Source organism: Denticeps clupeoides, chromosome 11 (genome assembly GCF_900700375.1).
Source record: "Denticeps clupeoides chromosome 11, fDenClu1.1, whole genome shotgun sequence".
Lineage (NCBI taxonomy): Eukaryota > Metazoa > Chordata > Actinopteri > Clupeiformes > Denticipitidae > Denticeps > Denticeps clupeoides.
In genome coordinates this window covers 21,514,750-21,657,267 of record NC_041717.1, presented here as the reverse complement: position 1 = coordinate 21,657,267, position 142,518 = coordinate 21,514,750, and the positions used below count along the sequence as shown (strand labels likewise).

The 142,518-nt window shown below is 45.0% G+C and overlaps 8 protein-coding genes, 1 long non-coding RNA gene and 3 pseudogenes across 17 annotated transcripts in view; 6 read left to right on the top strand and 6 right to left on the bottom strand.

The window, feature by feature from the left end:
* Window positions 1-377: 377 nt before the first annotated feature.
* LOC114800094 (guanylate-binding protein 1-like) lies at window positions 378-6,888 on the bottom strand. Its single transcript, XM_028997196.1, has 9 exons — window positions 6,651-6,888; window positions 6,253-6,380; window positions 4,787-4,896; window positions 4,480-4,667; window positions 4,133-4,375; window positions 3,069-3,349; window positions 2,487-2,699; window positions 2,305-2,407; window positions 378-1,605 (listed from the first exon to the last, which is right to left on the bottom strand). Exons 1-9 carry the CDS (start codon window positions 6,856-6,858, stop codon window positions 1,169-1,171), a joined length of 1,911 nt encoding a protein of 636 aa, XP_028853029.1. The 5' UTR covers window positions 6,859-6,888; the 3' UTR covers window positions 378-1,168.
* Window positions 6,889-10,262: 3,374 nt separating this feature from the next.
* LOC114800082 (uncharacterized) lies at window positions 10,263-16,262 on the bottom strand. Of its 2 annotated transcripts, XM_028997172.1 has the most exons (4): window positions 16,231-16,262; window positions 15,236-15,432; window positions 14,072-14,200; window positions 10,263-13,930 (listed from the first exon to the last, which is right to left on the bottom strand). In XM_028997172.1, exons 2-4 carry the CDS (start codon window positions 15,261-15,263, stop codon window positions 10,587-10,589), a joined length of 3,501 nt encoding a protein of 1,166 aa, XP_028853005.1. In that variant the 5' UTR covers window positions 15,264-15,432; window positions 16,231-16,262; the 3' UTR covers window positions 10,263-10,586. The 2 variants fall into 2 exon arrangements, with proteins under 2 accessions (XP_028853005.1, XP_028853006.1); XM_028997173.1 differs by lacking the exon at window positions 15,236-15,432 and having other exon boundaries at window positions 16,231-16,251.
* A 9,163-nt stretch (window positions 16,263-25,425) lies between these two features.
* Window positions 25,426-49,793, bottom strand: LOC114800101 (tripartite motif-containing protein 16-like; annotated as a pseudogene).
* On the bottom strand, window positions 26,070-29,971 carry LOC114800097 (tripartite motif-containing protein 16-like). Its single transcript, XM_028997203.1, has 7 exons — window positions 29,334-29,971; window positions 28,796-28,891; window positions 28,161-28,394; window positions 27,883-28,042; window positions 27,672-27,740; window positions 27,062-27,121; window positions 26,070-26,625 (listed from the first exon to the last, which is right to left on the bottom strand). Exons 1-7 carry the CDS (start codon window positions 29,919-29,921, stop codon window positions 26,108-26,110), a joined length of 1,725 nt encoding a protein of 574 aa, XP_028853036.1. The 5' UTR covers window positions 29,922-29,971; the 3' UTR covers window positions 26,070-26,107.
* A 403-nt stretch (window positions 49,794-50,196) lies between the features above and the next one.
* On the top strand, window positions 50,197-51,695 carry LOC114800147 (uncharacterized). The gene is made up of 3 exons (XR_003751334.1): window positions 50,197-50,454; window positions 51,310-51,358; window positions 51,456-51,695. It is a non-coding gene; the product is annotated as an uncharacterized LOC114800147 (long non-coding RNA).
* A 2,263-nt stretch (window positions 51,696-53,958) lies between these two features.
* Window positions 53,959-68,781, top strand: ccdc92 (coiled-coil domain containing 92). 3 transcript variants are annotated; one of them, XM_028997237.1, is made up of 5 exons: window positions 53,959-54,277; window positions 58,848-59,049; window positions 60,073-60,114; window positions 64,994-65,781; window positions 67,939-68,781. In XM_028997237.1, the coding sequence occupies exons 2-5, from the start codon at window positions 58,914-58,916 to the stop codon at window positions 68,035-68,037; spliced, it is 1,065 nt and encodes a 354-aa protein (XP_028853070.1). In that variant the 5' UTR covers window positions 53,959-54,277; window positions 58,848-58,913; the 3' UTR covers window positions 68,038-68,781. The 3 variants fall into 3 exon arrangements, with proteins under 3 accessions (XP_028853070.1, XP_028853072.1, XP_028853071.1); XM_028997238.1 differs by lacking the exon at window positions 53,959-54,277 and adding an exon at window positions 57,908-58,006; XM_028997239.1 differs by lacking the exon at window positions 67,939-68,781 and having other exon boundaries at window positions 64,994-66,126.
* Window positions 68,782-69,732: 951 nt separating this feature from the next.
* Window positions 69,733-78,022, bottom strand: rassf2a (Ras association domain family member 2a). Of its 4 annotated transcripts, none has more exons than XM_028997244.1 (10): window positions 77,881-78,022; window positions 74,844-74,926; window positions 73,311-73,386; window positions 72,886-73,037; window positions 72,461-72,549; window positions 72,238-72,380; window positions 72,011-72,164; window positions 71,170-71,291; window positions 70,666-70,763; window positions 69,733-70,582 (listed from the first exon to the last, which is right to left on the bottom strand). In XM_028997244.1, exons 2-10 carry the CDS (start codon window positions 74,894-74,896, stop codon window positions 70,513-70,515), a joined length of 957 nt encoding a protein of 318 aa, XP_028853077.1. In that variant the 5' UTR covers window positions 74,897-74,926; window positions 77,881-78,022; the 3' UTR covers window positions 69,733-70,512. The 4 variants fall into 4 exon arrangements, with proteins under 4 accessions (XP_028853077.1, XP_028853081.1, XP_028853079.1 ...); XM_028997248.1 differs by lacking the exon at window positions 77,881-78,022 and adding an exon at window positions 77,425-77,512; XM_028997246.1 differs by lacking the exon at window positions 77,881-78,022 and adding an exon at window positions 76,348-76,898.
* Window positions 78,023-81,052: 3,030 nt separating this feature from the next.
* On the top strand, window positions 81,053-82,992 carry LOC114799704 (long-chain specific acyl-CoA dehydrogenase, mitochondrial pseudogene; annotated as a pseudogene).
* Window positions 82,993-85,883: 2,891 nt separating this feature from the next.
* Window positions 85,884-88,914, top strand: LOC114799703 (long-chain specific acyl-CoA dehydrogenase, mitochondrial pseudogene; annotated as a pseudogene).
* A 1,796-nt stretch (window positions 88,915-90,710) lies between these two features.
* On the top strand, window positions 90,711-93,030 carry LOC114800143 (tricarboxylate transport protein, mitochondrial-like). Its single transcript, XM_028997284.1, has 4 exons — window positions 90,711-91,645; window positions 91,748-91,863; window positions 91,995-92,068; window positions 92,234-93,030. The coding sequence occupies exons 1-4, from the start codon at window positions 91,618-91,620 to the stop codon at window positions 92,442-92,444; spliced, it is 429 nt and encodes a 142-aa protein (XP_028853117.1). The 5' UTR covers window positions 90,711-91,617; the 3' UTR covers window positions 92,445-93,030.
* Window positions 93,031-95,771: 2,741 nt separating this feature from the next.
* Window positions 95,772-117,214, bottom strand: slc23a2 (solute carrier family 23 member 2). Of its 3 annotated transcripts, none has more exons than XM_028997192.1 (15): window positions 117,047-117,214; window positions 111,296-111,522; window positions 109,687-109,761; window positions 106,614-106,721; window positions 106,360-106,517; window positions 104,099-104,187; window positions 103,833-103,900; window positions 103,451-103,632; window positions 102,644-102,764; window positions 100,217-100,373; window positions 99,988-100,135; window positions 99,774-99,879; window positions 98,955-99,222; window positions 98,253-98,348; window positions 95,772-98,148 (listed from the first exon to the last, which is right to left on the bottom strand). In XM_028997192.1, the coding sequence occupies exons 2-15, from the start codon at window positions 111,398-111,400 to the stop codon at window positions 97,880-97,882; spliced, it is 1,950 nt and encodes a 649-aa protein (XP_028853025.1). In that variant the 5' UTR covers window positions 111,401-111,522; window positions 117,047-117,214; the 3' UTR covers window positions 95,772-97,879. The 3 variants fall into 3 exon arrangements, with proteins under 3 accessions (XP_028853025.1, XP_028853027.1, XP_028853026.1); XM_028997194.1 differs by lacking the exon at window positions 117,047-117,214 and adding an exon at window positions 114,288-114,313; XM_028997193.1 differs by lacking the exon at window positions 117,047-117,214 and adding an exon at window positions 111,636-112,517.
* A 20,072-nt stretch (window positions 117,215-137,286) lies between these two features.
* Window positions 137,287-142,518, top strand: part of LOC114799700 (uncharacterized) — an 8,870-nt gene continuing 3,638 nt past the window's right edge. Inside the window, exons 1-7 of the mRNA XM_028996498.1 lie at window positions 137,287-137,415; window positions 137,524-137,614; window positions 139,858-139,941; window positions 140,051-140,090; window positions 140,483-140,533; window positions 140,654-140,786; window positions 140,855-141,004. Of these exons, the coding sequence (XP_028852331.1) occupies window positions 137,527-137,614; window positions 139,858-139,941; window positions 140,051-140,090; window positions 140,483-140,533; window positions 140,654-140,786; window positions 140,855-141,004 (546 nt within the window). The 5' untranslated portion in view covers window positions 137,287-137,415; window positions 137,524-137,526. The remainder of the gene's footprint in view (window positions 137,416-137,523; window positions 137,615-139,857; window positions 139,942-140,050; window positions 140,091-140,482; window positions 140,534-140,653; window positions 140,787-140,854; window positions 141,005-142,518) is intronic.

Here is a 142,518-nt window from a genome sequence, read left to right as displayed (position 1 = left end):
AGCAAACGTTGGCCAAGGCTACAAAAAAATTCTGCTGCACTTATGGTTCTTAAGAGCACAGTGGCCTCCATAATCCTTAAATGGAAGAACCCTTCCTAGACCTGGCCGTCTGGCCAAACTGAGCTATCGAGGGAGAAGAGCCCTGGTTAGAGAGGTAAAGAAGAACCCAAAGATCAATGGGACTAAGCTCCAGAGACGCAGTCGTGAGATGGGAGAAAGTTGTAGAACGTCAACCATCACTGCAGCCCTCCACCAGTCTGGGCTTTATGGCAGAGTGGCCCGACGGAAGCCTGTCCACAGTGAAAGACACATGAACGTACAAAAAAAGCAATTTGAAAACTTATTATGGTATCATTTATTTAGTTACATCTGCCCCACAAAGTTTCATCTTGGTTTATACACAGTAATAATTATATATATGTAGTATGATAGAATTGTAGGTAAATTGCATTTTAAAATGGTGAAAGTGAAGTGATTGTGAAACAGCACGGAGACAGCAAAATGTGTCCTCTGCTTTTAACCCTGCAAACTAGCTGTTTACCACGTGCGCAATATGTACGCACATCCATCCACAGTCCGTATCCTGTGCGTTTTTTGTGCACGTCCTCAAAGATTAACGGAACGGGTACGGACAAGCAATACCTGCGTAACTGTATAGGGGCAGTGCTGCGAGACCTGCACTCAGCAGTCAAGATGTCCACGTTTGAGGACCTGTTGGTTGAGCAAGTCGGCCTGGACACTCACAGCAAACACATTTCTGTCTTGAGGGAGCAGTGGGCCGCCATGAAAGGGCAGCAGTTTGTGGGGACGTTGGCAATTTGGGATTCACACCCGCAACCTTCTTTACCCGCTGGGCCACCAGAACCCCGGTGTGGCCGTTTTTAGGTCATCTCTTGCACCGTTGCTGCTTCTTATCCAATACAAGGCAATTTGTGATTAGAATATGTAGACTGTATATGAAACATTTTACAACATATCCAGAACATACATAATGATAGCGCACAATACCATTGTGAAAACCTAAAACTACTAGCATAATATTGAGATGAAGGTAAAAATATCAGAATTTACTAATCATTTTTTAAATCATTTTCCCACACATGCATGACCACATGGAAGATCTAAATCCTCCAGTCTGTAAAGTCTACTGAAGTAATGATCAGTGACATTATAGCACAACACATCCATCATTACGTGGTCTGCGGACTAGTGATTTCATCTGCTCTTGGTGCTGCCTCATCATTTGAGACATTGCCTCCCCATGTCTCTGGTTCATACTCTCCATCATTGATGTAAATTCCCTGGATCTTCTCTCCTCGGCTTCAGCATTCTTGATCTGGAACTCTCGCATTTCCTGGGCCATCATATCAGCTTTCTCTTTAAAACCCTTTTCCAGCAGGGCAGCCTGCTCTCTCAGCTTACTCTGCATCTCCTTTTCCCCCTCGGCCCTCATGAGCCTCATCTCTGCCTCCATTTTGTCCTTCAACTGATTCACGCGCTCGAGGTTACTCTTCTGCTCTGCTGCCATCTTTTGTTCCAGTTGGAGCCGCTCCTGCTCTTTGGACATTAAATCCTGTTCCAGGAGGATTTCTTTCTCTCTTTGCTCTGGTAATGCAGAAAGAAAAGATATTAATGGACAATCTTTGAACTGGGGAATTATTACTGCTGGACTCAAAGCTGTTAGAGGTTTCATGTGAAAGTGATGAAACTGAAACTGACCACCACAACACTACACAGGACAGAACGCTACTACACTTTCAACCACTTCTGGACTCAATCCCCCCAGAATTCTGCACAAATCTTTTACCATTTACTCTCACTTTACCTATTTGCACACCTTCACCCGACCTGTTACACATATTTTATGTTAAAACATAAACGTGTAATGTTTGGTTCTGTTTGGAATATTTGCATATTGCTTCACTGTATACTTGCAATATTTGCAATACTGTGGTCTGTAGCAGTTGCTATTATTAATAGACTAATGCTAATTGAAAGGCCTGCATAATTAATGAATAAACGGAAAGAAACAAGAAAATATGGCCATATTAAGACATAAGACTTCCTTATGCCGGTTACCTGTAATATGTCTCATTGATGACAAAATGTCCCTGACTGGACAATTGGACAAACCTTGTGATCTACATTTAACCACCACTGCCCCATTATTTACAATAAAGGTCCTTATAAATACCCCAATAACTCGAAGCAGAGGTGTCCAAAGGTTTCATGTAATGTTAGGTGGGTCAGTAATGTGTATTCAGTTTAAAGATATAACTTCATGGAATATTATATTTCTCTCACCAGCGATCTTTTTCTCCTTTTCAGTCAGTCTCTTATCAGCCTGCCGAATCAGATTAGAATCAACACTCTTTTGCTGCAGGAAGTCCTTCAGAACTTCTTCAGCCTGGGGACAAGATCCGCACATCAGTAATAATGCTGCTGCTGAGAATCACGATGAGATGGTCTTACAACTCGTCTCTGACCTTGACTTGCTTTCCTGTATTTTTTTTGTAATCGTCCACAATCTTTTTCACGTCATTGCAAAACAGACCATAGCCGCCGCGTTCTGCATAGATTCCCTCCTTCAGATTCGTAGCCATTTCTGCAGAAAGCTGCGACAGAATCTCTTCACACTTTCTCTTGGACGACTCCTGATTTTGGCGCAAATATCCTTCAAAGAGGTCATTTATAGTTTCCTAAAATGAAGATGCAGAAATGAAGATACAGTTATAACAGCTCCACTGTTATTGTCTTTTGTATCATCAACCATCTGCTTTCAGTAAGTACCTGTACGATCTATGAACTTTGGATGGAGAACTTGTAATAGAATAAAAATGAGTTTGGTACTTGTGGGGTCTGTAGTTTGGTTTGGTAGGGTGGTGGTAGTGGCCTAGGGGGGGACCCAGGTTCAAACCCCACTTACTACCATTGTGTCCCTGAGCAAGACACTTAATCCCGAGTGTCTCCTGGGGGGGACTGTCCCTGTAACTACTGATTGTAAGTCGCTCTGGATAAGGGCGTCTGGTAAATTCGGTAAATGTAGATGGTTTGAGGACGCTTTTTACCTCCAGTTCTTTCAGGTGTTTCCCTTCGGTGTCTTTAAAGGATCGCTTCATGAAGGCTTGTGTTGCCGTCATATTTAAGTCTTGATGTTTAGCAGTGATCTCCATCACCTCCACAGGGAAGTTCTCCTTCAGCTGCTCCATGCCACTCTTGTATACCTGCAGCCCCTCCTTTACTGCGGCTTCATTCTCAATCTGTGCCATGGCCACCACTGCGTTCTCCAGACAGGGTATGTCTCCTTTAGAGATGGTGTCCACGTATGTCTTCACCAGGTGGCCAAAAACTTCAGGGTGAGACAGACGTTAAAATTATTCTTACACGTCAGGGTTATTTTAATAGATTTTGCTTGTTAAGGCTGTAAAAATGACAAAATGACAAAAAGATATAAGGCAGCGTATGACAATTACACAGGACCCATCACATTCGGCAATTGTGTGCGATTCACGCAAAGAAAAAAGTAAAGTGAAGTGATTGTCACATGTGATACACAGCAGCACAGCACACGATGCACACAGTGAAATTTGTCCTCTGCATTTAACCCATCACCCTGAGTGAGCAGTGGGCAGCCATGACAGGCGCCCGGGGAGCAGTGTGTGGGGACGGTGCTTTGCTCAGTGGCACCTCAGTGGCACCCTGGCGGATCGGGATTCGAACCGACAACCTTCTGATTACGGGGCCGCTTCCTTAACCGCTAGGCCACCACTGCCCCTGAAATGGAGGGAGGTGGTAGTAGCCTAGCGGGTAACACACTCGCCTATGAACCAGAAGACCCAGGTTCAAATCCCACTCACTACCATCGTGTCCCTGAGCAAGACACTTAAACCTGAGTGTCTCCAGGGGGGGGACTGTCCCTGTAACTACTGGTTGTAAGTCACTCTGGATAAGGCCATCTGATAAATACTGTAAATGTAAATGTGTGCTGTGCAGCACAATGACTAAAACGTTCACTTTCACATGAGCATTCAACTCAAACACAGGAAACAAAGGCCAAGAAATTAAATGATGACGGGCCAAATTTTTGCATATTTATATATATTTTTTACATTCCTTAATTAACATAACTCACCTCTGGCATTGACCGTCTGTCCATCCTGCAGCTTTTTGACTGGGCTTTCATGAAAGACAAAGTCGCAAAACTCCCTTGATTTTTCCAAGAAATTGCTCAAGAGGTCAGATGATTCCAAGTGATCCAGAGCTGTTAAGTTTTCTGGATTAGTTGGAAATGGAAAAACGAAGCATTTCCGGGATGGAAAGTAATTTCGGATGCATTCTCGTGGTAGGTTGTATTCCGTTGTTATTTTGGAGGTACCTTAAAACAAGATTAAAACAAATGAAGTCTGCCAGGACTACAGTCACTTAATAAGAAGTTATGAACACTGTTCCAACACAGAATTTATGAAGTTTAAAAATCACCAGTTTTCAGCTGCAGAGCTAATTCTAAGTATTCATCCTCTGTTGTGCACTTGTTGTCAAGCTTTAGCTCAAGAGTGAAATCTCTCACAGCCCAGATGAACGTGGGGAAGAACTTTACAAAATGTGCACTGTCTCCAACTTCATCAGATGATTTGAACTTAATATGTTCTGATATTTCTGTTACAAATCTGTAGTGAGTTGTCAAGAAATGTTCAGCAATATCAGATTTTAAAATATATGTTTCATAAAAGAATATAGCACCACCCTGGAGTGATTTTTTGTGTTAGAATTATGCCCAAAAGGATACTGGAGCTCCTCTATGGCCTTGTTATCAATGGTCCCACGGCTGTTGTAGATGAGAGTGCTGCTCAGAAGAACAGCCAGAGAAAAGATCTTGGTGTCATGCTTTGAGTCCCCCTGACACAGAAGAAATATGATCAGAATCCACGTACCTCAAGAGTTTTGACATAATGAACATACATTTTATTGAATACAGGAATTCTGTGTGATCTTGCAATTTTATCCAATCACCACAATCCTAATAAATAACTGCCAAGGTGCCACTGAGGTGCCACCGTCCCCAAAGATTGCTCCCCGAGCGCCTGTGTTATGGTCAGTATCCCGTCCTATGGTATGGAAAGTGTTATGGTCAGTGTCCTGTCCCATGGTATGAAAAGTGTTATGGTCAGTATCCCGTCCTATGGTATGAAAAGTGTTATGGTCAGTATCCCGTCCTATGGTATGAAAAGTGTTATGGTCAGTATCCCGTCCTATGGTATGGAAAGTGTTATGGTCAGTGTCCTGTCCCATGGTATGGAAAGTGTTATGGTCAGTGTCCTGTCCTATGGTATGGAAAGTGTAATATTCAGTGTCCTGTCCCATGGTATGGAAAGTGTAATGTCAGTGTCCTGTCCTATGGTATGGAAAGTGTTATGGTCAGTGTCCTGTCCCATGGTATGGAAAGTGTTATGGTCAGTGTCTTGTCCTATGGTATGGAACGTGTTATGGTCAGTGTCCTGTCCCATGGTATGCAATTTAACTGGTCTACTCAGGAAATCGGGCTCAGTAAGGGAGTCCCGTAAATACCTGAGTAACTAGAAAGCGGCATGAACCCACATGCAGACCAGACGTACGTTCTTCATTTTGTATTGTTCAGTGTCTCTGTTTAGCTCCATATGGGTTTTTTCCCTGTCTTCTCTGTCCTTTTGTATGTTCTATTTCTGTCCACGAAACAAACGGAACGGGATCGCTGTTGCCTCTGATTCACCGGAAAAACCTGTCCGGTGGTTTTCCAGGTGGTTTTCCTGCCTCCTTTTCCCCTCCCTTTGTTGTTCACGTTCTCTATCACTAGGCAGGAATGTGAAAGCGAAAGTGAAGTGATTGTCATTGTGAAAGACACGTGTCCTCTGTATTTAACTCTGTATTTAGCAGTGGGCACCATGACAGGCGTCGGGGGAGCAGCGTGTGGGGATGGGACCTTCATCAATGTGAGCTCAGTGGGATTTGAATTGGGGTTGATTTGGTGTTTTGGGATTAGAACCTACAACCTTCCGATTACACATTTGCTTCCTTACCAACTAGACCATCACTGGCGGTGACAGAGGGTGTTTAAAACATTTAATTCTGTCAAAAATGTTACATTTCAGAACGTTGTGTTTTATTAAAAATATTTATGGAACTTCCAATAGTTAGAACATGAGGGATCATAGACATCAGAACAGACCTTCTTCTAGATTTGGTCAGTGTTTATGAGGAAATGTGTAATAATTTCACCTTCTGTATGTCTCCTAGTCCCTCTGTGTCCAACAGCACCAGGGTGTGTCCAGCTTTCGAGGGGTGCGGCACACACCACATCCAGATTCCTTTGGTCTTAGACTCTATAGTGCTGCCCAGGGCGAAGCCTGAGAGGGGACACGAAGCGTAATCAGTTGAATTTGAGCTGGTTTACGTGCATGAATATGGGTATGAAGACGCAGACGTGGGAATCACCACTTTTAAAAGACAACTCCTGAACAAGCTCGCTTTACGGGCTGCATCAGGAAGCATTTACAGCGAATGGGCTGTGCGGACAGCCCGGCCGGACAGTTGATCCGGTTGATCCGCCATGGCGACCCCTAACGGGAGCAACTGATGACGGATGTATTCAGCCTGAAGTGTTTGTAGGACAGGACCTGTTTGTTTCCCAGCAAGTTGGTTCATGAGGTAGGACTTCCCAGTCCGGTAGAGTCCCACCACCCCCACCACCACCACCGGATTCTGGATCTGCTGTAGGATGTCCAGAGCCTTCTGCTTCACACGCAGAATCCCATCCATCCCAGTATCAATCAGACACACTGGCTTCTGCATCGTAGCTGAGCTCGCACACACACACACACACATGCACACACACAACCACACACACAAATTATGTTGGAGTAAACACAGATCATTACAAAGATTCTGATAGGTATAACAGGGTCTTTGTCTTCATTTTTATAATATTTTTAGAATTTTAAACTCAGACATTATACATATGTATCCTTTATTTATGAAATCTGTTATACTTTTAAAATAATTTTGCATTTGAGTGGTGACCCTGTCAAGTAGGTTACAAAAAATACATAGGTGATCTACATTAAAGTTAAAATAAAAAAGGATAAATGGGAATTAAATTAAAAAAAATATGCACATAGGATAATATATTCTGTATATTAGAATTCATTATAATTCATTATTGTGAGTCCACAAGGACTGTGTTAAGCCCACAATTATGTTTTAGACTTCCATTTCATGACTATTTAATATTTTTATAGTCATGAAATACAGGAAAATTAAATAGAAGATGATTGATATAGAAAATGGGCATGGTGAATTTGATCAAAATGGTTAATGTAGATGCTTGTGTACATGTTGAGTGCAATCATCTATCTAAGATCATTACGCCTTTTAAAAGTAGAATGGAATTATACTGTGGGAATTTTTTAGGACTTTCTGGCAAACATCATGGCCAAGTATGAAAATGTCCTTATTGTTGGGGATTTTAATATCCACACATGCTGTCTTTCTCTTGTCCAGGTACAACACATCAAAAATGGCCACACCCTCAATCAGATTTTATCCTGATTGTAATCTATATGAAATCTATGTGTAATCTGAAATTCGTTCATGACACTTTCTCAGACCACAACCCTGTTTCATTCATTTAGTTTAAACCACATGTAATGTGGTGTAATGAAGACGTCTCGCTACTGTTAACACCCACGGCGTCTGCAAAAAGCCTTGATGTTTGTATTGACGTCGAAATACACCCATGTCCCGCCTCTTCTCACCTCTCTCCACCGGCTCCCGGTAGCTGCTCACATCGAGTTCAAATCCTTGATGCTGCATGGAAGTGCACCTTCTGACACCAACACACTACTAGCCAGCTACACTCCCGCACGCCCTCTCAGATCTGCAAACGAAACGAGACTAAAAACCCCCTCTTCACGGGGTCTCCGAGACCACCACCACCTTTAAGAAGCAGTTGAAAACCCACTTGTTCAAAAAGTATTTCAGATGAATCCAACACACACACACACACTCACAAAATAAATAAATAAAAAATTGTCTAGCACTTTCCAAGCATGTTTTTTTTCTGAGTACTTAGGCCTTATTAGGGTTCTTAGTTTTGTAAACTCATAATCTATAGAAATCGAACGAGAACGAATCTGCCAAGTAAAGTAAAGTAAGGTAAAGTAAAGTCTTATGAAGAGAGGTTCACGATTTTCTTCCCTTGAGCTAACTTGGCCAATGAGGTATGAGAAACTGTGTTATTATGCCTGTAAAATTGATGTGCATTACTAATGTATGGATTTTGTGTTCATAAATTTGTGTTTGCTGATTTAAATGTTATTTCTATTTATCTTCGTTTTAATGGCGTATGGATCTGTTAAAAGAAACTGCTTGTGTCTCGTGATTAACTGAGGGGAGCAGCCCGTTTTCTGTTCATTCTTCTGCATCCTCAGCATTCATCGTCCGAGGCAGAGGGGGGAGGAACCTTCATGTAACCATAGGTCCCATAAAGATAACAATTATGACTGTAATTTGGGGATGATATTGTTGCTTTCTGTTTCGTATACAGTCACAATTTTGTATGTATGAATACACACACACACACACACACACTATATATATTTATATATACACACACACACACACACACACAGTACAGGGCAAACGTCTGGACACCTTCTCATTCAACGTGTTGTCTTTATCTTCATGACCATTTACGTTGGTAGATTCTCACTGAAGGCATCAAAACTATGAATGAACACATGTGGAGTTCTGTACTTAACAAAAAGTGGAGACCTGACCTCCACAGTCACCGGACCTGAACCCAAATAAAGATGGTTTGGGGTGAGCTGGACCAACAAGTGCTAAACACCTCTGGGAACTCCTTCAAGACTGTTGGAGAAGCATTTCAGGTGACGACCTCTTGAAGCTCATCGAGAGAATGCCAAGAGTGTGTAAAGCAGTAACCAGAGCAAAGAAACTAGAATATAAAATATGTTTTCACTTATTTCACCTTTTTTTGTTACGTACAGAACTCCACATGTGTTCATTCATAGTTTTGATGCCTTCAGTGAGAATTCATATATCTGTCTATATATACAAAATACCACATTAAATTAAAATACCACATTAACACGACGCGTACGTGGCCAACATTTCACCCAGTTTGCAACAAACCACTCTCACGGACGTCAGCGTCTCAGTAAATCTACCTCGTACAAAAATTACAGTAAACTACAGACCTATTAATATCGTTGTGGAGGTTTTTGTTAATATGAATGTTCAAGATGTTCAATAAACATGTTAAGTGAATATATATTGCTGTGCCTTGAGTCTGTATTAATGTGATTGATCGTGATTAAGCCGCAGCATAATCCATATATATATATATGGATATATATATATATATATCCATATATAAATACACACACACACACACAACACTGTGACATCGGTTCCTCAGAAGTAAAACCGCTTACCTCGTGTGTCCCTCAGAAATTCTGAAATTTCAGTTAGAAAGTTTGTGGACCGCACAGCTTTTATTGAGCAGCGTAGACTCCTCCTACAACGTGTTCTGAACATCCTCACGTCCACCATCAACACTGACTTTCGCTTTCCACTTCTTAGAAATTGCTGCGTTTAAATGAAGAATAACTTTTTATGATTATACTGTCACAACACAAATGTGGACACAATAAAAGACTCCAGGTCGGTTTATTGCACACATGACATGCACGAGGACATGATCAGAAGTACAGCATTAGTAAGGGTTAGTACTTTGGGAATGAGAAGTGTGTGTGTGTGTGTGTGTGTATATATAACAGTGCTCTTATTTCCAGGGAGCTAATAGGTACTGTAAACAGGGTGACCGAGTTGCTGCTTTCTCTCCTGAGGCGTCGGATGGTTTGCCAGAACCTCTTTGGAGCCGATCGGTAGTCTTTCTCCATGGACTCACCATACGCCTGAAAGGTCTTCTGAGCCAATCTTTGTCTCACCCTTTAGCTAAGACCAATTTGTCACGGGAGACCCTACCAGGGGCACCAAGTGCCCCAGACAACACATCTTCTAGGATCATTAGGGCTCTCAAACTCGTCCACCACGACAAGGTGATGGTTCAAGGAGGACATGAAAAATAATCAGAACATAAATTCAGCATAATGTATTTTTATTTGAGTAAATCACACTGCATAGAAAGGTGATTGACAGGAAAAGCACAATAAAGACGTTTTTTTTTTTTTTTTTTTTTTGCTTTTTGTAGATTCATAGATGTGAACTGTGAGGTGATAAAGCAATATTTTAATTTCTCCATTTAGCGCTACATTAAGATCACACAACTCAGTTGTAAAAGAAATAAAAATAAGTACTGACTCAATGGTACTGACAAAGTAGGTTTTGTCATCATTTCACATAGAATAAGAAACCATGATTCAGTACAACTGGAATGACTCTACTGTAAAATACAGCTACAAAATGATCTGTTTCTTTCCTCACATATTTATTGTTGAATGTCCAAAAATATTAAAAAATGCTTCAATTAAATGAACCTCTGCTTAGGATCTAAGCTGCATTTGTCCTTTCTATTTAAGACCAAACCATTTGGACATATCAGAGAACAGTCCGCATTTTTTCTGCTGGGCCTGTTCCACTTTTCTTTTCTTCGTATCTGGCGGCCCCCCGGTTGCCATTCTCTGCACGAGCTCCGCGTGTTTCTTTACCTCCCGTAGCTCAGCAATCCGAGCTTGGTACCCCGGTTTACACTCCTGCTTCTCAGACTCGATCAGCATCTCGATGTATTCCGGGGTAGATAGGGGGTCGGGCCGAAGGGCAATCGCCTGCAGACGATTCAGGCAGCTGTTCACCTTATCACTCGTTATGAAGACGTTTTCTTGTACCTCTTTATATTCCCTCCCTAGTTGTTGCATGATTTTTTCTGCATTCATCTTTTTTCCCAGTGCAGCTTCATAACGTTTCTTCAGGTCATGGTACGTGTCCTTCTTTTTAACGATTTCCACTTCAAACCTGTAAGGAACGTTGTGGTGCAGGTCCCAGTTGCATTTGCCTGGACAAATCGTGCACGAGCCGTTCTCCATGACCGCGCAATCTTCCTTATCGGCATCATTAGATATTAGACAGGGATAATGACAAGTAAAGTTGCACTTCAGGCAGTTGGTGACGTATGTTTCAGGTTCATTATCAATCTTCTTGGTCCTTGGCTCATCAACCTCATACTCAAAATCTTTGTTGGCTTCCATAAGACACTTGTGCTGCTGCAGAGCAATGCTAGTAGCCTTTATTTCATGAAGCTTCAGAAGTCCAGTGTTAATTAGTTTTTGCATTGAACAAATGGTTATTTCCAAGATTTTTCGTTCTTTCAGGACTTCATTAGTCAGCTGGAGACTCTTGGATTCCATTTTGTTTAAATGATCAAAGAAGGTTTTCATGCTTGCATTGCCCATTTTCCAGAACATCCTGTCAAAATTAAAGTCATCTGATGCTTCACTTGAGACAAAGAGAGCAGAGTTGTTGAATTTGAAATGCTGAATGGATCCATCTTGGGTTTTGGCACAGGGAATATCAGCAGTTTTCAGGGCCTCCAGCACTGGAGGTGCTTGTCCATCAGCAAAGGTGATCATGACAATGATGTTATTGGCTATGTCCTTCCCAAAGATAGAGAGGATGGAGTCGAAGACGTATTTCTGCGTCTGCGTGAGTCTGGCTAAAGCCGACTGGACTACAAAGCACACGGCATCAATGGTCAGAAGGCCATTGGGGTTGCTGAAAAACTCTCTGATCTTCTCTATAATTTCCCGGTCTTTCCTAATCCCTCTGGTGTCACCAAACCCTGGAGTGTCTATGATAGTGACAGAGTAAGGAACCTGGAACCCCTCCTGGTGGTGAAGCTGATAGGCTGTAACTTCTGAGGTCTGGCTCTCTGCCTGGGTCTTGCTTGTCACCTCATTAATAAGTTTAAATCTGAAGTCATCGTTCCACTGGACCCCCAGCATGTAGTTGACCATGCCATTGATCAAGGTGGTCTTTCCTGAGCCTGTGGCACCAAGAAGCATTATGGTCTTGTTCTCCTTATGTGATGTTGGTTTACAAAAATCTTTTTTGAAGAACACCTGACTTCCTTCAGTCTTGAGGTTCAGACTGTAGATTGAAAGTCTTCCTTGTTGCAAGAGGGTGGCTTTCTGTGGGTCACCTTTAACTGATTTGGCTATATGCTGATTACTTTTCTCAAGAGTTTTCATCTTGACAATTTCACCCTCCACAGTGTATCCCAGCATCCCCACAGCTAGGATTCTGATCTCATACTCAGTGTTGGGCTTGAGATTTGGCAGAGTTACTACAGGTTGACCTTTCCTCACTGGGACTGAGCTCCACTCCATCATCTCTTCCATCCTGTATTCTACTCTACAGTCTTCTGTGGTCATGCAGGAGGTGTCTGTCTTTACACTCAAGCTGTCTTCTGATGCGCGGACAGAACTTGGTGTCTTGAGCTTCACTGGAGGAACAAATCGAGCTGCTACATTAGATTCTTTTTGATAAACGAAGATGCATGAACCAGACTGGCTTTCATCCTGTTTTGATGAGACAATAAATTTTGTGCTCCGTCCTTCTGAATGTTTCTTCAAGTCTGTAAAAATGTTCAATTCCTTCCTCATCTCATGCATTACATCATCTGTGATCCACTCAGCAATTTCATCCTCCACATTTGAGAATTCCTCAGAGGTCTCCTCCAATGCTGATGGTGTGAGGTAACGGGAGAGTTTAGACAGGAAGACATCTGGTTGGTCAATGGAGGTAAAAGTGAAGCACACCACCGTGTCCAGATTGAATAAAAGGGATCCTGGGTTACCAACAGCCTCTACACCCATTTCCTGCAGCTCGACCAGGATGGATTTCACAGCTTCAGATTCTCTTTCCTTGTTCTGGATCCAGCGGCTAAGTGCCTTGCTGTTGAAGGGAGATTTTTCATGCATTTTCAAAATCTGAGCAAGGGCATCCTCTTCTTCTGCACCTCTACGGACTGAAGGAATAATTCTACCAAGCTTCTGCATTAATTCTATCTTGTACTGATGACAGTTCTTCTTCAAAACCTCAATTTTCTGTTCCAGTTTGGGGAAGGTTCTTGCTGCGGCTTCTTTAAGAAGATCATTGCATTTCATTTCAGTCATGAGTAAATTTTCAATGATTTCTGATGAGTAGGTGACAATATTATTACTGATTTCTCTCTGAACTCCGGCAGCCTGAGAAATCAGCTTGTCTATAGGGTAGAGCCAAACCCTCAGTGGGACTGCATGTTCTGCATCTTCTCCAAGCAACTTTGGAAGATCTGAATAAACCCTCACAGCTTCATCAAAGGAGGTTGGGTTTGTGGTTAATCTGAAATCACCATGGAATGTACATCTGAACTGTTCCACTGCTTTTTTCTCATCGTCACTCATTTCAAGTGCGGCTCCTCCTTCTGCTTGTTTGTTGAAGATGAGCTCAGCATTTCTTTCAACCTCCAGCTGATCCTCCTCTGGAGATACCTCTCGATCAAATACAAAGTACGCGTCAGCTCCATACAGCACAGCTGTGACCACATGTGTGGCAGCGTTGTCCCCAAACACATTTGGACGTGACTTTGCTCCACGGCCCGGGCGACCCATGGTCAGATGTTCATACTTTGTTGTTCTGTGGTACTGAAGAGTTACTCTTGACTGTCTGCAGGATTTCTTTGTATCTTCAAAATATTTTGCTGAACCGCTGACGTCAACCAGACCTGCTAACATGCTCAACTTGAGGGAACCAGACACTTTTAATGCATTTGCCTTCTCCTCAATGGAGTCAGAAGTAGTGACCTTGAACTCAGTGGTGACCCGTGGTTCAACCGATGTGTTCCTCTGAAGCTGCTTATTGTCCCACAGAGTTACTCCTGCAGAAAAGTATTTATCATATCAGAATGAAAAGATTTCACATCACATAGAGCCTGTAAAAGTTTATAAAATGATATTTTTTGTAATATATTTCACATGTACAAGGTGCATGGCGATTTATGAATTTGTTTAGTTATTACCTGGAATAAGTGAATCATTCCTGCAATCATACAGCATGCCAAGCTGAAAAGGCCGTCCCAGAGCAGCAACCTCAGTTGTGTGCTGACTTTCGGTAAAGGTGGACGGCTGTCCTCCCATGGTGCAGAGTCCTGTTAGAACAAGAAAAGAAATATCGGTTGTACCTGCTTCCAGAGCACCTCATTTATATCGGAGCCCGGGGAGCAGTGTGTGGGGACGGTACCCCGATTAATGGAACCTCCGTTGCAGATTTGAACCCACAACCTTTCTAATATGAGCCAGCTTCTGCCCACATTTCTGGGTTGCAAGGAATATGCCAATCAAGTGACAATTTGCTGATTGTTTTAGTGCGGTTTCATGGATTTCTCTGGATTTCACCTTTGAAACCTGGCAGGTAGATCCAGAGTCAGATGAGCTATAACAAGCACTTTTGATCCGTTTTTGTCTGATTTTCAAAATCTTTGCTGCATATTAATTATTGTCTTAAAGGCGAAACCCATGGCCAATAATGTCCACAACATTAGATTTTTTTGCTAATTACATAATATGCAAAAGTCGGTTTTGAAAACCCGGCATGAAATTTAATCTATTAAAAAATATTGTATTTTAAGTTGTAATGAACCTTGGGAACAGCATCCAACAAACTTGGACCAGACTGTCACAGGGACAAGGGTTAAAAGGGACGACGCAGGCTCAGACAGATTCCACAACAATTTATTTCCACCACAGGACACACCAACATACAGGAAGAAGCTTTGGGAAGGGTGGAGTGGGGACGGGAAAGGGAAGGTACACATGATCCACCTGAAAAACAAGGACCAAGGCACAAGCCGAAACCAGAAATACAACCAAGACAGAGACCAGTTGAGTGCAAGTCACGTCTCCTGCGCTCTGAATACCAGGACCCCGGAGCACTGGTGCAGGAAATCTTATTGAGCTGCAGGCGCAGGGAATCGAGCGGGGCGTGGCTGGCAGTGTTCCGGGAATCCTCGTCAGGTGCACAAAGCCCCGTGGGGATCCGCTGTGACTCAGACACAAGCCAGGACTGCCATCTCTCACGCAAGGAATCAAATTCTAATTTTTCTTCTCACATTCACAGTCACACACGGTATGATATGCGGTGAAATGCTTCAAGTCGGAGCAGCCGCGACAGCAGCCGACCTCACCGGCGCCATCTTGGATCCATTGGAGCATCAGACGCTCTCACGCCGAGAATCTAATGAATCTGTCTGATCCGGCCGCCCATTGGACCAACTCCACCAACACTATACGTTATGTACGACTGATCAGGCAGAGAGGTGTTCCCTCCTGTACACACTCCTCCACGGTAGGGGGATGCTGCACTCGTCTGCAGCTGAAGAAGCTGTGATTGGAGGATTTAGAACAAGAGGAGGGAGAAGGTTTATAAAAATGCAGGCTAATATGTGACGTAATAATGTTCTCAAACTAAAAATAAAGTTTGTTAATCATTTTAGCCGAATGTATTGTAAGAAGATTTATAACGGCATGTCGAGAGCTGTGTAACACTTCTAGGCATGTCCAATCATGAAGAGAACCTGTTCCACCTGACTCTGACATTTTACTAGCCTTTGAATTTCAAACACTTAATTTGAATGTTTACATTAAAAGTGCACTAGAACGCATTCAACTTTATGATGAGATGGTTCAGAACGGTGATCGATGTATTTTTCTTATACATTTTCATGCAGCACAGTGAATTAAAACCTCCACACCAAAACTGTAGCTATAAAACAAATGCGTGGTAAAAAAAAAATGGCAATAATTATGTACAATTACTTATCTTTATTTGGCCGTATGATAAAACAATCGACACGAGCTAACCAAGATGTGTTTCTGTCCTACACGTTTTAATCTGATATGTATGCTGAAATCTCAGGATATATTCAGTCTAGACTAAATAGAATTTTGCCCAATTGTAAAAATTGTACATGGATAGAACAAAATGTGGAAGATATATGCAAAAGAACTATATTTTTGGGAATTATTTCTCAAAGCGTTAAACTTTAGTAGCTTTGCGATTCGGCAGACTGCGTGCTAAACTGTCTTGACTGCCCGCGGCTATATTTTTATCTTGGATTAGCTGTAGACTAATAAATGTCTAAAAAAACTGTGCAAAGTGGTAGATAAGAAAATTTCTCACCAGATTTGTGCCTGACGATGCTGAAAGTTCAGTCTGAAATGTGTGGATGACACAGATTGTTTTGAGACCCGTTTTTGAGACTCCTCCTACCAACACCTCCCCATCCGAGTTTCACTCTCACTTTCCTTTCTTGGCATTTACATTTACGTTTAAGGCATTTGGCAGACATGCTTATCCAGAGCGACTTACAACGTGCATTTACACTAACAAACACTTGCTCATATGGTTAAAGTTTTTATGCTTATTATGTGATTTTTTTATGCTTGTGATACATTAGATATTCGTTGTACAGAAAGATGTACAGAACATATTCTATGATATCATTTTTTTCCCCATTGTGTTACTACAAGCAGAGCAATCGAAACTGTTAAACAACCGTTCCTTCCTCACTGTTGCTCCTCTTTTATAGGACACCACAGGTGAGGGTGCAGGAAGCTGCTCATGGTATCTGGTGGTTTCATTTCATGAGAAGTTCAGCATAAAAGACAACTCTTCTGTTTCATTAATTACCACAGCATTTATCAGACGCCCGTATCCAGCGCGCCTTACAATCAGTAGTGACAGGGACAGTCCCCCCCCCAGAGACACTCAGGGTTAAGTGTGTTCCTCAGGGACATGATGGTAGTAAGTGAATATCATATCCACAGTTTTATACACGTTACGTTGTTCTGATAACTGTCTTTATTACAGAATATCGTATCCACAGTTTTATACACGATACGTTGTTCTGATAACTGTCTTTATTACAGAATATCGTATCCACAGTTTTATACACGATACGTTGTTCTGATAACTGTCTTTATTACAGAATATCGTATCCACAGTTTTATACACGATACGTTGTTCTGATAACTGTCTTTATTACAGAATATCATATCCACAGTTTTATACACGTTACGTTGTTCTGATAACTGTCTTTATTACTACAGAATATCATATCCACAGTTTTATACACGATACGTTGTTCTGATAACTGTCTTTATTACTACAGAATATCATATCCAGAGTTTTATACACGATACGTTGTTCTGATAACTGTCTTTATTACTACAGAATATCGTATCCAGAGTTTTATACACGATACGTTGTTCTGATAACTGTCTTTATTACTACAGAATATCGTATCCACAGTTTTATACACGATACGTTGTTCTGATAACTGTCTTTATTACAGAATATCGTATCCACAGTTTTATACACGATACGTTGTTCTGATAACTGTCTTTATTACTACAGAATATCGTATCCAGAGTTTTATACACGATACGTTGTTCTGATAACTGTCTTTATTACTACAGAATATCGTATCCAGAGTTTTATACACGATACGTTGTTCTGATAACTGTCTTTATTACTACAGAATATCGTATCCAGAGTTTTATACACGATACGTTGTTCTGAAAACTGTCTTTATATCGACAGAATATCGTATCCAGAGTTTTATACACGATACGTTGTTCTGATAATTGTCTTTATTACTACAGAATATCGTATCCACAGTTTTATACACGATACGTTGTTCTGATAACTGTCTTTATATCGACAGAATATCGTCTCCACAGTTTTATACATGATACGTTGTTCTGATAACTGTCTTTATTACTACAGAATATCATATCCACAGTTTTATACACGATACGCAGTTCTGATAATTGTCTTTATTACTACAGAATATCGTATCCAGAGTTTTATACACGATACGTTGTTCTGATAACTGTCTTTATTACAGAATATCATATCCACAGTTTTATACACGTTACGTTGTTCTGATAACTGTCTTTATTACTACAGAATATCGTATCCAGAGTTTTATACACGATACGTTGTTCTGATAACTGTCTTTATTACTACAGAATATCATATCCAGAGTTTTATACACGATACGTTGTTCTGATAACTGTCTTTATTACTACAGAATATCGTATCCAGAGTTTTATACACGATACGTTGTTCTGATAACTGTCTTTATTACTACAGAATATCGTATCCACAGTTTTATACACGATACGTTGTTCTGATAACTGTCTTTATATCGACAGAATATCATATCCACAGTTTTATACACGATACGTTGTTCTGATAACTGTCTTTATTACAGAATATCGTATCCACAGTTTTATACACGATACGTTGTTCTGATAACTGTCTTTATTACTACAGAATATCGTATCCAGAGTTTTATACACGATACGTTGTTCTGATAACTGTCTTTATTACTACAGAATATCGTATCCAGAGTTTTATACACGATACGTTGTTCTGAAAACTGTCTTTATATCGACAGAATATCATATCCACAGTTTTATACACGATACGTTGTTCTGATAATTGTCTTTATTACTACAGAATATCGTATCCACAGTTTTATACACGATACGTTGTTCTGATAACTGTCTTTATTACTACAGAATATCGTATCCAGAGTTTTATACACGATACGTTGTTCTGAAAACTGTCTTTATATCGACAGAATATCATATCCACAGTTTTATACACGATACGTTGTTCTGATAATTGTCTTTATTACTACAGAATATCGTATCCACAGTTTTATACACGATACGCAGTTCTGATAATTGTCTTTATTACTACAGAATATCGTATCCAGAGTTTTATACACGATACGTTGTTCTGATAACTGTCTTTATTACAGAATATCATATCCACAGTTTTATACACGTTACGTTGTTCTGATAACTGTCTTTATTACTACAGAATATCGTATCCAGAGTTTTATACACGATACGTTGTTCTGATAACTGTCTTTATTACTACAGAATATCATATCCAGAGTTTTATACACGATACGTTGTTCTGATAACTGTCTTTATTACTACAGAATATCGTATCCAGAGTTTTATACACGATACGTTGTTCTGATAACTGTCTTTATTACTACAGAATATCGTATCCACAGTTTTATACACGATACGTTGTTCTGATAACTGTCTTTATTACAGAATATCGTATCCACAGTTTTATACACGATACGTTGTTCTGATAACTGTCTTTATTACTACAGAATATCGTATCCAGAGTTTTATACACGATACGTTGTTCTGATAACTGTCTTTATTACTACAGAATATCGTATCCAGAGTTTTATACACGATACGTTGTTCTGAAAACTGTCTTTATATCGACAGAATATCATATCCACAGTTTTATACACGATACGTTGTTCTGATAATTGTCTTTATTACTACAGAATATCGTATCCACAGTTTTATACACGATACGTTGTTCTGATAACTGTCTTTATTACTACAGAATATCGTATCCAGAGTTTTATACACGATACGTTGTTCTGAAAACTGTCTTTATATCGACAGAATATCATATCCACAGTTTTATACACGATACGTTGTTCTGATAATTGTCTTTATTACTACAGAATATCGTATCCACAGTTTTATACACGATACGTTGTTCTGATAACTGTCTTTATATCGACAGAATATCGTCTCCACAGTTTTATACATGATACGTTGTTCTGATAACTGTCTTTATTACTACAGAATATCATATCCACAGTTTTATACACGATACGCAGTTCTGATAATTGTCTTTATTACTACAGAATATCGTATCCAGAGTTTTATACACGATACGTTGTTCTGATAACTGTCTTTATAACAACAAAATAACATGTTTTTTCCAGGAACATAGAAGAAGAACAGATAAAAACAGCGGCATCTCATATCTTGTTCATATCTCTAGTGTGGTTGTGTGTTACTGATTTTTTTCTGAATTGAAGTGAAAGTGAAAGTAAAGTGTTACTGATTAGTTGTTACATGTGAAATGGCACAGCACAGCACCCAGTGACACGGTGAAATGTGTCCTCTGTTTTTAACCATCACCCTTGGCAAGCACTGTGTGGGGACAGTACTTAGCTCAGTGGCACCTTGGTCAACATATGTCCTGGTTCCTGACCTCGCCAACATCTCACAACCAAACCTGCACTGATTTGGATTCTGAGCCTGGCCTGGCTCTCTCTGCATGAGCCCTTCCCTGGACTGCCTGCTCTGGTATGAACTTTGCCTGGTCTCTTTCTGTCCCTTCTCCTGGCTGTGCCACTCTCCACCCTGCCACTCTCACCCCTGGACCAGCACAGCCCCACCACAGCCGACTGTGACCACACCCATTCCCACTGCCCGGATCACACCGTCTCTCTCCAGTCAGACCAGGATGCCTGGCGAACGTGAAAAGAAAATCTGCAGATTAACAAGGGAGCTAGTTCGTTGCTGAGATTATGGAGCCCATGATCAAGCAAAGAAGCTGTTTTTTGGGAATGAATAAAGGTGGCCATGGCCTATATGGATGAGACCGATTGGTCGATGGTGAAACCAGAAGATACTGACACCCTATAGTATACAGTTTTTACAGTACATATTGTTTAAGGAGTGTTGTAATGATACTGACAGAGAAGATTAATATTCAATCTAACAAGAGGACAAGATCATGCATACTTACACATTCTTAGACCCTGTTTTCTCATCTCATGAGAAGAATTCCAGGAGTCAAGACTCAGCACAGCTAACCAACATCAGTACAGCCTAAAGGAAGGGATGGTCCAGGGATAACTCAAACATGAACCAAAGTTAACAAAAAGGGCACATAAAGATAACAGGCTAACACAGGCTAACAACAAAGAGTCTATCACACAAAGCAACAAGACACACAAATGAGATCCCCAAAGGAGCTCCTTACAGATCTCCATGGACCCTGGGTCCTCTTAAAAGAGTAAGGGCCTAGCAGACCCTGGGGACCTCCCAAACACCATCTGAAGTCTCTTTATATAGGTGGAGGTGACCAATAGGCAGATGGTAGGTGGAGCTGGTAGGCTTCATCTCCTCCCACAAAGTCAACCTAAAAGAGACAGGACACAAAAACAGTCAGCCACACAGAACACGTGGGAGCATATGTCCAGGGACGTAACAATTATAGATTTGAACATGTCTGCATAATACTCGCAGCACTTCTTACTTGCAGCGGCTTGTAGGTCTACAAAAGGAGTTCAAGCAGAACAAGGAATATCACCAGGAACCGTGTCCCTCTGCACGTAAAATACGAACAGACAATAACCCGTGGCTTTACAAAGGTTCCAGATCCGCAGTTCCGCCTCGTTCAAACGCATTTTCATTTCCTAGCATTAAACAGCGTGAAGAGAAGTGATTGGCCAGTGAGACACCAATTGAGTGCAGCTACAAGTGTACCTTGCCTGGTGTACTTAACATGTCTAGACTGGAAAATGTTGCATACATCGATGGCAAACCTCCAATCCATGTTCCTTCAGGTCAGATGTCTTTACGCTTCATTTGATATCCTGGTGGACTATCACCATAGATCTTCACCTAGCTGTGCAAATGATGCATTGATCACAAAACGCAAGAACCTTTGTTCTGCAGCCCATGGGAGGGTTTCACCTGAAGTGGACAAGTAACAACGTGACAGTTTTACACACATTTACACATATCTGAGTTCCAAAGTGCTAAAAACGCCGGCATTGCACTAGGTGTCCTCGTCTTCCTCCTGGCCCAAATACTAATCCCACGGGTAATCCTACTCCCAGCTCTTGTCCTCGTCCCACCAGGCCTTGCCATACAGTCCTCCGAGCAGTCCAGTGCCAAGCTCATTTGGAAGTCAGGAGGTGGACACCATCACCCTGTTTCCTTCCAGGTGAGTAAACGTCGGCTCTGCATCTTTTTCTGGACGTTCATCCTGCCACACCCGACCAGGGCCCGACTTTCCAGAGATGGATGAAACCTTGCTTTGTCAATAGGCTCTCATGCCTGTTTTTTTTCATGTGCTTCATGCATCGTCCCTGGCGTGACATATTTCTCCCAGATGGGACATTAAATACCTCTGCAGATACATCTTCAGGTATGTTGCAGCCTGCTCAGACCTGCCTGTGGTCTCATAATAATCATCCCACTCCTGGGAAACAAGTGTCTTAACACGCAAACACAAAAGAGGCATTTTCATTTCAGAACTGCCTAGACATGTCAGAATATTTAGAGCTTAATAATGTTATAAAAGAAGAAATCCAAACACTTTCACTTTTATTTAAACACTTTTATTTTCTTGTTCCTTGTCTCAAAGTACAGTGGATATGGATCTAATATGCATCAAATGGTACACAATGTATGAAGATATAAAATCAGTAATATATAGCAGCGCATATAACCTGAGGCAAGTTTGTGTGGAAAACATGAAACCTTATATTCATGAAGACCTCATTTAGAGATATTTCCTACTTGCTGTTTACAGAAACCTTCCAGCGACAGGTTCTTTTACAGCCTGAAAAGAGAAGCTGTGGTTGACGGTGGTGTTGGGTACATCTGCAGATCCAGGAGGGACACAGAGAGACGGGAAACTCTACAGAGTGACAAAGACAGGAGACAGAAATTGAGAGAGACTTTAAACACAAAGCTGCTCCAGCTCAGCATCTCTCCTCCTCAGATCAATGATCTCCTGCTCCAGTCGCTCCAGGTGTCCTTCAGCCCAACTCAGTTCAGCCTTCTCCTGATCTCTGATCAGCTCACACACCTCAGAGCGTCTCCTCGTAATACGACGGATCATCTGAGTAAAGATCTTCTCAAGCATGTCTCAATGTCTCTACACAACACCCCTCAAACTTGGACATGTTGTGGAATTTTTATTCGAGAAGTGTATCCTTTTATAAAGCTTATTATCATATGTTTTCTGGATTTATTTGTTACAATAAACGTATCGTTGTTAAAGCCTTGGTACGTGGTAGAGTTACGTAAGGATGGATTCACACGGAGTGGACCTGGAAGGCACTCCAGGAACCTGAAGTAGCTGGAAAGAAGGGACGCAGACTCATCCACCCAGATCACTGTGTGAGTCGATCATTCAAATCATCACTCATTTTACGCACCCACTCACCATGGTATTATGAACAATAATTTGAGGTCAGGATTGGGAGAAGACAGAAGAAATGACTCCATAGAAAACTCACATGCAGAAGAGCTGTTAACACTGGTTTAACAAGCGTCATGAGTACAAGAAGTCCATTTCTAAGATTGAGTCATGCGTCCATTTTTGGGTTAATGGGACCCAGGATCATGGTTGGACCAGCAGTCCATGTCCACACCTGTACCTAAGTGATGATGTGATAAAGTGGACTTAATAATTGACACTGTGTCTGGGACTTTAACAGAAGGCCGGAGGAAACAGATGTAATATCAGTTTAGATTCAAACCCTGAGACTGTGTCTGAGTCCCGGACACTGACCAGGAAGCTGGTCCACAACTGCGGAGCTCTATATGAAAAGCATCTGCTCCCAGCTGTGACCTTCCGTACTTTGGGTTCCAGTAGTGACCGTTGATCGAAGGGGGCGTGGCGGGTCGTAAATAACTAATGGTTCTCTCGGAGGGCAGTAGTGGCCCAGCGGGTAAGGAAACGACGTAATCAGAATATTGAGGTCCCCTTGATGAAGGTACCGTGCCCACACACTGCTCCACAGCTCACCAAGGGTGATGGTTAAATACAGAGGACACGTGTCACCGTGTGCTGTGCTGCAGTGTATCACAATGACAAACACTTCACTTTCACTTTTCACAGGTACTGCGGGGCGAGACCATTAAGTGCTTAATAGGTCAAGCGTAGGATTTTCTAGTCAATCCTACATTTGATGGGTAGCCAGTTCAGCGTAAGTAAGACAGCGTAAGTAAGACTGGGGTGATTTGTCGTATTTTTCTGGTCCTATTCAGAACTCTGGCTGCGGCATTCTGAGCCAGCTGGAGTTCACTCAGGCACCTACTAGAACATCCAGGCAGGTATGTCCAAGTAACACCTTTTAAATGATCAGGTAACATCAGATAACGTCCACTTCCACCCATCTCCCAGCTCTACGAGAAACTCCTCATCCGTCGAGCTCGGAACATAATGAAGGACTCTCACCACCCCTCACACGTTCTCCCTGTTCTCCCTCCCACCGTCTGGCACCATCAGAACTGTAACTGCCAGACAGTTCATCATCATCATCATCATCATCAAAAAAACGATACACTTCTAGCATCAGGCACCTCCTAACATCCTGCTCTTTTTGCACATCTCTGCTCCTGTTGCACATGTTTGTCTTGTCTTGTGTGTCCTGATTGAAATACCCAGCATGTCCTCTTACAAGCAGCATCTTACACGTTGTCCTGTTTGTCCTTCTTCAGTGCACGGAAAGTTTCGCTTTTCTTTTAAAGTCTGTGCAGCATATACATTTTAATTTTAGTTATTATAGTTCAGCGTGTATATACATATATATATATATATATATATTTCTGTCTTTTATGATTGCACTATGGGGGTTCTGTGTGAAACAGTATTTCAATACACGGTGTACTGTGTATACTGTCGTACTGACAATAAACCCATCTTGAATCTTCCAACTGAACACACAGTTTGTAATTGTCTTCTGTTGCTCCTTACTATTTAAATTAAAATTGTTACTTAGATATAATCTTTTTCTGTTCAGTTTAGAGAGGAACACTCCAAGCCACCCATCTGTACAGAATATTATGCTATTTGGAGCAAAAACTTGCACAAATTCTTTTGTACAGGACAACCCCAGATTCAGCTTTTTCAATCAGGTCACGGTCACTAAAAGCTGACTGCGAGGACGACCTTGTTCATTACTAATAAGAAAATGTACAGCAGAATATATGAACGATCTTTATTGGTCCAGTAAAGAACTCATTGTGCAGCCAGCCTGAAAACAATAGCAAAGAGGCAGTTGAGAGGATTCTCCTTTATACTCATTGCTTAACCCCTTTCTGCACTGCGCCCCCTGGTGTAGACATATGACATTTACACTTACATCATGTAGCAGACACCCTTATCCAGAGCGACTTATAATCAGTAGTTACAGGGACAGTCCCCCCCCTGGAGACACTCAGGGACACGATGGTAGTAGGTGGGATTCAAATCTGGGTCTTCTGGTTCGTAGGCGAGTGTGTTACCCATTAGGCTACTACCACTGAACCCTTATCAATTGTTATATACACAATATACAGTACAGGCCAAAGGTTTGGACACACCTTCTCATTCAATGTGTTAAGTACATAACTCCACATGTTCATTCATAGTTTTGATGCCTTCAGTGAGAATCTACCAACGTAAATGGTCATGAAAATAAAGAAAACACATTGAATGAGAAGGTGTCCAAACTTTTTGCCTGTACTGTATATTTAACTTGAGGTCCATATTTTCTGATCATCCTTGAGATGGTTCGACACCTTCATTTGAGTCCAGCTGTGTTTGATTGTACTGATTGGACTTGATTAGGAAGCCACACCTCCGTCAATATGAAACCTTGCAGCTCACAATACATGTCAAAGCAAATGAGAGTCATGAGGTTAAAGGAACTGCTTGAAGAGCTCAGAGACAGAATTGTGGCAAGGCCAAGATCTGGCAAAGGTTACAAAAAAATTCTGCAACACTTAAGGTTCTTACAGTTTTTTACAGGACACATTTCTCAAGACTTAGGTCACTTTTGCAAAACTCCTCACACAGTGAGCACAACAGAAGTCTATGTGGGCTAAACTGAGGATCAATTATAATTGCTTTGGCACAAATTGCATTCAATGACTACATCTCTCAAATTTCATGAATTCTTTTCTCACTCAGACACAACAACTGCCAAAAATCTTTGTACGTACAGGACATTTTGCACACGCTTACATACTGTTCTCAGAACTGTTAAACTTATGTTCAAAACAATAACATAATGCAAAACTGAAGAAGACCGCAAAATTCACAGGAGACTTGGGCAGAAGAAACAAGAAGAAGTGAGAGAAGCAGCAACACCAAAAGAGTCCATCTCAACTAAAACCTGTGAGTCTGAACTGGATTTAATTTTCCTTTACAGAAGCTTCACTGATGAATATAAATAAAGCCTGAACCCAGGATAGAGGGGCTGGGTGAAGGTGGTCTGGACTCTGTGCAGGAGGGTCATTGTGTCAGAGACGCTGTAGAAGGACAGAGTTCCTTCACTGTGGTCCACATACACTCCTATTCTGGAGGAGATGGAGACTGGAGGGAGTTTAGTCTCTTTATTATTGTGGAGGAAAGAGGGGCTGGATGTAGAATACAAACTCCAGGACTGATCATTACATCCAAACACACACTCATCACCACGCCCTTTCCTGCTGATGTTTTTATATGAGGCTGATATATAAACCCCATATTGACCACTCCACTCCACCTCCCAGTAGCAGCGTCCAGACACACCTTCTCTACACAGAACCTGATACCACCAATCAAATCTCTCTGGATGATCAGGATATGGCTGTTCCTGTGGTCTCCACATCACTCTTCTGTCCTCAGACAGATGGAGGTTTTTATTTGCTGTATTTGGATCCAGGGTGAACTGACTGGAATCTGATGGAGGTAAAAACAGGACAGATGTTGCACTGATTAAAACTCTTCATTTAAACCATTAAATTTACTGAAGATTAATTCATTTATTTAAAAGATCTATGTGATTGGATGTAGCTGTATTTTAAATATTTGATCTTGAGAGATTGGAGGCATTTTAATGATTTATGTTCCATACTTTGAACGAAATGTACATTAATTTATGTGTATTTTCATGTCTCTTTATGATTGTGTGTCTATGCATCCATATATAATTAAGTGTATGTATGTGTGTAAATTAGTGTCTGTATAAGTGTACGACTGCAGGTCTCTGTGTGTGTGTACGTGTATGTGTGGTTTTATATGTGTCTGTTTATATAGTCGTGTTTGTGTGGTGTGTGTATACGTGAGTGTGTGTGTGTGTGTGTGTGTGTGTGTGTGTGTGTGTTTTACAACTCACATTGTAAAAACTCCTCTCTGGTTCTAGGTTCTGTGTACAGACCAGGCTGGACTCCTGTCACTATGGAGACAGAGACGATCACATGACTACATTCTACCAGCAGTAGAAACATCATCACTAACTACTGATAAGAGGTGTAGCTACCAGCCAGGTAGACTGTGGTCATGTTCAGGTTCACGTCGCTACGCAGCTCCTCACTAATCATCATTATGTGTCGTGTTGATGGACTTTACCAACATCTTCAGTCCAGCAGGTCAACACAGAAAACACAGACCCATCTCTGTTCTCAGATTACTAGGTCTTCAGTAGCCTGTTATCAGTAGGGCTTTCTGCTTCATAGCAACATGGATTCATCTTGTACAGGATCTGGATTCTACTTCCATTACTAATGCATGATGAGGACCTTCTGACCTGCTGCTAGGTGGACTTCACCCTAATGAAGAACATCTGAAGTTACTGAAGTAACAAGCCCTTTATCTTCTGATCTCCTGCTACATCTGAGATACAACCAATATGTTCTGATACCAGATATTTATAGAATAAAAACAGCTCATCCTACAGGAGTCAGATGAAGATGAAGATCTGTTATAATAAAGCAGGGCTGACTTACTGGTAGGTGGATCCAGGTCCATACTCTGATATGTCTTGACTTCCAAGAATAAAGGAACTGCAGCTAAGACTAAAAGATCAAATTGACATTCAGATGAGTTTACTCGTCACCTTCTTCATGACGGATGAAAATATGGTTTTAATGACCTGCGACCCTGAACTGATGACGCGTTCTTAGAAAATGGACAGATGGAATAGAGTCTTCATGCTACCTGATCTGGAGATCTTCTCTACTTGTAGCTTGCAGAAATCATCCAGATGCTCTTCCAGTGCAGAGACAGATTCCTCTACAGCCTGAAAAGAGAAGCTGTGGTTGATGGTGATGTTGGGTACGTCTGCAGATCCAGGAGGGACACAGAGAGACGAGAAACTCTACAGAGAGACACAGACAAGAGACAGAAATGGAGAGAGACTTTAAACACACTTTACTGTGGAAAAGTGAAGAGCAGCTCCATACGAGAGGGACGCCTCTTCTGTAGATGATCACTACCTGGAGGAAATGGATGTGATCCTCTGTGTGTGAAAGCTGCTCCAGCTCAGCGTCTCTCCTCCTCAGATCAATGATCTCCTGCTCCAGTCGCTCCAGGTGTCCTTCAGCCAGACTCAGTTCAGCCTTCTCCTGATCTCTGATCATCTCACACACCTCAGAGCGTCTCCTCTTAATACGACGGATCATCTGAGTAAAGATCTTCTCACTGTCCTCCACTGCTGTCTGTGCAGAGTGCTGTTAGGAGACACAGAGAGAGGACGGGGTCCATTTGAAGCAGCAGACCCTCACTCAGCTCCTACTGCATTACATTTACATTTACAGCATTTATCAGACGCCCTTATCCAGAGCGACTTACAATCAATAGTTACAGGGGACAGTCTCCCTGGAGCAATTTAGGGTTAAGTGTCTTGCTCAGGGACACAAGTAAGTGGGATTTGAACCTGGATCTTCTGGTTCATAGGTGACTGTGTTACCCACTAGGCTACTACCACCTACTGGGAACCCAGACAAGCCTGGTCCCCACAGTGTGGTCTCAGTGGGACTGGAAAGTGTCCCAACACTGGGATCCTCTGGCTGACTGGAGGAGAGACCTGACTGAGTCCTGAAATGTCTCTTCTCCTCGCCTCACTTCTCACCTTGAGAGTCTCCACAGCCTTTCTCAGCTCCTGCAGCTCCTTCTCTCTCTCCTGGAGTCTCTGCTGGGATCTTCTCTGGGTCTCAACCAACTGCTTCTGCAGCAAGAAATCATGATGGACATTTTGGTAATGAAGTCCGAAACCACAGCGATCTTTACTTATCATATTATTTTAATAATTTTTACATTAAAATGGTTGAATTAGACATCATATAATGTAAAGGCTTCAAGGTGAAGAGATTTAGAGAAACTAGACCCTGCATCTTCTTCTCCAGACTCTTTTGTAAGAGGTTCCTTCACCAGATACTCCGCTACGTAGAACCTGCTTGAAACCTGAGTTCATGTGAGTTTTAGGTTTGGAATGTTCCCCATCTCAAGCCTCTGACTGAAAAATGTGGTTGTTCAAGTTCATCCCTGTAAGCAGTAAAAGAAGACTTCCTCCTTCTCTCCATTACTCACTCTGACACACAGTTCATCTGTTGAATAAAACATGTTGAAATGAAAGAAATATGGATTTTTTCTTAAAAAAAAGTTCGTACCTGTTTCTCGGTCCTTTCTGCTGCAGCTGAGACTGTATTGTGGTTTTTGTGTTTATCCGTCATACACAGATAACAGATGAACGTCTGATCAGTAAAACAGAAAAACTCCAGCAGCCTGTGATGCTGAGAGCAGATCTTCTCCTGCAGTGGTCCAGTAGCATCCGTCACTGTGTGTTTTCCTCCTGGATTTGCTTCATTATGAACCTTGAAGTGAGTCTCACAGTAGGAGACCAGACACACCAGACAGGACTTGACAGCTTTGACTTTTCTCCCAGTGCAGACGTCACACTCCACATCTCCAGGTCCAGCGTAACAGAGAGCTGGAGGAGCAGCCTGGAGTCTCATCTTCCTCACCTTCTCCACCAGATCAGCAATAATGTTGTTCTTGTGTAGATCAGGTCTTGGTCTGAAGGTCCGTCTGCACTGTGGACAGCTGTAGACGCCCTTCTGATCTTCTTCATCCCAGCAGCCCTTAATGCAGCTCAGACAGTAACTGTGTCCACAGTGAAGAGTCACCGGATCCTTCAGGAGATCCAGACAGACTGAACACGTGAACAGATCCTGATCTTCTGAAAGAACTTCAGCCATCTTCCTGCTTTAAACCCACCGAGCAGCAGAGAGACAAGAGAAGAGTTCAATTTTACTTTCATTTTTCTACAGTCGTGTTGTACGGGTGTCATTTGGTAAGACAGGTTGGGTGACTTGGGCGTGGCCCTGTGTGGCTCTGCAGACCTGACCAAAGCACTAAAAGCACTGACCACTTACACTAAAAGATACAGGTAGAGTAAAATAATATAGATTTTTTATTGAATTGAAGAATTGGGGCATCTGCATTCTAAATAATAAAGAGAAGTTTGCTTCTCCATTTTTGCTGAATATCTGAGTGCATCCTTCAAGTCGTCCTATACAGTGTTGGGAAGGTTACTTTTAAAATGTATTCCACTAAAGATTACAGAATACATGCCCCAAAATGTAGTTTGTAACATATTCCATTAAATTACTCAATGTGAGTAACGTATTCTGAATAATTTGGATTACTTAATATATTGTCATGCTATTTACAACTACATGAATGTAGCAATCACAGCTAATAAAAAGCTTTTCCTCAAACATTTCTTTATTTATAAAGCTTGAAAGTGGAAGAGTACAAACATAAAATATGGCATTGAAAAGTATTTACTGTTATGGTCACCAACATATTCCATCACTGTTAAAATAAAAAGCAGCCTTGCACAAGGAAAAAAATGCATTTTCAATGACCCTCTTCCTGATTAGGACAAAAAAACAATTCTCAAAAATTAAAAATATACTTTTTTGGCATTTTCTGTCAATATTATTCTTCCTCAAATAATATCAAAATACTAAAAATCCTTCTATACAAATCAGATATTTTAAACTTGATGTGACAATGACAAAATGCACTTTAAACCTTGCCACCTGTCAGGATTGCCTGCAGCTGGGCTCCACACCGGAACCCAATCCTGACGCCCCATAAATGCCGGAAGTTTCCGCCCGTTCGGGGTCGCTGGCATTTTCGTGAACTTTAGTTGGTAACACTGTTCGTAATTTGAGTTCTGGCAATCGCCACACGCCTACGGGTTAGTTTTAGTTTGTCTGTATTTAAGTTAAATCGTTTTCGGCCACCGCGCCATTGTTTATTTGTATTTCTTTATTGTTTATTTGTTAATAAAATCCCCTTCCCAACATGTCAAACCTCTGCGCTTCCTTCCCCCGTAAGTCCGTAGTCGTGACAGAATGCCAGCGACCCCCCCAAAAGCGCAGAGGTAAAAAACAGAGGAGAAGAAACGCCGCGAAGGACGCAGCCCGGCGCGGCGAACGCGGACGCCAGGGGAGAGACGCGCCGCCCGTTCTGGTGGAGCGTTTTCTCCCCGAGAAGCCGTGGTACGCGGCGCCGCGTGATGACGTCACCCCCGGGAAACTCCGCGAAACCCGGAAGCGACAACGTCAGCGGGTGAGTGGGCGGAGCGAGGACGTTGGCGTCGGCAGCAGCGAGGAAGTGACGTGGGCAGCGAGCGCAGAAGATGCGACCCCCACGATCTTCGGCATGTCGAGCCAAGAACTCTGCGCTCTGCTGGCAAGGCTCCCCGTGGACTGGGACGACACGGACGACGACGAGAGCACGGGAGACGAGAGTTGGGCTCCGCCCATCGCACCAGTCTGCGATCGTCGCAAGGTCCGTGGGGACCCACGTCACTTCCAGGGAGGTGAGAAGCGACAACAACGGCGGCGTTCCTCCAGCGAGGGGATGGGCAGCCTCCAGCCCGAATGGCCAGAGTACTGTCCCTGGGAGTTGATCGCACCCTGGGTCCAGGATGTCCGCAGGGTGGACGACCCTCGGAGTCACAGGTGGGAGGACACGGATGACGAAAGCGATGATGACGTGGATTTTCGTTGGGCAGTCGGGGCCGGGATGGCTCCACCCAGCGCGCGCGTCCGAGATTGTCGCGACATCCGTGAAGATCCACGTGACTTCCGAGGGTATGAGGTCGACACGGACCAACACGAGGATGACGCCGATTGGGCAGTCGGTGCCGGGATGGCTCCGCCCATCGTGCCCGTCTGTTGCGAGGTCCGTGGAAACCCACGTCAGTCCCAGAGGTGCGACAACAGTGAGGAGGAGGACAGCGATGCGGGCGTAAGCTGGTGGAACAGGGCGACAGGAGGTCGCCAACCAGCAACTGCACTGTCGGAACTGCCTCACAGGGAAGATGCCCTCCCAGTTCCAGTCGCCGACCCGCCTTCCCTCTGCTCGGACGTTCCCCAGCTGAACGGCAGCGCATCACCAGCGCCCCCGCATGCTGGAGAAGACGTCCACCACCCCCCACGCCACACGCCCACCACCATCTCCAGCGACGCTGCCTGGCAGCAGGGAGAGACCGACAGGAGTTTTCGGGACTTCCAGCAGAGACTGAGGGCGGAGTTTGATCGGCCAGAGCCTGAGCCATGGATCGAACTCTGCCCCTCCACCACATCCAGCGCCAGTCAGGATCCGGGGCAAGAAGACCAAGCACTGGCGGGCGACGAGAAGGTCGCGCCTCCCGAGATTCTGGCTGTGCCCCCTGAGGAGGTCCCGGAGAGCTCAGAGAGGGAACCAGACGACCCTCTCTTCTGTCTGTCTCTGTCTGTGTGTGTGTGTGTGCGTGGCATATGTGTCCGTATGTCGCCCCCACTTCCCCTCTTTGTGTCCACCAGATGGTGACCCAGCAGCAGAGCCGAACCCCAGGGAGGGAGTTCCCAACCTGACTGCACCGGTCCAAGGCGAGGTGGACGAGCCCCAAGGTACCCCTAAGTCCAGCCGGGGGGGGTGCTCCCCCAAAGAATTTTTTGGGGGGGTGCAGTTCGGGTTGGGGACTCCTCCTGAGGGGAGGGGAGGTGGGGAAGCGATGGAGCTGGGTCCTCCGGTAGCCAGTGAGGAGGGCGGGCCAGGCATGGGCCTGCGTCTGCCTCCAGAGGGGTGGAGCGCCATAGAGCCCCCGGGTAGGCATGAGGACCCAGCTGGGACAGACCGGAAGAGGGCCTGCTTGTCCCAACGGACGCAGAAGGGGCTAGCCGGATGGTCTGGCAATGCCCCCCCCTTGGCACCAGGGCCGTGCAGCGAGAGGGGCTGCATAGTCCCAGAAGGCACCAGCCTGGGGTGCCTGGAACAGTCGCCGGAGGCTCTGGGACAATCTCCCTGCGCGGTGCAGGGGGTGACACAAGAAGTGTCAGAGGGGACATGTGGAGACAGGGCCCACACGTACCCAGATGGATCGGCCCTGATTATTGTGTGCAGGTACGGGAGTCCGGGGCCGCCATGCGGGACCACGCCGGGGAGCCAGGCCGGAGGGTCCGGGGCCGCCATGCGGGACCCACGCCGGGGAGCCAGGCCGAGGGTCCGGGGCCGCCAAGCGGGACCACGCCGGGGAGCCAGGCCGAGGGTCCGGGGCCGCCAAGCGGGACCACGCCGGGGAGCCAGGCCGAGGGTCCGGGGCCGCCAAGCGGGACCACGCCGGGGGAGCCAGGCCGAGGGTCCGGGGCCGCCAAGCGGGACCACGCCGGGGAGCCAGGCCGAGGGTCCGGGGGCCGCCAAGCGGGACCACGACGGGAGCCAGGCCGAGGGTCCGGGGGCCGCCAAGCGGGACCCACGCCGGGGGAGCCAGGCCGAGGGTCCGGGGCCGCCACGCCTGACCACGCCGGGGAGCCAGGCCGAGGGTCCGGGGCCGCCAAGCGGGACCACGCCGGGAGCCAGGGCCGAGGGTCCGGGGCCGCCAAGCGGGACCACGCGGTGGAGCCAGGCCGAGGCACCGGGGCCGCCACGCCTGACCACGCCGGGGAGCCAGCCGAGGCACCGGGGCCGCCCACGCTGACCACGCCGGGGAGCCAGCCCGAGGCACACGGGCCGCCACGCTGACCACGCCGGGGAGCCAGCCCGATGCACCGGGGCCGCCACGCCTGACCACGCCGGGGAGCCAGCCCGAGGCACCGGGGCCGCCACGCCTGACCACGCCGGGGAGCCAGCCCGAGGGACCGGGGCCGCCACGCCTGACCACGCCGGGGAGCCAGCCCGAGGGACCGGGGCCGCCACGCCTGACCACGCCGGGGAGCCAGCCCGAGGGACCGGGGCCGCCACGCCTGACCACGCCGGGGAGCCAGCCCGAGGGACCGGGTCCTCCAAGGGGAGGATACAGCAGGGCAGGAGCCCTGTGGTTGCCGCCGTCCGCCCCGCCGCCTCCACTGATGGTACTGTTGGGGCTCCGAGGACGTAGCCCTTGGAGGGGGGGCTCTGTCAGGATTGCCTGCAGCTGGGCTCCACACCGGAACCCAATCCTGACGCCCCATAATGCCGGAAGTTTCCGCCCGTTCGGGGTCGCTGGCATTTTCGTGAACTTTAGTTGGTAACACTGTTCGTAATTTGAGTTCTGGCAATCGCCACACGCCTACGGGTTAGTTTTAGTTTGTCTGTATTTAAGTTAAATCGTTTTCGGCCACCGCGCCATTGTTTATTTGTATTTCTTTATTGTTTATTTGTTAATAAAATCCCCTTCCCAACATGTCAGACCTCTGCGCTTCCTTCCCCCGTAAGTCCGTAGTCGTGACACCACCAGATATAATTTTAAACGCAAGACAATATATGTTTTAATGCAACCCAGCAACATTACTTCATGGTCATTTACAAGAACCCTCTAAGTGTCAGTGCTGAACTGTTTGGTTGAAAAACTTAAACCCCCCCCAAATATCCAATAATTGGCTAACAATTGGCATAAACATATGAGGTGCTGATTTTCTAATGGGATTGCAAGTTTACAAAAGAATGAGGTTACAAGCCTTATCAGTGAAAAATACCAAGAAATGTATTATAAAAATGATTATAAATGCATGAATTAATTATTCCTCACACTCATACTGTACTTGGAGAAAATGGAACATTTTGCGGAAATGTTTGTCACTATTACATGCAGTACTACGCACACTTGTGCTTGCTCTGGAACGGGCAGATGGCTTTAGCGCACGACAGGCGGATCAGGTGCTGCCCGGCCGGATCAGACCGCCGTGTAATACATTTATTTCAACAAAATAACCGTATTCTGATTATTCCGTTACTCCCCAACACTGGTCCTGTACTGGATCAATTAAACTCTTTTTATTTGCTATTTAAATTCCTCCTCTCGGCTCTGCTGGTTCTACTTTAGAGCTGTTTCAGCGACTGCAGATTTCACACTGAATACTTCTCACAAGCAGGTGAGTGTACGCGTCTTTCGGCTTCGTGCCTTATTTCTGTTCATATTTGTTCGCTTCATTCTTAATCTTTCACCATGATGTGCACACGGTGTCCCAGGGTGACGTCCAAATACTTTTCACACTGGTCTAGGGTCAGGGACTTCAATCGTCGTGATTGCACTTACAGTTAACCGTTTATTACAAACAAACGATCAATAAACCAGCACTTCTGGTCAGTTGGGTCGGGGTTCAAGTCTCTGTTCTTCTCTTGTCTTCTGGTCACTCCAGACGCCATTTTAAGCCCTCTGCCCTATTACAGGCCACCAATCATGACAGGAAGGGGGAGGACGTCCTGAACTCTTCTTTAGAGTGTTCAGGACCTCAGACTGGCACAAAGGTTTACCTTCCAACAAGACAGTGACCCCGAGCACACAGCTAAAATAATGAAGGAGCGGCTTCACAAAAACTTCGTGACTGTTCTTGAATAGCCCAGCCAGAGCCCTGACTTAAAACCAAGTGAGCATCTCTGGAGAGACTAAAAATAGTCGTCCACCAACGTTTACCATCCAATCTGGCAGAACTGGAGAGGATCTGCAGGGAGGAATGGCAGAGGATCCCCAAATCCAGGTAGGAAAAACTTGCATCTTTCCCAAAAAGACTCATGACTGTATTAGATCAAAATGGTGCTTCTACTAAATACTGAGCAAATGGTCTGAATACTTAGGACCTTGTCATATTTCAGTTTTTCCTTGTTAATAAATCTGCAAAAATAACAACAATTCTGTGTTTTTCTGTCAATATGAGGTGCTGTGTGTACATTAATGAGGGAAAAAAATGAACTTAAATTATTTTAGCAAATGCAATATAAACAAAGAGTGAAAAATGTAAGAGAGTCTGAATACTTCCCGACTGTATCTGCTTTTTTTCTGGACAATAGATTTAATGACAACAGACTAGTGAGTGGAAGAGTGTAAACTCACATTCACTTTTAGAAACTTTATTAAACAACTAACTGTCTCATCCCCTTCTAGGGGTTGGGAAACATGACCACAAACAAGGGGAATGTGTGCGGTTGGAAGACACAGATACCAGGCCCAAGTGAAATATTGTGCTTTTATTTACAGTGAGTACCAAACCTAAAGTGCCATATACAACAAGTACACAACAATCCACAGGAGGACAACACACCATGAAAGGAGAGACAATGCAAATACACAAAAAAGCCACAACTAACAACCCCAACCACTCTATCACACAACAAAGGCTCATCTCCAACTCTACAACAATCCAAAACTCTCCTCTCGCCTCCTCCTCCTCCGGCTCCACAACAATGAGCCCCGACTGGTGGTTGGAATGGTCCTTAAATGCTCCCTGGGCCTGTGCGTTGATTGGCTGGCAGTTGATGAGGGAATTGGTGGGCGGAAACCTAATCCAAATCTCCGCCCAGCGGCCAGCCTGAAAGGGAAACACGCACAACACAGAGCACCCCACACCATCCTACGGCCCAAAGGACGTAACATAACAATCATATTTTAATGGCAATACACATTTAGGATTCTGGCTGGTTTGTTCATGTTGAATGGACTGTAACAGACTGGAGGTCCAGACACAGGAGACTTTGGCAGAAGAAACAAGAAGAAGTGAGAGAAGCAGCAACACCAAAAGAGTCCATCTCAACAAAAACCTGTGAGTCTGAACTGGATTTAATTTTCCTTTACAGAAGCTTCACTGATGATCCATAAAGTCCGATCCCAAACCCAGGATGGAGGGGCTGGGTGAAGGTGGTCAGGACTCTGTACAGGAGGGTCATTGTGTCAGAGACGCTGTAGAAGGACAGAGTTCCTTCACTGTGGTCCACATACACTCCTATTCTGGAGGAGATGGAGACTGGAGGGAGTTTAGTCACATTGTTATTGTGGAGGAAAGAGAATCTGAATGTAGAGCAGATCAAACTCCAGGACTGATCATTACGTCCAAACACACACTCATCACCACGCCCTTTCCTGCTGATGTTTTTATATGAGGCTGATATATAAATCCCGTAGTCACCAGTCCACTCCACCTCCCAGTAACAGCATCCAGACACACCTTCTCTACACAGAACCTGACACACATCAAATCTCTCTGGATGATCAGGATATGGCTGTTCCTGTGGTCTCCACGTCACTCTTCTGTCCTCCTCAGAAAGATGGAGGTTTTTATTTGCTGTATTTAGATCCAGGGTGAACTGACTGGAATCTGATGGAGGTAAAAACAGGACAGATGTTGCACTGATTAAAACTTTTTATTACAAACCGGATTCCAAAAAAGTTGTCACACTATACAAATCATGAATACAAACTGAATGCAATGATGTGGAGGTGCCAACTTGGCTGGTAGTAGCCTAGTGGGTAACACACTCGCCTATGAACCAGAAGACCCGGGTTCAAATCCCGCTTACTACCATTGTGTCCCTGAGCAAGACACTTAACCCTAAATTGCTCCAGGGGGGGACTGTCCCTGTAACTACTGATTGTAAGTCGCTCTGGATAAGGGCGTCTGGTAAATGCTGTAAATGTAAACTTCTAATATTTTATTCAGAATAGAACATAAATCCCACAACAAAAGTTTAAACTGAGAAAATGTCTCATTTTAAGGGAAAAATATGTTGATTCAGAATTTCATTGTGTCAACAAATCCCAAAAAAGTTGGGACAAGACCATTTTCACCACTGTGTGGCATCTCCACTTCTTCTTACAACACTCAACAGACGTCTGGGGACCAAGGAGACCAGTTTCTCAAGTTTAGAAATAGGAATGCTCTCCCATTCTTGTCTAATACAGGCCTCTAACTGTTCACTCGTCTTGGGCCTTCTTTGTCGCACCTTCCTCTTTATGATGCGCCAAATGTTCTCTATAGGTGAAAGATCTGGACTGCAGACTGGCCATTTGAGTACCCGGATCCTTCTCCTACGCAGCCATGATGTTGTGATTGATGCAGAATGTGGTCTGGCATTATCTTGTTGAAAAATGCAGGGTCTTCCCTGAAAGAGATGACGTCTGGATGGGAGAATCTGTTGTTCTAAAACCTGAATATATTTTTCTGCCTTTCCAGACATGCAAGCTGCAGGCTTCTGAACTGAGCGTTGACAACAACTTGGGTTGTCCTTGTCCTTGTCAGGATTGACGGCACCGGGACTCATCACCTGTGCCCAATCCAGACAGCAGTTAAAAGCTGGGGATTTCCGCCCCTTCGGGAGTGGCAGCATTTTCGTGAACTTGACTTGGCAACCTTGTATGTGTTAGTATTTTAAGTTCTGGCAATCGCCACATGCCTGCGGGTTTGTTTATGTTGTTCCCCTTTATTTCACTTTTCAGCCACCGTGCTGATGTTTATTGTTTATTTATAGTAAAATCCCTTCCCAGCATGTCCCGCCTCTGCGCTTCCTTTCCCCATCAGCTCGCCGTCATGACAGTCCTCTTTGGACCGGATGACCAAAGATTTCCAAAAAAATGCCTGAGCTTGTGGATCTTGCTTAGAAATGGCTTCTTCTTTGACCTGTAGAGTTGGCAACGGCGGATGGCACGGTGGATTGTGTTCACTGACGATGGTTTCTGGAAGTATTCCTGAGCCCATTCTGTGATCTCCTTTACAGTAGCGTTCCTGGTTGTGGTGCAGTGTTGTTTAAGGGCCCGGAGATCATGGGCATCCAGTATGGTTTTACGGCATTGACCCTTGACGTGTGTGCACAGACATTGTTCCAGATTCTGTGAATCTTCGGATGTTGTTATGCGCAGTTGATGATGATAGATGCAAAGTCTTTGCAATGTTTTGCTGGGTAACACCTTTCTGATATTGCTCCACTATCTTTCTGCGCAACATTGTGGGAATTGGTGATCCTCTACCCATCTTGGCTTCTGAGAGACACTGCCACTCTGAGAAGCTCTTTTTATACCCAATCATGTTGCCAATTGACCTAATTAGTGTCTTCCAGGTCTTTGTTCTGCTCAAATTTACTTTTTCCAGTCTCTTATGGCTACTTGTCCCAACTTTTTGGGGATTTGTTGACACCGTGAAATTTTGAATCAACATAATTTTCCTTTAAAATGATACATTTACTCGGATTAAACATTTGATTTGTAATATACATTCTATTACAAATAAAATATTGACATTTGCCATCTCCACATCATTGCATTCAGTTTTTATTCACAATTTGTTTAGTGCCACTGAGCAAAGCACCGTCCCCACACACTGCTCCCCGGGCGCCTGTCATAGCTGCCCACTGCTCACCAAGTGTGATGGTTAAATTTAGAGGACACATTTCACTGTGTGCACCGTGTGCTGTGCTGATGTGTATCACAATGACATTCACTTTTCTTTTTATGGGCCTTTAACACAGTTTAAGTTTTATTTTTGTTTGATACATAAGAGACCTTTTCACCTGTATGTGTGTGAGCATTTCATACGTGTGTGTGTGCTTTTCATCTGTATGTGTGTGAGCATTTCACACGTGTTTGTGTAACAAAAGTCTGAAATATTTCCTAAACGGCCCCTCATAATATATAAATAAGTGTGTTTGTGAGTAAATTACTGTCTGTAATGCAGGTCTGTGTGTGTGTGTGCGTGCATATGTCTGTGTTTGTGTATGTGTGTGTTTATGTGTCTGTTTATATACAGTCGTGTTTGTGTGTGTATACGTGGTGTATATGTGTGTGTGTGTGCGTGTGTTTATGTGTCTGTTTATATAGTCGTGTTTGTGTGGTGTGTGTATACGTGTGTGTGTGCGTGTGTTTATGTGTCTGTTTATATATAGTCGTGTTTGTGTGTGTGTATACGTGGTGTATATGTGTGTGTGTGCGTGTTTATGTGTCTGTTTATATAGTCGTGGTGTATACGTGTGTGTGTGTGCGTGTGTTTACGTGGTGTATACGTGTGTGTGTGTTTATGTGTCTGTTTATATAGTCGTGGTGTATACGTGTGTGTGTGTGCGTGTGTTTACGTGGTGTATACGTGTGTGTTTATGTGTCTGTTTATATAGTCGTGGTGTATACGTGTGTGTGTGTGTGTGTGCGTGTGTTTATGTGTCTGATTATATATAGTCGTGTTTGTGTAGTGTGTGTGTATACGTGAGTGTGTGTGTGTGTGTGTGCGTGTATGTGTGGCTTTATATGTGTATGTTTATATAGTCGTGTTTGTGTGGTGTGTGTATACGTGGTGTATACGTGTGTGTGTGTGTATGTGTGTGTTTATGTATCTGTTTATATAGTCGTGTTTGTGTGGTGTGTGTATACGTGAGTGTGTGTGTGCGCGTGCGTGTGTGTGTATGTGTGTGTTTTAGGGCTGCAACTAACAATTATTTTAATAATCGATTAATCTGTCGATTGTTTTTTTTTAATCGTAGAATCGGATAAAAAAAAAGAAAAAAAAAGAAAAGCATTCATTTCCAACCCTTTATTCAAAAACAGAACTAAAATCTTTAGAAAGTGCACAAACATGTTGCTCCTTGAGTACAGTAATAATAATAAAATAAAAATTGATGAACACAAAAAACATACACATGTATGCTTTACATCTGACAAATATAGACTTTTTTTTTTTTAAATAACGTGCCACCTGAGCTGCCAGAACGATAAATAATTTATAAAAAACAATACAAATCAGAAAATTTAACAGGATTTGTTTGAATGTCAGAACTTGTCCTCTACACTACACTGCAGATGCACACACTCGCAGACGCACACACTCACAAACTCTCACACTGACACACACACACTGCAAAAAATGCTAACTTAGTAGTTTTGTCCTGATTTCAGTCCAAATCTCTAAAAAAATCTTAAATCAAGATACATTTACTAGACACATGAAATATCATAAGAAATTATGTCTTGTTTTCTGATAACACATAAAAAAAGTGATTGTTTGTTTAAAAATTATCTGCCAATGGGGTAAGAAAACTAATCTTAATGAGATATAATCTCAAACAGAAGTTTTAAGCATAACTTGCCATTCTCATGCCATTTTTCTTGTCTAGTAATCTTGATTTAAGATTTTTTAGATATTTGGACTGGAAACGAGACAAAATTACTAGGTAAAAAAAGCTTTTTTTGCAGTGTAGCTATACATGACAACAGATTGAAAAATGAATGGTCCAAAAAAGGCTAGGGAATTAAAAACATGTCTTTAGTCTTTTAATGCAAAGTAACTATAGCAGCCCTGCTTTACTACTGTTATTAACGCGCTAATGCTAACTTGTCATACTGGATGACGGGTAAACATTTATATTTACAGCATTTATCAGACTCCCTTATCCAGAGCGACTTACAATCAGTACTTACTCCCCCTGGAGCAACTTAGGGTTAAGTGTCTTGCTCAGGGACACAATAGACGAGTCGTCCACGCGGAGACGCAGAGAACAGTCCAAACGCTGTTTCATCCCCCCTCCACACCTGTAGGTGGCGCTGTAAGTCCCCGTCTAGTTCTCCTCCGCGGCGAGTTAAACACCAGCACCAGGGACATTACTTTCCTCACTTCAAAACGGAACTAAAGTAGGATTCTGTAGCGACTTCCCCTGCTGCTGAACTCCCTTCTTCCTCCTCAAACACTCCAACATGTTTGTGTTTCAGGTGCTGGATCATTGCCATGGTGCTCCCGTGCCATGTCGCTTTTGCATATTTTCGTGCAGATTTCTCTGCCTCCACCATGTATCTGTCCTCTACCTCCGCTCGTTTTTTTATTTTTGCTCCGTGCTGTCTACGAGACACCAAACTCTGCTAGCATCTGTGCCGAGTGTGTTCACGCCGCTCCGCGCTCAAATAAAGTTTTTTTTAAAATAATCAAACATCTCCGCATCGCGCGACATAACGAATCGATTAGGAAATTCGTTGCCAACTCTTTTAGTAATCGATTTTTATTGATTCAATCGATTTGTTGTTGCAGCCCTAGTGTGTTTATGTGTCTGTTTATATAGTTGTGTTTGTGTGGTGTGTGTATATGTGGTGTATACGTGTGTGTGTGTGTGTGCGTGTGTATATGTGGTGTATATGTGTGTGTTTGTGTGTGTGCGTGTGTGTATGTCTGTGTTTATGTGTCTGTTTATATAGTCGTGTTTGTGTGGTGTGTGTATATGTGGTGTATACGTGTGTGTTTGTGTGTGTTTGTGTGTGTGTATGTCTGTGTTTATGTGTCTGTTTATATAGTCATGTTTGTGTGGTGTGTGTATATGTGGTGTATACGTGTGTGTTTGTGCGTGTGCGTTTGTGTGTCTGTTTATATAGTCGTGTTTGTGTGGTGTGTGTATACGTGTGTGTTTGTGTGTGTGTGTGTGTGTATGTCGGTGTTTATGTCTGTGTTTATGTGTCTGTTTATATAGTCGTGTTTGTGTGGTGTGTGTATATGTGGTGTATACGTGTGTGTTTGTGTGTGTGTATGTCTGTGTTTATGTGTCTGTTTATATAGTCGTGTTTGTGTGGTGTGTGTATATGTGGTGTATACGTGTGTGTTTGTGTGTGTGCGTTTGTGTGTCTGTTTATATAGTCGTGTTTGTGTGGTGTGTGTATACGTGGTGTATACGTGTGTGTTTGTGTGTGTGTGTGTGTGTGTATGTCGGTGTTTATGTCTGTGTTTATGTGTCTGTTTATATAGTCGTGTTTGTGTGGTGTGTGTATACGTGAGTGTGTGTGTGTGTGTGTGTGTGTGTTTTACAACTCACATTGTAAAAACTCCTCTCTGGTTCTAGGTTCTGTGTACAGATCAGGCTGGACTCCTGTCACTATGGAGACAGAGACGATCACATGACTACATTCTACCAGCAGTAGAAACATCATCACTAACTACTGATAAGAGGTGTAGCTACCAGCCAGGTAGACTGTAGTCATGTTCAGGTTCACGTCGCTACGCAGCTCCTCACTAATCATCACTATGTGTCGTGTTGATGGACTTTACAATCATCTTCAGTCCAGCAGGTCAACACAGAAAACACAGACCCATCTCTGTTCTCAGATTACTAGGTCTTCAGTAGCCTGTTATCAGTAGGGCTTTCTGCTTCATAGCAACATGGAATCATCTTGTACAGGATCTGGATTCTACTTCCATTACTAATGCATGATGAGGACCTTCTGACCTGCTGCTAGGTGGACTTCACCCTACTGAAGAATATCTATGGAACTCATCACAACTGTTAACAAGCCCTTTATCTTCTGATCTCAACCAATATGAGATACAACCAATGTGTTCTGATACCAGATATTTATAGAATAAAAACCGCTCATCCTACAGGAGTCAGATGAAGATGAAGATCTGTTATAATAAAGCAGGGCTGACTTACTGAAAGGTGGATCCAGGTCCATACTCTGATATGTCTTGACTTCCAAGAATAAAGGAACCGCAGCTAAGACTAAAAGATCAAATTGACATTCAGATGAGTTTACTCGACACCTTCTTCATGATGGATGAAAATATGGTTTTAATGAAAGTATTGATGACCTGCGACCCTGAACTGATGACACGTTCTTAGAAAATGGACAGATGGAATAGAGTCTTCATGCTACCTGATCTGGAGATCTTCTGTATTTATTGCTTGCAGAAATCTTCCAGCTGCTCTTCCAGTGCAGAGACAGATTCCTCTACAGCCTGAAAAGAGAAGCTGTGGTTGATGGTGATGTTGGGTACGTCTGTAGATCCAGGAGGGACACAGAGAGACGAGAAACTCTACAGAGAGACACAGACAAGAGACAGAAATGGAGAGAGACTTTAAACACTTTACTGGGGAAAAGTGAAGAGCAGATCCAGAGGAGAGAAGTTGGTGAGGGACGCCCCTTCTGTAGATGATCAGAGAGAAGTGATGTTACCTGGAGGAAATGGATGTGATCCTCTGTGTGTGAAAGCTGCTCCAGCTCAGCGTCTCTCCTCCTCAGATCAATGATCTCCTGCAACAGTCGCTTCAGGTGTCCTTCAGCCAGACTCAGTTCAGCCTTCTCCTGATCTTGGATCATCTCAAACCCCTCAGAGCATATCTTCTCAATGGAGCAGATAATCTGACTAAAGATCTTCTCACTGTCCTCCACTGCTGCCTGTGCAGAGCGCTGGTAGGAGACACAGAGAGAGGACGGGGTCCATTTGAAGCAGCAGACCCTCACTCAGCTACAAGACTCTCTTGTCAATCCTGAAGAGGCTTGGAATTTGGGGCTCAGCATGGCAGTGGTTTGCTTCCTACCTTGATGAGCGATCTTACCAAGTGACTTGGAAAGGATCCACCTCTACCTCACGTAGACTCTCCACTGGTGTCCCTCAAGGCTCGGTGCTAGGTCCTCTCCTTTTCTCCCTCTACACGAGATCAGTTGGTGAGGTCATTTCCTCACATGGATTATCCTACCACTGCTATGCTGATGACACACAACTCCTCTTCTCCTTTCCTCCCTCTGATCTTCATGCTGCTTCCAAAATCTCTGCATGTCTAACAGACATCTCGTCTTGGATGGCAGCCCATCACCTCCAACTCAATCCCACCAAAACTGAACTAATATTCATTCCAGCAGATTCTTCACCACATCAGGATCTTGCTATTTACCTGGACAACTCACAGCTCTCTCCTTCTACAACAGCCCGCAACCTTGGAGTAACAATAGACAACCAACTCGCCTTCTCAACTCACATCAGCAATCTTTCCCGCTCATGTAGATTCCTTCTCTACAATATCAAACGAATCCGCCCTTATCTGTCAACACAGGCCACCCAACTACTGGTTCAGTCCTTAGTAATCTCACGACTGGACTACTGCAACTCCCTTCTAGCTGGTCTACCACTATGTTCCATCCGACCTCTACAACTCATACAAAATGCAGCAGCACGACTGATCTTCAACCGTCCCAAATTCTCCCACACCGCCCCTCTGCTACGTTCCCTCCACTGGCTCCCAGTAGCTGCACGCATCAGGTTCAAAATACTGATGCTGGCCTACAAAGCCAAACATGGAGTAGCACCATCCTACCTCACAGCCCTTATTACACCTCGCACTGCACCTCGTATACTCCGAGCCTCCAGTACTGCTCGCCTGGTCCCTCCATCTCCGAAGGTAAAAGGAAGACGCTCATCTAGACTCTTCTCCGTCTTGGCCCCTCGGTGGTGGAATGAACTTCCCCTCGAGGTCAGAACAGCTCAGTCACTGAGCACCTTCAAACAACAGCTCAAGACCTTCCTCTTTAAAGAATATTTAGATTAAATTGTAATTTTCTTGTTGTCGAACTTTGTGTACAGAATCTACAACAGAGTGAATAAAATAGATGTATTCATAGTTGGGGGTCCTAGTGAACCGGAATTGATCTCTTCATCGATGGTAACTTGAAAGCACGTTGTAAGTCGCTCTGGATAAGGGTGTCTGCCAAATGCCATAAATGTAAATGTAAATGTACTACTGGGACCCCAGACAGCAGCCTGGTCCCCACAGTGTGGTGTCTCAGTGGGACTGGAAAGTGTCCCAACTAGGGCTGCAACAACAAATCGATTGAATCAATAAAAATCGATTACTAAAAGAGTTGGCAACGAATTTCCTAATCGATTCGTTATGTCGCGCGATGCGGAGATGTTTGATTATTTAAAAAAAAAATGTATTTGAGCGCGGAGCGGCGTGAACACACTCGGCACAGATGCTAGCAGAGTTTGGTGTCTCGTAGACAGCACGGAGCAAAAATAAAAAAACGAGCGGAGGTAGAGGACAGATACATGGTGGAGGCAGAGAAATCTGCACGAAAATATGCAAAAGCGACATGGCACGGGAGCACCATGGCAATGATCCAGCACCTGAAACACAAACATGTTGGAGTGTTTGAGGAGGAAGAAGGGAGTTCAGCAGCAGGGTAAGTCGCTACAGAATCCTACTTTAGTTTTGAAGTGAGGAAAGTAATGTCCCTGGTGCTGGTGTTTAACTCGCCGCGGAGGAGAACTAGACGGGGACTTACAGCGTCACCTACAGGTGTGGAGGGGGGATGAAACAGCGTTTGGACTGTTCTCTGCGTCTCCGCGTGGACGACTCGTCTATTGTGTCCCTGAGCAAGACACTTAACCCTAAGTTGCTCCAGGGGGACTGTCCCTGTAAGTACTGATTGTAAGTCGCTCTGGATAAGGGAGTCTGATAAATGCTGTAAATATAAATGTTTACCCGTCATCCAGTATGACAAGTTAGCGTTAGCGCGTTAATAACAGTAGTAAAGCAGGGGTGCTATAGTTACTTTGCATTAAAAGACTAAAGACATGTTTTTATTCCCTAGCCTTTTTTGGACCATTCATTTTTCAATCTGTTGTCATGTATAGCTACACTGCAAAAAAAGCTTTTTTTACCTAGTAATTTTGTCTCGTTTCCAGTCCAAATATCTAAAAAATCTTAAATCAAGATTACTAGACAAGAAAAATGGCATGAGAATGGCAAGTTATGCTTAAAACTTCTGTTTGAGATTATATCTCATTAAGATTAGTTTTCTTACCCCATTGGCAGATAATTTTTAAACAAACAATCACTTTTTTTATGTGTTATCAGAAAACAAGACATAATTTCTTATGATATTTCATGTGTCTAGTAAATGTATCTTGATTTAAGATTTTTTTAGAGATTTGGACTGAAATCAGGACAAAACTACTAAGTTAGCATTTTTTGCAGTGTGTGTGTGTGTGTCAGTGTGAGAGTTTGTGAGTGTGTGCGTCTGCGAGTGTGTGCATCTGCAGTGTAGTGTAGAGGACAAGTTCTGACATTCAAACAAATCCTGTTAAATTTTCTGATTTGTATTGTTCTTTATTTTTTATAAATTATTTATCGTTCTGGCAGCTCAGGTGGCACGTTATTTAAAAAAAAAAAAAGTCTATATTTGTCAGATGTAAAGCATACATGTGTATGTTTTTTGTGTTCATTTTTATTGGGTCTGTCAGGAAGACAGACCATTTATTATTGTGCTATGAATGGCAAAAAAGAACATGTCTTACGTTAAAGACCGCCACGCGAAGACCGTCAAACGTAAAGAAACAACGGAGTGGTCAGGCCGAAGGCCTGACCACTCCGCACACAATGATATATTTTTTGTTTTGGTAGGTCGTACGGCCCGTCCACAAATTGGGTTAAAATGTGTAAAAAGTACCGTTTACTATCATGCCGGGAACACGTTTTTGGCTCCCTGAGGCTAACCGCTGAAGCTAGCGACCCGAAAATCGAGTCTTACGATCCGACGTATGGGACGAGTTGGTGGCACCAACCGGGGTTTGAAAAAGCCGGAAAACTGTGAAAAAGGCAATAAAAGGACACGTCTTACGTCCAAGGCCGCCACGATAAGACCGTGAAACGCACAGAAACAACCTGACCACTCCGCACACGATGATATATTTTTTGTCGCACGGCCCGTCCACAAATCGGGTTCAAAGCGTAAAAAGTGCGGTTTACTCTTGCGCAGAGGAAGAGGTTTTCAGCTCCCTGTGACCAGCCGTAAAAGCTAGAGACACGGGAGTCGAGGCGAGGCCAAAGGCCTCGCCGAGACACACGATCTGACACATTGGATGTGTTGCTACCGCCAACAGTGGTCAGGAACACATGGGAAATAGGGAAGAAGGCCAAAAAGGCCATGTCTCGCATTTGTGGCTGCCACGCTAAGGCCGTGAGACGCACAAAAAAACGGAGAGGTCAGACCGAAGGCCTGACCTCTCCACACACAATGACGTATTGGTTGCTTCTTTGGGGATTACAGGAGGGCCACAAATCACGTCCAAAACATTAAAAGTGTGAAAAAATCTGGTTTCCAAGAATTTGCGATGAAACGCTTCACAGCACACACACGAATCTCATATCAAATCGTGCGGCTTGTCGTTACGCACGGTTTGACGTATGGCTCGGCTCGGCCGGATTTACGGCCCGCGCGCAATTAGCGAAAAAGCGTTTTCGGAACGCGTTTATTATTCTAGCCCAAAATTGGACTTTTTTGGAGTTTGCGTCCAGACGGTTTGACATACAAAGAAGATATTGATGTCGTCTCGTAGATCTCGCCAAGGCCGACAATTTGGTTTATCGTATGGTTTATCGCCGTCTGACTTACGGATCATGCACAAATTTGGGAAAACAAAAAAGTGTAAATGCGCGAAAAAAAAAAATGTATTTATTATTATTTATTTCAGCCTTTTTTCGGCAATTAATGCGGGTCGTACCGAAGCACGCACACCCGCGTGCTATATATCAAAAATTAGAACTTTATTGTGTGAGGTCTGGACTGGGCCTGGCCGAGCTATTAACGCTGAAACAGGGTCATTTCCCATTCGAATGTATTGATCGCTAATTTTAGCATTGGTAGCATTTGTAAAATAAAACTTCTTTGAAGTGATACTGCAGTACCACAGTAAAGAAGCCCCATTTTACAAATTCCATGCCCGCAGCTGTGACCAATGCCTGGACAGATCCATCAAAATTTCCCCTGAAATTTTGGCTTCTAGTTTTATTATTATTACTGTACTCAAGGAGCAACATGTTTGTGCACTTTCTAAAGATTTTAGTTCTGTTTTTGAATAAAATGTTGGAAATGAATGCTTTTCTTTTTTTTTTTTTATCCGATTCTACGATTAATCAAAAAAAAACAACGATAGAATCGCTTATTAAAATAATCGTTAGTTGCAGCCCTAGTCCCAACACTGAGTTCCTCACTGGCTGACTGGAGGAGAGACCTGACTGAGTCCTAAAATGTCTCTTTTCCTCGCCTCACTTCTCACCTTGAAAGTCTCCATAGCCTTTATCAGCTCATACAGCGTCTCCTCTCTTTCCTGGCGTCTCCGCTGGAATCTTCTCTGGGTCTCAACCAACTGCTTCTGCAGCAAGAAATCATGATGGACATTTTGGTAATGAAGTCTGAAACTACGCCTTCAGTGATCTTTTTTTTACTTTCTTTACTGCTTGAAACCTGAGTACATGTGAGTTTTAGGTTTGGAATGTTCTCCATCTCAAGCCTGTGACTGAAAAATGTGGTTGTTCAAGTTCATCTCTGTAAGCAGTAAAAGAAGACTTCCTCCTTCTCTCCATTACTCACTCTGACACACAGTTCATCTGTTGAATAAAACATGTTGAAATGAAGGAAATATGGATTTTTTATTAAAAAAAAGTTCGTACCTGCTTCTCGGTCCTTTCTGCTGCAGCTGAGACGGTATCGTGGTGTTTGTGTTTATCCGTCATACACAGATAACAGATGAACGTCTGATCAGTAAAACAGAAAATCTCCAGCAGCCTGTGATGCTGAGAGCAGATCTTCTCCTGCAGTGGTCCAGTAGCATCCGTCACCGTGTGTTTTCCTCCTGGATTTGCTTCATTATGAACTTTGAAGTGAGTCTCACAGTAGGAGACCAGACACACCAGACAGGACTTGACAGCTTTGACTTTTCTCCCAGTGCAGACGTCACACTCCACATCTCCAGGTCCAGCGTAACAGAGAGCTGGAGGAGCAGCCTGGAGTCTCATCTTCCTCACCTTCTCCACCAGATCAGCAATAATGTTGTTCTTGTGTAGATCAGGTCTTGGTCTGAAGGTACGTCTGCACTGTGGACAGCTGTAGACGCCCTTCTGATCTTCTTCATCCCAGCAGCCCTTAATGCAGCTCAGACAGTAACTGTGTCCACAGTGAAGAGTCACCGGATCCTTCAGGAGATCCAGACAGACTGAACACGTGAACAGATCCTGATCTTCTGAAAGAACTTCAGCCATCTTCCTGCTTTAAACCCACCGAGCAGCAGAGAGACAAGAGAAGAGTTCAATTTTACTTTCATTTTTCTACAGTCGTGTTGTACGGGTGTCATTTGGTAAGACAGGTTGGGTGACTTGGGCGTGGCCCGGTGTGGCTCTGCAGACCTGACCAAAGCACTATTACACTAAAACATACAGGTAGAGTAAAATTATATAAGAATTGGGGCATCTGTAAATGTGACACTCACAAAAGTTTTGTTGAGATTTTATTTCTAGATTCCTTTCCTTCTATTGCAACAGTATTTCATTTTATTCTGATTTTTATAATCGGATATTAATGAGAGAGTACGGAAAAGCACACAACATGTATTTCCTAAAACAGACACAGGGTGGCAGTAATCGCGAGTAGCGTTACACGGGGACACTCAGCGAGGCGCAGAGCAAGATGAGCTCATTATCCAAGTTAATGGAGAATGAGCAACTGTGTTCCTGCGTCACTGAATTCTCTGTAATATTTCATATATTTCCAGGTCATTGACACACCTTTTATGTGACTCCAGATGTTTATATGCTTATATGAGTTCCTAGTGAAGTGTGCTCCGTAAATTAAAAACGTGTAAAATGTGTGAACAGCCTAAATTGACAGTGTGCAGCTGAGAACATGGCGGCCAACGCCCGCAGATTGTTTTATTTCTTTCTTATGGCTTCGGGGCATCGGCGGGTTATTTCAGCGTGAGTAGAAAACAGCTATGTGTGTTAAAAGGGTAAAAGGTTCATGTGCATGTACAGCATAAGACCATGGTTAAGGGCGCATGTGTGTTAATATTACAATAATACTGAGTAAGCTCATAGAACTGAGTGCCAAAGTTATGAGGCAGAAATGTTTATTTTGAAGTGTGAGTTCTTATAGAGTAAATGTAATAAAACTTAACTGTAAATGAGAATTATCATGTGTATGAAGTGAGCACAAATGTACATTTATTACAACAATACTCTGATAAAAGGACGAAGATGACAGATGTTAAAGAGAAAAGTGCAGAAATGATTGATGATCGATCAAAACGTGATTTAAATGGAAAATATTTAGTTTTGGTTGCATACAAATTGTGATAAGCTAATGCTTGTAAAATAGGTGAGCATACATTTATGTGAAAACAGACCATTCAAGAATATATTGCTTTATGTCATCCAATGGGGATAAAATCTGTGCTTAAACGCAAAAGCAGGTAAAAAAAACAGGAGACAACTCATGATTGCAGATACCAAGTTAAATTGAAGTTGAGAATAAAGATTATCCAAGTTAATGGAGAATGAGCAACTGTGTTCCTGCGTCACTGATAAAATATTTAATATATTTCCAGAGCACTCCTAGGAGAGGATTTTTATATGTGTGTGTGTGTGTATATATATATATATATCTCTGCCAGCGGGACCTAGCTGGGACCCGCTACATAAATAATAAAGAGAAGTTTGCTTCTCCATTTTTGCTGCACGTCCAATTGCATCCTTCAAGTCGTCCTGTACTGGATCAATTAAACTCTTTTTATTTGCTATTTAACTTCCTCCTCTCGGCTGGTTCTACTTTAGAGCTGTTTCAGTGACTGCAGATTTCACACTGAATACTTCTCACAAGCAGGTGAGTGTACGTGTCTTTCGGCTTCGTGCCTTATTTCTGTTCATATTTGTTCGCTTCATTCTTAATCTTTCACCATGATGTGCACACGGTGTCCCAGGGTGACGTCCACACACTGCGTCCCAAACCAGCCAGGAGGGTCTTCAGCAGCTCAGTGACGTCCCCCACGGCCAATGTCCAAGTACAGGCATCCTGTGTTTCCAGTGCCACGTTATCAGGCCCGGTCGACAAGGCACCGATGTTAAACTCAACTTATTTGTCACATACACAGTCGTACATGGTATGATATGCAGTGAAATGCTTTAGCGACTGATATAGACCCCTGTCATGATCCGGACCGGCAGGGGTTACTCCGGATCCAGAGTTCGGACCAGAGTTTCATGTTCGTCTTGTGTAATGTTTCCTGATCGTGTTCAGCTGTTGTCTATTTATATAATTGTATAAAACTATCCTGTTCGTGTCTGTTCGCCGTCGGGTCTTTGTGCGTGTTGATGTTCCCCTGTCTCGTGTGTAGCTTGTATTAAACCCCTGTCCTGTGAAATCATGTGAAAGCGTCCTCCTTTATCGCCATGTCCAGACCACCCATGACAACCTCAATATATATATATATATATAGAAAAGAAGAAAAGAAAGTGAAGTGATTGTCACATGTGATACACAGCAGCACAGCACACGGTGCACACAGTGAAATTTGTCCTCTGCATTTAACCCATCAACCTGAGTGAGCAGTGGGCACCATGACAGGCACCCGGGGAGCAGTGTGTGGGCACGGTGCTTTGCTCAGTGGCACCTCAGTGGCACCTTGGCAGATCGGGATTTGAACCGGCAACCTTCTGATTACGGGGCCACTTCCTTAACCGCTAGGCCACCACTAGCCCCATTTTTTATATATATATATATAAAATATTGCAAGTATACAGTGACACAATATGCAAATATTACAAACATAACCAAATATTATACTTTTATGTCTTTAACATAAAATATGTGTAACAGGTAGGGTGAAGGTGTGCATATGTGTAAAGTAAATATTTGTGCAGAATTCTGGGGCGATTGAGTCCAGAAGTGGTTGAAAGTGCTGGAGTGTGTTAGAGTTAGAGTGAAGTGTTGTGGTTGTTGAGAACTCGTATAACCTGTAGGAAGAAGCTCTTCCTCATCCTCTCAGTGTTGGACCTCCCTGATGGCAGCAGAGAGTAGAGTCCATTGTTGGGGTGGTTGAGGTCCTTCACGATCTTCCTGGTCCTGGTCCAGCACTGCTTGCTGTAGATGGATTGAAGGTCAGGGAGCTTGGTACAGATGATGCGTTGATGCGTTCAACAGATTATTCTGATTATTCTGGCACAATGTTTTTTTTATTGCCAACATGACATTTAACATTACAGTATTTCTCTAACGCTTTACTACATTACCTAACATATCAATTCCAGATGCATAAGAGCAGAACAGCAAACTGCAGATTTCACACTAAATACTTTCACACTGGTCTAGGGTCAGGGACGTAGCAAATGGGAGAAGGGAGCAGAAACTCCAAACGGCGCGATTGCACGTACGGTAAACCGTTTATTACAAACAATCAATAAACCAGCACTTCTGGTCAGTTGGGTCGGGATTCAAGTCTCCGTTCGTCTCTTGTCTTCAGGTCACTCTCCAGACGGCATTTTAAACCCTCTGCCCTATTACAGGCCACCAATCATGACAGGAAGGGGGAGGAGTGCAATCCTGGCCTGATGAGGAGCCACCCTGCAACATTACAGAGAGAGAGACACAAACAGAACACACACACACACCACGGGACGTCACACACACGTCACCTGGGAGATTCCATAGCTGTGTTTTCTGTTATTTCTGTTCATATTTGTTCACTTCATTATTAATTTTTCACCGTGATGTGCACATGGTGTCCCTCAGATGTGACATCTAGCGTGACGCTCGGAGTGACCTGTCCAAGAGGTGAAGCCGACTTCCCCTCACTGTGTCTCGAACCAGTCAGGAGGGTCTCAGTGCCCAGCTGGATGGAGTGTTGGGGCGCCGTTTTTACACCACTGGTCTTGTAAACCAGCCTCATTGGAGCCTTTAGATGTTAAGGTCACTTCAGTTTTGGGCCAGCGGTGGCCTAGCGGTTTAAGGAAGCAGCCCCGAAGGTTGCTGGTTCGAATCCTGATACCCACACACTGCTCCCTGTGGTGCTCACTAAGGGTGATGGTTAAATACAGAGGACACGTGTCACTGTGTGCTGTGCTGCAGTGTTTCACAATGACAATCACGTCACTCTCACTACATCGTGTTATTGCCTCCGCTGACCACACGTCCATTGCGTCCCAGGTCACTAGGGGGCGCCCTGCAAGCATGGATTACCCTTGAGCAATGCGCTGTTGCTATGGTGATGATGACGCCGTGCTCAACTCCTTTAACAAATCCCACTCAGCTACAAATCATGCGTGGGTATTAATTCCAAAAAACACTATGTACTCTCTTATTATCATGTCACTAGTCATGTTGAGGCAGGTGTTTGTGTACATATATGTTCACTTTTATATTCCATGCTTTCCCATGATGCACCGCTTTATGTTTCCCTGTAGCTCAGGGAGATGAGGGAAAAAGTTGCCAGGTTGGTAAAATACAAGCGGAATTCTGGGCCGGTTTTCGTCAATAAATTCGACGTGTTCGCGTTTATCTGGTCGGCCTGTAAAACTCCGTCCTCGTATTGAAAGGACGGACGTGCAGTGGCGGATTATTTCAGGCCGGCCTCGGGTTCCAGCGCCTGCCGCCGTCCCCCGATCTGGCAACCGCGCGGAAAGACTCGCCAGTGCTGCCCGGGGACCGAGCGACGCTGTCGCCTTCAGCCGCGGCCAGAAAAATGACGGAACGGGTGTAACGTGTCCGCGGCCGGTCACCCCGGGCTCCAGAAGGCGACATCTGAAGGTGAGTGTGTCGGGACTTACAGGCTGAGAAGGTGGCGTCCCCTCCGCTGCACCTGCGTCAAATTCTGTTCCATTCGTTTGCCATTAAAATCGTGGATTTTATAATAATGTTGAATTTTTCGGGCAAATTCAACAATCTGTGACAGTCTGTAGAGAAGATCTGCTGCTGATGTGGTTGGCCTGTTATAAATTGGTTACTGGTTGGTTGTGGGGAGGTTACAGCACCATCTCCCATTACAGCATGTTTAATGCGTCCAGTAATAATCATGCTTTCCTGTATGTGGATGTGAGGATTATTTTCTGCGATCTGTAGCGGGATTTTATTCCCCCGTCCCTGCTGTTATCTAGATGGTTGTGCCCCCTGCCTGCCTGCACACCATCATTGTTATTATCTGTCTGTCTCTCTGCCTGTCTGTCTGTACAAGATCCCCATTATTATATGGCCTGCCTTTCTGTACACCATCCCCATTATTATCTGGCCTGTCTCTCTGCCTGTCTGTCTGTACATCATCCTCATTATTATCTGGCCTGCCTGTCTGTACACCATCCCCATTATTATATGGCCTGCCTCTCTGTACGCCATCCCCATTATTATCTGTCTGTCTCTCTGCCTGTCTGTCTGTACATCATCCTTATTATTATCTGGCCTGCCTTTCTGTACACCATCCCCATTATTATCTGGCCTGCCTTTCTGTACACCATCCCCATTATTATCTGGCCTGTCTGTCGGTACACCATCCCCATTATTATCTGGCCTGTCTCTCTGCCTGTCTGTCTGTACATCATCCTCATTATTATCTGGCCTGTCTGTCTGTACACCATCCCCATTATTATCTGGCCTGCCTGTCTGTCTGTACATCATCCTCATTATTATCTGGCCTGTCTGTCTGTCTGTCTGTCTGTCTGTACACCATCCTCATTATTATCTGGCCTGTCTGTCTGTCTGTCTGTCTGTACATCATCCTCATTATTATCTGGCCTGTCTGTCTGTCTGTCTGTCTGTACATCATCCTCATTATTATCTGGCCTGTCTGTCTGTCTGTCTGTCTGTACATCATCCTCATTATTATCTGGCCTGTCTGTCTGTCTGTCTCTCTGCCTGTCTGTCTGTACACCACCCCCATTATTATCTGACCTGTCTGTCTGTCTGTCTCTCTGCCTGTCTGTCTGTACACCATCCCCATTATTATCTGGCCTGTCTGTCTGTCTGTCTGTACATCATCCTCATTATTATCTGGCCTGTCTGTCTGTCTGTACACCATCCTCATTATTATCTGGCCTGTCTGTCTGTCTGTCTGTCTGTACATCATCCCCATTATTATCTGGCCTGTCTGTCTGTCTGTCTGTCTGTACATCATCCCCATTATTATCTGGCCTGTCTGTCTGTCTGTCTGTACACCACCCTTGTTATTATCTGGCCTGCCTGCCTGCCTGCCCTCCTGTCTGTCTGCCCCGCTGCGCTGTCCGCAATGCAGGTGCTGTTTACGAGCGACCTCCCCGGCTCCGATGTCGAGGTTATTTTTGATCATGTTGGATGTAAGAATGTCGTGTGAGTTGGTGGATAATAATGGTATAATCTCGCGCCTGACAGTAATAACCCCGACCAAACGTTTGTCACACGTCGCAGGTTATTCGGCTTCTTGTTGAAGGCGTGTGATTGGAAACAGAGCGAAGCGTGGAGCTTCCGCGGAGGAGCGCGCCTGTGTGCACGTGCCTCAGCTCCAGCTTATTGATTATTGATGGCGCGCCGCGTGAGAAGATGGTGGGAAAGAGAAAGGAGAGACAGGGAGGAGCAGGGAGGACGAGTGTGGGGTTTTTACGGTTTATACCGCGCACAGTGAGTTTCAAGGCCAATGGGATCCTCACTGTGACCAGATCAATATTCTTAAAATTACTAAAAATAATGATAGATGATGCTTCTCTAAACTCAGATAAATCATCTGATACACAATTAGTATAGAAATGAGTGAAATTGATTTCTAATGATCGTCCGCATTGTCATGGTGGATAAATGGAGAGGTTTAGGTGGTTCCACAATGTTAAATCAGGGCCATTAGGCAGCACATCCATCCATCCATCCAGGGGGCGCCACAAGCGGAGTGTCATAATAGGAACAGAACACACCCAGATGAATCAGGCCGCCTCCTCCTCCATCTACAGGGCGTGTCCGCGGGGTCCTAGAGCCTTGTCCATCCGGCATTAGACCAACTCTTCACATTATTCTGATACTCGTAACGAGATTCTCTCAAAATGTTGTTGACCCCATTCGGAGGAGCTCTGAGCATCAATTCAGGGTCATTATAATTTGCACCAATGCTGAGCGTCCGTGGCCTCAACTTTTTACAGCCTGTTCACTGACAACGCCTGTTTAGAACAAGTAGTCTCGCTCTTATTTCATTATGGCAGGACGTGCGACATGGTCTCACATTATAATCGTCTCTCTCTCCCCGAATAGGCTAAATCGTTTTATCGAATTGTCTGTGCAGTGTATCACATTTACCAGACGCCCTTATCCGGAGCGACTTACAGTCAGTAGTTCCAGGGACAGTCCCCCCCTGGAGACACTCAGGGGTTACGTGTCTTGCTCAGGGACACGATGGTAGTAAGTGGGATTTGAACCTGGGTCTTCTGGTTCATAGGCGAGTGTGTTACCCCACTAGGCTACTACCACCCACCCTGCCCTATCATGTCTGCCACAAGTCTGAGCAATTAATAACAACAATAACATTATCAATAACGGGGTTAATGAGACACCCCCTTTCCTCTCTAGTTGTGACGAGTGACGTTCCACTGAACGTGTGTGTGTGGGGGGGGTAATAATATTAACTGTTCAAGTTAATATTATTCTGTATTTCTTTGTATTTTAAAGTATTTTCCTTCTGCGGTCGGTTTATTTAAATAAAAACCGTATTAAAATGAGAGCTCCCGGGGCTCCAGGTTTCTTACTGTTGCCTGATGGGAGTTTGTGAATGTCGTGTTATTATCATTCTTATTCTTTTTTTAATCTTTCCGTATGAGTAAAAAAAACACCTGAATGTGGTCTGAATGTGTTGACTGCGTTGGTTCTGTTTCACCGCCGTTACCCCGGTGACATCCTTAAGAAGAGGTGACTGTCATTGTGAAACACTGCAGCGGTCAAACGTGTCCTCTGTATTTAACCGTCACCCTTGGTGACGGTGGGCACCATGACGGGCGCCCGGGGAGCAGCGTGTGGGGACGGGACCCTCGAACCCGCAACCTACTGATTACGGTGCCGCTTCCTTAACCGCTAGGCCACCGCTGCCCCACCAATTTAGTTATAAGCAAAAACAATAAAAAAATACCTATATTATTAAAGAAAAAACATTTCTAAACATTTGATCTGTTCCTCTCTGCACGATGGTGACAGTCACCGATGAGGAAGTGACGTGGTGCTGAATCAGCAGTTATTATATGAATCTAGAATGTAGAATAAAGACCGCGTCATGTGGTCCGGTAGTCCGAGACGAAATGGAAGATTCGTCATGTGTGACGAATTCATTTATTATTCAGTTTCTCTCTCTCTCTCTGGGTCTCTGAGTGCTTGGTCAACGATTTGGAGGTCAGGTGGCATGACACACACACACACCCCACACACACCCACACACGGGCTGGCACATGTCCTCGTCCTCGATCCTGCGGAGGTGAGGCTCTCCTGCGCTGTTCACGCTGCTTAACGGATGATGGAACGGTGGGAAGTTCGCTACGTTTGGTGAGGAAGGATGCGAGAGGAGGAGAGGAAGAACGGGCGCCACGCCCGCGTAACGTTGCTCGCTGTGCTGAGTCAGTCGTAATTGGCAGAATGAGGATTATTATTATTATTATATGACACAGCAACAACTTTCTATGCATCTTCACGCATAAAAAAAAGAGAATTTCTAATATCTGCGTATTCCTGGCAGCTGGAACAGGTAATAAAATGGCTGTCATGAGAATAGTGCAAAATTCAAAAGTTCCGCAATGCATCTTGTAATCTTGCTCCTGTTAATTATTACGATCATTGCTATATGTAAAAAAGTATAAATTGAAGTGTAAATTGATTTGGATGTATCGTATTGATAATAACTTGATGCGTGTTTTGGACAGGTTTGTGAATGAAGTTAGGGTGTGTGTGTGTGTGTGTTTGTGGGGGGAAGGGTGTGAGTGAGTGAGTGTGTGTGAGTGTGTGTGTGTGTGTGTGTGTGAGAGTGTGTGAGAGTGGTCGCCCTGCAGAGCTTGTGGTGTTGGAGATAGGGATGGACGGGGCAGAAGCCTGTACGCGTTTCAGCTCATTAGCGGCCGGTCTTCATTAAGCCTCGAGCTTTGGTGGAGGACAGGTCATCCATGAAAGGACGCTGGCCTTTTGTGTGACATAAGCTCTCAGCGAGGACGGCTGGCTCCGGACACCTCGGGGATCGGCCCGGTTCCTGTCTGTTATTGTTAAATTAATAACCCCGCCCGCCCATTACGTAACAAGCCGTAATGGCTGCTTTGTTCTTGGAGGCCTGACCCGGAAGTTCATGTTGGGGCCTTTTGGACTGTAACTTCACTGTTGTTGTTGTTGTTGTTTACAGGTGCGGCAGGCTTGTGGTGTGTGTGAGTGTGTGTGTGTGTGTGTGTGAGTGAGTGTGAGTGACACCATGGCATCAGTCAACATTACGCTGGAGAACCAGCTCCACAGCGCCCAGAAGAACCTGCTGTTTCTCCAGCAAGACCACGCCAACACGCTGAAGGGTCTACATGCCGAGATACGTAGACTACAGCAACACTGCTCCGGTAAACACACCCCACAAACACACACACGCACACACAAACATGCACACACACACACACACACATGCACATCCCAAGAACAAGACTGTCAATCAATTTGAGCGGTCAGTGGATTCATTTATGCTAATGTCCCGGTGAAGACCATTTAATGAGTCAATTGATGACATCCAAGTGTGTCTGGTTAGTCCTCCAGAAGATACCAGAGCTGCTATAGAATCATTAATTTCCTTTTATAAACTGTCTGATTTGGTACATTATTGATTGTAAAATTTTGCTCTGCAGTTTGCATGAGCTTCGCCCTCATTATTTGGTGCGTTGTGATTGGACAGAAAACAGCCAAACATATTTAACTTCTTCTGGTCTGTGTTTGGTTGCATTTTCGGCCTTCCAACCAAGACAAATATTTATGCCACATGAGGTCTAAAATATGATAACATTAGCAATCTAGCATTAACATGCACATTTTTCAAAATGATCCAAACGTCACCAAAGTTCACAAAAATGTAGTTACATTTTTTTTATGTCTTTTATCTTATGATTGTATAGCACTCTGGCTTAAAAGTGCTTTATAAATAAAACGGCTAAATAAAATTGGATTGGATTACCCATAATGACACTTTATCGTGCATTAATGTATTAATGCATAATAAACAACTGATCTACAAGGGAGAAGATTGGGCCCATCCATAACTGAAATTGAAATGTTGCTTTCTCAAGAAAACCAAGAGAAACATTTGAAATACACTGAAGTACTTACGAAATCCATGACAACTGTGAGAAAAGGAGTGCTTGTTGAAAGTGTTAAAGTTTCCGTATGAAAATCCCAGCGGATTCACTGCATCATTTTTGGAAGTATCTTGTTAAGTGATAAGTCTTAGCACAGACTGGTCAGTACTGTATTTAATTGTTTGATAATGAGTTTTTAATATTGCGGTATTCAGGTGTAAGCCTCTGTCCTACGGGGGGAGTGTCTGATGTCTGTCCCGCAACGTCCAATCCCCCGTCTGTTGTGTTTCCTTCCTGCAGAGCTGACATACGAGCTGACCGTGAGGAGTTCGGACCCGAGCGGTAAGACCAACCGGCCTGACCCGTTTCATCTTCACCTTTCCTCCGTGTCCTGGCAACCAGGGCCCCGCCCCAGCACTGCTGAGGTGGGAGGGGTCGAGCGGGACAGGAAGTTACTATGGGTGACGGGCGAGACGTGAGAGAGACGCTGTAAATCTCCCTCGCTTTCTTTTCTCACGTAAATGGTGGACGTGCCTCTTCTGTCCACTAATACACTAATACGTTCGCCATCTATAACTACATTTACATTCACAGCATTTACCAGTCAGTAGTTACAGGGACAGTCCCCCCCTGGAGACACTCAGGGTTAAGTGTCTTGCTCAGGGACATGATGGTAGTAAGTGTGGTTTGAACCATGGGCGAGTGCGAGTAGTACTACTAGTACTGTGGTAGGATACTTTTACCAACATGTGGTACGAAAATTAAAATGTTGCAGGAATCGTTTCAAGTGTTGATCGTACCAAAAAAAAGCTTGAAATCTTTCACATCTGATTAAAAACGTGAGACAAAAGACTAATTAAAACACTCGATACAAATAGTTTTAATTTGGGCTGCATGGTACCTTATTAATCATGCAGACGGATAAAAACGATTATTCTCAGCGGCCAATCAGGCCGCACTGAGTAGTTTCTGAAACATTTGCATTAACATTGTTTTTAATTTTAACCCCATGACGTACAGGGAGTGCAGAATTATTAGGCAAGTTGTATTTTTGAGGAATAATTTTATTATTGAACAACAACCATGTTCTCAATGAACCCAAAAAACTCATAAATATCAAAGCTGAATGTTTTTGGAAGTAGTTTTTAGTTTGTTTTTATTTTTAGCTATTTTAGGGGGATATCTGTGTGTGCAGGTGACTATTACTGTGCATAATTATTAGGCAACTTAACAAAAAACAAATATATACCCATTTCAATGATCTATTTTTACCAGTGAAACCAATATAACATCTCCACATTCACAAATATACATTTCTGACATTCAAAAACAAAACAAAAACAAATCAGCGACCAATATAGCCACCTTTCTTTGCAAGGACACTCAAAAGCCTGCCATCCATGGATTCTGTCAGTGTTTTGATCTGTTCACCATCAACATTGCGTGCAGCAGCAGCAACCACAGCCTCCCAGACACTGTTCAGAGAGGTGTACTGTTTTCCCTCCTTGTAAATCTCACATTTGATGATGGACCACAGGTTCTCAATGGGGTTCAGATCAGGTGAACAAAGAGGCCATGTCATTAGTTTTTCTTCTTTTATACCCTTTCTTGCCAGCCACGCTGTGGAGTACTTGGACGCGTGTGATGGAGCATTGTCCTGCATGAAAATCATGTTTTTCTTGAAGGATGCAGACTTCTTCCTGTACCACTGCTTGAAGAAGGTGTCTTCCAGAAACTGGCAGTAGGACTGGGAGTTGAGCTTGACTCCATCCTCAACCCGAAAAGGCCCCACAAGCTCATCTTTGATGATACCAGCCCAAACCAGTACTCCACCTCCACCTTGCTGGCGTCTGAGTCGGACTGGAGCTCTCTGCCCTTTACCAATCCAGCCACGGGCCCATCCATCTGGCCCATCAAGACTCACTCTCATTTCATCAGTCCATAAAACCTTAGAAAAATCAGTCTTGAGATATTTCTTGGCCCAGTCTTGACGTTTCAGCTTGTGTGTCTTGTTCAGTGGTGGTCGTCTTTCAGCCTTTCTTACCTTGGCCATGTCTCTGAGTATTGCACACCTTGTGCTTTTGGGCACTTCAGTGATGTTGCAGCTCTGAAATATGGCCAAACTTGTGGCAAGTGGCATCTTGGCAGCTGCACGCTTGACTTTTCTCAGTTCATGGGCAGTTATTTTGCGCCTTGGTTTTTCCACACACTTCTTGCGACCCTGTTGACTATTTTGAATGAAACGCTTGATTGTTCGATGATCACGCTTCAGAAGCTTTGGAATTTTAAGAGTGCTGCATCCCTCTGCAAGATATCTCACTATTTTTGACTTTTCTGAGCCTGTCAAGTCCTTCTTTTGACCCATTTTGCCAAAGGAAAGGAAGTTGCCTAATAATTATGCACACCTGATATAGGGTGTTGATGTCATTAGACCACACCCCTTCTCATTACAGAGATGCACATCACCTAATATGCTTAATTGGTAGTAGGCTTTCGAGCCTATACAGCTTGGAGTAAGACAACATGCATGAAGAGGATGACAAAATACTCATTTGCCTAATAATTCTGCACTCCCTGTAGTGATGAATGAACTCGAGTCTGCGTTGTTTGTTGGTCTGAGCAGCGTGATTGGTTCAGGGCAGAGGGCTGCACTCTGGAAATGAGATTATGAGTGGCAGGGGCTAATGGAACGCTAATGCAACGTCTGCAACCTACTTATAGCTGCAGGGCTCAGCCGCTCCTGCTGAGACCCCCCTTCTCGCAGCCATTAAAGCATCAAGATGTCACATCAGACGCCAGAAGACCTTCGCCGGTGACCCAAATTCAAATGCGGCCCGATCAGATGCAGAACCCACCACGCACTCGCCAGGCGGGAACATTCCGGATTCCGTCCGAATCTAACATAAATCCTCCTGGTGTCAGACCCCCCAGGAGGTTCCAGCGCCGGTAAAGCATCTGAAATACAGCCCCGCGCAGCCGACAGGCGCTCTAACTCTCATTAGACTCGATCATATCCACCGTATCCCACAACTGAGCCACGTCAACTTTTCAGCTTCCTGCGTCGCTCGCATGCGAGTAACGAGTCGCTACGTTTATTAAAATGTAATGCAAAATTACAACCAAAAATGGCCGTGTGTGTAGATACGAAATACGGAAATGTGAGCGTTTAATCCCATAGATAGAAACGGCTTGCTGGTTATCTGCATGTTGGAGAGGAGGAGCTTTCCGTTCCGGTGATGACCACAACGTGAACTTTATGGGGTTAAAAGGGGAGGAGCCTGAAGTCATGATTGACAGCTCTCATACAGGGGCAGTGGTGGCCTAGCGGGCGAGGAAGTGGACTCGTAATCGGAAGGTTGTCGCTGAGGTCCCCTTGACCGCTGCCCACTGCTCGCCAAGGGTGACGGTTAAATACAGAGGACACGTGTCACCGTGTGCTGCGCTGCAGTGTCTCACAATGACAATCACTTCACTCTGACTTCACCAATACGGAGAAAGCATTAAAGCAGCTCTGAGGAGAGGTTGATTATAGCACGGATTATAAATTGATTTTAGCGATTTAATTCAACCGTACCATGTTACCACGACACCGCCAGGAGGGTGGTCTGTAGGGGTGAAACGCCAGACGCGTTCCTCACATTATTCAAGGCTCTTGAATGTTAAATATTTGATTTAGCAGTGGTTTATAACTGTATGATTCTACAGTAAAATGAGGTCTGATCTTATTATATTATCTGTATTAAACAGATCAATTATTATAGTATTAATCCGTGTATTGAATATAGTTTGGCACGTTTAGTATTGCTATATAAGGCAAACCCTGGCAGAGCAGGTTACAACACTTCAGAATGGTTATAACTGCTACGAATATTCATTCATAATTTACATGTAATTAGTTGCATTACTTTTATTTAGTAATTGAAATACTTCTACTAATACAACTACTTTTACTTTATAAATACGCTTTAATATAATTAAACTGCCATAAATCCTGATTAGAGAGGCAGGAACTTTTTTCCCTGCTGAAAACGATCATTTCAGGATTTCTACACGAGGGAAGAAGCTCTGTGGTTGTATTTGTGATTCGTAGGAACGTTGCGGTAACGTAAGAACAGGCAGTAACGTGGTGCGCCTCAGGAAGGTCGGGGAGGAGCAAGTCAGCGACCTCGACATCGATCGGGTCTGAAAGAGGAGACGCAGTGTCTGTCCTCCCCCCACCTCCCTTCCCCTGTCTCCAAACAAAAGTCATCCGTATGCGGCGCAGCGGGGTGGGGCGGGGCCTGCCCACACACTGCAGCGGCGTCTGCCTTCCTGGGCGTGTCCTGCCATGGCGCAGCCTGACGCCACTTTACCGTCCCTCCGGAGGACCGTCTCCTCCGTCCCGAGCGCCACATTGCAGTCTGCTGTGTCTGCACATTCAGGGAGCGGCCTGCTGGAGGGCTGGATTAGAGCGCCCCCCAGCATTCCACCCAGGAACTGCGTTAATGTGAGGTCTCATTAGAACGAGGTTTACTACTGGTGTCACCTGGTAAATATAATAATATAGTATAGTATAAAATAATATAATATACAGGGTGGCCATTTATATGGATCCACCTTAATAAAATGGGAATGGTTGGTGATATTAACGTCCTGTTTGGGGCACATTAGCAAACTTTTCAAGATGGGTGGTGGCCATAGTGGCCATTTTGAAGTCGGCCATTGGATCCAACTTTTGTTGTTTTCAATAGAAAGAGGGTCATGTGACCCATCAAATTTTTATTAGTAATTTTACAAGATAAACAATGGTGTGCTTTGTTTTAACGTAACTTTATTCTTTCATGAACTATGTACAAGTTTCTGACCACTTATAAAATGGCCCACCCTGTAGTATAATATAACATAACTTAATATTCCATAATATAACATAATATAGTATAATATTCTATAATTTCACTCAGATCTCAAGTGTTCTTTCTACTCGTTGTTTGTTCCTCCACTGCCGTTGGTCACTCCGCCAGGTGACAGTGGAGGACACTAAACGGGTGTAAACCCCCCAGATGCCACTGAAACACCTTCTAGCGTCCATGTTCACGCTTGCTGGATATTTCCCGAGATGAGATGCCGTGTAACGTCTATATAAATGATTGATGTATAAATTACTCGTCATGGTTTTATTGCATTTATGGACTTGATTGTCCAGATTTACAGGGACATTGAACCCGTCCTCTTCTTGTCTCAGACAGCAGCGAGGCGCGGTGCCGCGAGCTCCAGCAGCGGTGCGAGGAGCTGGAGGCGCAGCTGAAGGCCAAGGAGGAGGAGAACGGCGAGCTGCTGCGGCAGCTGGAGCAGAAGACGGCCATGATCTCGGTGCTGGAGGACACCATCCGCGAGCGCGAGCGCAAGTACCTGGACGAGCTGAAGCAGAAGAGCCACCGGCTGGCCGTCCTGTCGGGCGAGCTGGAGCAGCGCGCCAGCACCATCGCCTACCTCACCGCGCAGCTCCACGCTACCAAGAAGCGGCTGCTGGCGGGCGGCTCGGCCGAGGCGGCCCCGGGGGGCGGGGCGTGCGGAGGGGGCGGGGCCTCGCTCAAGCCCACGCCCCCCGCGCAGCCGCCCGACACGCCGCGCAGGCGCATGCGCAAGAGCCTGTCGCAGCCGCTGCACTCGGAGTACGCCGAGCTGCTGGGCCGGGCGGGGTCGGCCGAGGGCCGCCGGCTGGCCGTCCGGGAGGCGCTGGACGCCATGCCGGACCCCACCCCCTTCCTGCAGGCCAGGGAGCCCCCCGAGCTGGCGATGAGGGAGCGGCCCACCGTCATCCCCCCCATCGCCTCCGACCGGATACTCGCGGACGCGCCCGGCTCCGAGCCGCCCTCCCGCGGGAGCCCGAGGCGCGGCCCGGCGAAGCAGCAGCATCAGAGAGCCCACGTGGGCGTGGCCCACCGCATCCACCACGCCCCCCCGCCCACGCGGGCCCACTCCCCCGGCAGGGCGCCGCGGGCCGAGCCGGAAACGCTCGCCGTCGACCAGGTGAACGGAGGGGCCGAGGTGGTGAGGAAGCGGTCGGGCGCGGACAGAACAGTGTGACAGCCGCGCCCTTTTACCAGGAAGTGACCTCGGGAGGCACCGCAACAGACAAACAAAAACACACACACACACACATATATATATATATACACCATTTATCACCGCGGTAGGAAACAAGTACGCATGCCAAACTTTACTTTCTAATCACTCTGTATTTCTGTCCCGTCAACACACACACACACACACACACACACACACACTTACTCACACTTACTCACACACACTCACACGCACACTTACACACACACACTCACTTACACACACACATACTCACACACACTCACATACTCACACACACACTCACACACACGCACACACACTTACACACACACATACTCACACACACTCACATACTCACACACACACTCACATACTCACACGCACACACACACACATACTCACACACACTTACACACACTCACTCACACACACACACATACTCTCACACACTCACACACACACACATACTCACACACACACACTCACACACACTTACACTCACATACTCACACGCACACACACATATACTCACACACACATACTCACACACACTCACATACACATACTCACACACACTCACACACACTTACACACACACACTCACATACTCACACATACTCACACACACTTACACACACACACTCACATACTCACACGCACACACACACTCACACACACACATACTCACACACACTCACATACTCACACACACACTCACACATGCACTCACACACACACACTCTCACTCACACACACTCACATACTCACACACGCACTCACATACTCACACACAGACACTCACACACACTCACATACTCACACACACTCACATACTCACACGCACACACACACTTGTGCTTAAAGTCTGCCAAACGTAGCTACACGTCCGTCAGGAAGTCACCAGTGTAACCGGCTGTCCTCTCTGTACCGGGACGCTCAGTATGTAAAAAAGCGAAGACGCAGAATATAACGGCTGTAAAGTTTTATTTATTTTAATATAAACACGCTATAAAATCGTTCAGAGGCGTCACTGGGGACAGTTTCTGTGGCTTTTATTCTTTAACATCTCAATGAATTTTTGACATATTTTGCCTCATTTTGTGTTCAAAAATGATTTTGTTTTTTACTTTTGCAGAAATTATCGAGATTATTTCACAGCAGACGTGTCCCCCAGTAACACAAAACGCTGGGACTCATTTTTCACACGCGTAATGCAAAATGTGTTGTTTGTAGCATCATGTCTGCATCACGACGAAAAGCAGCCCACTGCTCAAAATGACACCTTTACGGTCATTTTCCTGTCCTTCGTACGTGAAATGTGGACGTCCTGAAATATTTAAGTGTCTTCCATTTTATATCGGCGAGTGGCCAGAGGCGAATGCTGAACGCCACGTTCTGTATTAAACACCAATAAACGCGTAAAACCTACATGCTCATACGCTTTGCAATAAAGTTGACATTTGGGTATACGTGTCTTCGCCGTACTGTCCTGGCCGGAGTCGTTACCGTGCAGCGTGGCAAGAAGAGGGACGCGTGGACGTGTGAGAGTCTCACCGCGCCCGGTCCTGGGCTGATCCGGATTAAGATCTCAGGAGCATTAACCTTGCACTACATATAAATCTCTGTCTGCTGCCATTGACCCGGCCCTGGTGGAGACCAGGCGTCCTCGTGGGCGGTGTATCATCAGGTGTTGTGGACAAGATACGAGCACTTCTTCCATCTCTGTTTTTCGTTTATTTAGAGGAAAAAACGGCAAAGTATATAAAAATAGTTTATATCAAGTAAAATGGCTATTTCGGTTATTAATATTGACAATAAAGCATCCAAACCCTAATTTCTGTAAAGCAGAAAATATTGTATAAAAGTATAAGTACTGCAATCAGGACACAAAAAAGAAATAATAATGTAGTTAATTACAACAATGAAGTCCTTTTTGTGGTGTGTATTGCGCCGCGCCGCAGTGTCCTGGTCTCTACTTCGGCGCCCGGTGGGCCAGCGCGGCGGCCATCAGTGATCAGAGTGCCAGAGTGCTGCGGGCGGGTCCCGCGTCCGAGGCGCCCGTGTAATACTCCATATCCGTCTCATTACCAAACTCTCCAGGCCCGGCCGGGTGACTTCTGCCCCCCCCGTACCCGCCGGGATACCTGGGGTACCCGTACCCGCCCCCGTGCCCGCCGTACCCGCCGTACCCGTACCTAGGACCACCCATGGAGCTGAGGCCGTGGCCAACGATGGCGCCGCCCAGAGCCCCGGCCGCCGCGGCTCCTGCTATCCTCCCGGCGCTGGAGCCCGAGGACGAGCCCCCTGCGTGGACCGGGGGGTTTCTGTAGGCCTGACCCCACCCACCCGCTGAAGCTCCGCCCCAGCCCGCGCGCGGGGTGCTGCTCCTGCTGCCCCAGCCTCCAAATCCACGGCTCATCCCACCAACACCGCGACCGAAGCCCCCACCGCGGCCGGACAGGACGGGGGGACAAACGGCGGCCAGGAGCAGCAGGCCGGCCCACAGGGACACGAGCCCACGTTGGACGAGCATGACCACGTCCTGTGGAGAGACACAAAGAACCAAATGTTGCTCAGCGGTGAAGCGAACTGTCACTCTGGCAGAAATATCAAAAGCAGGAGAGGACAACCTCATGTCCTGAAAAAAAGCCCGCTCGGGACGTCCCCTCAGCCCCACTATTCCTACGCCAGCGGCCTCAGATGCCGAGATAATCCCGTTAACCCCAGACCGGCGGCTCGGCTAACAAAAGGCCCCTGGACATTCTGCCCATGCGGGAATTTACAGGTGATGGTTCGTCATTTCTGAAACATAACCTCTCACTTTCATATTTGTGCACGTGATTTTTATGGGGTTACTGTGCACATTGTGGCTCGAGTTCAGATTCTTTATGTGGTTTAATGGGCGGTAGTAGCCTTGTGTGTAACACACTCGCCTACGAACCAGAAGACCCAGGTTCAAATCCCACTTACTACCATCGTGTCCCTGAGCAAGACTGCAGGGGGACTGTCCCTGTAACTACTGACTGTAAGGGCGTCTGGTAAATGCTGTAAATGTAAATGTTTAATAAAACCAGTTAATCATACAGTATTCCATATGTTTACAGTCTACCGCACACAACACTAGCTGTAGATTAGGAACCAATTCATAATTAATGCAGGACGGTCGCCTGGGAGACATACCTGTAGGAGGAAAGTTGGCGAGGACACAGCGTATCCTCCAGTCGTCTGTCCGCCTTTGACGCCACCGCCTTGACCGACTGATCCTTATAAGCGGCTCAGGAGCGTCTTGACTCTCCAGACCACGTCTTTATCCTCAGTCTCCGGCTCCCATTGGTTAAGGTCAGTAAACACTCACACACGTGTGTGCAGCTTGATGAAGGTCCTGTCCCCGGGCGCCTGTCATGGTGCCCACTGCTCACCAAGGGTGACGGTCAAATACAGAGGACACGTGTCACCGTGTCATCACTTTCACATTTGTTCCCCACTAACATACAGGAGCTGAGATGTTCTTCTCGTGAGCAATCCCATTAGCTAGCGTGGCTGGATAAGTGGACTACGTTGAAGTGCACTCCCCTGAAATGATTTTTCTGGCAAGTTTTGAAGCATGTGGTTTGTGTGCAGTTTGCTTTCTAAACCATGTGGTCTTTTGGAGACCACAAGGGGGCGATATAAACCCAGCAGACCTTGATCACCTCACTGGATCACTGGATCTACTGGAATATATAGCCGCTAATCACGAGCGCAGTGGCTTCCAGCGACCTCAGTAAAAAACAAGGCCGGAGAAGGAAGCAAACAAGTTAAAACCGCATAACTTGGAGCAATAATAAAAACGACACGTAAATGCGGAATATCTGGCAATAATCTCACACAAAAAAAACCACACAAAGATTACAATTTATCACCCTATCATGATATTTTAATTACAATCGAAATCATCGTCAGTGCAGTGGCACGTCATAGGTCAACATTGGTCAACATTGGCAATAAAATGCTAAATCAAAATCGACATAAGGCAACAGTCGGAATGGGAAAAAAAAGGTCAGTCGGTGAAATAATAAATCCTAAATCCGAATTCACACACACATTCAAACACTGTTTCGTTCAGCGCTCACACTCGTAACAAAGCCATCGGGTGATTTTTAGGTACATTCGAAGAACGGAGAGTTAGTTCAGCGATATCGGACATAAAAAGAATGCTTGTGCACAACAGGGAAAGTAGCAGTAACAATAATCACCGCGCTGTACTGTACTGGAACGCCATACCGCAGCCAGCCAGCGGGGGTGCTAGACTCGCCGAGGTTAAACCCGCCAGAGAGAGCGAGGAGCCCGTGTTCGTTACTAGGCGGTTCCGGGGGGCATTCAGAGTACGGCGCATGGCGCAACAGGTTCCAATATTACATACTGTAACACGGATTTGTAACGTACCACATCGCGGACATGCAGAAGTGATGTTTGTGCTTCGACAGAAACGTCCCACTTTTCTTTTGAATGCAGGGTCACTGATATTTGTCTCCAGCCTCTGCTTGTCAGTGAAACATGAGTCCTGAGCCCTGCTAACGTGACCTTCTCGTCTCCAGCCAGGCGGGACAGGGCGGGACGGGGCGTCCCGTGTTAGGCCGGAGGGAGAGGAGAGGGGCGTGAGGACGGACGGGGTGAATGTCGGGTGCTCATGGCTCACATGCAGGTGGGGTCTTCGGGGAGACACTGGAGCTGCTTCTCAATGATGCAGCGGAGATAGCTGTACCTGCACACACAAGAAGTCAAGAAGAAACTGTAATAAACACCGAGTATCGATGGTTTTTCTATCCCAAATCTGAAGCGTGTTACCTGCTCTTCAGTTTTTGCACCTCTCTGTCTTCCTCCTCCTTCAGTTTAGTGATGAAGCTCTGCAGCACGGGCATCTCGAATTTTATATACTGCGCCACCTAGTGGAGTGGAAGCCACCAGAACGTGTGAGAATATTATCTGTGATGATCAATGGTCATTGACACACACAGACGCCCTGATCCAGAGCGCCTTGCAGTCAGTAGTGACAGGGACAGTCCCCCTGGAGACAGTCTTGTTCGTCACCGCCCTCCTCCACATCCCACAATCTCGCCTTGAGCAGAGGGGTGACAGTGTCTCCACCCCGCCTATGGAATCTGGCATTAAATTCACTCCTACAACCTCAGCTTTTAAATCTGTACTATTTAACTTTCCCAGCTATTACTCTCCATGCATTTTATATTGTACTTCTGCTGTATATTTGTACGTCCTTTTACGGTTGTACAGCACTTTGGTGCAGTTGTCGCGCTGTTAAAGTGCTCTAGACATAAAGCTGACTCGACTCACATCATAAGTGACCTCCTCTCCCAGGTCCTGCTCCATCAGGAAGATCTTGCACACTTGTTCACATGGACCCTGCAGCACCCGCACTATCAGGGGGTAGTCACTGCGCTTCAGCTGTACCCGCTCTACACACACACACACACACACGAAACAACATGAATTCATCAAATCAACAATATCACAGGTGATTTTTCATATAATTAAGGCCGTCAAACTTAACACATTAAATGCTGCAATTAATTGAATGGGAAGCGTGTCCATATTTCCCAAACTTGTCTTTGATTTACATACAGTACAGGCCAAACGTTTGGAGACACCTTCTCATTCAACGTGCTTTCTTTATTTTCGTGACCATTTACGTTGGTAGATTCTCACTGAAGGCATCAAAACTATGAATGAACACATGTGGAGTTATGTACTTAACAAAAAAAGGTGAAATAGCTGAAAACATGTTTTATATTCTAGTTTCTTTGCTCTGATTACTGCTTTGCACACTCTTGGCATTCTCTCGATGAGCTTCAAGCGGTCGTCATCGTCACCTGAAATGCTTCTCCATTCATTATTGTCATGCATTATTGTCATGGCGTGACTCCGGTCCGGAGTTTTATGTTGTCTCTGTGCCTACTGTGCCATGTCCTCGTCCGGTCATCGGTCATGTACGTCAGTCTGTACGTTCCGTGTTTCGGTTAGTCGGGCAACTGCCCCGCCTTTCCGCTGTGACACGATCACATAGTCTAAAAAAAAACGTCCTAAACACCACACATTTATATTCAGTTGCAACCACATCGAAGCCCCCGAGCAGAGGCAGGAAGTGGCGCCACTGGTGCCATGAAGGTGCACTGACCGCCGCTGGTGTGCACCAGGTACAGGGAGAAGTCGTCCGGGCTGTTCTCGATCTTGAACTTGTTGAGCAGCACGCGGAGCACCTGGGGCGTGGTCATGCAGCTGTTGATGCGGACGTTCGTCACGGAGCCGTACGCCGGGGTGAACACTGCGGTCTGAGAGAGGAGACGGGCCGAGCTGAAGGTTCCTTTCGATAGATCACGGCCATTTCGCTCGGGTTGATCGTACCTTGTGGTTGTAAAAGTGGCCGTTAATGGAGAACCGGTGCCGCCGGATTCGCCGCTGATCACTGGCCGACCGCCGGTTGGCCCGTCTTAGAACCCCAGCGTCACTCTTGGTTCTCAAAAGCTGAGCAGAGGCATCGTAGTCTTCTAACCGAGCCAGCAGGATAGACAGACATGAAGCAGTTCCAACATCAACACCTGGGGTCCCATGGAAGAAGGCCACTCACCATCTTCCTCGTCCTCCTTCACGACACTGTTTTCTGATTGGTCTGCGGGCACCTCAGTGGTGGGTGGAGCCTGTTGCTGACCCTCGGTACTGAGAGCGAGAACAGTGGAGAACAGATTAAAGGGATGGCCGGACCTCCTGCAAGCCTCATCTTCCTGCCACTAGTGGATGAGTTCGAACCTCAAGGATTTAAGCTCTTGTTCATCTGCCCTTGATTTCCCGAATCTACACATGTGGAATCGGCATCTTTTTTCACCTGAATGTCACTTTTCGAGATGGACAAAGACAGACTTCCTGGCCAGATACAGACCAGGTTCCTTTTATATCTGCACATAAATCTAAATGTGTCCTGTTCTAGTCTTAATGATTAATGTTGCCTCGTGAGTCTGGGGGCAATATCCTGAAGCAAATTGGAAATCCTCTGACCTCTGGGTGTCCAGGTTGCAGCCTGAATGCCAGGATGTTGATGAGGGCGGGGGCTTGATCCGCTCGTGGTCATCCTGCATCTGCAGCCTGATTGGCCGCCGCAGGCCCCAGGAGATGTTGAGCAGGCCTTCAACGATCAGCTCACCCTCTTCCTGTCGACAAACCAACACACACACACACACACACACACACATGGCAATAGCTCATTAACCCAGATCCTCATGAACTCAACACGCCATCATTGAACCCGTATGGATCTTCAGGACATGACACACTCCAAGGCCCTCGCCCACCCGCACAGTCCGGGCCCCTGGGGACGGTGAATTATTGAACGCAAACTCTGAGGAGAGATTTAGTCGCTTCTGTTCAAGCGGAGAGGGGAGAGCGGAGGGACAAGAAGAACTGAATGAAAATGTCTGCTTTACCTCCCTGTGGCGGAGCTGCAGATTGTGTCCTTCATAGTACAGGTTGTAGGTCTTCAGGTACGAGAGTAAGGTGGTCCTAAAGATACAAGTTCACGTTATTGCACAGGCTACAAGAAAAACTCCAGCTGGATGAAATCACACCGTTCATCATCTCTGTTCATGTGCGCGTAACGTCTTATTAATTTCTGTTTTTGATTAGTCAATAAGATGAGGTTATAATTAATTATTAAAAGTACCTGTTTTTGATTTGCCGATGAGATGAGGTTATAAATAATGCTAAAGAGAGCTTGTTTTGATTGGTCGATGAGACAAGGTTATAATTAATGCTAAAAAGTGCAAGAAAAGAATTAATGCTACAGAGTGCCTGTTCTTGATTGGTCGATGAGATGAGCTTGATGTAATGCTAAAGAGTGCCTGTTTTTGATTGTTAAATGAGATGAGGTTTTTATTAGTCAATAAAGTGACTTTTTTATTAGTCAATGAGATAAGACTTAATGCTAAAAAGCGCCTGTTTTTCATTGGTTGATGAGTTAAGGTTGATTTAATGTTACTGAGTGCCTGTTTTTGAATGGTCGATGAGATAAGGTTGATTTGGTTGAGTTGGTTGTCTATTGTTACACCAAGGTTGCGGGCTGGTCGATGAAATATGGTTGATTTCATGCTAAGGAGTGCCTGTTTTTGATTGGTCGATGAGACGAGATTTTAATTAATGCTAAAATGTGCCTGTTTCTAATTGGTCGATAAGTAAAGAATTAATGCTACAGAGTGCCTGTTCTTGATTGGTCAATGAGATGAGGTTGATTTAATGCTAAAAAGTGCCTGTTTTTTATTAGTCAATGAGATAAGACTTAATGCTAAAAAGTGCCTGTTTTTGATTGGTCGATGAGATGCAATTTTAATAAATACTTAAGAGTTCCTGTTTTTGATTGGTCGATGAGATGAGGATGATTTAATGCTAAAGAGTGCCTGTTTTTGATTGGTCGATGAGATAAGGTTGATTTAATGTTAAAAAGTGCCTGTTTTTGATTGTTAAATGAGATGAGGTTAATTTAATCCTAAAAAGTGCCTTTTTATTAGTCAATGAGATAAGACTTTATGCTAAAAAGTGCCTGTTTTTGATTGGTCAATGAGATAAGGTTGATTTAATGCAAAAGATTGCCTGTTTTTGATTGGTCGATGAGATAAGGTTGATTTAATGTTAAAGAGTGCCTGTTTTTGATTGGTCGATGAAACGAGGTTATAACTAATGCTAAAAATGCTTAATGCTTAAAGAGTACCTGTTCTTGATTGGTCAATGAGATAAGGTTGATTTAATGCTAAAAAGTGCCTGTTTTTGATTGGTCGATGAGATGCAATTTGAATTAATACTTAAGAGTGCCTGTTTTTGATTAATTGATGACATGAGGATGATTTAATGCTAAAGAGTGCCTGTTTTTGATTAGTCGATGAGATAAGACTTAATGCTAAAGAGTGCCTGTTCTTGATTGGTTGATGAGATGAGGCTGAGATGTGTGCTGCCTGATGGGGTCATACTTGGTAATAAACTTGTTCTCCCCGATCTGCACACCATTCTGACTGTCACCCATTCTTCAGCTGCAGAGACTTCATGGACCAAGCTGAGCAGACAGAGCGAGAGAGACAGTGGTTAGGAGATAAGGAGAGCTGAACACTGGAAAAAAAAGGTAGTGGGGAACTCTTCCCCTGAGAGAAACAGTGAGAGACGGAATGAGCTACGGGCCTTATCAGACACAAAGAGCACAAAGAGCACCCTGGGACAAAGTGAGAATGGAGAGAGAAGAACAGAACAAGAGCAGCTGAATGGAATGACAGGAAGGGAGAGAGGGAGAGCGCATGAGAAAAAGAGGAACAGAAAGAGAAAGACAGAGAGAGATTTAAACCACGAATAGATGTGGGCAGAATCCCTTTCTTGCTTTGACTTAGTATATGATCCGAGTTAAGCCTGCTTCGTACACGATTTCTGAAAATACACAGAAGAGCACGTCAAACTCATCCATAAACGCTAACCAATAAACAACCGTAATTCAAGTATTAAAGATTCAGTCACTGGGATAGAAAGCTGTCACGATGGCTGGACATGGCGAGGAAGGAGGACGCATACGCACGACGTCACAGGACAGGGGATTAATACATAATGCACAGGACAGGGGAAACATCACCACACAATGACCTGACAGCGAACAGACACGAACAGGATAACTTTATACGATTATATAATTATACACAGGTGAACATGATCAGGGAACATTACACGAGACCAACATGAAACTCCGGGCCGAACTCCGGACCCGGACCGGATCATGACAAAAGCATAACCCGACCAGACCAAGTCAATACAAGTCTCCTTAAAAAAATCATCACTAACAACCTGACAGAATGAGTAAAGTGTTAAGTACTTTAAGTACATATCCACGTGTATGAATATTAGTAGTAATCATTCAGGGCAATAAAAATGATTTGAACATGAATTGGAGGGATGGGGGCAGAAGGACAGAGGAAGACAACCATCATTCACATGACCGCTGACCAGCTGACACGCGACACGAACAGGGAAGGACGACCGAATTCCCATCCACACAGACAAGTTAAAAAAAAAAAAAAGTCCTTCAAACACCGTGGTTCACATTTACCAAACTGGAAACGTTTTAATCGCTTTCATTTAATTGCTGGTCCTACTAATGCATGCAGCGTCCGGAGATGGTTGTGTGTAAGAGGCTTCATTACTGACACCAACTCACACTGGAAGCTGGAGAAAAAGTAAGTAGTACTTACATTTGGTTTAATTCTTTTTTTTTTAAATTCTGCTATAACCCTGTGCAGGAGGCATCAGCGTCTCCACGAATGAATTCGCTCAGCCCTGAATAACCAGTAAACAACAGCAGCAAATTGTGAGTCTGGCGGTTTCCTCCCACGCCAGCTGCGAAGGATCGAGAGGAACAGGTGCCAGCGAGCCAGTGGCACACGCTGTCCCCAGGAGTCCCCCAGGAAGTGTCCTTCACGAGAAAACAGTGTTACTTACGTAATCACTCGCCACCGTTTAGTGGGATTCAAAAACCATACAGCTTCATTTCCAGAGGCCCGCGGGCGAAGACTGAAACTGTCCCGGTCCCCACCGCTCTTCCTCTTTCCGACGCCGGCAGCGGAAACGCGCCGGGGCCTGACGCTTATTTCACACTTCCTCAAGTTGGACGTGCAGGAAGGACGGACGCACACGTGCGGACCGACACAATGAGGGAATCCGACCCTCCCTCACACGGCCCCTCCCGCACAAACCGGGCCCTAGACCGGCAGGGAGGGGGTCCCGACAGAGAATGGCCTAAATCTCCAAAAACCTCGAAATAAAATCCACACCTTCCCTGAATTCCAATGTTTTTCCAACCAGAACTTTCCATGAAATAAACCGCCAAAATGTCCCCACTTGTAATAAAACTGGGGTCCCGTACAAAGCTCACTGATGGTAACGTCGCGTCTGGAAGCATCCTGCTGTGCCAGCCTCCCCCCACGATGAAATATTCATCATACGGCGCTATTCATATTTTATTAACCATACACGCACTCACAAACGTTCCCGGCCAGTGCAGCTCTGCTCCGCTGAGGTGCCACTGAGCAAAGCACCGTCCCCACACACTGCTCCCCGGGCGCCTGTCATCAGCACACGGTGACACAGTGACACGTGTCCTCTGTATTTACCCTTGGTGAGCAGTGGGCACCATGACAGGCGCCCGGGACCTTCATCAAGGGGACCTCGGTGGCACCTCGGCCGATCGGGATTCGAACTGGCAACCTCCTGATTATGGGGCCGCTTCCTTAACCACAGGCCCCGCCGATTTAACCGTCACCCTTGGTGACAGACGGTACCTCACGCACGGTAAACCTTTCCTTGTAGCTGCGGATCTGAACTTCAACCCGGAGAAGGTGAAGCCCGTTCCCCCCAACAGAAGACCATCCATGCACCGAACCAGCAGACATCTGAGGAGGGTTCTCGCATCCTCGTTATAGCGAAGTCCTTTACTGATAAAAGCTTCTGAAGGACGATTATTGGCGGGGATGAAAATGAGACAGAGAGTCCACGACCAGGTGTCCAGATCAGCAATACCAGTTTCCTCAGATCTCAGATGCAGGTCGCCAGTCCACTTCTCCTTCCCGACCCTTTAACCCCTGTCCTCCACCTTGTCCTCCTCTATCTTTATTTGGGACCGTGGGATGAGCCCGGCACACACACACACACACACACACACACACATTTCCTTCAGCAGAGTGCCAGCCCCCTGCCCCCCACAAGACACACCAGCACACCCCACCACGCCATTGTTCTTATTGGCATGGCAACCGGGAATGAAAGAAGAAGTGCCACATGCCCCAGATCTGCATTCTGCTGCCGTGTTAACTTTCCCCAAATCACCGTCGTAACTTCGCCTCGGTCACGATCTGCTGTCACGTAATCCGGGCCGAGACCGTTCCACGCGTGACGCGACGGGATGAAATGGGAATTTCCAGATTTTTTTTTTTTTAAATGATCGTGGTGGGAATAAAAGCCGGAAGTCGCGCTCACCAGCGTCGCTCCAGAAGCACGTCGGTCCGCGCTGGTCCTGCTCACGGAGGAGCGTCTCGGAACCGCGATCCGGTTCGGCTCGGTTCGGCTCGACTCGACTCCCTTCGCCTGGCCGCGCGCACAATCTGAAAGGGGGCGTGGCCACGAGGAGTCCCCCGTCTGTCGCAGGACCGCCCCCAGCGCCGAGCGACCAATCAGCGTCGAGAGCGACGCCTCTTTGTTTGGATCCCGGAGACAATACCTGCTACTGGCGGGAGCTTTATTTTATTATACTTTATAATACACACCTTGTCTTTTTAATCTTTTTTAATGTAGGCTGTGGTTGCCATGCCAACAGAAAAAGTCAAGTCCCTACATAATCTCTATTGCTGTAGTCTTATATATGTTATACTGATACAGCTATGTGTGTAAATGGATACTACACACATGCAACACACTCCCGGAGCATCGGGTGTTAAATAAAAGTAAAATGGTAGAAGAATCAGACGCAGCACCCCCCTGCAGCATCTGTCTACTTACTTAGCTGGCAGGAGTCAAGAGGTCAAGCGGCGTGACTCCCCACAGGATGCCGCAACACGAGCACGGTTTGGACCCGCTTTATCGGGTACCAGGTTCACCTCGACAACGTCTCGTGATTCCATGAATCATTCATGGCATCTTGAGGAGCGTGAGTGAATTTGACATGATCGGCCTAATGGGTGGAAACAGAGGTGATGGTGTATAAAGGTCGTTCAGAGGTCAGATGAACTTTCCTGTTCCAACCTTGAGTACTGGGACTAATTAAAAAAAAAAAAAACAGATTGAACTGCAGTGTCATTAGCTCTATTTTATGTTAGTCGGCAATATCATGAAGCCACTTCATTAGGATTTGATTAGATTATTATTAGATGAGAATCAAACGCCCTTATCCAGAGCGACTTACAATCAGTAGTTACAGGGACAGTCTCCCTGGAGCAACTCAGGGTTAAGTGTCTTGCTCAGGGACACAACGGTAGTAAGTGGGATTCGAACCCAGGTCTTCTGGTTCATAGGCGAGTGTGTTACCCACTAGGCTACTACCACCCTAGCACTGGCACTGGAAGAGGGGGAGATTGTATTTGGGATGACCTCTTTTCAACTCTGCTGAAAGAAAAGAGGTTTGTGAAGGTCCATTTCTGTAAATTGGAGGTAAACTGCATGGCGGATGAAGGAAAGACAGGGATGGAAATGGATGAGGGTGTTTTGGTGGAAAAAACATCTGAAACTAAATCAAGGTAAAAACTGTAATTGCTACAATGCTAATTTCCTCTTCATGGATTAAGCCTTTTAGTCTGGGACTCTGTTTAATCTGTGAACAGGAAACGGAACCACAATGGGGAGAAATAACACCATACAGCAGTAAAACCTAATTAACCACAAATTAGATAAAAAGCAGCTATAAACCACAGTGTTTATTTTGGAGACAATATGGTACATGGAGCGAATTATTTAGAACAATCCAGTGTGAGAAAAAAGATGTTCAATTGAATTTCTTTTCGTGTCTGCGTGTCATGTCGTGAAGCCGCGGGTGCCCTGGTATGTCCCAATTCCCTTGTGTGCACTGGGCGTGTCTCTTATCACAGTCCTGATTCGTGGGATCCTCAACACGTTCCCTCCTCAGGCTCCTTCGGCACGGATAGTGATCCTCACGGGACAACGAGCGTCAGGTGCAGCTGGTTTCGTCTAATCCGCCTCGTTATAAAAGACCCGCGTGATCCGGAGTCTACAGAGCGATTCTCCAACGCGACATCCGGAGTCTGAGCCCCTTTGTGTCTGTGGAGTGAGGTTTGTTTGTTTGTTAAACGTGGAGTCTCCTGTGGAGTCTCACGACCCTGCCTGACATCTCACGAGGGAGCGATCGTGAGGGAGGAGTTCCCGGTCGAGCGCCGCACCAGCCCGAGGGTCGAGTGGGACTCCGCCCCTTCCCTCTGTTTGGCGCGTGGCGTGGTGGCTTAGTTTATTGGTTTTTGGACATTTTCACTGGCTTTTTGTTTCCTTGCAAATAAACTGTTCTTCCTCTGACACCTTGCCATCCATCATCCTTCCCCAGAAAGACTCTGGCGTGACACATTGTGTCCCTGAGTGTCTCCAGGTCCCTTTAACTACTGTAACCCTGTAAGTGATACAGAATTGATCATTTAATAGATGGTAACATGATAGCACGTTGTAAGTCGCTCTGGATAAGGGCGTCTGCCAAATGACGTAAATGTAAATGTAGTTGGAACTCTCAAAACCACAGGCTGTCAGGGAAAGGGAGCACAGAGACAGGACATCCGAACAAAGGGATTTATCAATAATACAAAAGAAAACCGGCACGAGGGCCAAAACCGGAGAAACGAACAAAAATGAACCCGCAACCCGAACCAACTACAACGTGCGGTGATGACAGAATCCGCGTCGGCCCTCCTGCCAACCAGTTCCTTATAACACGGCTCTAACCAGGGACGCCTAACCGGCAGCTGTGACACTGGTCAGCAGGTCTTCCTGGGAGAAAAACCTTCTTGAGCTCCTGGGTAAAAGCGGTGGCATCTGGCGTATTTTGCTAAATGAACAATAAACCAGATAATTTTGCGACGTGCGTGAAACTTTTATAAATCGTATCTGTTGTGACCCCAGACTCAGTGTTGCTGCAGGAAGACGCGTTTACAGGCGTGCTGAGCCAGTGAGAAGAAGCTGTTTTAGAGTTCTTTAACAATTTCAGCTGCAAACGCATTTCCTCCAATGAAACTGTGATTTAGGGCTTTCCAAGCCTTACAATCTGAAAAATTCTTTAAAATGGAAAATACTCTCACAACGTATTTAAAACGATATGTGCAAATATTGAGGATTCCTGATGTTTTTAACGAAGTTTGGACAGACTATATTAACTCAGGCCTTACGTAAGCAAGCCTCTCTTGCAACAGTTTGGTCTCTTTTTACTACGCCCCACATGGGTCAGCACGGCCTGATACCATTGGTCCAGGAACAATCCCAGAAAGCCTCTTTTGCAACGGTTCGGTCTCTTTTTACTAGGCCCCACATGGGTCAGCACGGCCTGATACCATTGGCCCAGGCACAATCCCACTAAACCATTATTCCAGCGATCGGGACAGGGCGGCAATTTACCAAATGGTCAAAAGCCTTCCTTGAGTCCTTTAGTCAGTCAGCAATATCTATGAGGCCCAATTTGCCAGCAACGACGTTCCTGACATCGGCCACAGCCATCGGGATGCGTAGGATTTTCCAAAAAGATCACCTCGATGTGAGAGAAGCGGCCCGGGGCTTCTTCAGGCGGGAAGTGGTGCCAGAGCAGAAAAAATGTATGGAGGAAAGCGACGTCACACCCACCCGAGAGGTCTTTGAGAAGGCAGGAGCCAAGGGCCTTCTGGGTCTCAGTGTACCCCAAAAATACGGGGGTAGCGGAGACGTCATTTCTTCCGCCGTCGTGTGGGAGGAACAGGTATACTCCAAAAGATCATGGCCGTCATTTCCGGTCCACTCAGATCTGACCATGTCATACATCACCAACTATGGCAGCGAGGAGCAGATAAAGCGCTACATCCCCGATATGTTTAGCAGGCAAGTGCATCGGGTCCATCGCCATCAAGGAGCCATTGAACGGAGACGATATACAAGACATCAGATCATACGCGTGGAGAGACGGCAGCGACTGGTTGCTCAATGGGACCAAGACCATGGTCATGAACGGTTCCTTAAGTGACCTGGTAATAGTGGGTGCCAACACGAATCACTCATCACTCTCGAATAATCCGAAATTAAGCCTGTTCCTGGTGGAGGGCAAACTGAAAGGCTTTAAGAAGGGTAAAAAAGTAATGAGTGATCAGATGGCTTCTCATAACATAGCTTCGGAGCTTATCTTTGATAACGTTCGACTGCCGAAAGAGGCTCTTCTTGGTGAAGCCGACCAGGCGTGTCAATACATCATGGAGCAGTTGCCTCTAAACCAGATGCTCATTGCAGACCTGACTCTGGCTGCAGCTGAGATCAGATTTGACAACACTTTGCTCAAGTTCTTGCTGGAAGACGTCATAAAATCAAATGAACAAGTGCTGACTACGCAGTACAGAATAAACAATGTTCGAGAGAGAATCTACGAAGTCAGGGAACTTGTAGACATATGCCTACAACATCTTGCCCACAGGAAACTTTCTGAACCAATTTCCTTTGAGGCCCTCAACAGTGCATTGAGGCTCCAGAATTATATGAACATGATGATTTGAAGGAGACCACACACACCCACAATGCCTCATACTTAACAATGAAGAAATGAGGAAGAAGGACCCTGCACTGTGAATGATTGTGTACATATGAAATAAAGGAACAAAATTATTGTAAAATGTGTATGATGATGTTAGTGCTCCTTTTCAATATAGTTCTCCAGCGTCACCAGCATCACTCCAGAAGCACCTCTGTTCGTGCTGGTCCTGCTCACGTAGGAGCATAATGTAAACGCGATCCGACTTGGCCGAACTGGCTCGGTTACCCCTAATTCCCAAGCGACAGCCCACTAATTCCTCCAACACTCACCCTAACAGTGAGTAGAACCTCGCCTTACTATTGGCTGCAAACACTGCATTAGCCCCCCCCTCTAACAAACTACAGCGTCCGCGCTGTCCACAATCCCCAACAACAAAGTCCACATGTCCATTCCTGAGTGCGCTGCCTTCTCCCTGTATGGTGCTTTGGAGTTGTCTCCTGGGTAGCAATGACCTCGGCATGGCTGCCCTCCCGGTCTCCTCTTCAGGCTCTTCGTCCCCAGCACTCAGCAGTAGGCCACTACTTCCCGGTGCAGTACCAGACAACCTCGCCAGCAAGGCAGGAACACAACTTCCCTGCCTTGGTGGTCCGCGACGTCTTCAGGAGAGTGACCTCCTTCCCATGTGGTTAGCAACGGCGGCCTCTGGACCACACCCGCTGTTCGCAGCGGGTCCACAGCATGTACATATCCCTTTTATTGGGATATGCTTTTTTGCAGAGCTCTCACGCCTGTGTCTATCCACTTTGAAGACTCCCCATCCCACTTCTGACACCAATGTAGCCAACGGAGTTCATGATGGGGAGAGAAGAGACGATGACACAGCTGAGGAGCTCTGAGAAGCATTTTATTAGCCGTGTCAGGCGTGTAACCACACAGACAATCGTGAGAGATCGGATACGCCCTTGTAGTGTGCGGGATTGACCCAAACGCGGAGAGAACCGCGGGAGGTTGGAAGACACGCGATTGTTTTTGTAACGCCTGAGCGCTAAAAGCGGAATCCCACCGGGGAAACGCCGTTACGATATACCGGCCGATAACAGTAGCTCGCGAGCTGAAGAGAAGGAGGAACTCACGGTACCGGAGATGGAGAGGACTGGATACGGGATCGGGAAACAGGTGGGAGCTCATGGACCATGAATGAAACACGATGTCTGAGCGAGGAGCAGGCGCCAGGACTTCCTGTTTATCTCCTGTCCTAACCAATCCTTGCTCTTCCTCGCAGTCACCTGACTTGCTCACCTGACAAGCCGGAACCTTTAACACCAGGTACCGGCACAACAAGAGGTCAGCAGCAGGGCAATAGGAGAGGCATTAACGTAAGATCATAATACACCCCCTGCCTGCTCTGGTTAGCTCTAATTACCAGGCAACAGCCCCACTAACTCACCCAACACTCACCCTAACGGTGGGTAGAACCTCGCCTCAGTACCCCCAGACTAAGCCATTATGCAAATGAACCCAGTCCTATTGGCTGCAACGCTACAATATGTTATAATGATATAGTTATGTGTGTAAAGGGATTCTACACACATGCAACACACTCCCGGAGCATCAGGTGTGAAATGCAAGTAAAATGGAAAAAGAATCAGACGCAGCACATCAAGGTAAAAACTGTATCTGTGTACTGTATGCAATATCAATTTCCTCTTCATGGATTAAGCCTTTTAGTCTGGGACTCTGCTTAATCTCTGAACGGGAAACGGAACCACGATGAGGATAAATAACACCATACATTAAGTAAAACATAACTAGAAACCAAAATTCCAAGAGAAATTTTGGACCTGTCTGCCGTTTTTCGTAGGAGCGCGGGCATAACCTCCTGAGATGGTCTCAGCTGTGAAATCAAGTGTTATTAAAATATCCGATAGAGCAGGCAGTGATGTGGAATTTGTTGACATTTAGAACATGTTGAAAAGTTGGCATGTTAGCATGTTAATGCTAGCATGCTAACAGAAAAAATGCTAACAGGTCGTGGCCAAGGTGCGTTGGTGTTGTTTGGAGCATGTTTAAAAAGTAGCATGTTAGCATGCTAATGCTAGCATAATAACATCAAAAATGCTAACAGGGTTTGGCCAAGATGCATCATGTTAAATCTGGTGACATTTGGAGCATGCTAATTCTAGCTTGTTAACATCAAAAACGCTAACAGCGTGTGGCCAAGATGCGTCACGTTAAATTTGGTGATGTTTAGAGCATGTTTAAAAATTAGCATGTTAACATGCTAATGCTAGCATGCTAACATCAAAAATTCAAACAGGGCGTGGCCAAGATGCATCATGTTAAATTTGGTGACGTTTGGACCATGTCAAAAAATTAGCATGTTAGATCAAGGCGTAGCATTTTAATGGCTGAAGGACAGGGCGTCCCTAATAAAGTGGCCGAAGGACAATGCGTCCCTAATGAAGTGGGCGAAGGACAAAGCATCCCTAATAAAGTGGCCGAAGGTCAGGTCATCCCTAATGAAGTGGCCGAAGGACAGGGCGTCCCTAATAAAATGGCCGAAGGAACTTTAGCATTGATAGCCTTAGGCCTCGCCTCGATTTTTGGGTCGCTATCTTCAGCGGTTAGCCTCAGGGAGCCAAAAACGTGTTCCCAGCACAATAGTAAATGGTCTGTCATTATGACAGGCCCAAATTAACAGTGTAATTAAAATCCACAAAATAAATAAAAAGCAGCTATAAACCACAGTCTTTGTTTTTGGAGACAATGTGGTACATGGAGCAAATTATTAAACAATCCAGTCTGAAAAAAAATAAAATGTTAAATTTTATTTCTTTTAATTAAAAAGATTTAAATACACCAAAGGAAAGCCAAACATACTTAAATGCAAAGAACATTGAGGCCTAATAAAATATGCCATTAAGTAAAATTACAGATCAGTCTGAACTCTCACGACCACGGGCTGTCAGGGGAAGGGAGCGCAGAGACAGGACATCCGGAAAAAGGGATTTAATCAATAATACAAAAGAAAACCGGCACGAGGGCCAAAACCAGAGAAACAAACTAAAACGAACCGGCAAACCCAAAACAAAGACACATGCAGTGATGACAGATCCGTGTCAGCCTGCTGCCAACCAGTTCCTTATAACACGGCTCTAACCAGGGACGCCTAACCGGCAGCTGTGACACTGGTCAGCAGGTCTTCTTGGAAGAAAAACCTTCTTGAGCTCCTGGGTAAAAGTGGTGGCATCTGGCGTATTTTCCTAAATGAACAATAAACCAGATAATTTTGCGACGTGCGTAAAACTTTTATAAATCGTATCTGTTGTGACCCCAGACTCAGTGTTGCTGCAGGAAGACACGTTTACAGGCGTGCTGAGCCAGCGAGAAGAAGCTGTTTAGAGTTCTTTAACAATTTCAGCTGCAAACGCATTTCCTCCAATGAAACTGTGATTTAGGGCTTTCCAGGCTTCTTTACAATCTGACAAATTCTTTAAAATGGAAAATATTCTCACAACGTATTTAAGGCGATATGGGCAAACATAGAGGATTCCTGATATTTTTAATGAAGTTTGGCCAGACTATATTAACTCAGGCCTTACGTAAGCAAGCCTCTCTTGCAACAGTTCGGTCTCTTTTTACTACGCCCCACATGGGTCAGCACGGCCTGATACCATTGGCCCAGGCACAATCCCAGAAAGCCGTTATTCCAGCGACCGGGACAGGGCGGCACTTTACGAACTGGACAAAAGCCTTCCTTGAGTCCTTTAATCATTCAGCAATATCTATGAGGCCCAATTTGCCAGCAACTACCTTCCTGACGTCGGCCACAGCCATCGGGATGCGTAGGATTTTCCAAAAAGATCACCTCGATTTGAGAGAAGCGGCCCGGGGCTTCTTCAGGCGGGAAGTGGTGCCAGAGCAGAAAAAACGTATGGAGGAAAGCGACGTCACACTCAGCCGAGACATCTTTGAGAAGGCAGGAGCCAAGGGCCTGCTGGGTCTCAGTGTACCCCAAGAATACGGGGGTAATGGAGACATAATTTCTTCTGCCATCTTGTGGGAGGAACAGGTATACTCCAAAGGATCATGGCCGTCATTTCCGGTCCACTCAGATCTGACCATGTCATACATCACCAAATATGGCAGTGAGGAGCAGATAAAGCGCTACATCCCCAATATGTTAGCAGGCAAGTGCATCGGGTCCGTCGCCATCAAGGAGCCATCGAATGGATCTGACATACGAGACATCAGATCATACGCGTGGAGAGATGGCAGCGACTGGTTGCTCAATGGGACCAAGACCATGGTCATAAATGGTTCCTTAAGTGACATGGTGATAGTGGCTGCCAACACGAATCACCCATCACTCTCGAATAATCCGAAATTAAGCCTGTTCCTGGTGGAGGGCAAACTGAAAGGCTTTAAGAAGGGTAACAAAGTAATGAGTGATCAGGTGGCTTCTCATAACATAGCTTCGGAGCTTATCTTTGACAACGTTCGACTGCCGAAAGAGGCTCTTCTTGGTGAAGCCGACCAGGCGTGTCAATACATCTTGGAGCAGCTGCCTCTAAACCGGATTCTCATTGCAGACCTGACTCTGGCTGCAGCTGAGATCAGATTTGACAACACCTTGCTTAAATTCTTGCTGGAAGACACCATAAAATCAAATATACAAGTGCTGATTACGCAGTACAGAATAAACAATGTTCGAGACAGAATCTACGAGGTCAGGGAACTTGTAGACATATGCCTACAACATCTTGCCACAAGAAACTTTCCGAACCAATTTCCTATGAGGCCCTCAACAGTGCATTGAGGCTCTAGAATTACATGAACATGCTTTGAAGGAGACCACACACACCCACAATGCCTCTAACTTAACGTGAGGGAGAAGGACCCTGCACTATGAATGATTGTGTATAAACGAAATAAAGGAATGAAATTATTGTAAAATGTGTATGATGATGTTTAGTGCTCCTTTTCAATATAGTTCCTACAGCGTCACTAGCATCACCTCCAGAAGCACCTCGGTTTGTGCTGGTCCTGCTCACGAGGAGCATCTTGGAAAACCGCGATCCGACTTGGCCGAACTGGCTCAGTTACCCCCCCAATTCCCAGACAACAGCCCACTAATTCCCCCAACATTCACCCTAACGTTGGGTAGAACCTCGTCTCACTATCAGCTGCAAACGCTAGATTTGTCCCCCCTCTAACAAACTACAGCGTCTGTGCTGTCCCCAATCCCCAACAACAAAGTCCACAAGTCCATTCCTGTAGCGCCCTGGAGTGTGCCGCATTCTCCATGGATGGCGATCCGGAGTCGTCTCCTGGTTTGGAATGACCTCGGCTGCCCTGCCACCGGGGGCGTGACATCAGAAACAACAGGTTCTGATTGGTCATGACAGTGATAGCCTTTCTTGCTCAGGGGTTTTTCCATCGGAAGGCCGGAAGGCTTCTGAGTCTTTCCTCTCTACCCCTCTCTCTCTCTCCCCACTTACTCTTTCTTCTCATTTTTATTTTCTCTGTAACCTTGGTACCTTTTTGCATTCAATATTCACATGTAACTACAATAATTATTTACCGGTGTTAATAAATTAGAAACTGTTCATTTCTAACCTCTATTGTGCCATGCCTCTTTCTGCCAGGTAACATCAAATTGGAGTGGTTGAATACAGTGCTTTGTGTGGAGGGAGAAAGAGTTTTTCTACACACTGTTCTCTTTCACACCACATGGTCTTTTTTACAAATGGTGATCCCGCCGTGATACCTTTGCTCGAATGTGGATCTGTGACCGTAAGTCTCTTTTATCTGAATTTTACTGCATAGGGAGGAATAGAATCTGTGTGCTTTAATTTAAATAAAAAGGATCTACATATCCTAAAAAGCCCGGGACCGTAGAAACCGAGGCATTTCTAAATCCAGATCCACTCCGACAAGGTATAAAATGAACATAACCAAACTGTAACCAGTAATGACATTTGTGACATTTTAGATTACCGGTATTACATTGAACATCATAAACCATGTCCCACGGTGAACAATTTGATAATAACTGATCAGGGATTGGAAATTGCACTGTTAAAATTCATTGTTTACATTTTAAATTCATGTTCAGTATGATCATCACCACATGGTCTTTTTTACAAAAGTCAGGGAACACGTGGACAAATGCCTACAACTTCTACAGGAAATGCCTACAGGAAACTTTCCAAACCAATTTCTTTTCAAGTCCTCAACATGACATTGAGGCTGGAGAATTACATGAACATGATGATTTGAAGGAGACCACACACACAACGCCTCATACTTAACAATGAAGACATGAGGGAGAAGGACCCTGCACTGTGAACGACTGTGTATATATGAAATAAAGGAATTTAAATTATTGTAAAATGTGTATGATGATGTTAGTGCTCCTTTTCAATATAATTCTATTACTTTACTTTACTTTACTTGGCAGACGCTTTTATCCAAAACGACTTACAAGGATAAGACACCAGCAATTCTCATTCGGTTTCCATAGATCGTGAGTCAAAAAACTAAGTGCTGATAAGGCCTAACTTGTCAGGAATAGAACATGCAAGGGAATTGTTAAGTGCTAGACGAATTTTGTGTGCGTGTTAGACGCGTTTGAAATACTTTTTAAACAAGTGGGTTTTCAACTGCTTCTTAAAGGTGGTGTTAGTCTCGGCTAGTCGAATGGAGCAGGACAAGTTGTTCCTCCAGCCAGGGACAACAAAGGAGAACAGAGTCGATTGGGATCGGAGACCCCGTGAAGAGGAAATTTTTTTATCTTGTTTCGTTTGCAGGTCTGAGAGGGTGTGCAGGAGTGTATCTGGCTAGTAGTGTGTTGGTGTAAGAGGGAGAACTTCCATTTACAGCCCTGTAGGCAGCATCCAGGATCTGAACTCAATGCGAGCAGCTACCGGGAGCCGGTGGAGAGACATGAGAAGAGGTGGGACGTGGGTGTATTTCGGCTGGTTGAACATGAGGCGGCTGCCACATTTTGGACCATCTGGTGTGGTTTTATGGTGACCGCAGAAGTTCCAGCCAGGAGAGAGTTACAATAGTCTAGTTTAGAGATGACCATTGCCCGGACGAGGAGCTGCGTAGCCTGTTTCTCAATGAGGGGTTTAAACCTGGGACTTCTGGTTCATGGGCGACCATCATAGGCTCCTACTACCGCTTATATAAGTTGTGACTGACATTAAAATGAAATTTTTGCGATTAGGCTCAGCGGCTGTGTAGCTGTAGACAGAAATATCACATCATGGAGTAAACTGATGGCAGTTCCGTCCCTTAATATATTAATATTAATATCATTCATATATTAATCATTAATATTATTAATATTGTAATATTAACATAAAATATTATAGTAAAACAATGGCCATTTGCAGCGGCCTGGCTGTTCCTCAGTCAAAACCTTGTTTGAAAAACAGGACAACAAATTTGCATGTTTGTCTGGGTTCAGGCCTCCATAGCTAAGGAAAACAAGAAGCTAGAGATTTGAAACTCGACACAGATGTTTTCTGGTGAGGGTGGGAGGTGTGTCTTGATGCTCAGCTTTGTAGCTGTGTCCATGGACTTTCCATGGAACACAAAACAGACTTCTCCAAGAAATCCATGCACCATCAGATTAAGCATTTTGCAGTTTCCATTCATACTTTTAGGAGAGATAGAGCTAGAAACCGTCACCCCTGCAGTCACTGGTGGTTAAGTGCCTTGCTGGGGGACACAATGGTAGTAAGTGGGGGTTGAACTTATGATTTTGTGAACTTTTAATACAGCTAAATTGTCTGTTTGTTTGTTTTTTTTTTCAAAAGGGAGGTTGAAGGGTTTTCACACACACATCCAGTTTGAGCGTACCACACCTGCAGAGATTTTTGAAGAAGCCAGATAATATGCCTTAGCAGATAGTATACCTTATGTAAATCAGCTAGTAGGATTCAGAATGGGCCATGTGATTTTAGCAAGGCTCTGTGAGACTATTAAATCAAAATATATATAATATATAGCCCTGGTGGTGTTTAACCTGGAGTTTAAAAGGACCTCTCTCTCATCAGAGGTAAACCTACCTCAACTTTTTCAAGCAAACCCCTGCAAAGATTTGTTTAAATATTGTTTATTTTAATGTTTAGTATAATCAGTACTTTTCCATTTCTGAATTTTCATTTTCCTACCATAACATGAAAAAATCTGATCACATTTTGGGTAGCATTTATTCAGACAGAGCCATTTGTCTATTTCACATCTATTACCCCAGTTTGAGCTGGAAGTTTTACTGAACATTCAAAAGCCCAGGTAAGTGCTTTGGTTTTATTTACTTGTTTTAAGGTGCAATTTGATTATGAATTATGCTTATATATATATATATATATATTTGTTCCTTTAAGTACAAATTACGCGGTCTGTCGCATTTTCACAATTTATAAAAAAATTAATGTCCATTATTTTTAAATAATTCCGAACATGTCGCATATGCTGTTCGTCTGTATATTATGTAGTTTGCTGTTTAACCGTTACGTTCATAAAGGGATTTCCAAGACGTGGCCGCGACCTTTGACCTTTTACGTCATGACGTCGCTCTGACGCGTGCGGTTGTGTTGCGTCGTCACATTGTTTTGGTGATCGGTAAACGTGCTTCGCAGGTTGTAAATTAGATTTATTGCATTTTAATGACCCATTAACGAGAATTGATGCTGATTGTGTCGTTTCCCCGAGACTGATTCTGTGGAAAAGCGTGATTTCAGTCCCGTGGTTAGGATGAAAACGGAGAAAACGTTGCAGCGAGTTTGATTTAGAGCCTGGATGTGTGGACAGCCGTACATGCAATTTACATCAATAAAGTTACCCAGCAGACACATTAACAGGGATATAACACATACACATTTAATATAGTTAAATCTTCTGTAAATATTTCCTCATTGTGACTTTTATAATCTCCTTCAAAAGTTGTTAATCAGACTATATAATGGCACTCAGTTACAGTCCATAAAAGTGGAGTTGGTTTTTAGAAATGAAGGGAACATGAATTAACTCATTTTAGCCGCTAACATATCAGCAAAATGTGTAATTAGATAATGGCATAATGATAACACATTCAGCAGTACAAAGAGAAAGCATATAAAGCCTGATTAAACATTATATCTTTCTCCATATGCCTTTTTTAAACAAAGGATAACAAACTGGTAACAATTTCCATAAATTACTGCGAAATTCAATGTTAGTCCAAATTAGGCTGTATTGATGAATGTTAATGACAGCTTCTGTCCAGCAGGCGGCGCTGGTCTCCAGATTCCAGCATGAACCAGTCAGAATGAAGACAGATCCCGATGCTGCAGATTTTATGTCGACACCGTCTGTTTACACTCTTGTATGCTCGGCCACGCTGGATTAATGGTTATTAATTATAAATTAATTAATTGTCTCCTTGTGTAGGTTTCCGGGGGACATATCAGGGTCTAACAGCCACCATCCTGAAACAGGGGTCCAATCAGGCCATCCGTATTTGTGTCATGACCTCTTTTGCGAACTGGTATAAAGGTGCATAGTAATATTTTGTTTATGTGATAAATTTTGGCATCCAGTGCAACATAACCTTGAATTATTATTAATAAAATGGATGTATTTTGCACTGTGATGTAGGTGACAACCCTAACAGGACCCTTAATCCTCTGGTCACCGGAACATTTGGCGCCATTGCTGGAGCTGCCAGCGTGTTTGGGAACACGCCTCTGGACGTGATTAAAACCAGGATGCAGGTATTTGGTGCTTGTTAATGCTTGTAACTGCTTGCAATGCGTGGTACGTGTGTTATTTTTTGGTGATAAAAGGACGAGTGAATTGGTTCTTTGTAGCTTTATCCCAGTCTGCACGTAATCTTCTCTCGCAGGGTTTAGAAGCCCACAAATATAAGAGCACCGCTGACTGTGCTGTTAAAATCCTGAGACACGAGGGACCGGCTGCGTAAGTCTGTGTGTGTTGCAACAGGAAAAAACTACATTTAAAGTATAATGTCACCCCTCAGTGTAAATTCTCTATTCACATATATGGTATTATCAACATTTTAAGAGTAAAAATAGGATTTTTTAAATGTATTATTCACACTTTCTCTCTCTTTGTCTCTTTTAGTTTCTATAAAGGAACGATTCCTCGCCTGGGTCGCGTGTGCCTGGATGTGGCCATAGTCTTCATCATTTTTGAGGAGGTGGTGAAGGTGCTCAACAAAGCCTGGAAGACTTTGGAAGACAAAGGTCAAGGACTAAAGGACTGTCTTGAGTCCACTGTGTGGCATGTGCTGTGTGACGACCATGGGGAGGACATCGATGGGTGTTTTATTTAGTCTGTAATCCAGGTCACAAGGCCGTCAAAATGATCTGTGTTTATCTGACATATCTGAAGAGCTGCTGGTGTCAGTTTTCAAAAGAAAATAATTCTAAATCTTCAGCAGCACGTACACACACAAGATCTAAACCTAATCCGACCATGGAGGTGTGAAGCTACGTCGCAATATATCCTCATATATAATTTGTCCTCTGTATTTAACCATCACCCTTGGTGACATGACAGGCGCCCGGGGAGCAGTGTGTGGGGACGCTGCTTTGCTCAGTGGCACCTTGGTGGATCGGGATTCGTACCGGCAACCTTCTGATTACGGGGCCTCTTTCCTAACGGCTAGGTCTTAACCGGAGCTATTAATGCTCAAACAGGGTCATTTGCCCAGAATGCATTGAATGCTAATTTAACCGCTAGGCCACCACTGCCCATTCTATGGTTTGACATACCAAAACATTAGCTCTCGCCAAGACCAATGTTTTGACATATAGTTTGTCTCTGTCTGATTTACGGATCACGCACAATTTAGGAAAAAAAAACCTTTTTTTCGGCACTTAATGCGGGTCGTACCGAAGCACACACACCGGCGTGCTATATATCAAAAATTAGTACTATATTGTGTGAGGTGTGCTATTACTTTTATAAGCGATCGGACTGGGCGTGGCCGAGCTATTAACGCTCAAAAGGGGTCATTTTCCCATTAGAATGCATTGAATGCTAATTTTAGCATTGGTAGCATTGGTAAAATGGGGCCCCTTTTAAGTGGTACTGCTACTGTGTCATTGCCAGCAAAGGGGGTCCTACAAGGGGTACTGATACAGCAGCAGCGCCAGCACTGTAATTCAATGGCAGATTAAACCAGCAGCTTCATTAGGATGCCAATCATCCACATTATTAAGACCGTCTGGTCCGTTATTAGGAACACCCAGAACCCCAGCCACTTTATTAGGAACACCTGGAACTCCGGCCACTTTATGTATATCTTGGCCACGCCATGTTAGCATGCTAATGGATGTTAGCATGCTAGTTGGATTTAATCTTGTCAAGTTATTTTCTTTAAACACATGCAAGAACAGTACACAGTGATTTACTCTTTAATAATAAAAATGCCCTTTACTCGATTCCAGCATCCTGCCATCTGAAATGTGGGTGGTGTTCATCTAGCTCCAGTTTTCTAATGCCGCATACTCCATATATACTCCAGGAGTATAAGCAGCGGTGGCCACGGCCAGAATCTTCCTTCAACCAGACCCACTCTCTTTTGAGCTGCTTGAGGTTTAGTGGTTGCCATGATGAGAGAGCTCTCCTTGCAGGGTCTCATCGTTCTGTTTCAAGTGTGTGCACCTTTTGGGGTGTCGTGCTTTTTTGAGTTGCCATATTTCTGCTCCTCTAGTTCCCTCATCCTTTCGTCCAGAGCATGAATGGTGCTCTCCATCCCTCTCAGATCATCTCTCAGGGCTTTGTACGCCCTTGACTGGAGCTCCACATCCTTCTCGATCACCCTCTGCTTGTTACCCAGGGTGTGCACAACACGAACCACATACTCCATTGCGATGTCCGCAGGAAAATAACGTTCGCGCCTCCTGTCGGCGTCCCAGGCGCTGAATTTCTGGACATTTTAGTGTATATGAATGTCACCGAGTCTACTTCTGTCCAGAGTCTTAAACTAGCGTGGGAAAAATATGGATGCTATAACATCAAATACTGTTTGTGACTTGTCTTGGTCACCAGACTTTTTCTTAAACTCAGACTCCATAAGTAGACAGGAAATGGCCGTCTTTGTACTTATATAGCCAAAACTTTGCTGTCATTGGTCTATTGGACAGATACAGCTGTGTTTCTTCATTAAAAAAGAATCTTCTTTAATGTAGATAATCTAGATGATCTTTTATGGAATGTGGATGTGAGTGATGTGTCGTTGGCGGCGTCGCAGTCATTTATAATGAAAACCTCGGTATTACTCATAAACCCGGACATTGATGATTATTATTTATAGACCCCCTGCACTCTGACTGCAACGCATTGCTGTCTGGATGCTCTAGTAGGTGCATGAGGAAACTCGGGGGTTCTAACTAGAACCAAGAAATTCTTACGAACGCTAAAAAGCTACTTTTGACCTCTAAAGCTCTAAACGGCCTCGGCCCGCAGTACCAGAGTGAACTTTTAGTTCTTTACGACAGGAGGTCACAGCTGGCAGCAGATTCTTCTCATATAGGGCTTGCTGGTCTGTGTCCGGGACTCAGTGTTTAAATCTAAACTGAAAACCCATCTGTGTTCTCCGGCCTTCTGTTAAAAGTCCCAGACAATTATTGTCAACTATTAAGTCCACTTTATCACACAGTCCCCATGTTAAGCACAGACAGTGTTAAATTCACCCTAGTTAGGCTGTCCTTGTTAGGGTGCCACTATAACCACCGGCAGACTCCAGTGAAGAGACCAGCAGATGAATCCTGGTTCCTGGCCACTGCTAAACGAGGACTCAGCATGAAACCCAACCAGAGGGTCACCACCACCGTAACAACTACAGCTTCAGGGATCTTCAAATGGACCCGCAGCATCATAATAGACACGTAACGTACACCAATGTATGCTCGTTTTTACATGTAGGGGTATTTTTAGAAAATCTGGTAATGAGTTCTACACAGGTTCCCTCAGCCATAGATGATCACCAGCAGCCTTACCAGTTCCAAAGTTGGAAAATGTCGATGGCTTCCAGTCCCTCATTGTGTGACAAATCCTCTCTCGTTATGTCTGAAATAAACCCTATTCCTCACATGACCAAAGGTTTATGGACGTTCTACGTTGTATGGGGTCTTGTTGTAGTGATGCAAGTTTTATCAAAATCTGCTAAGCCTGTAGGTGAGGGAACGAAAACTGGAAAGTCTCAGTAAGGAACTAAATATCAGACACTTGAATTGAAACTTGAATAATGTTTGGATTAATTTCAATTCAAATTTCTACAATGTTATTGATTGAATGAACAGTATTTTTTTTATTTATTATCACCCAACAAGACAGAACTCTTGATCTGAAATAAGGACAAGACGCCGTGTTCGATAACATCTTGCATTCATTCGGTAACATCGTTTCTAGAACAGTAATTAGAATTAGGAACAAGGAATAAAACATTTTTGCTACTAATAGTCTCCACAAGGCCTGGTCCTGGTAAAGCACACTGTTTTTAAATATAGATATAGATATACTCATATTTTGTAATTCTTCAAAACTATCGACTTCTCATTTTGTACTACTATTCACATGAAAAACAAGAAGCAAATGTTAGAAAAATACAATATGAAATCAGTCTGGAGAACAAAGGTTCTCCGCCAAAAAAAAAAAAAAAAAACTACTGATTTACAAAAGAAAAATACAGAACAGTTTAAAATAAAAATGTAACAAAAATGGTGCGCTTTGCAGCTTTAATGATTTAAGATGCATTCTGTCTCTCTTACAAACATTTCTTCGTCCGTCAAACATAAAAATGACGTGTGTGTGTGTGTGTGTATATATATATATATATATATATATATATATATATAAAACAGAACTAGACAAAGTATATTTTTCAGGTAATGACCCCCCTCAAAATAACTGAAGGGTTAATTTCTTTTGAAATGCACCCCAGCGGCTGCGTTGGTAAGACCCATCACCAGCTCGGACCTTTAACCGAATGACGGGTCTTATTAAGACGAGCTTTTCTCTGTCATATCTTGCATTCCAGCATAATGACATAATGATGATTATAAAAAAAAAAAGACGGAAGACGGAAAGTAACGATGATGGGGCGAGATTGGAAGGCTGTCTGTGTGTGTGCGAGAGTGTGTGTGTGTGTATAGAGTAATGGTAAAACCTACTTTTTTTATACTCTGTGTATATAAAAAGGATCTAGAAAGAGGTTGAGTAATAAAAGTGCAATACGTAGTAACCCTCTCCGCAACTTTATTCTGCACCATGAGCTCTAGTCTAGTACTGTGCTATGCTAATTAATTGGATGCACACACAGGCCCCGGCTCCGCCCCACTCCCCAACCAGGAGGCCGACGCCGGGTCACGGAGTGCAGGCCACGCCTCTCCGCGGCAGCGCCTCCTGGTGGTGGATGGAGAACACAGGTCTGCTTTTTTTATTTTCATGGAATGACTGGTTGTGTTAAGAGCACAGTCCATAGGAGAGCATTTTCTGTTCAAGGTCTGCAGTGAAATGAAGGTCAAGTGGAACTTCTGAGAACATCTCCAAAACGTCTCAGCAGCCACGCATGCAGCAAACACACAATAATCATTCTGAAGTACTCAATATATACTTACAATCTATAAATAAATAAATTATAAAAACATGATGTAGCACTTAAAAGTAGGTCCAGCGTACAAAGGGCATGAAATCTTCTCATCAGCCAGTGACATTGGACCCAAATGTGACCTTGAAACGGCTGCAGAACATTTTTGGTGCAGTCAAAGCAAAAAAAAACAAAAAAAAAAAAAAAAACATTTTGGTTTATGTACTGATCAGGAACCGTGCTGCTGATAATTTACTTCACATGATCTCCACGTGAGAGTGATGAGTCTGACGAAAGGATTAAATCAAGGAGGATGAGAAGGTGAAAAAAGGACAGAAAAATTCAGTCCCGGCTCCACAACAGCCACCTTCATCCACCACAGCACGCAAGAACAAGTCAGGAACACTGGACTGATGAACCCCCTCGCAGCTCTAGCGCCATTTTTCCTGTGGACCCGACCGGGATCCTCAAGCTTCACAGACTGGAAGGCAATGGAGCCACGGCACGGGCCCTTTTCATTAGAACTGACCGGCCGTTCAGGCAGCCACGCCCGAATGACTAATAATGTCGTCAGTCAGAATTAGAACAATATTTTATATAAAGGAAACCGCTTTACTATTTCTGCCGTATTGCGAGGAAAACTAGGGGTGATCACGCTTTCGCAGTGTTAATTACGAAATGAATGAACGTTAAGTTGGCACCATCAATTCCAACGTTGAAATCTAGATAAAGTTGTCTATTTTAATCGTGTATTTTAATTGTACTGATTTTGTAGGCATGACACCGTGTTGCCTTTAAATTGTGATAAATTGTGACATCGTGATTTGATTTGTCATTTTAAAAAGAAATGTGATAAATAAGTAGCCCTCCGAGGGTGAAAATACTACGAATACGGAATCCGTCAGCTGGCAGGAAATACTTCTGGATGGTAGAAATACGGTGTGATGAATACTACTTCTGAAGGGGCTCGGTGGAGCGAAGGGGGCGGTCCAGACGCAGCGTTGCCCTCGGCAACCGCGATGGAGAAAACACGGCGGAGCACCGAACGACCACATAGAAAAAAAAGACGAGGGACAGGTCTTCAGATAGGTACGGTGGATCTCAGCAGAGCACAGCAGCACCAGGGTTCAACCGAAACACTGAGAGAGAAAGGGGCGGGGTTTAACTGCCCGCTATACCACGCTCTCCGCCGCCGCCGGTGGCGCGGCCACGCCCTCGTCGCCGTCCCCGCCGCCGTCCCGCGGCCGGCAGTTTCCCCGCAGCACCTGCCACTGGTACCCCGCGAAGGTGGGGCTGATGGGGAGGTACTGGAAGACGCGGTGGCGGCGCAGGAAGTCCATGCCGAAAGGGAGGTCGTAGGAGCTCAGGCTGCCCAGCTCGGCCGCACCGTGAGCGGCGGACCCGCGCTTCAGCTGACGGATCCCGCGCTCCTCGGGGCTTCCTAAAAACGCGGAGAGGAAACCCCATAACGTACCCACTAAAATCAGTATACATCAGGAATATGAGTGTGGGAGAAGTGGGAATGTCGTGACGTAATCCCGTTACCGGGAATAGTGTTGTCCAGCACGAACGCCACCGAGCCCCCGACAAACATGGCCGTGGTCAGGAGAACGTTCAGAACCTGGTCCACCTCCACGATGCCTGAGAGACAGAGAAAGCAGAAACTAATCAAACATTTATTATTATTATTATTAAAAATTATTACAGATGAGCAGCTAGTTCACCGACATTCAAACTTTCTGACCAGTTGGGATAAACTTTTCTTATTAAAAGAAGATTTATGATTTGGAGAAAAATGTTCACATTGAAGAGCGATCAACTTTTATTTCAATCAAGAGCTTCATTTCTCTCCTCGAACAATCATGAAAAAGTTGTACAAGTCGGAAAAAATGTATATCGAGGGAAAATGCGCTCAACTTGTGATTCTGTTCGATTTAAGTCCACAGTACGATTATTATTATTTTTTTTAATTATGATTGAAAATGTTACTTAACTGAAATAGTGAAAATTGTAATGAAACAATAATAGTAAAAGAAAATAAATACAGTTAAGAGTGACACTTAACCCTGAGTGTCTCCAGGGGGGGACTGTCCCTGTAACTACTCTGGGTAAGGGCGCCTGGTAAATGCTGTAAATGTAAATGCTTTGTGTGGACGACTGGGGTTGATAAGTCAGCAACATATTGACCGATGAGCCGGTTCCGTACGGATGAACGGATTTATATAAAACCCGCAGTTCCCGACTCACCGGTCACCAGCGGGTTACTCCTGAGGTAGCTGGGGAGGACGAGGCCGAAGAAGATGGAGAAGCCGAGGACGAAGAGGTTCCGCGAGGAGTTCAGGTCGACGAACTGCAGGTTGGACAGGCCGACGGCGGTGATCATGCCGAACAGCGTGCAGAACAGCGCCCCCAGCACCGGGTCAGGCAGCGAGGCGAACAGCGCGCTGAACTTCCCCAGCAGCGCCAGCAGCAGCATCAGGGCCGCCCCGTACTGGATCACCCTGCGGCTGCCCACCTTCACACACACACACACACACACACACACACACACGCGCTAGTAACCAGGAGTCCTGGATTTCTTCAAATAAATAAAAAGGGAATATGGGAGGAACGGATCCTGGATGCTTCCAAAATAAACACTTATAAACTTAAACTTACACGAGCAAAGAGAACTTTGGCTACGACTGCAGGACGTACAGAACGCGTGAAAAGATCGTCCTTCACCAAAACAGGGTGCTAGTAGCCTAGTGGGTAACACACTCGCCTATGAACCAGAAGATCCAGGTTCAAATCCCACTTACTACCATTGTGTCCCTGAGCAGGACACTTAACCCTGAGTGTCTCCAGGGGGGGACTGTCCCTGTAACTACTGACTGTAAGTCGCTCAGGATAAGGCTGGCTGGTAAATGCTGTAAATGTGACGACTGGTGCTATATCACCATGTTGCCACAGGGGGGCGGCGCAAATCAGGGAACATTCTTGTCTTCTCTCTCCGCCACCTTCAGTTAGACAACGGGGACGGTTTCCAGCAGTCCTGAAGGGTGAGGACTGCTGCAGCCAACTTACCTTCGTGATTCCCAGCACCCCGATGTTCGGACTGGAGGAAGTGGAACCGTTTCCGGTCCCGAACAGACCGTCGATGACACAGGACAGTCCCTCAATAAAAATGCCCCTGAGAGAGAATAATATTCAACATTCCACTGTTACATTAATCGCCATGAGTGGGGTGTAAAACTATTTTATATATTGTGAGTGTGTGTGTGTGTGTGTGTGTGTGTACCTGTTAATAGCATGTATAGGTGGAGGCGGGGCACAGGACAGACGTGCACAGGTGTAATAATCTCCGATGGACTCGATGATGCTGGCCACCACCGCGCTCATCATGCCAATCACCCCCGCCGCCGTCACCGTGGGCCAGCCCCACTGAACTATGGGTAGCGGCAGGACGCAAAGTCAGAACAGCGCGGTCCTAAAAACTCGATTAAAAGCCCATCTGAACACAGACGTACAGGGGTAGGGGACCTTAAACCAGGGGGCAGCTGCCAGAACCCCACGACGGGCATCGGTTCGGGCGTGGAAGCCGTACTGGTCACTCTGGGGCGGGAAGACGTCGGTCACCGTAAAAATAAAACACAGGAACCAGGACACCAGTATGGCCATGATGATCTAAAAGAGAGAGAAACGATCCATTAAAATGAAATTTTTTTTGCACACCTCCACCCTACCTGCTACACATATTTTACGTTTTAGGTTAAAGACATAAAAGTGTAATATTTGGTTATTTATGCAATATTTGCATATTGCTTCATTGTTTACTTGCAATATTTGCAATACCGTGGTCTATATCAGTCGCTAAAGCAGCTCACTGCATATCATACCGTGTATGACTGTGTACGTGAATTTTTTTTTTTTTTACTTAACTATTCAACTGTACATCAGTGTCTTAATAATAAATGAAACCGTAGAAAAGTTTAAACCAGCTGTGGCTTAACCAGATCGACATTTGATTCAGAATCAGAAGTCTGGAATAAATATCTCTGCGTTAAATCGTCGCAGAAAGCCACCACCGTAACAGAAATACGGCGCAAGAAATGTCGGTAAATCACAATTATCGCGTAGTTGTAAATGCGTATTGCAACGCTCCAGTCACATTCAATAAAAACTTTTGTTCGTGCTTTTCATTTCATTGTAAATACAGGTGCAAATTTCTTGGTCAAAAAATGTTATTAGACAGTAATGAGTGCCATTAATTAACATAAATCTGCACAAAGCAAACATATTGATAAGATAACATAACATGTAGATAAAAGCATAAAAAGTGTTTAGGACAAACTTAAAGGTGCGATTAGTCGCGAGGTAACTTTGGAAAACGTGAGATTAATCATGATTAAATACACTGCTCAAACAACCAAAAAAAATGGAACACAAAAGCAAGACATCCGACGTAATGTCCTTAAGACGTGTCAAAATTGAGGCTCGGTAGTGTGTGGGGCCTCCACGTGCCCGTATGACCTCCTCTACACTGCCTGGACATGTTCCCGATGAGGGATCTCCTCCGTGGTGGAACGTGGCGTTGGTGGACGGAGCGAGACATGATGTCCCGGATGGACACCTGTGGACATCGGGCCCTCATCCCACCCTCATGGAGTCTGTTTCTGACCTCCATGCTCTGGACACTGTGGACACTGTGCCACCCTGGATGATCTTTGGAGCAGAGGAACCAAGAAGTGGTCCATGGACCCCACCCGAGGGACCACGCCTTTATTTACATTTACAGCATTTATCAGACGCCCTTATCCAGAGCGACTTACAATCAGTATTTACAGGGACAGTCCCCCTGGAGCAACTCAGGGTTAAGTGTCTTGCTCAGGGACACAATGGTAGTAAGTGGGATTCGAACCCGGGTTACCCACTAGGCTACTACCACCCTTTATTGGGGACGTCTTGCTGATTGGCTGTGATTTCCACCGGTTGTCGATTCCATTTGCACAACAGCACGTGGAATTGACCGTCGATCAGCGTTGCTTCCTACGTGGACAGTTTGATCTCGCAGAAGCGCGACCGACTTGGAGTTGTTGTCCCTGGCTGGTGGAACAACCTGCCCACCTCCACACGACTAGCCGAGACTATCACCACTTTTAAGAAGCAGGTGAAAACCCTCTTATTCCAAAAATATTACAGACAAATCTAACACTTACACACGCACATGCGTACACATTGAACAAACAAATACAAAATGTATAAATACATTATAATTTTTCTTAGTCTAGCACCCAACACTCTCCGAGCATGTTCTTCACTGACAAGTCTGAGCCTTATCAGGGCTCTTAGTTTGTAAACTCGATATTCTATAGAAATCGAACGAGAATTGCTGGTGTCTTCCTATTGTAAGTCGCTTTGGATAAAAGCGTCTGCTAAATAAAGTAAAGTAAAGTAAAGTAAAGTAAAGTTGTTCACGCGCTCACTTTATTTTTTAGTATTTTAATCTCCCGACTCAAAATGGACAACCGTTCAAAATAGCTATTCAAGCGATACGGATTAACATCAACTTCTGTTCTGTCAAATTCTATAACATGGTAGATGATGCAGAGTCAGAATGAAAATGCGATGGTGGACTTTTCTCCCAAGAACCCGGATTGTTGTTTAATTTGGTGGAAGCAAATTTGCATTCCATTTCCTGGGACGTAAAAATGAAGCTTCAATTTCATTAATTCCGAATCAAATTCAGTTTGTGCATCTCAGATTAAAATATACTGAATTCAAATTCAGTTTCTAAAAAACCTGGAGGCCACGTAACTCTGGATACGGTGGTCAACCTGCGTATTGAATATTCGATAAACCTCAACAATGAAACTATTTATTGGTGCTGACATTTTTCTGAACAACTCAGATGAATCAATAAATCAGGAAGAACCAGGTTGTCCCCCGCAACTCACCGGGAACATCTTGAAGAGCTGCAGGCGGTAGGCGGTCCAGCCCTTCTTGACCCTGTAGATGGGCAGCGGCAGCTGGACGTTGCGGGCGTACTGGGAGAACAGCAGCACCAGGAAGATGGTCCTGGGAGAGGGAACCGCCATTAGATCCTTTCAGCACCTGACTAGAAGGTCACGAATGGCAGCCTGACTGCTTTATTGATGAGATATTATGTTTATTAATCGGTCACATGGACCACCGCTGAGGTCAAGATGGTCAATTTAGAACCGCAGTTCACTATCACTATGTTACTCATGGGTAGGGTGGTAGTAACCTGCGAGTAACACACTCACCTACGAACCAGAAGACCCAGGTTCAAACCCCACTTACTACCATCATGTCCCTGAGCAGGACACTTAACCCTGAGTGTCTCCAGGGGGGGACTGTCCCCGTAACTACTGACTGTAAGTCCCTCTGGATAAGGGCGTCTGGTAAACGCCGTAAATGTAGATGTTACTGCACATTATCACTGGCATCTACACCAGAGGTGCGAATCTTCACTGGTCGATTCGATTACGGTTATCGACTATCATCGATAAGGACTCTTGATGTTCAAAGCATCCACAGCACCGGCGTTTGGTCGCGGATGTTAAACAGCGACGGGCCAATCGTACGCAGCGACGAAGCACAGCAAGAACGTACACGTATATCGTTCAGGGGCCGTGAGTTTAAAAGAAGCCGTTCGCCACCCATGACTGATTAATAGATCGATCACTAAATCATTAACTAATGAATGATATCCGGTGAAGAAGATTTTTTAACACACTCACAGAATGGCGATGCCCCAGTGTTTCCCCGCCCTCTCGCCGGCGGCCTGGAAGCCGGAGAGGCCGATGAGGGCCACCGTGGGGGTGATGGTCAGGGGCCCGATGTACTTGAGCAGCACCCCGGGGAGCCCCAGGGCCCCAATACACACCTCTATTAGGGAGGAGATGATGATGGCGCCCTGGATCTGGAGAGGAGGGGAGTGTGAAACTGAATTAGCCTCAGCGTTATTAAAAGGTTAACGACCTTCTCTAGAAAGGTCGCGCCATTCCTCTTTTTACTCGATTCTTTCCTTCACAGCACACACGTACCGACTCGGCGTGAGTAGAACCGAACCAGGAAAAACGAGTCGTTTTCAGGAAGTGACCGCGAAGCGCGCACACTCACCTCCCGTATCCGGGGTTGCCAGATATGTTCCGTGTGGAGGAGCTCGGTGCCGTTCAAGACTGGAACATCTGGGTGGGGCGCGCGCACACACACACACACACACACAGAAAATTAAAGCTTTCAAAATCTATACTTTTTTGCCAGACTTTTGATATGTTAGAGACCATTTAACAACAACAGAGTATTAAAACATTTTCTATTGGGATTGTGCTGCGTCTTTATGAAAAAGAACGTGTGTGTGTGTTTTTTTTTTTTTTTTTTTTTACCTGTTGCATTGCACTTCCATTTGTCCAAAGACAGGATCGCTTTGGCAGGAGCAAGGAAGGCAAAGGCGCTGGCCTGAAACAGCGGGAGGCTGCGGCGACATGAAGACCTGGCGTTACGCGGCGTAATAACCAACTTACATATCGTCATTTACATGAGTGAATTTTAATGAAACAAGTAAAAGTTCCCTGTGTTATTACTAATAATTCATGAGAAGAGACACCATTTCCATTAGTTTAATATCTATTACCCCCCCCAAATTAGACAGTAACAGGGACCGCTTTTATAAATGTGCCATCGGCAGTTTATGGAAGAACTTCTTCTAAATGTATAGACATTAGCCCACAGTTGACCACACACACACACACAGAGACAAACACACACACACATCAAATACACCACGGTAGTTACCCATTGCACATGTGTAGATTTCAAGTGTACATTTGTAGATATTTACATATACAGATTTATTTTTTACTGCTATTACTTCTGTTTCTAGCCCCTTTCTGCTGTGACAAATGCAATTTCCCACTTGTGGGACTAATAAAGGTTCATCTTCTCTTATCTTATCTTAACTGAGGAATGAGAATAAAACACGCCGCCGCAGCCCGAAATCCGACACCAGACAGCGTTTCATAAGCAGCGCCGGGCGCGGCGTCGCTCCGTCACCGCTAGGTGTCAACAGAGGCCAGAGGCGGGGCACGTCAGGTCACGCGTTACAAAACCACAGAAAGACACACGGCCAGAGTGGAAAAGTTCATAAAGGGACATTTACTTTACTTTACCTTGCTTAGCAGACGCTTTTATCCAAAGCGACTTACAAGGTGAAGACACCAGCGATTCTCATTCGGTTTCTATAGATTTTGAGTTAAAAACTAAGAGCCCTGATCAGGCCAAACTTGTCAGGAATAGAGCATGCTGGGAATTGTGAAGTTCTAGACAATTTTTTTTATTTTGTCAGTGTGCACGTGGGTGTGTGTTGGACTCGTCTGAAATACTTCTTGAACAAGAGGGTTTTCAGCTGCTTCTTGAAGGTGGTGGTGGTCCCGGCTAGTCGAATGGAGCAGGACAAGTTGTCCCACCAGCCAGGGACAACGACGCAGAACCGAGACGATTGGGGTCGGAGAGCCCGTGAGGAGGGGATTTTCAGTCTTTAATTCTTTATCGCGATACCCCCCAAAAAGGCAGATTTCTCTCAGCTTTATGGTGTTTGATAACCCAGTAAGATGATGATCTTATTCTCCTGACATCAGTAGGCAGTCGGTGAGCAGCAGGTGTGAATGGCGGCCCGACTTCATTCACACACAGACAGACGTAGACACTATCGTCTACTGTTCCATGCGTGACGTGGGTGGGGCGAGCGAAAGCAGAAGCGAAGGTGAGAGACAAGCGGTCCGACTATCTGCCAAACGTTTAGAGGATCCGAGCTTCTGCCCACAGCTGAGCACACAGGCGCGTACTTTACCCCCGATCTCCACACGCACCGCCCCTGACCTCATCTCACCTCTTACTCCTCCCACTAAACGGGCGCAGCCACGCAGGGGGCGGAGCCTGTCGGGTTCAATTTCAAAACACGAAGGTTCTGCACCTGCATCTGTACTCTGGCCAATCAGCAGCGTTTATGCAAATGACCCGGACCGTTAGTAGCAGAGGCCGAGCCGATTGGTTGCCGCTCCTGCGCTCCCTGCACCGCAGACATCACGTCTCAACATCACGTTCTGCTCCGAGTGGCAACCGGCACTTGAATAAAGATCATTGTCAATCATTAAAATGCGCAGAGGGGGGTTGTGGGTAAAAGTGAGGCAAAGAAGCGGCGACGTCACGTTCTTATCTCGCGGTCCATAATCCAGACGTTAGTCATCCGGGCATTTTATCAAACAATCAGAGTCACCTAGAAACACAAACACACACACACACACACACACACACACACACAGTACAGGAAGCTGGAATAGAAAGATGTCGACTGCATCGGAGCCACAGCTAAAAACAAAACTGACCCATTTTCAGTTTCAGAGCGTCCACGTGATCACACACACACACACACACCTACACACACACACACACTCACACACAGCTGCAGTGTCTCTGAAGCAGCTGGGACATTTCTCCTCTTTGTTTTCTGTTCCTCTTTATGGACGTCATAGTGACTGGAAAAGCCCTCTGAGACAGGATGTGTTCAAGGTCAACGGCCATCAGACTCGCACTCACACACACACACACGCCGGAATTGTATATGTAAGACCTTCCCTCACACACTCACCGGCAGCCCAGCGTGGTCTGTAGCAGCGTGGTGATGCCCACGCAGAAGAAGATGGTGCTGATGAGCTGGCTGGTGGCCCACTGGTCGAAGCCCACGCACATGGCGTCGGCCAGCAGGAAGGGGACGGCGATGGTGCCGCTGAAGCAGGTCAGGTAGTGCTGCGGGGACGTGGCGGTCACTAAACCCGTACGGAGGGGCGAATATTCTGGTCCACTGTGCAGTGTGTGTGTGTGTGTGTGTGTGTGTTTGCATACCTGTAAACCCAGGAACACACACAGATACCAGGGGGGTTTGTCCTCTATAGTGTAAATCATGTCCATCCTGCGGGCGTCCGCGCCGTCCACCGTCCCGGACATGGAGCTCTTGAACAGAAGGACAGGAGCGGACGTGGACGTTATTATACGGCGGCTTGGTGCTAAAATAAAAACGCATTTTTAAACCCAAAGTGGGTCAGGAACACAGAGGAGGGCCGATCATCGCGACCCCCCCAGGATTCCGGAAGAATTCCGCTCGGAGACACTCCGCTCGGAGACAAATTAATCCATAAACGCTTCAGTTTTTAGCTAAACGTATATTTTTAATATAAAAAGTAGGCCTTTCAAAAGCAGCGAGTAAATGTCAAATATTCGAAATGACTGAACTGGCAGAATACTTAACCAGTCCAATGATATATAAAACTCCATGGTTTTGTATTGTGAATGTGATCTACATTGGTTGCTGTTTCACCGCGATTGAAGGGTGAAGGGCCATTTTTATAAATCACAGTAATCTGCTGCGTTTCCGGCAAGCGGAGATGTTCTTCACCATCCCTTCACGAAGAAAAACTCGGCATCTCCCCTAATGAAGCAAATCGCTCCGCTTCACTCAGACACGAAGGGGACAAAAAGTGCCGAGTCACAATGACGGCAGGGATGGAGGGATGGAGGGGGAATGTGGAGGAAGAGAATGAGATTAGAGCGGCGTGACTCAGCAGCCCCGATCTGGTGACGAGGATGAAGGAGAGAGAAGACCAGAACAGAGACAGGAGAAGAAGAAGAAGAAGAAGAAGCAGCGATTGGGATGAAAGTGAAGGTCATAGTGATACGCAGCACAGCACACGGTGACACGGTGAAACGCGTCCTCTGTATTTAACAGTCACCCTTGGTGAGCAGAGGTCACCATGACACGTTGGCGGATCGGGATTCGAACCGGCAACTTTCTGATTCAGCGCTAGGCCACCACTGGAAGAGGAAAGACTGGAACACCGCGCGCACACACACCCCTCCTGACCTTTAACCTGTAATGTGCATGCAGGGATTGGCACGTGTCTCCATTCAGGTGTATATTGAAAAGTTTTATTCATTTAGGGAATCGCCACAACTTTCTGTAGCGCCCCTAGTGGCCCATAACTGCCATTGCAACAGCATATATTAAAGTGGAAGTCACCTGAAGGAATATTTACTAAGCGGCTACTCCACAGCTGCATTAAAACGTCAGTTCGTTTTAATAAACGCACGGATCAAAAAAAACGGAGGCTACGGCCCGGCGATGGACCGTAAACATTTTCCAAATTACACCATGGACGCGAACAACGTTCCACGGCAGCCTGGATCTGATCCGGCTCTTGTTGTTGCCGGAGAGCCGCTGACGTGGTTTACGTGGAAAACAAGCACCTGCGCCGCCACAGACCGACCAGGACGTTCTCCGGTCACCCTTCGCCGCGGCGAGATAACCACCGTTTTCGTGCTCTGGAAAGCAGTCATTTTGGCCATGACTCACTCACATGACTCTAAATTTGTGGTGGACACAGACCACCAACACCGGCTCCGATTCGTGCCGGGCAACGACCACCAACACCGGCTCCGATTCGTGCCGGGCAACGACCACCAACACCGGCTCCGATTCGTGCCGGGCAACCAACACCGGCTCCGATTCGTGCCGGGCAACGACCACCAACACCGGCTCCGATTCGTGCCGGGCAACCAACACCAACACCGGCTCCGATTCGTGCCGGGCAACCAACACCAACACCGGCTCCGATTCGTGCCGGGCAACCAACACCAACACCGGCTCCGATTCGTGCCGGGCAACGACCACCAACACCGGCTCCGATTCGTGCCGGGCAACGACCACCAACACCGGCTCCGATTCGTGCCGGGCAACCAACACCGGCTCCGATTCGTGCCGGGCAACGACCACCAACACCGGCTCCGATTCGTGCCGGGCAACGACCACCAACACCGGCTCCGATTCGTGCCGGGCAACGACCACCAACACCCGGCTCCGATTCGTGCCGGGCAACGACCACCAACACCGGCTCCGATTCGTGCCGGGCAACCAACACCAACACCGGCTCCGATTCGTGCCGGGCAACCAACACCAACACCGGCTCCGATTCGTGCCGGGCAACCACCACCAACACCGGCTCCGATTCGTGCCGGGCAACCAACACCGGCTCCGATTCGTGCCGGGCAACGACCACCAACACCGGCTCCGATTCGTGCCGGGCAACGACCACCAACACCGGCTCCGATTCGTGCCGGGCAACCAACACCGGCTCCGATTCGTGCCGGGCAACCAACACCGGCTCCGATTCGTGCCGGGCAACGACCACCAACACCGGCCTCCGATTCGTGCCGGGGCAACCAACACCAACACCGGCTCCGATTCGTGCCGGGCAACGACCACCAACACCGGCTCCGATTCGTGCCGGGCAACGACCACCAACACCGGCTCCGATTCGTGCCGGGCAACGACCACCAACACCGGCTCCGATTCGTGCCGGGCAACGGACCACCAACACCGGCTCCGATTCGTGCCGGGCAACGACCACCAACACCGGCTCCGATTCGTGCCGGGCAACCAACACCGGCTCCGATTCGTGCCGGGGCAACGACCACCAACACCGGCTCCCGATTCGTGCCGGGCAACGACCACCAACACCGGCTCCGATTCGTGCCGGGCAACGACCACCAACACCGGCTCCGATTCGTGCCGGGCAACGACCACCAACACCGGCTCCGATTCGTGCCGGGCAACCAACACCAACACCGGCTCCGATTCGTGCCGGGCAACCAACACCAACACCGGCTCCGATTCGTGCCGGGCAACCAACACCAACACCGGCTCCGATTCGTGCCGGGCAACCAACACCGGCTCCGATTCGTGCCGGGCAACGACCACCAACACCGGCTCCGATTCGTGCCGGGCAACGACCACCAACACCGGCTCCGATTCGTGCCGGGCAACGACCACCAACACCGGCTCCGATTCGTGCCGGGCAGGATCACGCGGACAAATCCACGCTTGCGTTACACCGGAGAAATTGGAAATGGTTGTGGAGCTCACCTTCTCAGTGGGTGGGTTCTCCTTGTCGTAGATGGCCATCAGCTCGGAATCCTCTGCATCTGGGTCTCCGCTGGGCTGGACCCGCCCAAAGCGAGGGACAAGCGAGGAAAAGAAGATTTTTTAGGTTTGTAATCCAGCTCAGCGGCGGTCAGGCTGGCCTGGCCATGACGTTGAGGAACGTGCATGATGTGTGCCGGTGTTGTAGGTGCCAGGAATTTCACTGTGAACCAATCGGCTGAAAGTCAACCGAACATGTGGACCTGCTGCCTTTATTTGCTTAAGTCAAAGTAGAAGATCGGCAGCAGACGTGCTGGGCGCTAAACCAACGTCAATAACAGTCAAGTTCTTGCACGCTTGAAGATTAAACCAATTTAACTTTACACCCTTGACAGAAGTGTAGAAGGATATGGTTACATGTACACACAGCTATATATAGTGTGTGTGTGTGTGTGTGTGTGTGTGTGTGTGTGGTGTTGACATGGCATACACGGACTTCATTGAACAGGAAATTCATCATGATTAACACGTACTCACCGTCAAAACAGAAGTAAAGGCGTCTTCAAACAGTCCGGGTGGGACAACAAATAATACAACTTTGAACAAGGGAGGGACGTTGGTCCAAACGTGCAAATGCAAACAGACCAGATGACAATGCAGGCAAATTGTTGTGTGGCTCCGCATAACCCCCTTTTTTCCATAAGCAAATGCCACCAATCGCAAGCTAATATTGGCACAAACGAAGGGCCCTATTTTTCAAAGAGGCGCAACAGACGAAGAACGTGTGGTCCCAAATTTCAGGTTAAAGTCAAATAAGTAGATCCAGCAGCGGAGTAGGATCAATACTACTGCAATGGGACACAGTCAATGGCGGCATCATACCTATCGTGGGATTCTAATTTACAGACCTAATAAATGCATGGAAAATTTTCAAAATCATAAAGTACAGTAACTAATTTTAAATATTTTGTCCACTTTAGGTTTTGTACAGTACAGGCCAAAAGTTTGGACACCTTCTCATTCAACGTGTTTTCTTTATCTTCATGACCATTTACGTTGGTAGATTCTCACTGAAGGCATCAAAACTATGAATGAACACATGTGGAGTTATGGACTTAACAAAAAGTGGAGACCTGACCTCCACAGTCACCGGACCTGAACCCAGTCCAGATGGTTTGGGGTGAGCTGGACCAACAAGTGCTAAACACCTCTGGGAACTCCTTCAAGACTGTTGGAGAAGCATTTCAGGTGACGACCTCTTGAAGCTCATCGAGAGAATGCCAAGAGTGTTCAAAGCAGTAACCAGAGCAAAGAAACTAGAATATAAAACATGTTTTCACTTATTTCACCTTTTTTTGTTAAGTACAGAACTCCACATGTGTTCATTCATAGTTTTGATGCCTTCAGTGAGAATCTACCAACGTAAATGGTCATGAAAATAGAGAAAACGCATGGAATGAGAAGGTGTCCAAACATTTGGCCCGTACTGTAGGTATTTTATGCTTCGCGAGGACCAGTGAAATGTTGCAGTCTTTTTACAGGGTGGATCTGATTTAAAACACACACACACACACACACACACACACACACACACACACACACACACACTTACAGGTACAGGGTAGAATTTGGCGCTGTGCTTGCTGTCCTCCTCGTACTTGGCGCCCTCTCCAGCGGAGTCCATGGCTTTAGAATTGGTGTTCTTCCCCACACCCATCCCTTCGAGTTCTTCCTCCTCTTCCTCCTCGTAGTCCTCCTCTTCCCACCGTGCGCGGCCTTGCTTCGCTCGTAAACCGGAGGCGCTGCCCTTCAGCTCGCTCGCATATTCCGCCGCCCGATCTGCCCGGACAGAGAGCGAGGGAGAGAGAGAACGTTGGCGATGCTCATCAATGAAACTCCAGACAATTATGATCGATTATGCGACCAAATGTGCGTAATCTGCAGTATTTTACCCCAGTTGGTGCTATTAAAAGCCACAGCTGACTCTCACGGGTCCGGCACAGATTAACATTCTTCACACGAGGATAAAACGCGCTGCGTCGGAGAGACGAGACACATGAAAAGGAACGCAGATTAACCAAGAGAGAGGGAGGGAGAGAGAGAGACCTGCAGCTCCTGCAGTCATGCCAACGCTTGTTTGGGTTAAGTGAGACCTTCAGCTATCTTGTTGCCTCCTTGATCTTCTGCCACTCGCCTTCTACTTAATCCTCGCTGAGCGAGTGCATGTCCGTATTTGTCAGGAGGGAACGGAGGGCAAGGAAACTTTTTTATTATTATTATAAAACAGGTCTTTAATTGATCTGATAATGTTACTTCGTCCTATAAAATATCTGGCAACCCCAGAGAACCCTTCTGAGTAAACTAGTTCCACCACACAGCTGGTCAAGAAGGCTTCCTGAGGAGCACACAGACCAGCTCCACCACTGCTGTGGACGATCATCTACCAGAGGAGGACCGAGTCCATCCTCAAAAACTCCACGCACCCCTCGACATGGACGGGACGAAAGGTCCAGAAGCTCCAGATTTATTTCTATCTGCACAACTCCAACTTTCTCCCTTATATTAAACCCTCTACAGCACATGTCATGGAGATTCATACGGACGGATTCGTATTGTCCTCGTTACTGCACGTTCAACGTTCTCATTCGACTTTCTGTCTCGTTCCTACAGCAGGAGAGAACTGGCGGCCACCGCGATGCAAATCGGAGGCTCGGTTTCAGCCGGCGACCTTCACCAGGGTCCATTTGGATGCGGTTTCATGGAGGAACTACACCTGTCTGCGACCTTTCACCTTTCGGACGATTTGGGAGCACAAGAAATTTATTTTTATTAAAATCAAAAACTTTAGACAGTTACATGACATTTTAATGCAAATGCGGAATCTGATCTGTGCTAAAATGATTGAAAACTTTTTTAATAATTAAGCAATAAGTAAAACGGCCAAAGAAAATTAATCTTTGGCCGTTTTACTTATTGCTTAATTATTAAAAAAGTTTTCAATCATTTTAGCACAGATCAGATTCCGCACTGTTGTAGCTACAGTTTGTTAACATTTGGAGTCGGATTTCCACACCGCACAAAACGTAAGAATTTCTAATTGATACTTTTCTCTCTTTAGTTTTATTTGCTCGTCAGACAATTATTTTGACACGAAATTATAGAACCCGGATGATAAATTATTCGCAGAAAACAGAGCCATTCCACCAATCAGCACGCAGCTTCCACCCACGTACGATCTTCTGAATGAGCCGTGCACAACTACGCGGGCTCCGCTTACGTAACCATGGCAACCGCCCCCAACACTTATCCACGTGTATCGTGGCAGGCAAGTTCGCCGCATTATTACTGCGTTGCGGCATTTTTTTTAACCAACTAGGAAGCTCTTTCTGCCACTTGAATACAATCTTGTAGGTTTTCTAGAGTTCTTCTAAAGCCATTTCCTCCCTCGTCTCGTACCCAACTCGCCCAACCTGTTCAAACCTCGAATTAAAAGCCTCTTCAGGTTCCTTCTGATGCAACTCGCATCCACAAAAGCAGTAATTAATACGCCAGAGCAGGCGTGGTGCTCATCCAACATCACTTACGGCATTTACCAGGCGCCCTTATCCAGAGCGACTTACAGTCAGTAGTTACAGGGATTTCCCCGCGGGCAGGATGATCCACTTCCTGGGTTCTTCTCATGTTCCACCGAGACGTTACGTGATCCGCCAGGTGGACCGAGCGTGAGGTTCACGCCACACCTCACCACATCACCACATCGCACCACATCCCTGATCCCTTATGCAACACGGGCCGAGTCACACGCGTGAAGCACCTGCAGGAGACGCGAGCCCCCACGTGTCCTTGCGTGCCGCACGGGAACCGTTATCTCCGCCGGCCATATTAGATAGCGCGTGCGGACGTGGACTCCAAACACGGCCAGGAATATCGGAACTCCCGCAAGGCCGGAGCGCCGCTGCTTATCGGGAGAGACGGAGACGGGGGGGATCGGGTGAAAGGTCACGGCCGGAATCCCTTCACGGCGAGTGTTTCTTAGAAACGGTATTCTTTTACAACCAGATGCCCCCAAACTGGCAGAATCCGGAAAAAATGACCCGGTGACGAAAACGGGACGACATTGCCGCACGAGGAATGCCACGTTCCCGAGCCAAAAGCAGCAAGCCACGCCCACCCACCCTCTCCACGTCCCATCATCAGCCCACCTGAACAATGGTGAAGGCACCGGACCCGGCAGGTCGGGAGGAGGCGGGGTGTCCCGCCAGGTGGACAAAAGACGAGCCGGCGGCCCCCTTTGATGTGTGCAGCAGGGCGGCGAGTTGAATTCGCTCTGACGGGACGGACGTTTCCTCGGGGCGCGTCGGCGGAGCTGCGAATGTTTGCCGAGAATCCGGTTCCGCGGGAGGACCCAGCACGTCGATGTAAAGACCCTCTACGGATTTATTCTACCGGAGAATTATTCGTGGTTCTCCACTGAGAGACCATCTTTTAAAATACAACACTAGAGAGCTGTGGTGGAAAAGCGGCGAACCTTCGCACATCATCAGATGAAGATCTGACTCGCTGTGATTAATCAACAATTTCTCAACACACACACACACACTAACCTGGGAACTCCTGGCCTGACGACAATTCCCACATCCATTCCGGAATGTGGCTCCTGACGTGGGTTTCACCTGAGGCGTCGGGTTAACGTTTCCGCCTCGAACGTCACCTGACACGCAGGGTTTTTTTTAATGTTAACGCCTCAGATATCCCTTAATGGTCCTTCAATAAAGCCACATGCATTCGCACCGGGGGCGGGGTCACAGAGCACACGACCTTTCATTCCCATACATACATCCCGGAAATATACGCTCTTAATCAAGCCCCTCGGCAGGACGTCCCATAATGCCACAGCGTTCTCACACAAAGTTATTTAATAAACTAACACCGCGGACGTTTCCACGGTAACCGGCCACTGCTGCCCGGGAACAGAGATAGAACATCGTGAAGTTCCTCAGAAGAAATACATTTTATGAATTAATATTATAAAAGGATAAAGCGTGGGGGAAAAAAAAAAAAAAAAAAAAAAAACTTCATATTCTCCCTCTTTCTCTCCCTAATTATTCCTGCTTATTGCCACACCCTGAACTCAGGCTGGCACACTTTGAAACTGCTAAACGTGCCAATTCAACAAACAACGCCACCATGGCAACGCATAGTAATAACATAATCCAGCACGTCATTTCATATAGAATTAATCTCTTCACCTCTTCAACTTCTAGTAAATGTAATATACAGCAGCTTTAGGCAGGAGCAGAATTACCTCCCAACCTGGCAACACCTAATTTCATATAGAATTCCTCTCTTCACCATCTAGTAAATGTAATATACAGCAGCTTTAGGCAGGAGGAGAATTACCTCCCAACCTGGCAACACCTCGTTTCATATAGAATTCCTCTCTTCACCATCTAGTAAATGTAATATACAGCAGCTGTAGGCAGGAGCGGAATTACCTCCCAACCTGGCAACACCTCGTTTCATATAGAATTCCTCTCTTCACCATCTAGTAAATGTAATATACAGCAGCTTTAGGCAGGAGCAGAATTACATCCCAACCTGGCAACACCTCATTTCATATAGAATTCCTCTCTTCACCATCTAGTAAATGTAATATACAGCAGCTGTAGACAGGAGTGGAATTACCTCATAACCTGGCAACACCTCTTTTCATATAGAATTCCTCTCTTCACCATCTAGTAAATGTAATATACAGCAGCTTTAGGCAGGAGCAGAATTACCTCATAACCTGGCAACACCTCGTTTCATATAGAATTCCTCTCTTCACCATCTAGTAAATGTAATATACAGCAGCTGTAGGCAGGAGCGGAATTACCTCATAACCTGGCAACACCTCTTTTCATATAGAATTCCTCTCTTCACCTTCTAGTAAATGTAATATACAGCAGCTGTAGGCAGGAGCGGAATTACCTCATAACCTGGCAACACCTAATTTCATATAAAATTCCTCTCTTCACTGGATTGTCTTTCTGATACACAGCAGCACAGCACACGGTGACACAATGAAATGTGTCCTCTGCATTTAACCATCACCCTTGGTGAGCAGTGGGCAGCCATGACGGGCGCCCGGGGAGCAGTGTGTGGGGACGGTGCTTTACTCAGCGGCACCTCAGAGGCATATTGGCGGATCAGGATTCGAACCGGCAACCCTGATTACAGGGCCGCTTCCTTAACCGCTAGGACACCACTGCCCCACATTCCGTACCGTACGAACTGGAATCGTGCTGAGCACCTAAGATGGTAAACGACGACGAGGACAGAGGTCTATCAGGGCCATCATGCCACCAAGATTGGGTGTGAGGAGCATCTGCAGATCTCTCTTTATCCTCATGGACAGAATAAAGGAAACAGAAAACATCTTCATTAGAAGACGTTCTGCGGAAGAAGATCTGCCTTCTACCGCATTAAAGAAGCGGTGAAGTCGGGTAAAACTGTAAAAAGCAGACTTCACTGATTCACTGGATAAAACCAAACCAAAAGAAAAGAAACGCAACCAATCGCTGCGGGATTTTGGAGAAGTGAAAACGACCGACGTGTTTCGGAAAAACCCGTGGATCACGACCTCCGGCCCGCCTCGTCCTGCCTGGCGTGCCAGAACCTGATCTTTAAACCGCACACAGTTCAGGGATTTTGTGGCTCATCTGTGGCTGCCTGGTCACAATTAGTACGTGTAACGTAAAAATTAATCAGCACAATCGCCGCAATTTACCAAAGCAAAAAAAAAAAAAAAAAAAAACCCAGAAGCAACGTTTAAACAACGTTACAAGGTTAGTGGATGTTATTCTGTGGAAGGTTAGTGGACGTTATTCCTCTTCTTGTTCCAACTTTTTAACACTGCATCACTCCTTCCCAACGTTTCTTCCTTTCTCGGTGGAGTTTCCCAAGTCAGAGACGTACTGTTAGTGATTATAGGCTTTATACAAAATAAATGTTGTTGTCTTGGCAATAAAAAAAAGAGGGCGTGGCTAAACATGGCAGACCACCCCAAACTATTCATCACCGCCGTTCACCCCGATAAGCGCCGATCTCGATTGGAAGACGTTTATCCAGGGAATTAAAGGACTCATCATCATCATCATCATCATCACATGCTGAAACCACCACTTCCACATCCTCACACACATGATGGTGACGTGACATCCCGTCTAACGCAGGTCCGCCATGAGGCTGAATAAGCAGACATGACCTCACCTGGCATCTCCTGCTGGTGGGACTACGCGGGATATTTATGAGGATGTGGACGTTCAGGCTGAATTCTCCAATACCTCCGGCCAGAAGGACGGAGCTCCGCGGCGGCGCTTACCTATCCGAGCGGGGCAACGCAGCTCCTCCTGTCCTCTCCTGTCCTCTGGCGGTCCCGCTCCGCTTCCAGGGGACAACGACGAACCGGAGGGACGCACCGCGGCGGCGCTACGGATTTATACCCGCCATCAACACGGCGCAGCCACGGGGCCGATGCGGTGTCGGTGCGCATGCGCGCAACGGCGCCGACGTCAGGCCCCGCCCTTCCCGCAGCGCATCGGCCAATCGCTGTGCGCCTGGGCAGTGACGCACCTGCCGACGTCATCGCTCTGCACCTCATCACACACTGGTGGTTTCAAAACCTCGTCTTCTTCATCCTCTCCCCCTCTCTCCCTCTCTCTCTCTCTCCCTCCCTCCCTCTTTCTTTTCTTTCTCTTTTTCCCCTCCAACATCGATCGTTCGTTCGCGTTTCTGGTCCCTCCTCGCCTGGCGCCCTCCAGCGGCGGCCGTGTGCGTGATCGCGGCTCTTACTTAATCGACCTAAATCTTTTTTTTTTTTATTCCCTTCTGTTTCTCACACTTTGTCTATATTAGAAAAAAAAACACGTCTGTCAGCTCACATTCCACACTGTTAAATATCAAAACAGTTTGCTGCTTCGTAGTTCTCGGTTTGGCTGTAACGGCACGGTGCTCCATCATGCTGGAAAAGGCGCCGTTCTTCACCGGACTGTTCTTCTATAAAAAAAAGGGCAGAGCAGCCTGTACCTGCTGCGGAGGCTCAGGTCTTTTGGAGTACAGGGGCCACTCCTGAAGACCTTTTATGACTCTGTAGTGGTCTCAGCCGTCTTTTACGGTGTGGTCTGCTTGCCTGGTCCCTCCATCTCTGAAGGTACAAGGAAGACGCTCATCTAGACTCTTCTCCGTCTTGGCCCCTCGGTGGTGGAATGAACTTCCAGCTCAGTCACTGAGCACCTTCACACTGCAGCTCAAGACCTTCCTCTTTAGAGAATATTTAGATGAACTTGTAACCTTCTTCTTGTCTGACTTCTGTATAGAAACTAGAACAGAGTGAATAAAAAGATTGTATTCATAGTTGGGGGTCCTAGTGAACCAGAACTGACCACTTCATCCATGGTGACATGGAAGCACGTTGTAAGTCTCCGCTGGGGACAGAAACAGACTGAACAGGCTGATCCGGAGGGCCGGCTCTGTTCTAGGATGCCATCTGGACCCGGTGGAGGTGGTGAGTGACAGGAGAATGGTGGACAACATCTCCCACCCCATGCAAGAGACCCTGACAGCACCAAGCAGCTCCTTCAGTTGCAGGCTACTGCACCCACGATGTGGGAAGGAGAGGTTCAGAAGGTCTTTTCTTCCAACCGCTGTCAGACTCTATAACAAAGACGTCACAGTTGACCACACACACACAGACAAACACACACACTTCAAATACATCACGGTAATTACCAACTGTACTGGTGTACCCATTGTAATTTTCCCATTTTACCCATTACTTTACCCATTGCACATGTGTAGATCTCAATTGTACATTTGTAGATATATACATATACATTTTTGCTGCTATTTACCTCTGTTTTTGCTGCTATTACTTCTGTTTCTATCCACTTTCTGCCGTAACAAATGCAATTTCCCACTTGTGGGACTAATAAAGGTTGATCTTATCTTATCTTATCTTATCTTGGACGGTTGGGAGAAGTTGCTGTCGGAGGATGTTCTGGTCCGTTCTTTATTCACGGCTGTGAGTGAGTTCACTCGCTTGGACGAGAAGCAGCCCGACACATGAAGGGTCTCAGGACGCTTTACTGTTGGACGAGACAGGACTGATGGTGGCGGACAATCATTTTTCCAGATGCCCCAAGCCTCGTGTAACGACATGGATGGAGCAATATTTCCTACATCTCAACAGCTCAAAAACAGAAGTAATTCAATTTTGCACTCCTGTTATTTTTTACTGCTGTTAAAGCAGGTACCTTCCTTCCTCCTCCCTCCCCAACTTCTCTTTCTCTCTCTCCGTGTCCTCTGTCCCCCGGCCTTGTCTGTAAAAATTACAAATGTAAAAATTATAATGTAATAAAACATTTTTAAAAGGCAACACAGATACACGTTCACATGGGCGGTGAGACACACGTCTGTCATTCAGCGTGGTGCAGAAGAACAGAGGAGAGCACCAAGCCTTCAAGGTCTGGTGGACTTTAGCTAGTAATAATACCCCTTCAGGCTAATTCCATACTCTAATTGCACCCTGTGAACAGAAATTCTTTCTCAGATCAGATCTAAAATGTCCCCCCGCCGGATTCCGGCAAGGAACATATGTAAGTATGTGGACAAAGGGAATCTAGAACCTGCTAGAGGCTTGAATAACTGCATCAAGGCAATTCCACGAGCTCAGCTCGGACGACCTTGGTTTGAACGTCATCGTCCTTCTGTCCCTGCTGGAAAGCCCTGTCCTTTTATCAGGAAGTACTGTTGGTAACGGGCTTTATAGTGAAATTCAGGCTTCTCGGAAGGCTGTTGTCGTCGGGGTCTTTCTGTGTTTCCTCATCTTATCTTGTCTGCAGAAGTGGAACCTGCAGCGTTGGCTGAAGTTGCACATTCACCCTTGACCATCTGTGATCACCGGCCAAAGTAACGCAGTTCACTCAAGCAGAAGACACAGGTTCAAACCCCACTTACCTCCATCGTGTCCCTGAGCAGGACACTTAACCCTGAGTGTCCCCAGGGGGGGACTGTCCCTGTAACTACTGACTGTAAGTTGCTCTGGATAAGGGTTAAATGCTGTAAATGTAAATGTAAGCTCAGGCTCAACAAGAAGGGTGTTCTTCAAGCCCCACCCTGCTCTTGCAGCCAGATCGTCTCGAATGCCCCCTGGGCAGGTAGGCCGGTGCTGGATGTTCTAGGTCGGAAGTCGTGCAGATTGCTGCCGAGATTGTGTTCAGCCATCAGACAAATGCGGCGGAACGGGCTCGCAGCACGGACCCTGCAGCTTTGTGGACACCACCTTGTTAAAGAGGGAGTGGACGTTCCAAGAGCTTTTTACCACATCTTCCAAACCTCCCTGGTTGTGTGTCTCTTTATTACATAGACACGTCGTTGAGGGTTGAAGCAGAACTGAAACCATCACCTGCAACAGAAGAGAGCAAGTGTCTTCAGCAATTTCATCTTGAGACCTTTCGGATTTTTGCATCTGACTGAAGGTGACATGAATTTTCACCTTGTTGTCTGTTCTACCTCATCTACCTTCTACACTTAAAAGGAACCTTTTTGCCTCCAGGAGCTTCAGCCCTTAGGCCGTACATGACAGGTGAGACCTGGCTGGTAATTCATTCCTTTTTCATCATTACAAAACAACACACCCGAGTGTGAAATACAGATTTACATGCAGTACAGGCCAAAAGTTTGGACACCTTCTCATTCCATGTGTTTTCTCTATTTTCATGACCATTTACGTTGGTAGATTCTCACTGAAGGCATCAAAACTATGAATGAACACATGTGGAGTTATGTACTTAACAAGGTGAAAATAAGTGAAAGAAAAAAAAGGTGAAATAAGTGAAAACATGTTTTATATTCTAGTTTCTTTGCTCTGGTTACTGCTTTGAACACTCTTGGCATTCTCTCGATGAGCTTCAAGAGGTCGTCACCTGAAATGCTTCTCCAACAGTCTTGAAGGAGTTCCCAGAGGTGTTTAGCACTTGTTGGTCCAGCTCACCTCAAACCATCTGGATTGGGTTCAGGTCCGGTGACTGTGGAGGCCAGGTCTCCACTTTTTGTTAAGTCCATAACTCCACATGTGTTCATTCATAGTTCTGATGCCTTCAGTGAGAATCTAGCAACGTAAATGGTAATGAAAACACATTGAATGAGAAGGTGTCCAAACGTTTGGCCTGTACTGTATATTACAGAATCTTAATACATGAATAATGAATAAAAATTATTCTGACATATTCTGAGGAAGGGGAAAAAACCCCAGCAGAAGTGGATTTGAAATTTCAGCATTCCACGAATGTCATGAGTCACGGCCGTTTGGCATGGTGAAGCAGGTGATCGGAAATGATGACTAGACTTGACGAGGAAGAAGGACGCATTCGCACGACGTCACGAGACAGGGGTTTAATCTTGTAATGAACAGGACAGGGACGACATCCGCTAACAGGTGAACATGTAACACTGACCCGGCGGTGAACAGAAACAAGCGGGGCAGCTTTATACATCAGACACAGGTGAACACGATCAGGAAACATTACACAAGACTAATGTGAACCCCCCTCCTGGGCCGGATCATGACAATCACTCGCATTTCGACACCGCTCCAGTCTCCATCTTACAGAACAGAACAGCAATCACAGCCCCATCTGTTCATAACCAGAGCGTACGTACGTAATCCTGAACTGTGCAGATAACATCAACTGGGGAGACACTGAAAAGGCCGAGTCTTGTAATAATACAGACACAACAATGCATCAGCAGGATTCACGCTAATGTCCTATATTAAATGATTGAACATTATATTATTATCCTTTGTATATTTTATATGTACGTTTAAGAATTTAAGAATTTGGAAGCGTGCTGAAATAAACTTTGATTTCAACATGCTTGAGACTTGAACATCAAATCATGTGACTGGTGCTGAATCCTCTTGTTGCAGTGATGGTTCTTCTCACTCTTCTCACTCTCCTCAGGTAAGTCATGCTCCCAGGACCACGATCATCTGCGCTACCCTGTGAAGCAACGTTCACGATTTCCTCCGTTGGTCCAGGTCCCCAGTGTTTGGGGACATCGGTAATAAGCTCTGGTGTGGTCCTTGTTTAATGTTGATGGATATTGGAACCTTTAAACGAAGGACTCTTCTGGTCACAATACTATAATATTACTTAATATTACAATAATCACAATAAAACAATATTATTGGAAAGGTATAAACGGAGAAAACACATTTTGTCAGGTATGTGTTTAAACTTTCCTTTATATTAAATGTTAGTAGATGTTCTGAGGTAGAGTTGTGAGGAGATTAACAGAAACGTAACCCTTTTCAGGTCAACTGGGCCGAGACTGGACGCCACATATAGACACCGAGCCTACAGTCATACAAAGCAGCTGTTCTGAAAGTAAAACTACAAGCTCTTTTATTTTCTGTCTCTTTACGAACGTGGTTGTGGTTTTATAAGGATATTTCAGTGATTTTGGAACCCTGGTAGAATTCTGTGTTGTCGCCTTTAAGGCTTTACGACACTGTCGTAAACCGAGCGTTTGCGGCTGCTCGTGTCCATAGTGATGTGAGTGCCGGGAAGTTTTCTTCCTGTTAGGAACTCTTTCTGGATCCTGTGGTCTGCACCGCTTGGGGAAGGACTGCAGGGAGAGTGACGCTTCCCGGGAACCTGCAGGACCATCCAGGCGACAGAAGTCCGTCATTTTATTTCCACACGGGCAGCGCTCTCAACTAGTAGCGCCATTTTTTACTTCTTTACGGACCTCAGATTCCAGGGAGGGAATTTTGAAGTTAAAAAGGGACAAATACTGTTTGGTTTGTGTTTTGTTCATTAGTGTTTTATGTTAATGGTGTTGCAGTTTTTATTGTAATCGGGTTGTTAATGTGACCAAGTGGCCTGTGCTTCAGTCCAACAATAATGTGATCAAATTATTGGACCGGTAGTTTACTTCTACCAAACCCTGCAGCTTCTCCTGTCATTGGGGTCACACTTTCACCAGCTAATCTGTGTGAAATGGAGAAAACTCTTTATTCCCTTAAAAACATACTAGTATAAGCTTGTCTGGGGCTCCACAAGAGGACTGACGACAACGGGGGTAGGGTGGTCGTAGCCTAGTGGGTAACACACTCGCCTGTGAACCAGAAGACCCAGGTACTTCCATTGTGTCCCTAAGCAAGACACTTAACCCTAAGTTGCTCCAGGGGGACTGTCCCTGTAACTACTGATTATAAGTCGCTCTGATAAATGCTGTAAATGTAATGGGGGAGCGACATCTTAAAAGCTCACAAGCTGTTTCACATTTTTGTCGTGTATTTAGTGGGATGTTACGTACACGCGTTGTTAATATGATTTATTCATGATTTCATGGTTTATTAACCTCGTGAACAACACACACTGCAAGTCCAGCACTACTGGGATCCCGGACACAGCAAACCCCGCTCGGCCACTCTGCTGTAGCCGCAGCCCGTGTTCAGCCACCACATGAAGCCGCCTGCCGCTATAAAACCCCGCGATCTGGTCCCGGAACCGAACCGATAGCCGATAATCGCTAATAATCAGATGTAAACAGTCGCGGTCACGTGACGCGGCCAACGTGCTGTTGACGCTCGTTACCAGTGACGAGACGTGATTGGCTCGTTTCAGCGTCACGAACGCTGATTGGTTAAAAACCCCAGGACAGTGATTGGCTCATATTCGGATGACGTCACCAAGAGAAGCGTATATAAAGAAGCGCTCAGGCGGTTCTGCTTTAGAGCGAGTTAGGAGAGACTTTAGAGTCGGAGCGAGTAGCAGAACTTTAGTGGCTTTAGCGATTATTCAGCAGAAATATCAGCGATAGCGGAACGTTTTCTAGAATAATTAATATGCCAAAGAGAAACATGTTTGCTAAAAGCAAAACTGTCCTCAAAGCCAAATGGAAGTCCATTCGTCAAGGCTGCAGAGATCTTGCTGCCAGAATTTCAAATTCACGCTGCAAGCATCACGACACGCCGAAAGCCAGAGAAGACGGTGGCCATGCTGAAGCAGAAGAGCTCCACAGAGAACTGGAGCAGCTCTACACTGAACTTCATACTTCTGCACAGAAACTGGAGGAAGCGCAGGCCTTTTCTGATCACATTAAAACGTGTCTTCACGAGGAGCGTCATGAAAGACTGGCGCATCGTGAAGCCACGACGTCTGAACTAAAAAGGCTCAAAGTGCTCAATCACACTCTTGAGGACCAATTAGGGGATGAGCGGCAGCTTAGAGAACAACTTGAACTTGAGCTTCACAATGCAAGACTGGAAAATGCCCAACTGCAGGGACAATTCCAGGAGCTAAAGGAGAAGCAAGCTCAGGACCATGACGAATCAGAAAGAGAAGAGCTTCACACAGTGCTGGAAGAGAAGAGGTGCCTCCAAGAGGAAACATCTCAGCTTCGCATAGAGCTAAATGATTCTGCACAGAGGCTGGAGAAAGCGCAGGTCTTTGCTGAGCACGTTAAAACGTGTCTTCACGAGGAGCGTCATGATAGACTGGCGTATCGCGAAGAATCGTCACGCAAACTAAAAAAGCTCCGAGATCTCAACCACAAGCTTGAGGAGAAATTAGGGGCTGAGCAGGAGGCTCGAGAAGAGCTTGCACAGAAGTTCAAACTATTGCAAAAGCAGAAGAAAGAAATGTTTAGGAAATGACTCAAGGCTGGTAGTAGGGTGCAAGTAGGGTGCTAGTAGGGTGGTAGTAGCCTAGTGTGTAACACACTCGCCTACAAACCAGAAGACCCCACTTACTACCATTGTGTCCCTGACCAAGACACTTAATCCCGAGTGTCTCCAGGGGGGGACTGTCCGTGTCACTATTGATTTTAAATGCTGTAAATTTATTGATACACAATAAAACTGTGAAAAATAAAATGCTGTGGTTGAGCCAGTTTTATTTAGCTATTCGTTTTATGATTATTTTATAGTTTATTAAAAATAATGTGGGACTGAGAAATTCCATAAGATGTTTCCTTCAATTGGTGTAAAATTGGTTGAATGTATTTCTCCCAACAATGAAAACCTTTAAAGTTTTTATAGATATATTATATATAACATAGACGTTAACCATTAAGAGTTCCATTAATATCTTCATCTATTTCTTCCTTGAAAATGTAACAGCAAGAACAACAAAAATGACAAAATAAAGAAAATATCAATTTAATAGTGAAATGAATAAAATGCACAGACATAATACTGATACGTACCTTTCTGAAGTTGGAACTTCATAATCAGGATCATTATTGTCTGGGTCCCATTCTGTAGTCAGGAGACCCTCTTCATCTGACTCAAGATCGATGTAGAATGAAATCGCAGAAGAAAGAAATAAATCCAGTAAAATATATTCTTTAAACAGCCAGCAATTTAGAAAATGTATCTGCAAAAAGACAACTTGTGGTGAAGAGTCAAGATACCTTCATTGTTCCTGTGCAAGTAGAGCAAGATAATGTTTGGTGCAAACCAGCAGATGCTCACTTATAATAGCAGCAATAAGAATAAAGAACAAAGAAAACTTCAGATTCATTTAAATGGAACGTATAACGCAATGAAAATGAAATAGAATAAAATGCTCATACATACATGAAGGGTGCACTTATACACGCACATGCGTACACATTGGACAAAACAGTTAAAAAAATGAATATATACATTATGATTTTTTCTTCGTCTAGCACTTAACAATCTCTGAGCATGCTCTTCGCTGACAAGTTGAGCCTTATCAGGGCTCTTAGTTTGTAAATTCTATATTCTATATTTGTATATTCTATAGAAATCGAACGAGAATTGCTGGTGTCTTCCTCTTGTAAGTCGCTTTGGATAAAAGTGTCTGCTAAATAAAGTAAAGTAAAGTAAAGGGTGCATGTCACTACACTCCACCTCTCCATTTGCCACTTGGACCAGAAAGACACTTACATTAGAATGCTATCCATAGATTTCAGGTCAGCATTCAACACATAAGATAAGATAAACTAGACTAAAATAAAATAAGATAAGAAGAGATAAAATAAAATAAAATAAAATAAGATCCTATATTAGTCCCACTAGTGGGAAATTTACACTGTAAATGTATAAGATTAGAGCAGCAAAAACAATAGCACAGACACTATGTTGACTGTTTAATATAAGATTTATTATAAAAGTATGTAAATAGTCCTAGAATAGAAAAAATAAATCTGTGAATGTGAGTTGTAAATATAAAAATATGACACTGCAGCAGGTACAGGCTGCTCTGCCCTTTCCTGTAGAGGGCGCCAGAGTTGTGAGTTCAGTCCAGTTTATTGTTCAGATGAACACCAAGGTACCTGTAGTTCTCCACAGCCTCAATGTCCAGACCCTGGATGTTCAGTGAATTCGTGGTTTATTAACCTCGTGTATAACACACACACCGCCAGTGCAGCACTACTGGGATCCCGGACACAGCAAACCCCGCTCGGCCACTCTGCTGTAGCCGCAGCCCGTGTTCAGCCACCACATGAAGCCGCCTGCCGCTATAAAACCCCGCGATCTGGTCCCGGAGCCGAACCGATAGCCGATAATCGCTAATAATCAGATGTAAACAGTCGCGGTCACGTGACGCGGCCAACGTGCTGTTGACGCTCGTTACCAGTGACGAGACGTGATTGGCTCGTTTCAGCGTCACGAACGCTGATTGGTTAAAAACCCCAGGACAGTGATTGGCTCATATTTGGATGACGTCACCAAGAGAAGCGTATATAAAGCGGCGCTCAGGCGGTTCTGCTTTAGAGCGAGTTAGGAGAGACTTTAGAGTCGGAGCGAGTAGCAGAACTTTAGTGGCTTTAGCGATTATTCAGCAGAAATATCAGCGATAGCAGAACGTTCTCTAGAATAATTAATATGCCAAAGAGAAACATGTTTGCTAAAAGCAAAACTGTCCTCAAAGCCAAATGGAAGTCCATTCGTCAAGGCTGCAGAGATCTTGCTGCCAGAATTTCAAATTCACGCTGCAAGCGTCACAACACCCCGAAAGCCAGAGAAGACGGTGGCCATGCTGAAGCAGAAGAGCTCCACAGAGAACTGGAGCAGCTCTACACTGAACTTCATACTTCTGCACAGAAACTGGAGGAAGCGCAGGCCTTTTCTGATCACATTAAAACGTGTCTTCACGAGGAGCGTCATGAAAGACTGGCGCATCGTGAAGCCACGACGTCTGAACTAAAAAGGCTCAAAGTGCTCAATCACACTCTTGAGGACCAATTAGGGGATGAGCGGCAGCTTAGAGAACAACTTGAACTTGAGCTTCACAATGCAAGACTGGAAAATGCCCAACTGCAGGGACAATTCCAGGAGCTAAAGGAGAAGCAAGCTCAGGACCATGACGAATCAGAAAGAGAAGAGCTTCACACAGTGCTGGAAGAGAAGAGGTGCCTCCAAGAGGAAACATCTCAGCTTCGCATGGAGCTCAAAGATTCTGCACAGAGGCTGGAGAAAGCGCAGGTCTTTGCTGAGCACGTCAAAACGTGTCTTCACGAGGAGCGTCATGATAGACTGGCGTATCGCGAAGAATCGTCACGCAAACTAAAAAAGCTCCGAGTTCTCAACCACAAGCTTGAGGAGAAATTAGGGGCTGAGCAGGAGGCTCGAGAAGAGCTTGCACAGAAGTTCAAACTATTGCAAAAGCAGAAGAAAGAAATGTTTAGGAAATGACTTAAGGCTGGTAGTAGGGTGCAAGTAGGGTGCTAGTAGGGTGGTAGTAGCCTAGTGTGTAACACACTCGCCTACAAACCAGAAGACCCCACTTACTACCATTGTGTCCCTGACCAAGACACTTAATCCCGAGTGTCTCCAGGGGGGGACTGTCCATGTCACTATTGATTTTAAATGCTGTAAATTTATTGATACACAATAAAACTGTGAAAAATAAAATGCTGTGGTTGAGCCAGTTTTATTTAGCTATTCGTTTTATGATTATTTTATAGTTTATTAAAAATAATGTGGGACTGAGAAATTCCATAAGATGTTTCCTTCAATTGGTGTAAAATTGGTTGAATGTATTTCTCCCAACAATGAAAACCTTTAAAGTTTTTATAGATATATTATATATAACATAGACGTTAACCATTAAGAGTTCCATTAATATCTTCATCTATTTCTTCCTTGAAAATGTAACAGCAAGAACAACAAAAATGACAAAATAAAGAAAATATCAATTTAATAGTGAAATGAATAAAATGCACAGACATAATACTGATACGTACCTTTCTGAAGTTGGAACTTCATAATCAGGATCATTATTGTCTGGGTCCCATTCTGTAGTCAGGAGACCCTCTTCATCTGACTCAAGATCGATGTAGAATGAAATCGCAGAAGAAAGAAATAAATCCAGTAAAATATATTCTTTAAACAGCCAGCAATTTAGAAAATGTATCTGCAAAAAGACAACTTGTGGTGAAGAGTCAAGATACCTTCATTGTTCCTGTGCAAGTAGAGCAAGATAATGTTTGGTGCAAACCAGCAGATGCTCACTTATAATAGCAGCAATAAGAATAAAGAACAAAGAAAACTTCAGATTCATTTAAATGGAACGTATAACGCAATGAAAATGAAATAGAATAAAATGCTCATACATACATGAAGGGTGCACTTATACACGCACATGCGTACACATTGGACAAAACAGTTAAAAAAATGAATATATACATTATGATTTTTTCTTCGTCTAGCACTTAACAATCTCTGAGCATGCTCTTCGCTGACAAGTTGAGCCTTATCAGGGCTCTTAGTTTGTAAATTCTATATTCTATATTTGTATATTCTATAGAAATCGAACGAGAATTGCTGGTGTCTTCCTCTTGTAAGTCGCTTTGGATAAAAGTGTCTGCTAAATAAAGTAAAGTAAAGTAAAGGGTGCATGTCACTACACTCCACCTCTCCATTTGCCACTTGGACCAGAAAGACACTTACATTAGAATGCTATCCATAGATTTCAGGTCAGCATTCAACACATAAGATAAGATAAACTAGACTAAAATAAAATAAGATAAGAAGAGATAAAATAAAATAAAATAAAATAAGATCCTATATTAGTCCCACTAGTGGGAAATTTACACTGTAAATGTATAAGATTAGAGCAGCAAAAACAATAGCACAGACACTATGTTGACTGTTTAATATAAGATTTATTATAAAAGTATGTAAATAGTCCTAGAATAGAAAAAATAAATCTGTGAATGTGAGTTGTAAATATAAAAATATGACACTGCAGCAGGTACAGGCTGCTCTGCCCTTTCCTGTAGAGGGCGCCAGAGTTGTGAGTTCAGTCCAGTTTATTGTTCAGATGAACACCAAGGTACCTGTAGTTCTCCACAGCCTCAATGTCCAGACCCTGGATGTTCAGTGAATTCGTGGTTTATTAACCTCGTGTATAACACACACACCGCCAGTGCAGCACTACTGGGATCCCGGACACAGCAAACCCCGCTCGGCCACTCTGCTGTAGCCGCAGCCCGTGTTCAGCCACCACATGAAGCCGCCTGCCGCTATAAAACCCCGCGATCTGGTCCCGGAACCGAACCGATAGCCGATAATCGCTAATAATCAGATGTAAACAGTCGCGGTCACGTGACGCGGCCAACGTGCTGTTGACGCTCGTTACCAGTGACGAGACGTGATTGGCTCGTTTCAGCGTCACGAACGCTGATTGGTTAAAAACCCCAGGACAGTGATTGGCTCATATTCGGATGACGTCACCAAGAGAAGCGTATATAAAGCGGCGCTCAGGCGGTTCTGCTTTAGAGCGAGTTAGGAGAGACTTTAGAGTCGGAGCGAGTAGCAGAACTTTAGTGGCTTTAGCGATTATTCAGCAGAAATATCAGCGATAGCAGAACGTTCTCTAGAATAATTAATATGCCAAAGAGAAACATGTTTTCTAAAAGCAAAACTGTCCTCAAAGCCAAATGGAAGTCCATTCGTCAAGGCTGCAGAGATCTTGCTGCCAGAATTTCAAATTCACGCTGCAAGCGTCACAACACCCCGAAAGCCAGAGAAGACGGTGGCCATGCTGAAGCAGAAGAGCTCCACAGAGAACTGGAGCAGCTTTACACTGAACTTCATACTTCTGCACAGAAACTGGAGGAAGCGCAGGCCTTTTCTGATCACATTAAAACGTGTCTTCACGAGGAGCGTCATGAAAGACTGGCGCATCGTGAAGCCACGACGTCTGAACTAAAAAGGCTCAAAGTGCTCAATCACACTCTTGAGGACCAATTAGGGGATGAGCGGCAGCTTAGAGAACAACTTGAACTTGAGCTTCACAATGCAAGACTGGAAAATGCCCAACTGCAGGGACAATTCCAGGAGCTAAAGGAGAAGCAAGCTCAGGACCATGAGGAATCAGAAAGAGAAGAGCTTCACACAGTGCTGGAAGAGAAGAGGTGCCTCCAAGAGGAAACATCTCAGCTTCGCATGGAGCTCAAAGATTCTGCACAGAGGCTGGAGAAAGCGCAGGTCTTTGCTGAGCACGTCAAAACGTGTCTTCACGAGGAGCGTCATGATAGACTGGCGTATCGCGAAGAATCGTCACGCAAACTAAAAAAGCTCCGAGATCTCAACCACAAGCTTGAGGAGAAATTAGGGGCTGAGCAGGAGGCTCGAGAAGAGCTTGCACAGAAGTTCAAACTATTGCAAAAGCAGAAGAAAGAAAAGCTCCAGAAATGACTCAAGGCTGGTAGTAGGGTGCAAGTAGGGTGCTAGTAGGGTGGTAGTAGCCTAGTGTGTAACACACTCGCCTACAAACCAGAAGACCCCACTTACTACCATTGTGTCCCTGACCAAGACACTTAATCCCGAGTGTCTCCAGGGGGGGACTTTCCGTGTCACTATTGATTTTAAATGCTGTAAATTTATTGATACACAATAAAACTGTGAATAATAAAATGCTGTGGTTGAGCCAGTTTTATTTAGCTATTAGTTTTATGATTATTTTATGGTTTATTAAAAATAATGTGGGACTGAGAAATTCCATAAGATGTTTCCTTCAATTGGTGTAAAATTGGTAGAATGTATTTCTCCCAACAATGAAAACCTTCAAAGTTTTTATATATATATATATATTATATATAACTTAGACGTTAACCATTAAGAGTTCCATTGATATCTTCATCTATTTCTTCCTTGAAAATGTAACAGCAAGAACAACAAAAATTACAAAATAAAGAAAATATCAATTTAATAGTGAAATGAATAAAATGCACAGACATAATACTGGTACGTACGTACCTTTCTGAAGTTGGAACTTCATAATCAGGATCATTATTGTCTGGGTCCCATTCTGTAGTCAGGAGACCCTCTTCATCTGCCTCAAGATCGATGTAGAATGAAATCGCAGAAGAAAGAAATAAATCCAGTAAAATATATTCTTTAAACAGCCAGCAATTTAGAAAATGTATCTGCAAAAAGACAACTTGGGGTGAAGAGTCAAGATACCTTCATTGTTCCTGTGCAAGTAGAGCAAGATAATGTTTGGTGCAAACCAGCAGATGCTCACTTATAATAGCAGCAATAAGAATAAAGAACAAAGAAAACTTCAGATTCATTTAAATGGAACGTATAACGCAATGAAAATGAAATAGAATAAAATGCTCATACATACATGAAGGGTGCACTTATACACGCACATGCGTACACATTGCACAAAACAATTCAAAAATGAATATATACAATATCATTTTTTCTTCGCCTAGCACTTAACAATCTCTGAACATGCTCTTCGCTGACAAGTTGAGCCTTATCAGGGCTCTTAGTTTGTAAATTCTATATTCTATATTTGTATATTCTATAGAAATCGAACAAGAATTGCTGGTGTCTTCCTCTTGTAAGTCGCTTTGGATAAAAGTGTCTGCTAAATAAAGTAAAGTAAAGTAAAGTAAAGGGTGCATGTCACTACACTCCACCTCTCCATTTCCCACTTCGACCAGAAAGACACTTACATTAGAATGCTATCAATAGATTTCAGTTCAGCATTCAACACATCAGATAAGATAAACTAAAATAAAATAAGATAAGAAGAGATAAAATAAAATAAAATAGGATAAGATCCTATATTAGTCCTACTAGTGGGAAATTTACATTGTCATGGCAGAATAAGAGCAGCAAAAAATAAAAAGCATAGAGAATATGGCGACCGTATAATATAAAAAGTCACCATACAAATAAATAGTCTGGAATAAAACTGTGGATGAGTGTGTATATATAAATAAATGTATTCGTGTATGTCTGTGTACATACAGTCAATCCCAGAATTATTCATACCCCTGGCAAATTTGGACCGGAAGTCAAATTTTATTCAACCAACAAGTTTTTTTTTGAGTGGAAATTACACAGGCGACTGTCAGAAGATAATAAGACAACGTACAGTCATTGTCGGGGAAAAATCTCAGCTTTTATGTACTTTTGAGCCAAAAGTGTCATGTCCATTTATTCATACCCTTCTCAATAATCAATACAAAACCCTTTATTGGCTGTTACAGCAATCAAACACTTCCTATAATTACAGACCCGCTTCTTGCATGTCCCCACAGGTACTTTTTCCCATTCATCTTTAGCAATGAGCTCCAGCTCTTTCAGGTTGGAGGCTCTCCTTGGCATCATCACTCTGATCTTTAGCTCCCTCCACAGGTTCACAACTGGCCACTGCAACAGGTTCATGTTAACCGTGCTAACCATTTCTTCACCACTTTTGCTGTGTGTTTTGGGTCGTTGTCGTTATCAATGCACTATAATTTAATTGAAGTAGTCCAACAAATTTTTATCAAATGCAGCTGCAATAAAATAATTACAATAAATAAGTGAAAAACCTATATCATTAAAAGGAAATGAAGTTATTAAGTTATATTTTGCATTTTATCTCCAATTAAGACATGAGACAAAACCCATTGAGGTGTTTTTATTGATAGCCAGTAAAACCACCAAAGGATGGACAGTGCAGCTTACATTGTAGTTGTTAAATGTTAGAACAACCTGGAAATCACTTACAATTCAATAATTAAATATACACACCAATATATTAACTTTTAGACTTCAGGTTTACCTTTTTAAAAAGGATTTAAGAGCGGTGAACTGAAATAGTACTTATGTAACAGGTTTGAGACAGACCAAGCTGGACGTCGGGTTTGTACAGATAGAGTCCCAGGTTCTCACACAAGTACTGAACATCCAGACCTACACGTCTGCTCTGTGATCAAGCACCACTGTCTATCTGATTCCAAAACTCTAAGACACACCACCATCCACACCCATGGCTAAGTTATGATATTAAGTTATGATATTTCAAGCTCTGGGATGGTTCATGTCTGCAAGTCCTTCAGCGCTTAACACTGTATGAACTCCAACTTCACATTCTTACAGGGTCCAGTTCATGGTTTGTAGTGTTCAGCATTCTCCTTAACGCAAGTGTTGTGCGTGCTGGGGATTTACAGGATCCGAAGCGACGGTGCTGAGGACTCTGAGGATGTGGGAATTGTGACCAAAGGCATTAAAGTCCTGAGCAAGATTGGCAGTGTCATCATGCTGTTTGGGCTCATTTATGCCCTTGATTTAAGCTTTCCACAAAACCTCAAGTACACGTTTGAGTTTTTCCAGAAGGTTTTAATAAATTTGGATGGACACAAGCTGGATACAGATACAGCAGCTAAAAATCAAGTAGTTCACAGAACAGGTAAACACAGGTCACAAAGTACAATTTTTATTTGGTTTGCTTTTCCATTTTCATCTTTGGCTTCAGTCAACAGCCAATGACCATCAGAGGCAGACCATGGGAGTTCTTCACTGGACGCTGTTTAACAGTATTGGTGAACCATGTAGAGTGATTTTGCTCTTCCCAGACAAACACAAACTATGGGTTGGTTGGGTTTAAGTTTGGAATTCCATGGTCTTCACCTCAAGCTGGCCTGCTTCACCTTCAACTTTTTCAACTTGCCATAAAGCTGGTGGCAGTGTCAGCTGGTGCATCCATATTTTCCCACATGACACGCAACTCAAGTCAAGTTGAAATGGATCAAAACTGTAATTCCCTTAGATTTGTTTTGGTGTAACAAGTCAGACTTTACGGTTTGTTACATTTAAATGAGTTATTAGTAATTTAATACTAGTTATTAAATGGGTTAGTGGTCGATTAAACCAGTTTCTGTTTTTCAGTGTCTGAGTATTGTATGTACTATGGGGAAGAAATCAATACTACAGGTTCACTACCCTGGAAGGGCGTCCCTCTCTGTATCACTCCATTTTACTTCTGGTTTGGTCAATGACCTGATACGGTAGGTAATGTAGATTTACAAAAAAAGAGTGTCTTTTCATGAAAATATTTGTGTGATTGTATTTGCGTAATTACTAGTAATAAGTAGACGTGAAATGAAATACGCGGTGAACCGGTGTGGGCTGGACGTGCCACTTCTTCACATCGACTGAAGTAAAAGTGAAGGAGAAGTGAACAGTGGTGTCCTTTACGTAGAATTACGGGAAAAGCTGAAGAGCGAAACCGAGAGCAGAATGCCACTGAACTTGAAGAATAGTGCAAGTATCTTAATAATAATAATAATAAAAAACTATGAACGTATAAAATGATGTTTGGCGCCATTTATCATATCATGTGATATTTATTTCTATTTTCCACTCCTCCATTTTAAAAAGGGGGAGATAATGTGCATTAGAGGGAAGTTCAGCCTCCCAGAGGGATGTTAATTGAATAAGTATGAACGTGAGAGTGTGGGACGAGGTCAAACGCAGACAAGCCACACCGAAGCCACAAGAAGGACGTGCATATAGACACCGAGAAGATGGGCTTCCCCACCAATACCGTCCTGAACGTCACTGTCCCCGTGGGTTCACAAACAGGGAGGGAGTCGTCGTGTTTGTGGTCGCCATGGTGCCAGGGCCTTTACCAAAGAATTTCCTAAATCCGAGTCTATTTAAATAGTATATTTATAATTTAACTCTTTATAGTGTGTACAGTATGTGTAAATGTCCAGAAAACTATATCGTCAGTCAAGAGACAGAAAAGAAGAAGCGAACGCGCATCAAGTTCCTTCAACGGATCTAAAACGTCTGGAAGAACATTAAACCAGGACCAAAGAACTCAAAGCGTAATATCAGACATGAGACAGAAACAGTGGAGGAAGCAAAGCAGCTCAGTCTAGAGCATCATATCCAAGAAGAAAAGAAGAAGCGAACCTGCTTCAAGTTCCTTCCATGGATCAAAAAAGTCTGGAGGCGTAAACAAGACCGAAGAAAACGAACAAAGATGGAAATCAAGTATCAGCGACTGAAGCCAAGCACAGAACTTCTTATGGAGATAGAGGAACTTCAAACCAGAGCAGTCTTACAAAGCACAATGTCAGACGTGATGGAGTTAGAGGGACTTCAAACCAGAGCAGTCTTACAAAGCACAACGTCAGACGTGATGGAGAAAGAGGGACTTCAAAGCAAGGCGGACATGCAAGGTACAACGGCAACCATGATGGAGATAGAGGAACTTCAAAGCAAGGCGGACATGCAAGGTACAAAGGCAACCATGATGGAGAAACATGGTAAAAAGCTGAGCAGGGCTTTCGAGCGAAGTACAACATCAGCCCTGAGAGAGAAACAGGGATGGAAGCGAAGTAGAGCAGTCGCGCGAAGGACAACGTCAGCCCTGATGGAGATAAAGAAACAGAAAAGCAGAGCGGACTTGCAAGGTAGAGCGGCAGCCACGATGGAGATAGAGAAACATCAAACCAGACCGGACTTGCAAGGTAGAGCGGCAGCAGTGATGGAGATAGAGGAACAGCAAAGTAGAGCAGTCGCGCGAAAGACAACATCAGCCCTGAGAGAGAAACAGGGATGGAAGCAAAGTAGAGCAGTCGCACGAAGGACAACGTCAGCCCTGATGGAGATAAAGAAACAGAAAACAAGAGAGGACTTGCAAGGTAGAGCGGCAGCCATGATTGAGATAAAGGAACAGCAAAGTAGAGCAGTCGCGCGATAGAGAATGTCTGGAGCAACGTCTGGATCTATAACGGTGACCTACCATTGTAGGACACAGATCTATAACGCTGGTTCATAACACACTACTGATATAGATGATGCACAGTCACATGCTCCTAAAATGCACGACCCATCTACTCATTAATTCATCACTGAAGCAAAGCAGATCAGGAGAGTTATAAAGCAGAACAAACCTCCATGAGACACAGATGAACAGATACAGTTCATCAACCATCATGTCTGAACTGCTCGGGCCCGACAGCGCAGAGTTGCTGCAATGTTAAAAATTCAACCCCCGTTTAACATTAACATAGAAAATGCAACGAGAATGAAAAATGTTTTAATGTTTTTTAAAAAGAACGAAACAATTTAGTATTGGAGCTTGTATCTCATATTCTTTTCCTGATCTTAAGATATATTTCAATGTTTGGTGAATTTACATTTATGGCTTGTACCAGATGTTCTTGTAAAAAAATAAAGGCAAGACATGTTTTAAAGACCCTCAGTCTGATGTTACCTGGCATGAAAGAGGCATGATGAACAAGACACTTAACCCTGTAAATGCAGGATCAGGGTGTTGGAGTTTACTGTGTAAAAGGTGACAAATACGTAGACAGTGAAAAATACCAGAAAAATGTCAAAGTTGAGAAATATTTACAACAAGATGTTTCTGGGGGACATTCAAAATTACACTGAGGTCTTCTTGAAAGTTAAAAGCACCACCCTTCACACAGCAGAGAATCAGTGCAACTCGAATCTGTTCCTTATTATTGTCATTAATTGTCATTATTGTCCCTGTGTGTGTGTGTGTGTGTGTGTGTGTGTGTGTGTGTGTGTTGTACAGGCCCAGTGCAGCCTTCTTCAGAAAGACACTACAAGCCTGGACGCTCGTGTTGTTGAGCTGGACAAGAACGTCGCTCAGCTCAGGGCGGAGCTGGAGCAGGCCACCCAGAGGGAGAGGCTGCTGGTGGACTTTCCTGAACTCAGTGGTCCACCTCAGGGCAAAGTAGTCCAGAGTAAGAACCTCCAATGTGAAGCTTCGTAACTGGAGACATTAGGAGCTCAGACTCCACAGATTCACACCGTCCACTTCTCAGCCTTTATATCATTTGGCCGCATTAGTGCTGGGGAGAGGAGTCTAGCATCTGCAAGCTCCACCTACCACATGGAAACACACAGAACACACCTACTGGGAGCCAGTGGATGGAGAGTAGTTGGGAGTCTAAGCTCGATTGCTTTTTCACAAGGACCCGGATTGAGCATTGCAAAAAAATTTATTTGAATTGTGAGAAATGAATTTGCGTTACATTTTTTGCGATATAAAGTGCAGTTTCTATTTCCATTTCCACATTCAGTTCGTACAATTCAGATTTAATTTTATTCAATTCCATTTCAGTTTCTACTGCACAAATCTCTGCCCATAATCTACAGGTAAAAAAATAAAACAATGCTGTTTTGGCGTTGAAATGGTTAATAGTAAAGAAGTAAAAGTCAAGACCCGCCCTTTTCAATCCTGGCCAATCACTGGCCACGTAGTAATGATTGGCGGGATTTTGACCAATTGGGATAAATGGCGCGAAATCAGCCTCTACACGCTGGTTCTTCCTGTCTTCCTCTGCAGCTACAGCGTAGCATTTTATTTGAAAGGTGTCCTTTTGCTAAAATTCTATTTATTGGAGCTGTTTGTGTAGTTGGTAGGGTGGAAGACGGTATGTCTGTTTATTTAACGAAGAAAAGATCCTAATAAAATGTATATATAAAACTGTTTACTCTGAGTAAAGAAATGCGCTGCAGCCTGTCTGCTCCTGCTTTAACAGAACATGGATAAACCGAGGCCGAAACGTCAAAATGAAAACCCGCTGTTTGGACAAGGGAATCGAAGCGGAGTGCGGCCAAAGATTCGAAAACGTGAGTTGTCGACCTTCTGTAAATGTTGGACCGTATTCCTGAGCAACTCTATTTGCCAGCATTTCCAAATTTCTGCTTAATGTGATCGAGTAATCATGTCCAATATAGTTGGTTGTGCCGGCGTTATATAGTTAGTGGTTAGTTGGTGCCGCCGGCGTTATTTGGTTGGTTGTGCCGGCGTTATATAGTTAGTGGTTAGTTGGTGCCGCCGGCGTTATTTGGTTGGTTGTGCCGGCGTTATATAGTTGGTGCCGCCGGTGCTGTGTAGTTGGGTTAGATGGTGCCGACCGGTGATATGTAATAAATAACACTTGCACACGCACATAAGTACACATAATATTCATACACCGGGAGAATATGTTTCCTGGCCTTTTCACAGGAATCCGAACGCTGAGAACAGCGGTGCTGCGAGCACCGTGAAGAAGAGGAACTTTAGAACTAGCAGGAAACCTCCTGACCAGCCGAGCGACGTCACCATTAAAGACGCTCAGCAGTTAGAAGATGGCTGTAGAGCGAGTGCTTGATTAACGATGAAACAGACCAGACAACTCTAATATTTACTTTACTTCATTTAGCAGAAGCTTTTATCCAAAGCGACTTACAAGAGGAAGACACCAGCAATTCTCGTTCGGTTTCTATAGAATTTTGAGTTTACAAAACTAAGCCCTGATAAGGCTCAGACTTGTCAGCAAAGAGCATGCTCGGAGATTAAGTGCTAGACAAAGAAAAATTTTATATATATATATATATATATGATGTTTTTATTTGTATTGTTTTGTGCAATGTGTACTTATGTGCGTGTGCCAGTGTTATTTATTACATATCACCGGTCGGCACCATCTAACCCAACTACACAGCACCGGCGGCACCAACTATATAACGCCGGCACAACCAACCAAATAACGCCGGCGGCACCAACTAACCACTAACTATATAACGCCGGCACAACCAACTAACCCAACTACACAACGCCGGCGGCACCAACTATATAACGCCGGCACAACCAACCAAATAACGCCGGCGGCACCAACTAACCACTAACTATATAACGCCGGCACAACCAACTAACCCAACTACACAACGCCGGCGGCACCAACTATATAACGCCGGCACAACCAACCAAATAACGCCGGCGGCACCAACTAACCACTAACTATATAACGCCGGCACAACCAACTAACCCAACTAAACAATGCCGGCGGCACAACTATATAACTCCGGCACAACCAACTAACCCAACTACACAATTCCGGCACAACCAACTAACCCAACTATATAACGCCGGCACAACCAACTAACCCAACTATATAACGCCGGCACAACCAACTAACCCAACTATATAACGCCAGCGGCACCAACTAACCCAACTATATAACGCCGGCGGCACCAACTAACCCAACTATATAACGCCGGCACAACCAACTAACCCAACTATATAACGCCGGCACAACCAACTAACCCAACTACACAATTCCGGCACAACCAACTAACCCAACTATATAACGCCGGCGGCACCAACTAACCCAACTATATAACACCGGCACAACCAACTAACCCAACTATATAACGCCGGCGGCACCAACTAACCCAACTATATAACACCGGCACAACCAACTAACCCAACTATATAACACCGGCACAACCAACTAACCCAACTACACAATTCCGGCACAACCAACTAACCCAACTATATAACGCCGGCGGCACCAACTAACCCAACTATATAACACCGGCACAACCAACTAACCCAACTATATAACGCCGGCACAACCAACTAACCCAACTACACAATTCCGGCACAACCAACTAACCCAACTATATAACGCCGGCGGCACCAACTAACCCAACTATATAACACCGGCACAACCAACTAACCCAACTATATAACGCCGGCGGCACCAACTAACCCAACTATATAACACCGGCACAACCAACTAACCCAACTATATAACACCGGCACAACCAACTAACCCAACTACACAATTCCGGCACAACCAACTAACCCAACTATATAACGCCGGCGGCACCAACTAACCCAACTATATAACACCGGCACAACCAACTAACCCAACTATATAACGCCGGCACAACCAACTAACCCAACTACACAATTCCGGCACAACCAACTAACCCAACTATATAACACCGGCACAACCAACTAACCCTGGAATGTTTTACTAGCTCGTGGTCAGATGTATTCTGAATTACGAAAGCTTCTGGTTCACGTGTCTGTTTTCATGCAGTTGAGGGTTCCAGCTGTCAGCCCTTCGCAGAGCGGTCATATTTTAATAATATTGTTGCAGAAAACGTCACCTGCACTTCAAACGGTATTGATAAATTCAAGAACAAGAATTAAAAAACTTTAATTGTGAGAACTTTCTGATAAATTGAAATCTATTTGATTGTGATTTTATTTTTTGTCTTTGTTCCAAATAGTACAGATTAACAATGATTCAACAACGTCTCACAGTTCAAGGTAAATTTTAAATATCTGTTCGAAACCGTGTGGGGAGGAACTGCCACGCCTACACCTACATCACTTCTGTGTACTGTTATTATTCGTTTAGCACAGATTAGGTAATAAATCATGGTGCCCATTGCTCTCCAATGCCCATTGCTCTCTTCGTGCTGCAGTGTTTTTGACCTGTAATTGTTGGCCCGAGTCTAATAAAAAGCCTGAAACAATGGGCTCCATTTTTTTTATAATTTTCGAGCTTGCGCAGTAAATGATCGGTCAGCAATCACGAATTCCCAGTCTGTAGAACTTTTCCTTATGATTCACTGCTTGTAAATGTGTTTCAATGATTTGGTAAGTGTTTTGCGTGTTTAGTGAAATTTTAAATTTTAATTTGATTTGCAAATATCAAGAGCTGAGTGTTCCACTTCACGACAGGAAATGACCAGGAAAAACCGCTCAGTGTACGTCCAGCTTAAGTGTAGATCTCCCAGTGCATGTAACAATTACAGCTCTATTCACAATGACAATCACTTTCATAATATTCATACACCGGGAGAATATGTTTCCTGGCCTTTTCACAGGAATCCGAACGCTGAGAACAGCGGTGCTGCGAGCACCGTGAAGAAGAGGAACTTTAGAACTAGCAGGAAACCTCCTGACCAGCCGAGCGACGTCACCATTAAAGACGCTCAGCAGTTAGAAGATGGCTGTAGAGTGAGTGCTTGATTATCCTACCGTTAACAGATCATCGCTAAAATTTAATTAATGTCATTTCTTTTCAGGTCACAGTTACAGGGAAGATTGCTAATCTTATGCATGAGGGGACAGCATACGTCCATGGAAATGATCTCCGGCTACATGTCTTCGTCTTTGCGGACCACACTGGTTCAGTGCGCTTAACTGTTTGGATGAACTCGGAGTTGGACTTGAAGGTTGGACAGTTTTACACTTTGAGTAATATTGCAGTGAAAATCTTTAAATCCAGAAAATATCTCAGCACCACACCTGATACCACATCAGTAATTTCACCTCTGAACGGTCGGAACGTTGTACCCGTCCAAACAAATCGTACTCTTCACCGTGGACCAATAATCGCTGCCAGAGTTTCTGTGAAATATTACTGTGTTTGTAAGTCCCAGCTGGACAGTTTGTCTGCTGATGTGGACAAGATAAAATGTGAAGAATGTAAAAAGAGCGTGAGATCTGATTCCATACGCTGTGTCAGGTGGAGTGAGGTCACTGTCGGAACCACAGAAGGCAACATTAGTTGTGGTCTGAGCGACGGCTTTTTAAATAATTTAATAGCCGTGGATCGATATGGCTGGTGCGACACAGATCAACTTGAGAGAGAGCTGACCGACATCAGCCATGTTTATGTGGTTATGGAGGACGGGGACGTTGTCGCTGTCAATTTGAAAGGCTTTGAAAGGCGGGAATGTCCATATTAAACTGACTACTATGCGATGCACATAATGTATTCAAACAGATAAATACATAAACAACTAAAAACACATGATTTATGTATTACTCATAGACTACATATGTTTCAAATAAATTTAAGCCAGTACATTTATGTCCCAGAAAAAGGCCCATGACCATCTGAAACCCCCCCAGTAGAGAATCACTGGTTTACAGGGTCGGACTAGGGGCTCTTTATAAAATCTCTGTGTGCAGGGCTGCTGTATTTGCTACGGTGTTTCTGGTTCTGAATTATTGGAGGGACAACTTAATAATGTTTGCAGCCACTTAGATTCTCATATTGTGACAGAAACAGATTTAAAAAGGGAAAGAGTGAGAATATTCTTTGATATCAAGCCTTTATTTTCCTGGAACTGTTCTGCATTTTTAAACTTTTGACATTTGTATATAGATATCTTTGTTCATCTCAGTTTTTTTCTTTATACCATAAAAAGTATAGAATCACACTTATTGTTGTCTCTTATTTGAACTATGATTAATAAAGTGTGGAGTGAATTCAGACTTTTCCTGTAGTGTTTTTTTTCTGTTGAACAGTATTTGCTATGTTGAGGTGCGTCCAGTAATTCTCACAGGTGAAGTATTCTGGTGTCGGTTTGATGTAGAATGTAGTGTCCCTTCCAAACAGTAATGTGTCAGGATTGGCTCCAGGTGAGGTTGCCAGCTGGGGTCAATTCTGACAGCGTTTAAAAGTCTGCGACTCCTTCTGAGTTCTGGCAAACGCCACACACCTGCGGGCTCGTTTTTGTTCTACCCTTTATTCCCGTTTACAGCCATCGAGCGGGTGTTTATTTGTGTTCATTTATTGTTTGAAATAAAATCCCTTTTCCAGTATGCCCCGCCTCTGTGCTTCTCTCCCCCGTCAGCACGCCGTCGTGACAGAATGTCGGAGCTCCCACCAAAAGCGCAGAGTAGGAAGAGCTCAGCCAGGCATGGGGAGCGCTGGAAGAACGGCAAGACGTGCTGTTAC

What these genes read in the sequence shown, in the direction of transcription:
- LOC114800094 (XM_028997196.1), bottom strand. Translation starts at nt 6,858, where the DNA reads ATGTGTGTGTGTGTGTGTGCGAGCTCAGCTACGATGCAGAAGCCAGTG. An exon ending in GACTAGGAGACATACAGAAG is followed by an intron (nt 4,897 to 6,252) that starts GTGAAATTATTA and finishes CTTCTGTGTCAG; the next exon opens with GGGGACTCAAAGCATGACAC. An exon ending in AAAGGAGAAAAAGATCGCTG is followed by an intron (nt 1,606 to 2,304) that starts GTGAGAGAAATA and finishes CTGCATTACCAG; the next exon opens with AGCAAAGAGAGAAAGAAATC.
- LOC114800082 (XM_028997172.1), bottom strand. Translation starts at nt 15,263, where the DNA reads ATGCTCCAATGGATCCAAGATGGCGCCG. An exon ending in ATGGATCCAAGATGGCGCCG is followed by an intron (nt 14,201 to 15,235) that starts GTGAGGTCGGCT and finishes TTGTTCTAACAG; the next exon opens with GACTCTGCACCATGGGAGGA. An exon ending in GAATGATTCACTTATTCCAG is followed by an intron (nt 13,931 to 14,071) that starts GTAATAACTAAA and finishes ACTTTTCTGCAG; the next exon opens with GAGTAACTCTGTGGGACAAT.
- LOC114800097 (XM_028997203.1), bottom strand. Translation starts at nt 29,921, where the DNA reads ATGGCTGAAGTTCTTTCAGAAGATCAGGATCTGTTCACGTGTTCAGTC. An exon ending in ATCACATCCATTTCCTCCAG is followed by an intron (nt 28,043 to 28,160) that starts GTAGTGATCATC and finishes GTCTCTCTGTAG; the next exon opens with AGTTTCTCGTCTCTCTGTGT. An exon ending in GGACCTGGATCCACCTACCA is followed by an intron (nt 27,122 to 27,671) that starts GTAAGTCAGCCC and finishes CTGTCTCCATAG; the next exon opens with TGACAGGAGTCCAGCCTGGT.
- ccdc92 (XM_028997237.1), top strand. Translation starts at nt 58,914, where the DNA reads ATGGCATCAGTCAACATTACGCTGGAGAACCAGCTCCACAGCGCCCAG. An exon ending in ACTACAGCAACACTGCTCCG is followed by an intron (nt 59,050 to 60,072) that starts GTAAACACACCC and finishes TCCTTCCTGCAG; the next exon opens with AGCTGACATACGAGCTGACC. An exon ending in GAGGAGTTCGGACCCGAGCG is followed by an intron (nt 60,115 to 64,993) that starts GTAAGACCAACC and finishes TTCTTGTCTCAG; the next exon opens with ACAGCAGCGAGGCGCGGTGC.
- rassf2a (XM_028997244.1), bottom strand. Translation starts at nt 74,896, where the DNA reads ATGGGTGACAGTCAGAATGGTGTGCAGATCGGGGAGAACAAGTTTATT. An exon ending in TGCAGCTCCGCCACAGGGAG is followed by an intron (nt 73,038 to 73,310) that starts GTAAAGCAGACA and finishes GTTTGTCGACAG; the next exon opens with GAAGAGGGTGAGCTGATCGT. An exon ending in GAGAGGAGGTCACTTATGAT is followed by an intron (nt 70,764 to 71,169) that starts GTGAGTCGAGTC and finishes CCACTCCACTAG; the next exon opens with GTGGCGCAGTATATAAAATT.
- LOC114800143 (XM_028997284.1), top strand. Translation starts at nt 91,618, where the DNA reads ATGACCTCTTTTGCGAACTGGTATAAAG. An exon ending in TTTTGCGAACTGGTATAAAG is followed by an intron (nt 91,646 to 91,747) that starts GTGCATAGTAAT and finishes ACTGTGATGTAG; the next exon opens with GTGACAACCCTAACAGGACC. An exon ending in AGACACGAGGGACCGGCTGC is followed by an intron (nt 92,069 to 92,233) that starts GTAAGTCTGTGT and finishes TGTCTCTTTTAG; the next exon opens with TTTCTATAAAGGAACGATTC.
- slc23a2 (XM_028997192.1), bottom strand. Translation starts at nt 111,400, where the DNA reads ATGGGTGTGGGGAAGAACACCAATTCTAAAGCCATGGACTCCGCTGGA. An exon ending in GTGTGTTCCTGGGTTTACAG is followed by an intron (nt 106,518 to 106,613) that starts GTATGCAAACAC and finishes ACGTCCCCGCAG; the next exon opens with CACTACCTGACCTGCTTCAG. An exon ending in CACTGGGGCATCGCCATTCT is followed by an intron (nt 102,765 to 103,450) that starts GTGAGTGTGTTA and finishes TCCCTCTCCCAG; the next exon opens with GACCATCTTCCTGGTGCTGC.